Below are 144179 nucleotides of genomic sequence, written 5' to 3'. Positions count from 1 at the left end.
CTCAGAGTTGGAACATGCATTTTGATAAGGTGATCAAAACGTATGGCTTCATTAAGAATGGAGAAGAGCCCTGCATCTATAAATGGATAAATGGTCCAGTTGTGGTATTCCTTGTCTTGTACGTGGATGACATTCTCTTAATCGAGAATGACATCCCCGCACTACAGGGAATAAAAGTTTGGTTGTCATCACAGTTCTCCATGAAGGACTTGGGTGAAGCATCCTACATCCTAGGGATGAAGATCTATAGGGATAGATCTAAAAGGATGCTTGGGTTATCCCAGTCCATGTACATAGATACTGTGCTGAAGAGGTTCAGCATGGAGAATTCCAAGAAGGGCTATCTACCGATAGGCCATGGAATTTCTCTCTCTAAGAAGGATTGTCCGACAACTCCTGAAGAGAGAGAGCGTATGAGTAGAGTCCCATATGCTTCAGCCGTGGGATCTATCATGTACGCCATGACATGTACAAGACCAGATGTGGCATACTCACTAGGAGTAGTGAGTAGATACCAATCTGATCCTGGAGAAAATCATTGGAAAGTGGTTAAAGCCATCCTTAAGTATTTGAGAAATACTAAGGACCAATGGTTGGTTTATGGCGAGTCAGATCTGAAACTTGTGGAGTTATAGACTCCAGCTTCCAATCTGACCAGATGATAGCAGGAGCGTGTCGGTTATATCTTTACTCTGAATGGTGGAGCCATCTGCTAGAAGAGTTCCAAGCAGCATACTGTGGCAGACTCTGTTTGTGAAGCAGAGTACATCGCAGCATCGAATGCCGCGAAGGAAGCTGTGTGGCTAAGAAATTCATCAACGAGCTCGGAGTAGCACCCTCCCTCGATGGTCCAGTCCTGCCTACTGCGACAGCACTGGTATCATAGCTCAGGTGAAGGAACCCAAAGCACATCAGCGGATGAAGACATCTTGCACCGCTTCCACCTGGTCCGAGAGATCGTGGATCGAGGTGACATCGACCTTCAGAAGATCGATGGAAAGGAGAACCTAGCCGACCCCTTCACTAAAGCCCTGACGATAAAGGAGTTCGACAACCACAAGTCGAAGATGGGTATTAGATACTGTGTCGAGTGGCTTTAGGACAAGTGGGAGTTGTTGGGAAATGTGTCCCAAAAAGCCAATCGTCAAGCTGTTGACGGTTGAGCAACCAAGTATTGTAATTGATTTGTTAATAAATAAAATATATTTGACATCTTCATCATAAGCTTTCATCTTCTAATGAACTCCGTTGTTATGATGAAGTCCTTAGGACTATTTAGTTCGATAAAAGAGGATTTATCGATTAGTCCTTAAAACTGTTCACCACCAAATGATAGGCTGTTAATAAGGACACAGCTTCTATCGAGCATAGGTCGCTGTAGGCCATATGGGTTGGTTGTCCTCTTAACCGAAGAGTGTGGAGACACTGGTATGGCATACAGGTGAGATATAAGGGTACATCATCATTGAACGTGACCAACTCCAGAGTATTCTACTGTCGAGAATATCTCTGATGGGATATGGTATAAGTGTCCCTTAGACCTGAGATCGCCTCAGTGACTTGCAAGCAACTCACTGTGCTTTGGTACTGGACTAACTGAATTTCTAATTCAGAGACGGAAGGCTTCTGGGCACAGTCAAGTACTTGCGAAGTCAGAGTGTGATCGAGATGGGATTGACCACTCCAAGAGTTGGAGAAGAATGAGTCGCTGTATTTCAATTTAGCAAAACCTTGGCCAGGGTAATCCATCAGATGGATTTGATATTTTGAAATACAATGTGGACAACCTGATCAGAGTTGACAGTTGAGCTCTGGGGTGTCCTATGATCATTTTGGTCAAGAGGATGAATTATATGAAAACTATATCCGCATGGGTTCTAAGGATGTTGTTCTACACATTCGACCTATCCGATCGTCGGTACCATTGCTAGATGGTCACTTGATTGGTATAAAATTTATTCCTATGCTACCGGCTTAGGTTCGGACCTATGAGGTACACACATTAGAGTTCATGATCCATCAGATGGTTGATCAACGATTAAGAATCGTTTAGGGTTAAATGATCAATACGATTGACATTTAACCCAGTGCAAGTGTTGCAGGAGGAACTATTAGCAATTCGATTGCTGATTGGCTTAATTTGATTAAGTCAATGGGCTGAGATTAAGTCTAATTAAATATGATTTAATTAGATTTGGTTTGGACTTGATTGGATCAAGTCCAATTGGTTTATTGGATAAGCCAAGTGCAAGAAAAAACTAGTCCTAGTTCAACTAGGACTTGGGTCAATCTAATTTCTAATTTGATTAGAAAATTAAATCAGATTTAAATCTAATTTAATATGATTAAATTAGGTTCTTAATTGGGTTAAGACCTATTTTAATTGGGTTGATCTAATTTTGATTTGATTTGGTTTGGGAAACCAAATTAAAACAAGTCATAAGATAGAATCCTAGTAAGACTAGGATTCCACCTTGCGCCACATAAGCCTTCTCCATGCCCTCTCTCTTATTCAACGCCAATCTCTACTTATTTTGTGCAACAAAAGCCTCTCTCAGATCTCTCCCACATTCACAAAAGGTCTCCTCTCTTCTTTCTTACATGGAAGGTGGTTTGGATGAAATCTAAAAGGAATAAGTTTGGATTTCGAATTCTATGAGATAGAGTTTTAGAAATCCAAAACTCTTTCAATTTTGCACCGAATTTATCCAAATTTTTTTTGAAATTTTGTGGATTTTAGGGTATACATTGTGCACCCTTTTCTGGTGATCCATGCATGAAAATATGAAGGAGGTGCTCAAGAGTTGGGCGTCCCTTAACTTGCCATGTTTGGATAAGCCTTGACTAGGTGTTTGACCTAGATAAGGACTCTATCATATCTCTCAATATAAGATGAGTTTCTTTATGAAATTTTAGGAAAAGTTATAGATTTGAGAGACCTTCGTGCCATCCAAAAATAAGAGAGAAATACTTTTGGGTCGTGGAGATATAAAAGATGCAAGTTTGGGTATCTAGAGAGAAAAATGTGAAGAAGAAGAGGGTCTTCTTCTTGGGTTTTTTTTTCATATCTTTCCTCCCTCCATCTTGAGTTTCCTGAGAGTGTCTAAGATTTCAAACTCCTCCTTCTACTTTCCATCTTTGGAAGAGTCCAAATCAAGAAGGAGGCACCTGATCAACCATCAAAGAAGGATCAGCGCAGTACTAGCATACTGTGCTGATTTCCTGAAGCAGGACTTCTGATCGAGATTCGTGGGCTCGTGTGGACGACTCCTAGAGGCCGGACGCGTGTGCGGCTTGCAACATCATCCTCAAGCCCAGATCAACAAGGTTAGAATGTCTAACTTGTAAGGTAATAGATCTGATCTATTGTTTAATACATACATTAGATGTAGTATAGAAACATGTTGATATGATCAACATGTAGTTCATGCTATATTTATATATTTTAATTTTTGATTTAATACTATGTAATAATTATGTAATAGGATCTTAGATCTAGGAATTTTTTGATCTTATAAAATAAATTTTGATTTATTTTAGTCTTCCGCTGTATGATCTTGAAAAAGTTTCAAGATCTAACCCTGAAACCCTAGATCTGGTTCCTATAGTTTATTCTCTCTCTTGAGATAAATCTTTCTGGTTGAGACATATAAATCTCTTCTTCAAGAAAACCATTAAGGAAGGCGGTCTTCATGTCTATTTGCCAAATTTCATAATCATGGTACACTGCTATAGCAAGCATAATTTGTATAGATTTGAGCATGACAACAAGTGAGAATGTTTTATCATAATCAATATCCTATTTTGGCCTGAAGCTTTTGCCCACCAATCTGGCTTTGTAGGTTTCGACTTGGCCATCTATTCCAATCTTTTTTTATAGACCCATTTGCATCCAATAGGGGTCACACCATCTAGTGCATCAACCAAAGTCCATACTTGGTTGGAGTATATTGAGTCTATTTCGAATTTCATAGCCTCTAGCCATTTATCTGAGTCCTTACTCATAACAGCTTCCGCATAGGTTAAAGATTCATCATTCTCAATGATCTGGGCTTTATTATTCTCAATAATGAATCCATAATGTAGTGGTGCATTTTACAATCTATCTAACCTTCGGAGAGGAGGTGTATCTTGTGGTTGTACCTCATCAATAGGTACTTCTGGTTGAGGAATATCTTATGTTTCTATTTGTAGGTCATGAACCTCACCAAGTTCAATTTTTTTTCCACTGCCCCTTTTTAAGATAAATTTTTTTTCCATAAAAGTAGCATACTTATTGATAAAAATTTTTATTCAGTAGGGTGGTAAAAGAGGTATCCCATACTCTTTTTAGGATAACCTACAAATAAGTATTTATCTATCCTAGTACTTAGCTTATATCCAAATTTTTTTTTACATAAGCTGGACAGTCCCAAATCTTAAGATATTTAAGATTAGATTTTTTATCTCTCTATATCTCATATGGAGTGCTTGGCATAGATTTTGAAGGTACTCTATTCAGGATATATACTGCAGTCTCTAGGGTATATCTCTAAAAGAAAATAGGTAAATCTGCAAAGCACATCATGGACCGTACCATATCTAACAAAGTATGATTTTTTCTTTCAGCTATACCATTTAACTGTGGTGTATAAGGAGAGGTCCACTCTAAAAGAATTCTTTTTTTTTAGATGTTCTAGAAATTCACTGGATAAGTATTCTCCTCCTCGAATGGATCAAAAAATTTTAATATTTTTTTAGTTTATTTCTCGACCATACTTTGTTACTCTTTAAATTTATCAAAGGCTTCGGATTTATGTTTCATAAGATACATATATCCAAACTTAGATAGATCATCACTAAATGTAATAAAATAAGAGTATCCTCCTCTAACTTCAGTTATCATAGGACCACATACATAAGTATGTACAAGTCCTAATAACTTATTTATCCTTTTTTCATATCCACTAAATAGAGTTTTTATCATTTTACCTATAAGATAAGATTCACAAGTTTCTAATAATTCATAATCATAAGGATCAAAGAACTCTTCTTTGTATAACTTGTTAATTCTTGTCTTACTTATATAACCAAGTCGACAATGCCAAAGTAAAGTATTATTTATATTTTCTCTCTTTCACTTTTTGCTTTCATCAATATAAAAAATATTATCATTAAGAGATAGAATTAGAAGACCATTATCAAAAATACCATGATAGAGAATTTCATTAAAATAAAAAATTGAGAAACTATTGCCCTTTCTATTTATTTCAAAACCTTATTGCAATAGCAACAATACAGAAATAATATTTCTAATGATCTTAGACATATAATAATAATTTTCTAGCTCTAAGATCTTTTCAAAAGTAACTTTAAGATATATGTATGCATAGCTTTTGTCTGGATAGACTCTTCTCCAGCACCGTAGAGCTCGAAATCATCCTTCTTCAAAACTTTAATATTCTGCAGCCCCTGCAATGACTTGCATATATAAGAACCGCAGGTAGTATCTAATATCCAAGAGTCTGAATTAGAAGAACTTAATAACAAAATTATATGTATCTCATACATACCTTTTGGTGCGTCGCTTGCACCAGCCTTTACAGATGCAAGATAAGACTTGCAATTTCTTTTCCAATGCCCTATCTTGCCGCAGTGAAAGCAGATACCTTGTTCGAAAGCTTTTTTCTCTTTTCTCTTCATCTTGCTATTTTTAGGATTCATCCTTTCTTTGAACCCTTAATGTTTGATTTCTTCTTAGAGGTTTTACCCATAAGAAGAACTGGAGCCTTATCCTTTTTACTGTGGCTCTCAGCTATTTTGAGCATGCTTAACAGCTCAGGCAAAGAGGTATTCAGTTTGTTCATGTGATAATTTACAACAAACTGAGTGAATGATTGAGGAAGAGATTGCAAGATCAAATCCTGATTCAGTTCTCCATCTATCATAAAATCCAATTGTCCCAATCTAGTAAACAAGTCAATGATCTTAAGGACATGGTCTTGTATGGATGACCCTACCATCATTCTTGCATAGAATAACTGCTTAGATATCTCATATCTAGCAGTTCTACTCTATTCTCCATATAATTTCTTTAAGTTGAGGAGTATGAATTGAGTATCCATGATTTTATGCTACCTCTATAATTTATTATTTATAGAGGCCAGTATGATACACTTGATAGTCAAACTATTATTCTTCCCCATCTTGTATGTGGATACCTCTTCCTCCATGGCATCATCCCCAACTTCTTGTAGTTCAGGGATATTAAGAATATAAGAAAGCTTTTTCTGAGTGAGTATAATTTTTAAATTCTTCAATCAATCTACGTAATTGAGATCGATCAACTTGTTGAAATCTAAAATTTTTCACAACGATAATGAAGATGCTATAGTAGAATTTTAATCTACATTAAATAAAGAACAGTACATAAGCAACCAACTCATGATGACACACATAATTAAATAAAGTCTTTTGTTTAATTATGCCTCTCACTATTTTATCAAATATCATAGCCCTCTACTACGATGAATGAGATATATAAAATATATATATCTTAGTGGGGTTAAGATCCTAATTCTTCGTAATGACCTTGTGGTAACACAATGAATCCTTATGAGTTCATAGGTAAGAAACTTTTTCCAATTGCATTTCATCCAACTCTCAACTTTATCTTGACCTCTAAAATATTAATAGCCTTATGGTAACACAACAAGCTATAATATTTTAGTTAAGTAAGATCCTTCATTTCTACAGTCAAATTTGAATATTACTGCTCTTATGGTAATACAACAAAGCAGTATACCCAAAATTACCGTAAGCATCTTCTATGCATTAGGATTATGTTACATCAGCTCTATAGTAAGTCTTGTAGTAACACAACAAACTTGACATAGTTCATGATATAACATTAACCTAGTATGAAGGAAGGCCCCTAGTAGTATTTTCAACATTAAGATTTTTCAATTTCAAGATCGCTTAATCAAATTAGCTAGGTAAGTAAGTGGGGGTCCCCCTGTTGCTTTCCTTAGACACCAATAAATTGGCCAGATCAGTCAATGAAATCAATTAAAGAACCATCTTTAGTACCTTTTTAGACACCAATTGATCAATTGATCAAGAATTAGTTAACCCATAGTTGCTATCACTACTACTTAATATAATTTTATGAGGGCTTCACTTGGTCTCATGCACATTCTAATATCATAATGCTAATGCACACTAATATATATTAGTATTAATTATTTTATATGTGCCAGTGTGATATATAAATATTCATCATTCTAGGACAATCTTATAGCATAATCCTGTTATGCTAGGATAACCTTATAGCAGAATGTTGAAATGGTGGATCAGACATGCATCAATTCATATCATTATATGAAAACATGATTAAAGCATAATTCATAGCATAATTAATTTTAAACTATGAACATCTACATAGCATGAATCATAACATGCATTATATGAACATTATCTACATATGATTGAATCAAACAAGGCCGATTCTGATACCACTATAGAGTTATGATGGTACAATGGAAGCATAGATTTTAAAAATTTAAATTAAAAAATTTTAAATATTAAACACTAAACCAGAACCTCCTTGATGATTAACAAATATATGAAATATTTTTATAACATATTAGAAGGTATAGAAAAATACCTGCAGGGCTATATCTTAATTTTTTAATAGAACTTCCACCAAGCACCCACGTGTTCGCCCTCCAACGGTAATCCACATAGCGCTTTGATCAAGACATCAACTCCTTAATCTGATTCCTCCCTTAAAATTCTTTCTCCAAGAATTTTTCTGGCACTAGAACCCTTGAGCTTCTTTCCTCTCCTCCGAGCCTTCCTATCTCTACCTTTCTTGTCTCCTTGTCTTCCTTATATCTCTTCCTAGGCCCTTATCCTAAAATCAAACTTGTCCTTACTATTTTAGGACTTGTCCTAATAAGGGAAGGAAAAGAATAATTGGATAATAGGGAGAGAGGTGTAAGAAAAAAGAGATAAGAAAAATTTCAAATGACTCAAAATCCCAGCACGTGTCCCCTTTTATATCTAAAGACCAGATGCATTTGGGATTGACTCGCACTCTTCCAAGCCATTTCTCATGCCTAAAAATCACACTGTTCCACTCTTAAAATGTCGGACCAAGCTTGATCAATTATATAAAAGCATCAGAATTAATTCCAATAGTCGCTTCATGCAGAAGGACTCTTCAGAATTAATTCTTTATTGTTTCTTTGAAGAGTCGCACTTCTCATTTGGCGTCTCACATCTTCACCCTTGATCAGTGCACAAAGCCATCCAAGGGTCCACAAGGGAGGCACTAATTTGAGTTGGGCATGTGAAAAAATTTGAAGAAAGAGTTGGCATGAAACATTTTAAGAGACCTTAACCACTTGGACTCTTAGTCCCAGTGGCACCAATCTTGATAAGGGCGACTAGGGTTTGGATAAGATCAAGTCTAACTTGATCAAACCCTATCCATTCAACCATACATCTGAAGCCTAATTAAAATGCCACACCCCATATGATTTTCAGCGTGACCTAGGAGATGGCATCCCATCTCATAGGATGATAATCTGAATTCTGTGCTCACTAACAAACTCTTCCACGTGACAAAAAAAAATATTTTGTGAATGTGGAAGCCTAATTTTATGCACCAATAATTTTGAATCAATCAATTAAGGGTTAACCCAATTTGAAACTAAAATTGATTTGAGTTTAATTAGATTTAATTAGCCCAATTCAGAATCAATTTTGAATCTGATTCAAAACAAAGAGCTAGGGTTCGCAACATGTGCTAGCATGTTTATCTTACAATCATGATCTAATCTAATTAGACCCTTAATCAATTTTCTTTGTGTGTGACCTATTATGTTTCATATCTAGTCAGTAGTGGGTTCGGGTGCAAGTTGACTTGATTTGATTAGAATTCAATCTAACTGATTTAGGTCCAATTGAGCTAACCCGATCTCAACAATTAGAACTCTTTCTAATTAATGATCAAATTAAACTCTTTAATTTGATCAAACCCACAAGATAAAATTGATATCTAGCAATATATCATATCTATTCAGAAGATATAAATTTTTTATAGAAATATAAAAAATATCCTTCAGTGCTAAGTTACTATGCAATTCAATCCTGCGATCATCCTGCATCCCGAATATGACTATGGATGTAGAAACATATCAAATCTAATATCATATTTATATTTCTCTTAATCTTATAATAATGATTTGATTAATAAAATATTAAAAACTCTTTTTAATTTTTATCCTACTTTGATCAAAGACTTCTTGAATTATCAGTCGATTAGAGCAAGTAGGATACGATCTCCTCTTACCAAGAGTGATCAATTTCATATTGACCTACTCATAATTTTTATACACATTCCACCATGTCCAAAATACTTCATATATGACTAAGTCATGAATGAGTATGAACCAAAATATGGATTTATATATACAAGGTGTTATGGTAGTCTCAGATCAAAGAACTACATGCACAACTCCCACTATAAGAAAACATCTTTTCATAGATAAATTGATCCATAAGATATTTCTTAAGATAGATTAATTCAGTGAACTCAATCTTTAATGAGCACCCATATTCTTATATTAGTTTCTCACACAAATGGCTTATGAGATTAGCCACCTTCTCCATTGAGCATACATAGGAAGTGCTAGTCTATCCAAAATATTGATCTCCTACTCAATACTCCTATGACTAGGAATATTCTAAATCAGAATTTTTAGGATTTTAGGTCTCACAGGTATAATCTCATCATAACCCTAAAGCCATTGTCCTGATTTATGAAGTTCATCATAATCATTACAAAAGTAAGATGCAGCACATGATGAAGAAATAAATATCTTTTATTTATAAAGTGTCAATTACATGAGTCTGAAAGATTACAAAGAAAATTCATCAAAATATAAATTTCGATTGGCTTGTAGGACATATTTCTTTCATCACATAGATTGAGTCTATGGCAAGTTAATAGCATATCCCTTCCATCGATCTCACATACCTGGCCAACATGGTGAATTATATTTTGATCAGATCACTTAATGATTAGGGTTGACCCATGCTGGCTAAAAAATTAGTATGACTGATTTTGGTGCCCCTAGTTCAACTTGTCTATAGTTCTCTTCATGACTTGGTAAAGTCAGTGAGAAGATTTATGACTAGTTGGCTGGATCAGCTTATACCTAATCTTCTTTGATCTGACTTGGTGAAGTCAGTAGGAGGATTAAGATTAGCTTGTCAGTCTTTTCTCTTCTTTTATTACATCTAATTAAATTTTCTAAAATTATTAAGTTTTAAAAAATAAAATAGTTATGGTGATAATAAGATCATAGCCTCCCATTAAGTTGGATGATAATGGATCCAATAGTTTAGATGATCATTGGAGGCGCCACACGCCTGATGCTTATTTGGCTATCGAAATTATCATTCATAATATGTTGATTTAGATATCTTTCTAATGATGGTCAGGTTGGTCGAGGCACACTCGAGCCTGATCATTTATTTATTAAATACACTAAATTCTGACATGTTAATGGTTAGACCTAACCAGAACTTTTAGTGGAGGCACCACACACCTGCTGAAGAGGTGCCTAGGGTAAAATTAATTGTTAGAAATTATTTAATAAAATAATTGATGAAGAATCTATCCATGGATGCATGGGGGTTGGCTGAGCCACACTCAGACCCATGTGCAGCCTGTGAGGATTCTGGTACCCACTAAAAAATTAATATAATTTTTCAAATTGGAGGTAGAGGCTATCAATTCGAATAAAATAGTAAAAAAAATTTTAGGCTAAAATCCATATCTTTAGGCTTAATCAATTCATATACTTATTATATTTTTGATTTTTTTTCATAATGATGGCCATCACTTTGTTGCTTTGATCACTATTGGATAGTGATAAATTAATAGGATCCAATTTCAATAGTTGGTATCAAAAACTCAAAATCATCCTGAAGCATGAACGGATCTTGTATGTGCTGACAGATTCGACACCTAAAGAGCCAACTCTGAATGCTTGTAGTACGGTCCAAGATACTTATTAAAAGTGGCTCAATGATTGAATCACGGTGCATTGCATAATGTTGGTGGCTGTGAATGATGAGTTCAACCATAGATTTGAGAATGCTCAACCAAAGGACATGCTGCAAATGTTAAACGAGTCCTTTGGCATGCCTGATGATGTTGAGAGGAAGAAGACAAGTTGTGCCATTTTTAATGCTCGAATGAGGGAAGGAGCATCAGTCACTAATCATGTACTATACATAATCGAGATGATTGAGTGTCTGAGCAAGCTCGACTTTCCTCTGCATGAGTAGTTAGGGAAGGATACAATTTTAAACTGTCTGCCAAAATCCTATCTCCCTTTTCTTACTCATTATAGAATGACAAAGTCTGCAGTTAACTATCACAGTTTGTTGGGGCCACTGTAGAACTTTGAGAAGGATCACCATCTCCATAAGGAGTCGGTGAATATGGTGGCAGGGTCTTCTTCTGGGCATCGATCCTTTAAGAAAGAAAAAGAAATAAGAAGAATAAAAGGAAGGTGTAAAGTGTTAGCGCACCGATGCCTAGTCAGATCAAGAGATCCAAGTCCAATCAGAGTCAGACAGAATGCTTCTACTACAAGAAGTAGGGGCACTGAAAGAGGAACTATCCTCAGTATATTGCCTTTCTGGATCCAAATAGATTGAGAAAGAAGCAAGCTGTTACTGGACAAGATAATTATATGATAACACTTTGTAATTTCTCTATTTATGATTTCACTACTTGGGTATTAGATACCGAAAGTCCTTTTAATATTTACAATTTATTGCAGGGTCTGTAGATCAGTAGGAGATTTGAAGAAGGTAAAAGATCTCTTAATGTTGGAGATGGAAGGCCAGGTTTAGTTCTAGCATTAGGAATTATTAAGCTTGTATTCAAGTCTAATATAATTGTTCTCAATGAATGTCACTTATGTCTTTTATTTTTATTAAATATTATTTCTATAGGCCTTTTGGCCATGAACGGTTATGAGATTTCAATAATTCTTTTTTTAATATCATTGTGAATGGTGTTAATGTGATGAATGCACAACTGAACAATAAAATTTATATATTATCGTAACCTGTTAGTGTAATGTACACGTCCGACAAATACCTTAGAATTGATGATGTCTTCGATATCTACCTATAGCACTATAGGTTAAGTCATGTTAATAAGAACAGAATAAACAGGTTGATTTAAGAGAGAATTTTCAAAGTCAGTGATTATAAATCACTTCGAACCTGTGAGTCCTGTCTTCTTGAGAAAATAACCATGTCACTTTTTACTGAAAAAGGTGAATGAGTCAGTGAAGTTCTAGGTCTAATACATACTGATGTATGTGGACCCATGAACACAAGTATCAGAGATGGATATTATTATTTTATTTATATTTATAGATAATCTATCAAGATATAGGCATGTCTACTTAATGACACATAAGTCTGAATCATTTGAAATGTTTAAATGATTTTATAATAAAGTAGAGAAACAAACTGAAAAGAGTATTAAAACTCTTTGATCCGTTCGAGGAGATGAATATCTCTCCAGTGAGTTTCTGACATACTTAGAAGAGAATGAGATTCTCTCATAGTGGATCCCACCTGGAACACCATAGCATAATCATGTGTCAGAAAAGAGAAATTGAACCATTTTAGATATGGTTCGATCCATGATGGGCTTTGCAAGTCTGTCAATCTCTTTTTAGAGATATGCACTCGAGTTGGCTTGTTATATACTTAATAAAGTTCTGAGTAAATCTATAAGTAAAACACCACATGAGATGTGGACAGGATGTAAGTCAGTACTCTCTCACCTTAGGGTTTGGGGGTGTCTGGCTTATGTCAAATATTTGAATACAGACAAGCTTGAACCTAGGTCTGACAAGTGTCTATTTATAGGGTGTCCAAAATAGACTAAAGGATATTACTTCTACCATACTGATGAACAAAAAATGTTCGTCAGTAATAGGATAATCTTTTTGAAAAAGAAGTTCCTTAGGGAAGAAACTAATGCCTCTATGATTGAACTTGATGAAGTTCGATTGGTAGAAGAATCGACACAATCTAGTAAACTCATAGAATCAGATTTGATTAGATCAAATCCAAAATCTGTTGTAGAGATATCTTTAAAGAGATCTCATAGAATACCACATCAACTGGATAGATACTATAGTTTTCTGGTCCGAGATGGTGATCCTGTTGAACTTGATGAGAATAACGAGGATTTGATCATCTACATGGATGCAATTTAGAGGTCTAATTTTGATAAGTAATTTGAAGTCATGAAATTCAAAATAGAGTCCATGAAGGTCAATGATATATGTGAAGGAGGAAAATTGCTTTTCCTCATAGGATCTTCCAAATTTCATCAAATCTAGGGTGGAATAATTTTTAAAAAAAATTATCCTATATATTTTAGATCTAATTCTCTAGATCTAATTTTATTATTTAATATTTAAAATCTAAAATTAAATCTAAAACTATGATGAAAAAAGAAGTACCTCAATGGTAATCTGATTACCCTGTAGATGATCTCTACACAGTCCGAGGTTCTGATGTAGCCACGCAAGTGCCTGACCTCTACCGGTATCCACTCAAGTAAGATATAGAATATCTTTTCCTCACAAATCTATGCTCTAAAAATTAAATCTTTATCTGATTTGAAAATGCTTCAGAACTCCTTCTGAAGTTGGAGTAGCAGCCTGTCGAAGATGTCCTGTAGCCTTCTGTTTCAGGCATCACCATGCCTTGGATCTTTGCCAGATGAACATCCAACTCTTTGGATGTGAAGAGGGGAGGAAGGAGAGCAGAGAGGATATAGAGAAGAGGGTAGGGGGTGGCAGCTATTGGGTTTTGTGCATAAAACAATTTCATCCCTGAAACCCTAGGCGCAGCAGGATTCATATAGACCCTGTATGCTGCGTAGTGCCACATCATTCAACCAATCAAAAAATTCCAATAAATTTTGGAAAAATTTTGATTGGTGGAGTGATGTCACCTGATCACATCAGATAAGAACCCCACCCTCTCTCCTAAGTTGGCACCAACATTGGATAAGCTCAATCAAGGTGGCGCCAAAGAGTCCATGTTTATCAAGACTCTTTGGTTCTTATCTATTTGGGGCGCCCACTTTAATCCAATTGGGCTCATGCCATAATCTGATTATGGCACCTAATTCAATTGAGTTTTGGCATGTGGACACTCCATAAAAATCCTCCAATGAGCCCTCTTCAGTTTAAGACCCATATGTCAACTTTTGACAGATGTCCTAAAATGAAATTGGCAGGTGCTAGAAATTAGCAGGTGTTATCTTAAATTCATCTCATGAATTAAGACAAGCCTTTTCTGAGTAGGACAAGCTTTATTTGGACTGAGAGAAACCTTTCAAAGATTCTCTGGATGAGTCAAATCATATTTGGCTCAGTAGAGATAGAAAAGATTACACGAGGAAAAAGTTAGGCTCAATCAAGTGCTAGCATGATTTCCTTGAACCTAATTGGATCTAATCCAAATCAATTCAGTTAGCCCAATTGATGACATCCAGACCCTAACCCTTGTTTGTGTGACCCAGTTAGATTCAATTTCATATGGTAATGAGACATGTCATGATCTCATCATCGACATCATTGAAACTCCTTTCGATGGACCAGAACTCTTCTGATTCAGACAATTAGAATGATCGATCATCAATATCATTCTAATTGCTCTCAAAATCCACTAGTGACACCTAGCAGTATGTGGTGGCAACTCATCAGAACTGAAGATGAACTTCTCGGTGTAGTTACCTATGTGATTGAGTTTCTCTATCATGAGTCCCAACTGAATTAGGGTTAAGGTGAACTCGTCAAATCCAACATCAGTCATATGAGTTAATCGATCGATCTGAGTCTGATGTGAAAGCTTAATGGAAAATGCTTTTCCATTATTTCACTCTGCCATGGCCATGGGCTTAAGGATATAATCTTTCAATTATCATAGGACTACTCTTCTCATCTACCGAGATTGATAGATCCTATCTTGGTGCGACCTAGTTCCCACAATGAATATGCCACAGCCAACATACACCTCAGGGTTCCGAATGGCTAGGAGACTGAGTTATGGTGTAGTCAAACTATAACGCACTCAAGGTGAACTGTCGATGCACCTCAGGTCAAAGAACTAGACACACAACTGCAGCATTGAGCTAGTCATTAACGAGAAGGTAGACTTCCTTATGACTGCTCGATATGGTCATGCTCAGTACTCTCATTCTCAATGAATACCTGTACTCTCACTCTGGTGTCTCCACACCATAGACTCAAGACACATCTACCCTAAGGAAGCAATTATGCACCAACCTTCCGGATCGATCACCATCCTCGTGATGATCCTATGGTCAGGAGCTTTTTATGAGTTATGTAAATTCATGCCTTAAATTTTCAACTCTTGAAAAAATAAATTAACATTCCACTAACTCAAAGGATGTATCACAGACACAATGTACACAATGTGATAGAAGAATAATTCTTTTATTTATTTATAGTTAAAATTATAAATTTACCCTTAGATCTGTACAGGAATGTGTCAGCCGATCTGGCATCTAGGGCACACATCTAACAAACTCCCACTTGACCTAATGCCAATTGGCTACATATCTAAGTCCCATCTTCTCAAGGTGGGCATCGATCTTCTGTTGGTCCAATGGCTTAGTCAGCGGGTTTGTCACATTATCTGTGGAGTCGACTCCCTTGACCTCAACATAACCCTTTTTGAGGTAATCACGGATCAGATGGAATCATCGCTCGATGTGCTTGGACTTCTGGTGAGACCTTGGCTCCTTAGCTAGGGCTATGGTACCATTATTGTCACAGTAAAAAGGTATAGCATCCAATGACATCACTCCAAGCTCTGCGGCAAACTTCTTGTACCAGAATGCCTCCTTCGCAGCTTCCGATGCAGCAATATACTCTGCCTCCATGGTGGAATCAGCAATCATTGTCTGTTTGGAACTCTTCCAGCTAACTACACCACCATTGCAAGTGAACAAACTCCCAGATGTCGACTTTCGATCATCTATATCAGACATAAAGTTTGAGTCTTTATATCCCTGAATCTAGAGTTCTTCATTCCCAAAGACTAGAAACATATCCTTAGCCCTTCTCAAGTACTTAAGGATACGTTTCACAGAAGTCCAGTGCTCTTTGCCTAGATTCGACTGATATCTGCTTGTGACACTCACAGCAGCGGCTATATCAGGTCGTGTACATAGCATGGCATACATGAGGCTCCCTATTGCCGAAGCATAAGGGATCTTGCTCATGCGTTCAATCTCCTCAAGTGTGCTAGGGCACATATTCTTGGAGAGATGAATGCCATGCCTAAAAGGTAATAAACCTCTTTTGGAGTTTTTCATGCTAAACCTTTTTAGCACCTCCTCTATGTACATCTTCTGTGAAAGTCCCAGTATCCTATTTGGTCTATCTAGACCTTAATACCCAGTATAAAGGATGCCTCTCCTAGATCTTTCATAGAGAACTCCTTAGACAACCATACTTTGACTGAGGTCAACATGAAAATGTCATTCTCAATTAGGAGGATGTCATCTACGTACAATACGAGGAAGACAACTGCGCTCCCACTGATCTTTTTGAACACACATGGTTCTTCCTCGTTCTTGATGAAACCAAACATTTTGATGACATCATTGAAATGAGTATTCCAACTCTGAGATGCTTGCTTAAGTCTATAAATGGACCTTTGCAGCTTGCAGATCTTGTGATCATCATCACTGGATGCGAAACCAAGCAGCTGTTTCATATAGATATCTTCCTCAAAATATCCATTTAAGAACGTCATTTTCACGTCCATCTGTCATATTTCATAATCGAAATAGGCTGCAATAGCAAGTAATGTATGGATGGATTTTAGAATGGCTACTTATGAAAAAGTATCCTGATAGTCAATGCCTTCACGCTGACTATAACCTTTTGCTACAAACCTAACCTTGAATGTCTCCACATTCCCATCTGTACCTATCTTTTTCTTGAAGATCCATTTACACGCAATAGGTACAATACCTTCAGGTGGATCTACCAAGGTCTAGACTTGGTTTGAGTGCATTGAGTCAATTTCTGATCTCATTGCCTCTAACCATTTCTCAGAGTCGATATCTGATATCGCCTCATCATAGGTCTTGGGATCATCACCATGAGCCCCATTTTTCATGAGGAATATTTTCTCTACTTCCTCTTGTATGGTACCTAAGTACCTTTCAGGAGGACGAAAAACCCTAGTCAATCTACGAGGTGGAAGAGGTTGTGTTGGAACTGGTTCTGATTGATTAGGTTCCTCAGGTTCTTGAGCTCGTTGCTCTTGGGAGACATTCTCCTTGAGCTTAACTATTCTTCTGATGCCACCATCTTGAATAAACTATTTTTCAAGAAAAATAGCATTTCGACTCACAATCACATTGTAGTCTTCTGGAATATAGAAATAATATCCTAATGATTCTTTAGGATATCTTATGAATCGAGCTCTAAAAGACCTGAACTCTAACTTGTCCGCCTGCTGTCTCTTGACATGAGCTGGACAACCCCAAATTCTGAGATGATTCATACTTGACTTCTTACCATGCCGTATCTCATATGGTATGGTAGGAACGGTTTTAGTGAGAACTCTATTCAATACATAAATTGCTGTCATGAGACAATATCCCCAAAGAAACTCAGAGAGGTCTGTGAAACTCATCATGGAACAGACCATATCTAATAGGATCCGATTTCTCCATTCTGAAACTCCATTGAGTTGAGGCATTCCAGGTGGAGTCCATTGAGAGACTATGCCATTGTCCTTAAGATAGTCTAGGAACTCCCGACTAAGGTATTCACCTCCTCGATCTGATCGAAGAACCTTAATGGGCTTTTCTGTTTGTTTTTCTACTTCATGTCTGAATTCTTTGAACCTTTCAAAAGCTTCAGACTTGTGTTTCATTAGAAACACATACCCGTACCTAGACATATCATCGATAAAGGTAATGAAGTAGATGTAGTTGCCTCTAGCCGGCACATCAAATGGACTGCACACATCCATATGTACTAGGGCAAGTAGGTCTGTGGCCCTTTCCCCATGTCCCACAAAAGGAAGCTTGGTCATTTTGCCTTGAAGGCATGATTCACAAACTGGATATGACTCGAAAGTCAATGGACTCAATAGTTCGAATTTCTCTAATTTGTTAATCCTATCTTCCACTACATGACCTAGCCTTAGGTGCCACAGATACTTATCATTTAAACTATCTCTAGGCCTTTTAATTCCTATGGCATTCATATTTTGCTCAATATTAAATATAGATACATCAATATGTAGCTGATAGAGATCGTTAATAAGAAAACTATCTGCAACTTTATTATTTTCATAAAAAATATTACAATGGTCCTTATGAAAGCTAATCACATAGCCTTCTTGTGCTAAACATGAAACATAAATTAAATTCCTGCTTGCTGCAGGCACATAATAATAGTCTCTTAAAACTAAATCTAATCCTAACGGTAATCGCAGAGGGTAGGTTTTCACAGCCACAACAGCAACTCTTGCTCCGTTCCCGATCATCTCTCAATCCCTCAGCCTCCTGCTCTCCTCAAGACCCTGCATAGAAGTTCACAAATAAGCACTAGAACCAAAGTCAAGCACCCAACTGGATGTAGAAGAAATCGTAAGATTAGACTCTAAAATGAGCATACCTCTAGAAGGACCATCCTTCTTGTTCTTCAGGGTGGCCAAGTACTGAGGACAGTTTTGCTTCCAATGGCCGTTTGATTGGCAGTGGAAATATTTTTCCTTATCAGCAGCCTTCTTCTTCGATTCTATCTTCTTCTTCTTGCCATCCACCTTCTGCTTCTTCGCAGACTTCTTTTTCTTTCCAAAAGACTTTCTCTTGGAAGAAGTCTACTCCACAATAAGAATTGAACCTTTTGAACCCTTCATAGAAAGCTCAGCTGTAACCAGCATGTTCATTAACTCGACCAAGGTACACTGCATCTTATGCATATGGAAGTTCATGATGAACTGACCATATGCATCGAACAAGGATTGAAGGATCACATCAATCTGAAAATTCTTGTCTAAGATGATATTGAGCTTCTCAAGCTCCTCAAGATCCTTGATCATTGTCAAACAATGATCTTGGACAGACTGCCCATCACGCATCTTGGCCTTAAAAAGCTTTTGACAGACTTGATACTTGGCCGCACGACTCTGTTCACCAAACAACTCTTGTAGGTGAGCCAACATTTGGCGGGTTGTCAAAATATTCTCATGTTGGTGCTGCAAGTCATCAGACATTGCACCCAACATATAGTACCTTGCTTTGTTATCATCATCCATCTATTTTTCCAGAGACGTTCTCTGTTCAGCAGTCGAATATGTTTGTATGGCAGGTGGGTCCTGGTCCAAGACATGAGTCAATTTTTCAGAACCCTGAATAATTCTATAGTTTTTCAAGCAGTCCTTGAAATTGGATCCAGTCAGTCTATTGGGTGTCTAGAATTTTGGTCAGGGGGTTTGAGGCAGACATGTTTCCTATAGAGAGTCAAAAGTTTCTAGTTAGATTTTGTAATCAGACTCAATCAATTTGTTTAGAATTTTTATTTTTAAACAAATTAGGCTCCCACTATTTTCTCAGATCCCTACACTCCCTTAGTAGAGATGTAAAAATCTCCGTGATCAGTGATTTTTAGTGGGTGGTGCGGTCTCACCGACTGGCTCACCACCTCACCTAATAGTTATTGGTGATGGGTCAACCGATGAGTGGACAACTCTTGTCCAATGATTCTCTAATCATGGTGCACCCTAAACTTGGTCTCTAATTCATGAAGCTCACCGTGTCCGAGATATTGCTCCAATCCTTAGTTAAGTCAAACCTACCATTTGCATGAACTAGATTCCTAACTGGGTTCCTCACCGTATCCGAAATATTGAGCCCAACCCATCCTTTAATCCGTAGCATCCAATGCCTAATGGACATGGTTGCATCTTTCTGGTGCAATTGAGCCACTGTAACCAGCCGAGAACAATCAACCCCAGGAAGGACCCGCACATCCACAATGGTGGAAGACCTAGACTTAATATTTTTTTAAAGAGATTTATTTAGGTCTCATTAAACTTGACTTGACATAGTCATAACAATTATGACTAACCTAGTGGCATGGGTTAGCTCGAATTATTAGCCACCTCTAATCAGAACTGAGTTGACACATATGGCCAGGTAAGTGAGACCGATGGGAGGGATATGCCATTAACTCGATAAGAACATATTCGAGTCGAGTAGCTCCCAATTAAAAATCAGTCGGTCGCATCTGCCCAACTTACCTTAGACACCAAATTATCGAACAAGAACTAATTGGGTTAGCCTACAATCCAGGCTCCAACCACTGAGTCAAATTAGGTCTTAACTTGATCAAGTCACATCTAAATGTGATTCAACCTTGATCCAGACTTAATCCTATTAGGCTGGTCAATTATTAGCTTTCATGATCACACCTAACCAACTCTTGATTCGGTTTGATCAACTGTTAGACCTAATTGAGCTACCCAAGTCTGAACCCAATTTTATGAAAATATCTTAGATCTAAAATTCTCAATTTTAGACCTAACTTAATTTTATAAGATTAATTCATTAATTAAGTTTGGGTTCATAAATAAAATATGTAAAATAAATCCTAGGGTTTCAGGATCTACGATTTTACAGAAAAGTAAGTTTTGATTTCTGATTAAGGATGAACGTGCGGCACCCCTACACGTCATATGAATACCCCATTGAATGGAAAGAGAGGGTCTTAAAGTCCTACTTTGTTCTTATGACCGGACGATCATGAGGAACACCTTAATTAGAAATATAAATTTAACTACAAAACTAGTTAGATCTAAATTAACATATCACATATACAATTTAAGATCTAACTAATACATGCTTTGCATACATCTCATGTATCAAAAATCAATCTAATTAACATGCTTTCAGATCTGATATATTATATGTAATATCTAAAAAATAGAATTTAAATTGAACTATTCAAAATAAAAACTATTCTAGACAAGTTACTAGAACAATTCTACAACTAGTCTAGGCATGCAGCAGATTAATTTTATGAAAAAACTAAAATTTTATTTTTTATTTTTTGATCTAATTATAACACTTATAATATCAAAAAAATAAAAAAATAATTATATTTAATTTATATTTTAATCTCATTAAAATATAAAATTTAAGACCATTCATGGATTCAACTAATCCTAGTCTAGTCATGCATCTTATGCATGTTAGATCTTCTTATATTTAATTTTAAATATTTTAATTTCAGATCCTATCACATCTGATGTGACATCTAAAATCTTTTAATATTAGATAAATTAAAATTAAAATTAGATCTAAAATAAATCTAAAATAGAGCCAACAACCTGGCTCTGATACCATTTGAAGGAGGAGAAACATTTTCTCCGCGTAGGATCTTCCAGATTTCATCAAATCTGGCATAGAATAATTTAAAAAAAAATTATCTTATATATTTTAGATCTAATTCTCTAGATCTAATTTTATTATCTGATATTTAAAATCTAAAATTAAATTTAAAACTATGATGAAAGAAGAAGTACCTCAAGGGTAATCTGATTACCCTGTAGATGATCTCTACACAGCCTGAGGTTCTGATGTAGCCACGCAAGTGCCTGGCTTCTACCAATATCTACTCAAGTAGGATCTAGAAGATATTCTCCTCATGAATCTATGCTCCAAAAATTAGATCTTTATCTAATTTGAAAGTACTTCAGAACTCCTTTTGAAGTTGGAGCAGCAGCCTGTCGAAGATGTCCTGTAGCCTTCTGTTCCAGGCATCACCATGCCTTGGATCTTTGCCAGATGAATGTCCAACTCTTTAGATGTGAAGAGGGGAGGAAGGAGAGTAGGGAGGATATAGAGAAGAGGGTAGGGCATGGCAGTTATTGGGTTTTGTGCATAAAATAATTTCATCCCCGAAACCCTAGGCACAGTAGGGTTTATATAGACCCTGTATGCTGCGCAGTGCCACATCATTCAACCAATCAAAAAATTCCAATAAATTTTGAAATAATTCTGATTGATGGAGTGATGTCATCTGATCATATCAGATAAGAACTCCACCCTCTCTCCTAAGTTGGCACCAACATTGGATAAGCTCAATCAAGGTGGCGCCAAAGAGTCCATGTTTATCAGGACTCTTTGGTTTTTATCTATTTGGGGTGCCCACTTTAATCCAATTGGGCTCATACCATAATCTGATTATGGCATCCAATTTAATTGGGTTTTGGCATGTAGACACTCCACAAAAATCCTCCAATGAGCCCTCTTCAGTTTAAGACCCATATGTCAACTTTTGACAGATGTCCTAAAATGAAATTGGCAGGTGCTAGAAATTAGCAGGTATTGTCTTAAATTCATCTCATAAATTTAGATAAGCCTTTTCTGAGTAGGATAATCTTCATTTAGACTAAGAGAAACCTTCCAAAGATTCTCTGGATGAGTCAAATCATATTTGGCTCAGTAGAGACAGAAAAGATTACACGAGGAGAAAGTTTGGCTCAATCGAGTGCTAGCATGATTTTCTTGAACCTAATTGGATCTAATCCAAATCAATTGAGTTAGCCCAATTGATGATATCCATGCTGGGAAATGTGTCCCAAAAAGCCAATCGTCAAGCTATTGACGGTTGAGCAACCAAGTATTGTAATTGATTTGTTAATAAATAAAATATATTTGGCATCTTCATCATAAGCTTTCATCTTCTAATGAACTCCATTGTTATGATGAAGTCCTTAGGACTATTTAGGTTCGATAAAGAGAGGATTTATCGATTAGTCCTTAAAACTGTTCACGACCAAATGATAGGTTGTTAATAAGGACGACAGCATCTATCGAGCATAGGTCGCTGTAGGCCATATGGGTTGGTTGTCCTCTTAACCAAGGAGTGTGGAGACACTGGTATGGCATACAGGTGAGATGTAAGGATACATCATCATTGAACATGACCAACTCCAGAGTATTCTACTGTCGAGAATATCTCTGATGGGATATAGGTATAAGTGTCCCTTAGACCCGCCTCAGTGACTTGCAAGCAACTCACTGTGCTTTGGTACTGGACTAACTGAATTTCTAATTCAGAGACGGAAGGCTTCTGGGCATAGTCAAGTACTTGCGAAGTCAGAGTCTGATCGAGATAGGATTGACCACTCCAAGAGTTGGAGAAGAATGAGTCACTGTATTTCAATTTAGCAAAATCTTGGCCAGGGTAATCCATCAGATGGATTTGATATTTTGAAATACAATGTGGACAACCTGATCAGAGTTGACAGTTGAGCTCTGGGGTGTCCTATGATCATTTTGGTCAAGGGGATGAATTATATGAAAACTATATCTGCATGGGTTCTAAGGATGTTGTTCTACACATTCGACCTATCCGATCGTCGGGTACCATTGCTAGATGGTCACTTCGATTGGTATAGAAATTTGTTCCTATGCTACCGGCTTAGGTTCGGACCTATGAGGTCACACACATTAGAGTTCATGATCCGATCAGATGGTTGATCAACGATTAAGAATCGTTCTAAGGTTAAATGATCAATACGATTGACATTTAACCCAGTGCAAGTGTTGCAGGAGGATCGATTAGCAATTCGATTGCTAATTGGCTTAATTTGATTAAGCTAATGGGCTGAAATTAAGTCTAATTAAATATGATTTAATTATATTTATTTTGGGCTTGATTGGATCAAGTCTAATTGGTTTATTGGTTAAGCCAAGTGCAAGGAAAAACTAGTCCTAGTTCAACTAGGACTTGGGTCAATCTAATTTCTAATTTGATTAGAAAATTAAATCCGATTTAAATCTAATTTAATCTGATTAAATTTGGTTCTTAATTGGGTTAAGACCTATTTTAATTGGGTTGATCTAATTTTGATTTGATTTGGTTTGGAAAACTAAATTAAAACAAGTCATAAGACAGAATCCTAGTAAGACTAGGATTCCACCTTGCGCCACATAAGCCTTCTCCACGCCCTCTCTCTTATTCAACACAAATCTTCACTTATTTTATGTGACAAAAGCCCTCTCTCAGATCTCTCCCACGTTCACAAAATATCTCCACTCTTCTTTCTTACATGGAAAGTGGTTTGGATCAAATCTAAAAGGAATAAGTTTGGATTTTGAATTCTATGAGATAGAGTTTTAGAAATCCAAAACTCTTTCAATTTTGCACTGAATTTGGATTTTTTTTTGGAATTTTCATGGCTACATTGTGCACCCTTTTCTGTTGATCCATACATGAAAATATGAAGGAGGTGCTCAAGAGTTGGGCGTCCCTTAACTTGCCATGTTTGGATAAGCCTTGACTAGGTGTTTGACCTAGACAAGGACTCTATCATATCTCTCTGTATAAGATGAGTTTCTTTGTGAAATTTTAGGTAAAATTAGATATTTGAGGGTCCTATGTTCCATCCAAAAATCAGAGAGAAATACCTTTGGGTTATAGAGATATAAAAGATGCAAGTTTGGGTGTCTAGAGAGAAAAATGTGAAGAAGAAGAGGGTCTTCTTCTTGGGTTTTTGTTTTCACATCTTTCCTCCCTCCATCTTGAGTTTCCTGAGAGTGTCTCAGATTTGAAACTCCTCCTTCTACTTTCCATCTTTGGAAGAGTCCAAATCAAGAAGAAGAAGGCACCTGATCAACCATCAAAGAAGGATCAGCGCAGTACTAGTATACTGTGCTGATTTCCTGAAGCAGGACTTCTGATCGAGATTTGTGGGCTCGTGTGGACGACTCCTAGAGGCCGGACGCATGTGCAGCTTACAACATCATCCTCAAGCCCAAATCAGCAAGGTTAGAATGTCTAACTTGCAAGGTAATAGATCTGATCTATTGTTTAATACATACATTAGATGTAGTATAGAAACATGTTGATATGATCAACATGTAGTTCATGCTATATTTATATATTTTAATTTTTGATTTAGTACCATGTAATAATCATGTAATAGGATCTTAGATCTAGGGATTTTTTGATCTTAGAAAATAAATTTTGATTTATTTTAGTCTTCTGCTGTATGATCTTGAAAAAGTTTCAAGATCTAACCCTCTTTTTCAAGATCTAACCCTGAAACCCTAGATCTGGTTCCTACAATTGGTATCAGAGCCTAGGTTCTTTATTACATGATTATTTATACATGATTAGATTATTTTTTAGATTAGATCTAATTTATAATCTGATTATTAAATTTGAAATTAAAATTTTAGATCAATCACAAACTGCAAGGTTGTCCTGCTATAAGGTTTACCCCTTACAGTGCAAAGGTTGTCCTAGTTTGTGTAGATCTATCTTTAATCATAAATTTATTAGATATGATCTAGATTAAATTTATGATTTATTAGATTTAAAAGATGTTTAAATTTGAAATAAAATCTCTTTGCTAATAATTTTTGTGCAAAGAAATTGTTTAAAGTTGAAATTGTTTCAATTACATGAACCTCTTTAGATTAGATCTAAAGTAGTTTCATGTTTATTTCACTTGCATCTTGATTATGAATCAAACATGCAATATGGTTGGTAGAATCATATTGTAAAATTATTTTATAAATATAAAAATTATTTTTTGAAAAGCCGAACCCAACCCTCAGCCCAAAACTTAATTAAGAATTAAGAAGTTGTTTGATTAGGTTCTAGGATTGTGAATTGAAGAACCTAAGACACAAATCATAACACATTGGGTTAATGGGTTAGTGGGAATTAGGTCCATTAATTGGGTTAGACCTATGGTTAGATTAAAGATAGACTTAATTAGAGAATTGACTAAATCTAATCAATTGTTATCTTAGATTAGGTCAAGGATTCTCTAGATCAATTACAATAGTTGTAGTTGGTCAAGTCCATGTCTTTAACGAGAACCAAATGGACTTGATTCTTGGCTAAGCGGTCTAGCACGAACTGTTAGGTTGATCTAATCGAAACTAATTAAACCAGTTGGTGTCTAAGGTAAACCAGACCGATGGTTTTTAATTGGGAGCCCGCTTACCTGGCCATTTCTGATGGTGTCTAAGGCAAGCTTAGGCAGACCCTCCCACTGATCGAACTTACCTGGCCTCTTGGTGAAATTATGTTTTGATCGGATCACTTGATTATTCGAGCTGACCCTTGTCAGCTAGGTAAATCAGTGTGACTGATTTAGGTGCTCCTAGACCAGCCCTGGTCTCCCTTAAGCTGACTTGGTGAAGCCAGTGGGAGGATCATGATAAGCTGGTTCATCTGACCTCATCCTCTAAATTATTTAAATCCTCTAAAATTATTAGGTCCTTAAAATGATAAAGTTATGGAGATAACTGAGTCATAGCCTCCCATTAAGGTGTTTGATAATGAGTCCATTAACTCAATAATCATTGCAGACCCAAAGGCCTGGTGCTTGTTGACTAATAGAATTATCACTCATCATATGATGACTTGGAAGTGTCTCTCTAATGGTGGTTAGGTGAGCCAACCAAAGTTGGGCTTAATCATTCGTTGGTTAGATATACCAAGTACAATCATGTTAATGGTTGGACCTAACCGGATCCTTACAGTGGAGGCCAAAGCCTACTGATTAGGTTTCTGGGGCAAAATTAAAATTACTAGAAATTGTTTAGAGAAATAATTGGTTATGAACCTACCCTTAGATGTACATGGGTTGACCAACCAAAGTTGGGCTTGTGTGCAGTTTAAGTGGATTCTAGTACCCGCTAAGGAATTAGGATAATTCCTCGAGTTGGAGGTAGAGGCTACCAATTCGAATAAAATAGTGGGAGAAACCTTTTGATTAAAGTCCAAATCTTTAGGTTTAATGAATCAATTACTAATTAGGTTATGGTTCTCCTTTGTGCAAATATGGCCACTTCCCTATCGCTCCAATCATTGTTGGACAATGATAAGTTGGTGGGATCCAACTTCGGTAGCTGGTACCGAAAGTTGAAGATAGTCCTGGAGCATGAACGGATCCTATATGTGATAATAGATCCTGCACCTGAGGAGCCAGCTGTCAATGCACGTGGAACAATCAGAGACACTTACCAAAAGTGGCTCAGTGATCGGACCATGGTGCGCTGTATCATGCTGGCTATCATGAGCGATGAGTTTAGTCGCAGATTCGAGACGACTCAGCCAAAGGACAAGCTTCAAGTGTTGGAGGATGCCTTTGGCACACCCGATGACGTGGAGAGGCACAAGACTAGTTGTGCCATCTTCAACGCCAAAATGCAGGATGGTGCCTCTGTCACTGATCATGTATTGTACATGATCGAGCTGATGGAATGATTGAGCAAGCTCGACTTTTCTTTGCATGAGCAGCTTGAGAAAGATGCAATACTGAACTCGCTGCCCAAGTCTTATCTCCCATTCCTCACTCATTATAGAATGACAAAGCCTGAAGAGAACTACCACGGGTTACTGGGGTTGCTTCAGAACTTTGAGAAGGATCACCAACTTCACAAGGAGTCGGTGAATTTAGTGGGAGGTTCATCTTCTGGTTCTCGACCTTTTAAGAAAGGGAAGAAGAACAAGAAGAAGAAAGTAAAGAAGGTGTAAGTTCAGGCTAAGACATCAGTGCAGAGCCAGACCAAAAAGGTCAAGCCTGATAAGAGTCTATTCTACTGGCAAGCATCCTAGATTAAATAGTGAGTCAGATATCTACTTATGGCACTGTAGGCTAGGTCATATAAACAAGAACAGAATAAACAGGCTGACTCAAGAGGGAATCCTCGAAGTTAGTGATTGTGAATCACTTCCAACCTGTGAGTCCTGTCTTCTTGGTAAAATGACCAAGTCACCTTTTACTGGAAAAGGTGAGAGAGCTACTGAGCTCTTGAGCCTAGTACATACTGATGTATGTGGGCCCATGAGCACCAGTGCTAGAGGTGGATATTTCTACTTCATAACTTTCACGGATGACCTATCCCGATATGGATATGTCTATCTGATGAAACATAAGTCGGATTCATTTGAAATGTTCAAACGATTCTGAAGTGAAGTAGAAAAATAAACTGGGAAGAGTATTAAAACTCTTTAATCTGATCGAGGAGGAGAATACCTTTCTAGTGAGTTTCTCACATATCTAGGAGAGAATGGGATTCTCTCCCAATGGACTCCTCCAGGAACACCACAGCATAATGGTGTGTTTGAAAGGAGGAATCGGACTTTGTTAGACATGGTCCGATCCATGATGGGTTTTTGCTAGCTTGCTGATATCCTTCTGGGGATATGCACTCGAATCAGCCTGTTATCTGTTAAATAGGGTTTCAAGTAAGTCTGTAATCAAGACTCCATATGAGATATGGACGGGATGTAAGCCAGCACTTTCACACCTTAGGGTCTGGAGGTGCCCGGCCTATGTCAAACGATTAGTCACAGACAAACTTGGACCTAGGTCTGACAAATGCTCATTCATAGGGTACCCCAAAGAGACAAAAGGATATTTTTTCTACCATGCTGATGAACAAAAGGTGTTCGTCAGCCTTAAGGCAATCTTTTTAGAAAAAGAGTTCCTTGGTGAAGGAACCGTTGCCTCTAAGGTTGAACTTGATGAAGTTCAACAAGTAGAAGGACCGACACCAATAGCTGAACCTAAGTCGGATATGATTAGATCAGATCTGGAGCCCAATATACCTGTACCATTAAGGCGATCCGGTAGAGTACCGCGTCAGCCGGACAGATACTATGGTTTCTTGGTCCGGGATGGTGATCCCATCAAACTTGATGAGAATAATGAGGATCCGATCACCTATATGGATGCTATGCAGAGACCTGATTCCGAGAAATGGCTTGAAGCCATGAAATCCGAAATGGAGTCCATGAAGGTCAACGATGTATGGACATTGGTTGACCCACCTGAAGGGGTTAAACCCATTGGGTGTAAATGGGTCTTCAAAAGGAAGAGGGGCGCAGACGGAAAGGTGGAGACCTATAAAGCCCATCTGGTTGCCAAGGGGTATTGTCAACATTATGGTATTGACTATGACGAGATGTTTTTTCCTGTGGCAATGCTCAAATCTATTCGGATAATGCTTGCAATAGCTGCCCATCTGGATTATGAGATTTGGCAGATAGATGTAAAGACAGCTTTCCTGAATGGAGAGCTGACTGAAGAGGTGTATATGATACAACCTGAAAGGTTTACATCCACAGATGAGTCCAAGATGTGCAAGCTTCAGAGATCTATTTATGGACTGAAGCAAGCTTCTCGGAGTTGGAACATGCATTTTGATAAGGTGATCAAAACGTATGGCTTCATTAAGAATGGAGAAGAGCCCTGCATCTATAAATGGGCAAATGGTCCAGTTATGGTATTCCTTGTCTTGTTCGTGGATGACATTCTCTTAATCGAAAATGACATCCCCGCACTACAGGGAATAAAAGTTTGGTTGTCATCACAGTTCTCCATGAAGGACTTGGGTGAAGCATCCTACATCCTAGGGATGAAGATCTATAGGGATAGATCTAAAAGGATGATTGGGTTATCCCAGTCCATGTACATAGACACTGTGCTGAAGAGGTTCAGCATGGAGAATTATGATTAAGGGGAACTCATCAAACCCAACATCAGTCATATGAGTTAATCGATCGATCCGAGTCTGATGTGAAATTTTAATGAAAAACTCTTTTCTATTATTTCACTCTGCCATGGCCATGGGCTTAAGAACTCGATCTTTCAATTATCATAGGACTACTCCTCTTATCTATCGAGGTTGATAGATCCCATCTTGGTGCGACCTAGTTCCTATAATGAATATGCCACAGCCAACATACACCTCAGGGATCCGAATGACTAGGAGACCGAGTTATGGTGTAGTCAAACTATAACACACTCAAGATGAACTGTCGATGTACCTCAGGTCAAAGAACTAGATACACAACTGCAGCATTGAGCTAGTCATTGACGAGAAGGTAGACTTCCTTATGACTGCTCGATATGGTCACGCTCAGTACTCTCATTCTCAACGAATACCTGTACTCTCACTCTGATGTCTCCACACCATAGACTCAAGACACATATACCCTAAGGAAGCGATCGTACACCGACCTTCCGGATCGATCACCATTCTCATGATGATCCTATGGTCAGGAGCTGTTTATGAGTTAGTTATGTAAATTTATGCTTTGAATTTTTAACTCTTGAAAATATGAATTAACATTCTTACTAACTCAAAGGATGTATCACAGACACAATGTACATAATGTGATAGAAGAATAACCCTTTTATTCATTTATAGTCAAAATTATAAATTTGCCCTTAGATCTGTACAGAAATATGTTAGCCAATCTGGCATCTAGGGCACACATCTAACAATATGGATATTAGTTAACCCACCTAAAGGGATAAAATCCATAAGATGTAAGTGGATCTTCAAAAAGAAGAGGGGCACAGACATAAAGGTGGAGACCTATAAAGTGAAGGAAAAATGAGTAGTTCAAAGCATGTATTTTAAAAATTTTACAGTGAAAATAAAAGATTAAATACTTTAATCTTTTAAATATATCTTGAATCAGATCTAGACTACTAATTAAGGATCTATGATATAAAAAATTTACATATAAAATCTGATATAAAATAAAAAACTGCATGGATCACATCGATGCCCTGAATCCGATCTAACTTTTAGATCACATCGATTGAGTACAGAACTCATAACTTTTTCATGGATCGATGATCTCCATTGCTGGTAGGCATGGTATGAAGCTCTCACTAATGTCGAGCAGCTGCATAGATCGTCCGACCTCTACATATCATCCACTTGAAGCCTTGATCGGATCTTCCTTCATAGGAGTGCTAGCTCATGTCGAAGGCTCTAGATGGTTGATCCAAACTCCTTTCTTTAGATCTCCTAGATTTTTTTAGATCAGAAGATGAAGCTTTACAAGGAGGTGGTGGTGTGGGAGATTGAACAAGACTCACTCTTATATTTTTCTTCTCAAAAAATCTAGAGTTGAAACCTTAGACCCTATACCTCATGCTCGATAGGAAGAACACTTCCTTTGTTTCTCACACATGGAAGCCCAACCCACTCTTAACTTTTCACACCTCAACTCTCAATTTTTCTACACCAAAAATTACTTTTAATCTTGCACAAAACTAATCCCTTCTTAAGGGTGACACCCTATGAAAGATAAGGATAAGGAAAAGATAGTTTCGATTCAATTTCAAACGTTGGTTGATCCTTATCACCAATTCAAATCAAATTTGAATTAAATTTTGAATCAAACTTTATCCTCATCTTAGAACTCAGAGAGAGATCGACCAACATTAGATTGGTCTAAAAAATCTCATGCAAAAATACTTTATGCATGGAGAAAGGTAAAGGTGATGGCATGAAGAGAAGAGTCCAACTCAATTTGGACTCAAGATTTTCATTCAAATTCAAATCCATTTGAACTCAAATTTAAACCAATCATTTTTCTATTAAAAAAAAAATTAAATATAGATAAAGAAAAGCTTTTGGGCATAAGAAAAATTTACATAAATTTTTTTTTTCACATGAAGAATAAGAGGACACAGAGAAAGGAGGTGCAAGAGATTTGAATTTGATTTATTTTCTCATTCAATTGGATTTTTAATCCAACCAAATTAGGTTAGACCCAATTACTTAATCTAATTAGGTAGTAAATAGCTTTGATTAAATCTTAATCAAATTAAAATCTTAATCTAATTAGGTAGTAAATAGCTTTGATTAAATCTTAATCAAATTAAAAATTAATCAAGCTCAAGTTCTGATCAAATCAGGAATCGAACATCTTTAGCTGTTAGATCATCTCATAACCTTATCGGGTCAAATCAAATTGAATCTAATTCAATTAGATTTGATCCAAAACTCAATGCTCAATCAAATTAAGCTAATTAGCCATCTAATTATTAATCAATTCTTTTATAATTCACCAATAATTAGTAAATTAATTTATTATAACTTTTGCACAGGGTTAATCATCAATCGAATTGACTGTTTTATCCTAGAATGATTCTTAATCATTGATCAGCCATATGATTAGTCAGAATTTTTTTTTGAGTGTGACCCCATAGGTTCGAACCTAAGCCAGTAGTATAGGAATAATCTTTCTATACTAATCAAAGTGACCATCTAGCAATGATACCCAATATCCGGATAGGTCAAAAGACTGCAAAGCATCATTCAAGAACCTATTGGCATATGGTTACTATATAATTTATTCTTTTGACCCAAATGCTCAAGGTGACCTAAGATTTAACTATCAATCTTGATATAGTCATCCATATTATATTTTAATTTTTTAAATTTATCACATGAATTACCTCGATCGAGGTTTTATTGAATTGAAACACACTGATACATTAACTCCTACTTATTTAGAGGGATCAATTCCATCTTAACTCACACACCAACTTCTCAAGTACTCGACTATGCCCAAAAATCTTTCATCACTGAATTAAAAATTTAGATAGTTTGTCACCAAAGCATAATGAGTTGCTTGTAAGTCACTGTGGTGATCTTAGGTCGGAGGGATACTTGTACTCAAATCCTTCGTGAGCTACTCTTGACAGCAGAGTACTCAGCAGTTGGACACGTTCAGTGAGATGTACTCCTACATCTCACTTGCATGCCATGCCAGTGTCTCCACTCTCTTTGGTTAAGAGAACAACCAATGTATATAGCATACAACGATCTATACTTGATATAGCTATCGTCCTAATAATAGTATATCATTTGATCGTGAACTTAAAGTTTAAGGACTAAACGATATATCCTCCTATATCGAATCAAATGGTCCTAAGAACTTCATCACATAATAAGAGTTCAAAATAAGATATACATAGTGATAAAAAAATTAAATAATATTTATTAATTCAATAATTTATATATAATTACAATAATAAGCTTAACCGTCAACAGATTGACGATTGGCTTTGGGACATAATTTTCAACAACTTTCATTTGGACTAAAGTCAATCGGTACAGTATCGTATACCCATTTCTGATTTATAGTCTTCGAGCTCTTTGACATCGAGGGCTTTAGTAAATGGGTTGGTCAGGTTCTCTTTTGCATTGATCTTATGAAGCTTGATGACATCTCGATCCACGATCTCTCGGACCAAGTGGTAGCGGTGCAGAATGTGCTCGATCCATTGATGTGACTTCAGTTCCTTTGCTTGAGCAATGGTGCCAGTGCTGTCGCAGTACAACAAGATGGGACCATCAAAAGAGGGTGCCACTCTAAGCTCGTTGATGAATTTTCATAACTACATAATTTTCTTCACAGCATCGGATGTCATGATATATTCTACCTCACAAGTAGAGTTGGCCATAGTGTGCTGCTTGAAACTCTTCCAGTAGATTGCTCCACCATTCAGGGTATAAATATATCCCAACATGCTCTTGCTGTCGTCATGATCTGACTGAAAATTGAAGTTTGTAAACCCCACAAATTTTATGTCAGATCTCCATAGATAAGCCACTGATCCTTAATATTTTTTAAATACTTAAGGATGATCTTTATGACCTTCCAGTGGTTCTCACCTAGATCAGACTGGTATCTGCTCACTACCCCTTGTGAGTATGCCACATCTAATCACGTACATATCATAGCATACATAATAGATCTCATTGCTGAAGCATATGGAATTCTACTCATTTGCTTTCTCTCTTGAGGAGTTGTCGGACAATCACTTTTCGAGAGAAAAATTTCTTGACCTATCAGAAGATAGCCTTTCTTGAAATTCTTCATACTGAATCTTTTCAATATAGTATTAATGTACGTCGATTGAAATAATTCAAGCAACCTTTTAGATCTATCTCTATAGCTTCATCGCAAGGATGAAAGATGCTTCTTCCATGTCCTTCATGGAGAACTGTGATGACAACCAAACTTTTATTTCCTGTAATGTAGGGATGTCATTTTTGATTAAGAGAATATCATCCACATATAAAACAAGAAATACCATTATTGAGTTATTAACCTACTTGTATATGCAGGATTCCTCTCCATTTTTAATGAAGCCATACGTTCTGATCACTTTATCAAAATACATGTTCCAACTCAGAGATGCCGGCTTAAGTCCATAAATAGACCTCTGAAGCTTGCACATCTTACACTCATCTGTAGATATGAAACCTTCAGGTTATATCATATACACGTCTTCTTCCAGCTCTCCATTTAGAAAGATTATTTTTACATCTATTTGTCAGATTTCATAGTCTAGATATGCTGCTATCTCAAGCATAATCCGAATGGACTTGAGCATTGTCACAAGAGAAAATATCTCGTCATAGTCAATACCATGATGCTGATGGTAACCCTTGACAATCAGATGGGCTTTATAGATCCTCCCTTTCCTGTCTGCACCCCTCTTCTTTTTGAAGATCCACTTACACCCTATGGGTTTTACCCTTCAAGTGGGTCAACCAATGTCCATACATTGTTGACCTTCATGGACTCCATTTCGAATTTCATGACTTTCAGCCACTTATCAGAGTTAGACCTCTGTATTGCATTCATATAGGTGATCGGATCCTCATTATTCTTATTGAGTTCAACTGGATCACCGTTCTGGATCAAAAAATCGTAGTATCTATCCGATTGATGCGGTACTCTATCGGATCTCTTTAAAGATATTTTTACAATAAGTTTCAGATTTGATCTAATCAAATCCAACTTTATGAGTTTACTAGATTGTGTCAGTTCTTCTACCGATCGAACTTCATCAAGTTTAATCTTTGAGGCATTAGTTCCTTTTCTAAGGAACTCCTTTTCTACAAAGACTACCTTATTGCTGATGAGCACTTTCTGTTCATCAGTAAGGTAGAAGCAATACCCCTTGATCTCTTTTGAATACCCTACAAATAGACACTTGTCAGACCTAGGTCCAAGCTTGTCAGTTTTCAAACATTTGACATAAGCCGGACATCCTCAAACCCTAAGGTGAGAGAGTGCTAGCTTATGCCCTGTCCACATCTGGCTGTTTTACTTACAGACTTACTTGAAACTTTATTTAAAATATAACAAGCTGACTCGAGTGCATATCCCTAAAAGAAGATCGACAGACTTGCAAAATCTATCATGGACCGAACCATGTCTAACAAAGTTTGATTTCTCCTTTTCGATACACCATTATGCTATGGTGTTCCAGAAGAGGTCTGAAAGAAGAGTGCCCTATAAGCCAATCGCAAGTGTGTTGCGATGGAATTTTTTTTTTTATAATTTTTTAACTCATGTAATGATACTTATTATTTGATAATAAAATGAGGTATTGATTCATTATTTTAGCTGCATCTTATTATGATTAAGATAATGATGAACCTCAAAGATTAGGATAATAATTTTAGGAGACATGAATGCATCATACTAGTGAGACCTAAAATTCTAAAATTTTAATCTTAAATATTTCTGATCATAGGAGCATTGAGTCAGAGATCAATATTCTGAATAAACTAGTACATTCTATGTATGCTCGACAGAGAGGGTGGCAGATCTCACTAGCCACTTGTGTATTGGACACTAATACAAGAATGTGGGTGCTCATTTGGAAAATGAGTCTATTGAATTGACTTGATGAAAGAGAATATCTTATGGAAGTCTTACTTGCATGTCAAAGATGGTTCTCTAAGTAGAAGTTGTGCAAGTGATTCTTAGACCTGAGATCACCATGGAATCTTATGCACATGAACTTATATTTTGGTTCATAATCAGGCATGGCATTAAAATATGTACGGGCTGTTCTAGATATGGTGGAGTGTGTATGGAGGTTGTGAATAGGTCAACATGAAATCGATCACTCTTAGTAAGAGGAGATCTCATCCTATATATTCTCAATTCTAGATGACTCGAAAAAAGTCTTTTAGCCAAAAGCAAGAAGGAGATTAGAAAGAGTTTCTAATGCTTCTTCATTAGAGTCACCATTGGTTAATTGAGATCGATATGAATATGTGTTTGAATTTGATATGGTTTCATACTCATGAATATATTCAGGGTGTAGGGATGATCGAAGGATTGAATTGCATAGTAACTTGCCACTGAAGGGTATATTTGATATTTTCATCAAATTGAACATCTTTTGTGAAAAAAAAGTGCCCTATAAGCCAATCACAAGTGTGTTGCAATGAAACTTTCTTTACAATTTTTCAACTCATGAAATGATATTTATTATTATTTAAGGCATTGATTCATCATAATAGCTGTATCTTATTATGTCTAAGATTATGATGAACCCCAAAGATTAGGATAATAATTTTAAGAGACATGAATTGATCATGCTAGTGAGATCTAAAATCTTAAAATTTTAATATTAAATATTTCTGATCGTAGGAGCATTGAGTCAGGGATCATTGTTTCAAATAGACTGGTACATCCTATGTATGCTCAATGAAGAGAGTGGTAGATCTCACTAGCCACTTGTGTGAGATACTAATACTATGATGTAGGTGCTCATTTGAGAAATGAGTCCACTAAATTGACTCAATGAAAGAGAACATCTTATGGAAGCCTTATTTGCATGTCAAAGATGGTTCTCTAAGTGGGAGTTATGCAAGTGATCCTTAGACCTAAGACCACCAAGGAATCTTGTGCACATGAATCCATATTTTTATTCATACCCAAGCATGGAATTAAGATATATACGGAGTATTCTGGATATGATGGAGTGTGTATAGAGGTTGTGAGTAGGTCAACATGGAATCAGTCACTCCTAATAAGAGGAGATCGCATCCTGTGTATTCTCAATCCTAGATGACTCGAGAAAAGTCTTTTGGCCAAAAGCAAGAAGGAGATTAGAAAGAGTTTCTAAGCTTCTTCATTAGAGTCATCATTGGTTAATTAAGAATTAATATGAATATATGTTTGAGTTTGACATGATTCTATGCTCATGAACATATTCAGGGTGCAAGGATGATCGAAGGATTGAATTGCATGATAATTTACCACTAAAGGATAGATTTGATATTTTTATCAAATTTTATATCTTCTGGATAGTTATGATATATTTTTAGATGTCAATCTTGATTTATAAATTTTTAATCGAATTAAAGAGTTTAATTTGATTGCCAATTAGAAAGGATTCTAATTGTTGAACTCAGATTAGCTCGATTAGACCTAAATCGATTAGATTGAAATCTAATCAAATTTAGTCAACTTATACCCGAACCTACTGCCAACTAGATGTGGAACCCAATGGGTCACACACATATAGAAATTAGCCAAGGACCCTTTTGAAAAAGATTGATTAGAATTTTGGATTCAATCAGGATTCCAATAAGCATGCTAGCACGTGTGGAAACCCTTGCTCCTTTGGAGACAAATTTGGTCCCATCCCTTGCAAATTAGCTAGTCCAATTTAGTAGACATTTGGGTCAGGTCATATCACCTAGAAGCAGCCCAAATTAGCATACCACATCCTATGTTAACACCAATTATGAAGAGTCCAAGTTGTGGTGGACTCTTGGTGCAAAATAGGTTCTGCGTACAAGTATTGGTGTGGGTAGAAAAAAAAATATTATTTTTTATGAGATTAAAATATGTGTGATAGCCCATATCACTCTCCATCCTCTGGTACATATCTTAAAGAATGAGATATATTTTTTCAAGAATTTTTGGGGAAGAAAAAAAATTAGAAAAAGAAGGATGTCTCACGTGCGCATAGAAGTATCGCATCTCTCTGTGATTTGGAGAGTCCTTCTCCCTATCAAATACTTTTAGATTAGAACAATTTTTGGTGATAATGTTTTACATTTGATAAGATATTTTTGATAATTTTTTTAAAATTTTTTCAGACTTATGTGGATGCCAAATGGATGCCATAAGTCGATCCTAATGCTTGCACACGTGGTGATCAGCACTCGCATGAAGAGGTGCGAGGATAGCATCCTTCCATGAGAATTTTATCACTATTTTTAATTTTCTAAAATTTAGATTGAATCTCCAATCCATGTGGATTTTTGAGAATTTTTATGGTTTGAGAAGGGATGTGAAAACTTCCCTTCTTTGGTTGGCCGCACGCAGATCAGGGTGCTGATCGACGTATCATGGATAAGAGTCCTTCTACTTGAAGGAACTCTTATCTCTGATAATCAGATCAGATATGCCTTTTAGATAAGGCATGTCCCTCTCTTTTGGCATCCCTCTGGTGGCTATAAATAGGCCAAGGAACTAGGTATCCGATGAATTCAAGAGGGCTTTCCAATTTCTCTCCTGTTGCTCTCTTTTCTTTCTTACAACCTATCTTAGTTTTAGGACAAGGCTTTGGGATTTAAGACAAAGCCTTATCTGATCCTAACAAGGGTTGTAAGGGTCCTAAAGAAGGAGAATTAGAAGTCTAGAGGAGGTTCTAAGAGGGTGAGATCAGGTTCTTGAAGAAACTTGATCTGTACGAGGCTAGTCGAGTTCTAGGGGCTAGAACTCTTGAAGCAAGGTGAAGAAGGAGCACTGTTTTTGGTTCAATTTTCATGTGGATCACTATTGGAGGGCGGATACTTGGACACCTTATGAAAATTGAGATTAGTGCTACAGATATTCTTCTTATCCTAATTTATATTTATTATGCTTTGATTATTATAGTCAAGAGTTTCTGGGCATTAGGGCTTCCGGTGCATTGGGTGTTTTGAATGAAAATTTTAAATACCTAACCCTTCCGTTGTGCCATCGAAACCCAATATTTTGGATAGTCATGATATGTTGCTAGATATCAATCTTGACTTGTAGATTTTTGATCAAATTAAAGAGTTTAATTTGATCGCTAATTAGAAAGGATTCTAATTGTTGAGCTCAGATTAGCTCGATTGGACCTTAATTGATTAGATTGGAATATAATTAAAATAGGTCAACTTGCATCCAGACCTACTACTGGCTAGATGTGGAACCCAATGGGTTATAGACATATAAAAATTAGCTAAGGATCTTTTTGAAAAAGGTTGATTGAAATTTTAGATTCAATCAGGATTTTAATAAGCATGCTAGCACATGTCGAAATCCTAGCTCTTTTGGAGATCAATTTAGTCTCATCCCTCGCTAAATAGCTAGCTTAATTTGGTGGGCATTTGGGTCATATCGTGCCACTAGAAGCAGCTTAAATTAGGGTATCAAATCCCAAATTAACATCATTTATGAATAGTCCAAGTTGTGAAGGACTCTTGGCACAAAAACAGGTTTTGCATGCAAGTGTTGGTGTGGGCAGAAGGAAGAGTCCTTCTGACATGGAATTAAGATGTGTATGGTAGCCTATATCACCATCCATCCTCTGATGCATATCCCAAAGCATGAGATGGATTTTTTTCTAAAATTTTTGTGGAAAAAAATTGGAAACGAGAAGGGTCTCTCACGTGCGCACAAAAATGTTGCATCTCTCCATGGTTTGGAGAGTCTTTCTCCTGATCAAATACTTTCAATTTGAAATAATATTTTTTTCATAATGTTTCATATTTGATAAGATATTTTTGGTGATTTTTTTGGAATTTTTTTAGACCTATCGATGGCCAAACGGATGCTGGAAACTTCCTCACATGTGTGCGCATGCGGTGATCAGCACTCATGTGAAAAGGTGTGAGGATAACTTCTTTTCATTTATTTTTTGTTCTCCTAATCAAGTGATCTGAGATCAAGATTGAATTCTCTATCCACATGAATTTTTATGGATTTTTCTAATTTGAGAAGGGATGTGAAAACATCCCTTCTCTAGTCACATGCGCAGAAAAGGGTGTTGATTGACGTATCATTGATAAGAGTCCTTCTGCTTGAAGGAACTCTTATCTCTGATAATCTGATCAGATAAGCCTCTTTGATGAGGTATGTTCCTTCCTTTTGGTGTCCCTCTTGTGGCTATAAATTGGTTTGTACATTGGGCATCTGAGGCATTCAGATCAAGTTTTCAATTTTGTCTCCGTTGCTCTCCTTTCTTTCTTACAACCTATCTTAGTTTTAAGACAAGGTTTTGGGATTTAAGACAAAATCTTATCTGGTCCAAACAAAGATTGTGAGGGTCTTAAAAAAAAGAAATCAAAAATTTAGAAGAAGGTCTAAGTGGGTCGAGTCAGGTTCTTGGAGAAATCTAATCGGTACAGGGCTAGTCGAGTTCTAGGGACTGAAACTTTTGAAGCAAGGAGAAGGAGAGCTATCTTTGGTTCAATTTTTTTATGGATCATCGTTGAAATGCAAACACTTGGATGCCTTATAAAAATTGGATTAGCACTACAGGTAATCTTTTGATTCAAATTTATATTTATTATACTTTAATTGATATAGTCAAGGATTTTTAGGTATTAGGATTTCTGGTGCATCGGGTGTTTTTTATGAAAATTTTAAATACCTAGTCCTTTTATTGTGCCATCAAAATCCAACAGTGATATTAGTGTTAGAAAATATATCCCAAAAGCCAATCATCAACCTATTGATGGTTGAGCAGCCTTGTATTATAATTAATTTATTAATAAATAAAATATATTTTTGGTATTTTTATCATAAGTTTTCATCTTCTAATGAACTCTATTATTGTGATGAAATCTATAGGACTATTTAGATTCGATAAAGAGAAAATTTATCGATTTATCCTTAAAACTGTTCATGACCAAATGATAGGCTGTTAATAAGGATGACAGCTTCTATCGAGCATAGGTCGCTGTAGGCCATATGGGTTGGTTGTCCTCTTAATCAAGGAGTATGGAGAAACTAGTATGGCATACAGGTGAGATGTAAGGGTACATCATCATTGAATGTGACCAACTCTAGAGTATTTTGCTGTCAAGAATGTCTCTGATGGGATATAGGTATAAGTGTCCCTTAGACCTGAGATCGCCTCAATGACTTGCAAGCAACTCACTGTGCTTTAGTACTGAACTAACTGAATTTTTAATTCAGTGATGGAAGGTTTCTGGGCACAGTCAAGTACTTGCAAAGTCAGAGTATGATCAAGATGGGATTGACCACTCCAAGAGTTAGAGAAGAATGAGTCGCTGTATTTCAATTTAGCAAAATCTTGACCAGGATAATCCATCAGATGGATTTGATATTTTAAAATATAATGTGGATAACTTGATCAGAGTTAACAGTTGAACTTTGAGGTGTTCTATGAGCATTTTGGTCAAGGGGATGAATTATATGGAAACTATATCCGCATGGGTTCTAAGGATGTTGTTCTACACATTCGACCTATCCAACCGTTGGGTACCATTGCTAGATGGTCACTTTGATTGGTACAAAAATTTATTTTTGTACTACTAGTTTAGGTTCAGACCTATGAGGTCACACACATTAGAGTTCATGATTCGATCGGATGGTTGATCAATGATTAAGAATAGTTCTAGGGTTAAATGATCAATATGATTGACATTTAACCTAGTGCAAGTGTTGCAGGAGGATCGATTAGCAATTTGATTGCTAATTGGCTTAATTTGAGTAAGCCAATGAGCTGAGATTAAGTTTAATTGAATATAGTTTAATTAGATTTAGTTTAAGCTTGATTGGATCAAGTCCAATTAGTTTATTGGATAAGCCAAGTGCAAGAAAAAACTAGTCCTAGTTCAATTAGGACTTGGGTCAACCTAATTTCTAATTCGATTAGAAAATTAAATCAGATTTAAGTCTAATTTAATTTAATTAAATTAGATTTTTAATTAGGTTAAGACCTATTTTAGTTAGGTTGATTTGATTTTAGTTTGATTTGGTTTGAAAAAATAAATTTGAATAAGTCATAGATTGAATCCTAGTAAGACTAGGATTCCACCTTGCGCCACCTTAGCCCCCCACACCCACTCTCTCTTATTTTATGTGACAAAATCTTCTTTCCCATGCCTTCACACATGCCCAAAGCTTTCCACTCTTTCTCTCTTACATGGAATGTGGTTGTGGACCAAGTCAAAGTAGGAATTAGTTTGGATTTCAAATTCTATGAGATAGAATTTTAGGAAACCAACACTCTTTCCTTATTGCATTGATTTTACTAAGATTTTTTTTGAGATTTTTGTGGATTTTATGCCACATATTTTGTGACCTTTTTGGGTGGTCCATGGCAGAAAAAGAAGGAGGGGGTGCCCAAGAGTTGGGCACCACTTGTCTTGCCTTGTTTGGATTTTTCTTGACTAGATATTTGACCTAAATAAGGATTCTTCATATCTTATTATTTAAAATAAATTTCTTCTTGAAATTTTCATGGATTATAGATCATTGAGAGACCTTTGGGGTGTATGAAAATTAGAGAGAAAAAGTGTTGGGGTATGGAGATATAATAGACACAAAACTAAGTGTCTGGGTTAGAGCAAAGAGAAGAAGAAGAGGGTCTTCTTCTAGGGTTGCTGAGTTCACCTCTTTTCTTCCTCCATCTATGAGTTTTCTGAGAGTGTCTCATATCTAAAACTCTTTCTCCTACTTCTCATATTTGAAAGAGTCCAAATCAAGAAGAAGGAGGCATCTAATCGACCATCGAAGAAGGATCAGCACAGTACTAGCATACTGTGCTGATTTCCTGGACCAGAACTTCTGATCGTGATTCGTGGGCTCATGTGGAGGACTCTTAGAGGTCGGATGTATGTGCGGCTCATAACATCATCCTCAAGCTCAAATCAGCAAAGTTAGAATGTCAAACTTGCAAGGTAATAGATCTGATCTATTATATTTTACATACATTAGATGTAGTATTGAAACATGTTGATATGATCAACATATAGTTCTTGCTCTTTATATTTTAATTTTTGATTTAATTTTATATAATAATTATGTAATAAGATCTTAGATCTAGAGATTCTTTAGTTTTATAAGATAAATTTTGATTTATTTTAGTCTTCCGCTGTCTGATCTTGAAAAAGTATCAAGATCTAACCTTGAAACCCTAGATCTGGCTCCTTCAATAGGTATCAGAGCCTAGGTTGTTTATTAAATAATTTTTTATACATACTTAGATTATTTTTTAGATTATATCTAATTTATAATCTAATTATTAAATCTAAAATTAAAAGTTTTAGATCAATCCCGAATTGTAGGTTGTCCTGCTGTAAGGTTTACCCCTTACAGTGCAAAGGTTATCCTAGTTCGTGTAGATCTATCTCTAATCATAAATTTGTTAGATGTGATCTAGATTAAAATTATGATTTATTAGATTTAAATGGTGTTTAGATCTAAAATAAAATCTTTTGGTTAATAATTCCCGTGCAAAGAACCATAATATATTTGTCTGGAAAATTTATGCAGTTTAAAGTTGAAATTATTTTAATTACATGAATCTATTTAGATTAGATCTAAAGTAGTTTCATGCTTATTTTACTTGCATTTTGATTATAAATCAAACATGCAACTTGGTTGATAGAACCATATTGTAAAAATATTTTACAAATATGAAAATTATTTTTGAAAAGCTGAACCCCAACCCTCAATCCAAAACTTAATAGAGAATTAAGAAGTTGTTTGATTAGCTTCTAGGATTGTGAATTGAAGAACCTAAGATACAAACCATAACACATTGGGTTAATGGGTTAGTGAGAATTAAGTCTATTAATTGGGTTAGACCTAAGGTTAGATTAAAGATGGACTTAATTAGAGAATTGACTAAATCTAATCAATTTTTGTCTTAGATTAGGTCAAGGATTCTCTAGATCAATTACAATAGTTGTAGTTGGTCAAGTCCATGTCTTTAACGAAAACCAAATGGACTTAATTCTTGGCTAAGCAGTCTAGCACAAACTATTAGGTTGATCTAATCGAAACTAATTAAACTAGTTGGTGTCTAAGGTAAACCAGACCAGTGGTTTTTAATTGGCAACCTACTTACCTGGCCATTTCTGATGGTGTCTAAGGCAAGCTTTGGCAGATCCTTCCACCGATCGAACTTATCTGGCCTCTTGGTGAAATTATATTTTGATTGGATCATTTGACTATTCGAGCTGACCCATGTCAGCTAGATAAATCAGTGTGACTAATTTAGGTACTCCTAGACCAGTCTTTTTAATGGTCTCCCTTAAGCTAACTTGGTGAAGCCAATGGGAGGATCATGATAAGCTGGTTCATTTGACCTCCTCCTCTAAATCAATTAAATCCTCTAAAATTATTAGGTTCTTAAAATAAAATAGTTATGGTGATAACTAGATCATAGCCTCCCATTAAGTGGATGATAATGGGTCCATCAGTTGGATAATCATTGGAGGCTCAATGGCCTGGTGCTTATCGGCTGATGGAATTGTCATTCATAATATGATTTCTTGACTGTATCTTTCTAAATGGTGGTTAGATTAGCCAAATAAAGTTGGATCTAATTATTAATTGGCTAGATGGGCCAAGTATGGTCATGTTAATAGTTGGACCTAACCAGACCTTTTCAGTGGAGGCCAAAACCTACTAATTAGGGATTGGGGCAAAATTAAAATTACTAAAAATTATTTAAAGAAATAATTAGTTATGAACCTACCCTTAGATGTACATGGGTTGGCCAACAAAAGTTGGGCTTGTGTGCAGTCTAAGTGGATTCTAGTATCCACTAAGGAATTAGGGTAATTCCTCGAATTAGAGGTAGAGGCTACCAATTTGAATAAAATAGTGGGAGAAATCTTTTGATTAAAGTCCAAATCTTTAGGCTTAATGAATCAATTACTAATTAGGTTATGATTTTTCTTTGTGCAGATATGGCCACTTTCCTATCGCTCCGATCATTGTTGGATAATAAAATTTTGATGGGACCCAACTTCGATAGCTGGTACCGAAAGTTGAAGATAGTCCTGGAGCATGAACGGATCCTATATGTGATAACGGATCCTGTACTTAAAGAGCCAGCTGCCAATGCATGTGGAATAGTCAGAGACACTTATCAGAAGTGGCTCAGTGACCAGACCACAGTGCGCTGTATTATGCTGGCTACCATGCGCAATGAGTTCAATCGTAGATTTGAGATGGCTCAGCCAAAGGACATGCTTCAAGTGTTGGAGGATGCCTTTGGCACACCCGATAACGTGAAGAGGCACAAGACTAGTTATGCCATCTTCAATGCTAAAATACGGGATGGTGCCTCTGTCACTGATCATGTATTATACATGATCGAGCTAATAGAGCGTTTGAGTAAGCTCGGCTTTCCCTTGCATGAGCAGCTTGGGAAAGATGCAATACTGAACTCACTGCCCAAGTCTTATCTCCCATTCCTTACTTATTATAGAATGACAAAGCCTGAAGTAAACTACCATGGGTTACTGGGGTTGCTTCAGAACTTTGAGAAGGATCCCAACTCCACAAGGAGTTGGTGAACTTAGTGGGAGGTTCATCTTCTGGTTCTCGATCCTTTGAGAAAGAGAAGAAGAATAAGAAGAAGAAAGTGAAGAAGGTGTAAATTCAGGTTGGGTCATCAGTGTAGGGCTAGACCAGAAAGATCAAGCTCGATAAGAGTCAAACTGAATACTTTTTTTGCAAGAAGTGAGGGTACTGAAAGAGAAACTGTCCTCAGTACATTGCCTCTCTGGATCCGAACAGGCAGAGAAAGAAGCAAGCTGTTGCTGGGCAAGGTATTTGTATGATATCTCCTTGTAATTTTTCTATTTGTGATGTAACTGACTAGGTATTGGATACTGGTAGCCCTTACCATATTTATAATTCGTTGCAGGGGTTGCAAGTCAGTAGGAGATTCGAGCAAGATGAGAGGTTTCTGAACGTTGGAGATGGAAGACCAGTTTCAGTTCTAGCATAAAGAATCTTGAAACTTGTATTTAGGTCCCATACCGTTGTTCTTAATGATTATCATTTCTATCTCAGTTTCTTTTTAAATATTATTTCTGTAGGCCTTCTGACCAAAAATGATTATAAAATTTTAATAAAGAAACAAGTTTGTAATATCATTATGAATGGTGTTACTATTTTTTATGGACATTTGAACAATAGTGTGTATATGTTATCACAACCTGTTAACGTAGTCTATTCTACTGACAAGCACCCTAGATTAGATAGTGTATCAGATATCTACTTATGGCATTGTAGGCTAGGTCATATAAACAAGAACAGGATAAACAGGTTGACTCAAGAGAGAATCTTCGAAGTCAGTGATTGTGAATCACTTTCAACCTATGAGTCCTGTCTTCTTGGTAAAATGATCAAGTCACCTTTTACTGGAAAAGGTGAGAGAGCTACTGAGCTCTTGGGCCTAGTACACACTGATGTATGTGGGCCCATGAGTATAAGTGCTAGAGATGGATATTTCTACTTCATCACTTTCACGGATGATCTATCCAGATATGGATATGTCTATCTGATGAAACATAAGTCGGATTCACTTGAAATGTTCAAACGATTTTGAAGTGAAGTAGAAAAACAAACTAGGAAGAGTATTAAAATTCTTCGATCTGATCGAGGAGGAAAATACCTTTTTGGTGAGTTTCTCACATATCTAGGAGAGAATGGGATTCTCTTCCAATGGACTCCTCTAGGAACATCATAGCATAATGGTGTGTCTGAAAGGAGAAATTAGACTCTGTTAGACATGATCCGATCTATGATGGATTTTGCCAACTTGTCGATATCTTTCTAGAGATATGCACTCGAATCGGCCTGTTATCTGTTAAATAGGATTCCAAGTAAGTCTGTAATTAAGACTCCATATGAGATATGGACAGGGCGTAAGCTAGCACTTTCACACCTTAGGGTCTGGGGGTGCCTGGCCTATGTCAAATGGTTAGTTACAGATAAACTTGGACCAAGGTCTGATAAATGCACATTCATAGGGTACCCCAAAGAATCAAAAGATATTTTTTTTTCTACCATGCTGATGAACAAAAGGTGTTCATCAGTCTTAAGACAACTTTTTTAGAAAAGGAGTTCTTTGGTGAAGGAATCGTTGCTTCTAAGGTTGAACTTGATGAAGTTCAACAGGTAGAAGGACCGACACCAATAGCTGAACCTGAGTCGGATTTGATTAGATCATATCTGAAGCCCAATGTACCTGTACCATTAAGGTGATCCGATAGAGTATCGCATCAGCCGAATAGATACTACGATTTCTTGATCCGAGATGATGATTCCATCGAACTCGATGAGAACGATGAAGATTCGATCACCTATATGGATGCAATGTAGAGACCTGATTTCGAGAAATAGCTTGAAGCCATAAAATCCGAAATGGAGTCCATGAAGGTCAACGATGTATGAGATTTGATTGACCCACCTGAAGGGGTTAAACCCATTGGATATAAATGGGTCTTCAAAAGGAAGAGGGGCACAGAGGAAAGGTGGAGACCTATAAAGTCCATCTGGTTGCCAAAGGATATCATCAACATTATGGTATTGACTATAACGAGATGTTTTTTTCTGTGGCAATGATCAAATCCATTTAGATAATGCTTGCAATAGTTGTCCATCTGGATTATAAGATCTGATAGATGGATGTAAAGATAGCTTTCTTGAATGGAGAGCTGACCGAAAATGTGTATATGATACATCCAGAGGGGTTTACATCTACAGATGAGTCCAAGGTGTGCAAGCTTCAGAGATCCATTTATGGATTAAAGCAAGCTTCTCGGAGTTGGAACATGCATTTTGATAAGATGATCGAAACGTATGGCTTTGTTAAGAATGAAGAAGAGCCCTGCATCTATAAATGAGCAAATGGTCCAGTTGTGGTATTCCTTTTCTTGTACATGGATGATATTTTCTTAATTGGGAATGACATCCCCGCACTACAGAGAATAAAAGTTTAGTTGTCATTGCAGTTCTCCATGAAGGACTTGGGTGAAGCATCCTATATCCTAGGGATGAAGATCTATAGGGATAGATCTAAAAGGATGCTTGGGTTATCCCAGTCCACGTATGTAGATACTGTGCTGAAGAGGTTCAGCCTGGAGAATTTCAAGAAGGGCTATCTATCGATAGGCCATGAAATTTCTTTCTCTAAGAAGAGTTGTCCGACAACTCCTGAAGAGAAAGAGCGTATAAGTAGAGTCCCATATGCTTCAATCATGGGATCTATCATGTACGTCATGATATGTACAAGGCCAGATGTGGCATACTCACTAGGAGTAGTGAGTAGATACCAATCTGATCCTAGAGAAAATCACTGAAAAGTGGTTAAAGCCATCCTTAAGTATTTGAGAAATACTAAGGACCAATGGTTGGTTTATGACGAGTCAGATCTGAAACTTGTGGGGTTCACAGACTCCAGCTTTCAATCTGACCATGATGACAGCAGAAGCGTTTCGGGTTATATCTTTACTCTGAATGGTGGAGCCATCTGCTGGAAGAGTTCCAAGTAGTATATTGTAGTAGACTCTGTTTGTGAGGCAGAGTACATCGCAGCATCGGATGTTGTGAAAGAAGCTGTGTGGCTGAGAAAATTCATCACCGAGCTCGGAGTAGCACCTTCCCTTGATGGTCCGGTCCTGCTCTACTGCAACAGCACTGGTACCATTGCTTAGGCAAAAAAATTCAAAGCACACCAGCAGATGAATCACATTTTGCATCGCTTCCACCTGGTCTAAAAGATCATGGATCGAGGTGATGTCGACCTTCAGAAGATCGACGGAAAGGAGAACCTGGCCGATCCCTTCACTAAAGCCCTAACGATAAAGGAGTTTGACAACCACAAGTCGAAGATGGATATTAAATACTGTGCCAAGTGGCTTTAGGACAAGTGAAAGTTATTGAAAAATATGTCCCAAAAGTCAATCGTCAACCTGTTGACGATTGAGCAACCTTGTATTGTAATTGATTTATTAATAAATAAAATATATTTTTGATATTTTCATCTTAAGTTTTCATCTTCTAATGAACTCTGTTGTTGTGATGATATCCTTAGGACTATTTAGGCTTAATAAAGAGAGGATTTATCGATTAGTCCTTAAAACTGTTAACGATCAAATGATAGGCTGTTAATAAGGACGACAGCTCCTATCGAGCATAGGTCGCTGTAGGCCATATGGGTTGGTTGTCCTCTTAACCAAGGAGTATGGAGACACAGGTATGGCATACAGGTGAGATGTAAGGGTACATCATCATTGAATGTGATCAACTCCAGAGCATTCTACTATCAAGAATGTCTCTGATGGGATATAGGTATAAGTATCCCTTAGACCTGAGATCGCCTCAGTGACTTGAAAGCAACTCACTATGCTTTGGTACTAGACTAACTGAATTTCTAATTTAGTGATGAAAAGCTTCTAGGCACAGTCAAGTACTTGCAAAATCAGAGTGTGATCAAGATAGGATTGACCACTCCAAGAGTTGGAGAAGAATGAGTCGTTGTATTTCAATTTAGCAAAACTTTGGCCAGGATAATCCATTTGATGGATTTGATATTTTGAAATACAATGTGGACAACCTGATCAGAGTTGACAATTGAACTCTGAGGTATCCTATGAGCATTTTGGTCAAGGGGATGAATTATATGAAAACTATATGCGCATGGGTTCTAAGGATGTTGTTATACACATTCGACTTATCCAGCCGTCAGGTACCATTGCTAGATGGTCACTTCGATTGGTACAAAAATTTATTTCTATGCTACTGATTTAGGTTTGGACCTATGAGGTCACACACATTAGAATTCATAATCCGATCAGATGGTTGATCAACGATTAAGAATCGTTCAAGGGTTAAACGATCAATATGATTGACATTTAACCTAGTGCAAGTGTTGTAGGAGGATTGATTAGCAATTTGATCGCTAATTGGCTTAATTTGATTAAGCCAATGAGCTGAGTTTAAGTCTAATTAAATATAATTTAATTAAATTTAGTTTGGACTTAATTAGATCCAGTCTAATTACTTTATTGGATAAGCCAAGTGCAAGGAAAAAGTAGTCCTAGTTCAATTAGAACTTGGGTCAACCTAATTTTTAATTCAATTAAAAAATTAAATTAGATTTAAATATAATTTAATTTAATTTAATTAAGTTTTTAATTGGGTTAAGACCTATTTTAATTGGGTTGATTTGATTTTGATTTGATTTGGTTTGAGAAATCAAATTTGAACAAGTCATAGATTGAATCTTAGTAAGACTAGGATTCCACCTTGCGCCACCTTAGCCACCCACGCCCACTCTCTCTTATTTTGTATGATAAAACCTTCTCTCCCAGGCCTTCACACATGCCCAAAGCTTTTCACTCTTTCTCTGTTTCATGGACTGTGGTTGTAGATCAAGTCAAAGTAGGAATTAGTTTGGATTTCAAATTCAATGAGATAGAATTTTAGGAAACCAAAACTCTTTCCTTATGATACTGATTTTATCCAAATTTTTTTTGAGATTTTTGTGACTTTTATGGTACATATTGTGCACTTTTTCCTGATAGTCCATGGTAGAAAAAGAAGGAGGGAGCACCCAAGAATTGGGCACCACTTGCCTTGCCCTGTTTGGATTTTCCTTGACTAGGTATTTGACCTAGACAAGGATTCTTCATATCTCATTATTTAAGATGAATTTCTTTTTAAAATTTTTGTAGATTATAGAGCATTAAAAGACCTTTGGGGAATATGAAAATTAGAGAGAAAAAGTATTGGAGTGTGGAGATATAATAGACACAAAACTTAGTATCTGGGTTAGAGCAAAGAGAAGAAGAAGAGGGTCTTCTTCTAGGGTTGTTGAGTTCACCTCTTCCCTTCCTCTATCTGTGAGTTTTCTAAGAGTGTCTCACATCTAAAACTCCTTCTCCTACTTCTCATCTTTGGAAGAGTCTAAATCAAGAAAAAAGAGGCATCTGATCGACCATCGAAGAAAGATCAGCACAATACTAGCATACTGTGCTGATTTTCTGGACCAAAACTTCTGATCATGATTCGTGGGCTCATGTGGATGACTCCTAGAGACTGGATGTATGTGCAGCTCACAATATCATCCTCAAGTCTAGATCATCAAAGTTAGAACATCTAACTTGCAAGGTAATAGTCTGATCTATTATATTTTACATACATTAGATGTAGTATAGAAACATGTTGATATGATCAACATGTAGTTCTTGCTCTTTATATTTTAATTTTTGATTTAATACCATATAATAATTATGTAATAAGATCTTAGATATAGGGATTCTCTGATTTTATAAGATAAATTTTGATTTATTTTATTCTTCTGTTGTCTGATTTTAAAAAAGTTTCAAGATTTAATCTTGAAATCCTAGATCTGGTTCCTTCAATCAGAGCCTACCTTGATCTAGATAATCAAAGATTAAATTATTATCTTAATTTTGATTAAGAATAGATTTTTGGTTTGGTTCAAGTCAGGTCAAGGGTTGAATTTGATTGAACATCCAAATCCTAGCATGTCTTAGAGATATATTTTATGTTAAATATATGATGGATGTGTAGAATCTTTCTTAATAGCTTAGTACTCTAATTGGGGTTCATCACCAGACTGTCCAATCATAAGAGCAAGTAGGATTTAAAGACCCTCTCTTCCTATTTCATAGGGTACTCTTATATAGGGGTGCCATTGTGATATCCCAAGAAGAAGAACTGTGAAAAGAGTGTTTTGTATTCATGCATGTTATTAAAACTTCATGCATATGTGATATACTTGAGATGCTTAGTTATAATCATGTTGTATGATTATAATTTCATATCTTAGAGATATGAATGGATGTCATGATTAGTTGTTATGATTGTTAAGATTCAACTATAATAGTACATCATTGTGATTGATTGAATTAGGATGTGCTTGAGACCATTAATGTCCTCATAAAAATCATATTAAGTCATAGTATTATGAACCAGTAGCTGACCTATTTCTTGGATCGATTAATCATTTGGTGTCTAAGGAGTGTGTTGGTGCAAAAATCCACTTGCGCCGGAGAAGCTGGAGTCGAGGGAGTTGCGGTCGCCACCGGGACCTGCAAAAGAAGTCTAAACCGGAGGTGGGGTTGCTCCGGCAAGACCCTCCGACGCTCAAGTCAGTTCTCTACCTCAACAAGAATGGAGTGCTCGAATAAAAATTTTAACAGAGTTTTTAGGTAAAAACGAGAGCTTATGGAATAACGTATCTGGGGTTCCCCTTTTATAGGTGGAGGGGGCAACAAACTGATGGTGATGTCTGTAACTGTCTGGTAGTGGGCCGCTCGTGGTCAGAAAAAGTTTATTGCAGCGAGTAGTAGGGTGGACCCGTGGCCATTACCGGGGCGTGCCACATGGAGTCGACCACGAGAAGCAGAGCGGCGTCCGTTGTCGCGACTTGCCAGAGGATAGGAGAATCGCGCGGTATCCGTCACAGAAAGTGGAGCAGGACCGTGGCCATTATTACGGCCTGCCAAAGAGTGATGGAGCCATGTGGAATCCATCGCAGGAGGTGGAGCAGGGTCGTAGAATGCTGGAGCCGCGTGGGATCTGCCGCAGGGAGTGGAGTAGAATCGCGGCTGTTACTGCAGTGCACCAGGGGGCGGAGGTCTGTCGACTGAAGTCGGGCTAGAGTGTCTGGCGAGGAGAGGTAGTTAGCGATCTATCCAAGAGGAGCTTGGAATCCAGCTTTCATAGGGGTTCGGACGGAGTCTTCCTTTAGTCACAGCCGGGGATGGAGCCCGGCTCCCGTAGGAGTCCGAGCAGAATCCTCCTGTAATTAAAGTTAGGTGCGAAGTCCGGCTCCCGTAGGAGTCCGGACAGAGCTTACCGGCAGTTGAAGTTGGCGACGGAGCCCGGCTCCCGTAGGAGTCCGGGCGGAGTCCTCCTTGCGGTTGAAGTCATGGGTGGGGCCCGGCTCCCGTAGGAGTCTGGGCGGAGTCTCCCTTGGAGTCATGGACGGAGTCCGGCTCCCGTAGGAGTCCGGGCGGAGTCTCCCTTGGAGTTGTGGATGGAGCCCGGCTCCCGTAGGAGTCCGGGCGGAGTCTTCCTGCAATTAAAGTTAGGTGCGAAGTCCCGCTCCCGTAGGAGTCCGGACAGAGGTTACTGGCAGTTGAAGTTGGCGACGGAGCCCGGCTCCCGTAGGAGTCCGGGCGGAGTCCTCCTTGCGGTTGAAGTCGTGGGTGGAGCCCGGCTCCCGTAGGAGTCCGGGCAGAGTCTCCCTTGGAGTTGTGGACAGAGCCCGGCTCCCGTAGGAGTCCGGGTGGAGTCTTCATGCAATTAAAGTTAGGTGCGAAGTCTGGCTCTCGTAGGAGTCCGGACAGAGCTTACCGGCAGTTGAAGTTGGCGACGGAGCCCGGCTCCCGTAGGAGTCCGGGCGGAGTCCTCCTTGTGGTTGAAGTCGTGGGTGGAGCCCGGCTCCCATAGGAGTTCGGGTGGAGTCTTCCTGCAATTAAAGTTAGGTGCGAAGTCCGACTCCCGTAGGAGTCCGGACGGAGCTTACCGGTAGTTGAAGTTGGCGACGGAGCCCGGTTCCCGTAGGAGTCCTGGCGGAGTCCTCCTTGCGGTTGAAGTCGTGGGTGGAGCCCGACTCTCGTAGGAGTCCGAGCGGAGTCTCCCTTGGAGTTGTGGATGGAGCCCGGCTCCCGTAGGAGTCCGGGCGGAGTCTTCCTGCAATTAAAGTTAGGTGCGAAGTCCAGCTCCCGTAGGAGTCCGGATGGAGCTTACCAGCAGTTGAAGTTGGCGACGGAGCCCGGCTCCCATAGGAGTCCGGGCGGAGTCCTCCTTGCGGTTGAAGTCGTGGGTAGAGCCCGGCTCCCGTAGGAGTCCGGGCGGAGTCTCCCTTGGAGTTGTGGACGGAGCTCAGCTTCTGTAGGAGTTCGGGTGGAGTCTTCCTGCAATTAAAGTTAGGTGCGAAGTCCGGCTCCCGTAGGAGTCTGGATGGAGCTTACCGGCTGTTGAAGTTGGTGACGGAGCCCGGCTCCCGTAGGAGTCCGGGCGGAGTCCTCCTTGCGGTTGAAGTCGTGGGTGGAGCCCGACTCCTGTAGGAGTCCGGGCAGAGTCCTCCTTGCGGTTGAAGTCGTGGGTGGAGCCCGGCTCCCGTAGGAGTCCGGGCAGAGTCTTCCTACAATTAAAGTTAGGTGCGAAGTCCGGCTCCCGTAGGAGTCCGGACGGAGCTTACCAGCAGTTGAAGTTGGCAACGGAGCCCGGCTCCTGTAGGAGTCCGAGCGGAGTCCTCCTTGTGGTTGAAGTCATGGGTGGAGCCCGGCTACCGTAGGAGTCCGGGCGGAGTCTCCCTTGGAGTTGTGGACGGAGCCCGGCTCCCGTAGGAGTCCGGGCGGAGTCTTCCTGCAATTAAAGTTAGGTGCGAAGTCCGGCTCCCGTAGGAGTCCGGATGGAGCTTACCGGCAGTTGAAGTTGGCGATGGAGCCCGACTCCCGTAGGAGTCCGGGCGGAGTCCTCCTTGCGGTTGAAGTCGTGGGTGGAGCCCGGCTCCCATAGGAGTCCGGGCGGAGTCTCCCTTGGAGTTGTGGACGGAGCCCGGCTCCCGTAGGAGTCCGGGCGGAGTCTTCCTGCAATTAAAGTTAGGTGCGAAGTCTGGCTCCCGTAGGAGTCTGGATGGAGCTTACCGACAGTTGAAGTTGGCGACGGAGCCCGGCTCCTGTAGGAGTCTGGACGGAGTCCTCCTTGCGGTTGAAGTCATGGGTGGAGTCCGGCTCCCGTAGGAGTCCGGGAGGAGTCTCCCTTGGAGTTGTGGATGGAGCCCGGCTCCCGTAGGAGTCCGGGCGGAGTCTTCCTGTAATTAAAGTTAGGTGCAAAGTCCGGCTCCCGTAGGAGTCCGGACGGAGCTTACCAGCAGTTGAAGTTGGCGACGGAGCCCGGCTCCCATAGGAGTCAGTGCGGAGTCCTCCTTGCGATTGAAGTTGTGGGTAGAGCCCGGCTCCCATAAGAGTCCGGGCGGAGTCTCCCTTGGAGTCATGGATGGAGCCCGGTTCCCGTAGGAGTCCGGACGGAGTCTCCCTTGGAGTCGTGGACAGAGTCCGGCTCCTGTAGGAGTCCGGGCGGAGTCTCCCTTGGATTCGTGGACTGAGCCCGCAAGGGTCAATCTCGCTGAGAACTTCGGCTGTGGGTATTTTATACCCAACACCAGTCCCCCTACTTCTGAGTTTGAATTTTGAATGAAGGAAGTATAGAGAGATTGGCATAGCCGAAGTTGTCTCCTCGAATCCTACACACGACCACCCCCAGATATTTTGGCATTAAATGTGCGCGTGCTGGAGTCTTTTCGAATCGGGGCGATACGAAGGGACCCTTCGAAATTTCTGTCGGTACACTGGCCCAGGTACGGTGCCATAATGGCCCTACCAATCCGTCAGCCGCTTTTAGCCGCCTGTCGGGGGGAGTGGGACACGTGTCGGGCGTGGGCTGGCCTGGGGGGATTCGCGATCATTATGGCACGGATTCTAGGGTCTATTTAAACCCATCCTTCCACCTTTAGGGGCCCTATTCTGCTTCAGGTTCTACCAGTATCTGCCCTTCCTTCTAGAGCCCTATTTCTGTTGGCATCTTCTCAGGCCATAGGTGCCCTTCAAGTCATCCCTGTCCTCTCCCCTCTGCATCCCTCAGAGCGATCTAGGTTAGTCCCAGCACCTTCATCTTTCTTCCCGCCACTTAGGGGCCTCTTCTTCGCCATTTTTTTTTTTTTTTGTATTCCTCTGAGTTAGTTTTCTGTGACCTCTCGCCCCTTATCCTATCCATCTTCTTCGGGATCTTTAGAGTCTTCATTCGAAGTTATTAGAAATGTCATCCGACTCTTCCGCTCCCAGCGGTTCCGGGAGTTCTTCCGCCTCAAACCCCCAGGTCCCTCGTTTTGTAGACGAACCCACGTCTGGGGCTGGGCTCCGCCCGATTTTTGCACCGGGCATCATTCCATGTTTCCTGACTCTGGATGAACTCCTTCTAGTAAGGGTTCAGTATGGAGTTCCTCCGGAGTACGACCTGGAGCTGCCTGGCCCCTCTGACCGGGCTAGCACTCCCCCACCCGGTCATTTTTGCCTGTATCAGGAGGCGTTCCGTGCCGGACTCTGGCTTCCGCTTCCATCCTTTGTAGTCACCCTCTTCTACTTCCTAGACATCTCCTTGTCTTTTGTTGCTCCAAATTCTTTTAGGTTTTTGATAGGGTTTCTCTCCCTTTGCCACGTAGTCGAGGTCCAACCGTCTCTCTCCCTGTTTAGGCACTTCTATACCTTCAAGCGTCATCCTTCGGCGAAGGACCGGTGGTACTTCTCCCCTCAGTTCGGCAAGAAGGGGTTGCTGAAAGGTGCCCCTTCTTCAATCCACAATTGGAAGGGGAAATACCTCTTCATCCACTGCCCGATCCTGAGGCTGGGCCTGTCCCTTTGGGGCTCTCTGAGGGATTCTATCCGCCGGGCCCCCAGCTGTTGGGAAATGTGTCCCAAAAAGCCAATCGTCAAGCTGTTGATGGTTGAGAAACCAAGTATTGTAATTGATTTGTTAATAAATAAAATATATTTGGCATCTTCATCATAAGCTTTCATCTTCTAATGAACTCCATTGTTATGATGAAGTCCTGAGGACTATTTAAGTTCGATAAAGAGAAGATTTATCGATTAGTCCTTAAAACTGTTCACGACCAAATGATAAGCTGTTAATAAGGACGACAGCTTCTATCGAGCATAGGTCGCTGTAAGCCATATGGGTTGGTTGTCCTCTTAACCAAGGAGTGTGGAGACACTGATATGGCATACAGGTGAGATGTAAGGGTACATCGTCATTGAACGTGACCAACTCCAGAGTATTCTGCTGTCGAGAATGTCTCTGATGGGATATAGGTATAAGTGTCCCTTAGACCTGAGATCATCTCAGTGACTTGTAAGCAACTCACTGTGCTTTGGTACTGGACTAACTGAATTTCAAATTTAGGGATGGAAGTCTTCTGGGCACAGTCAAGTACTTGCGAAGTCAGAGTGTGATCGAGATGGGATTGATCACTCCAAGAGTTGGAGAAGAATGAGTCGCTGTATTTCAATTTAGCAAAACCTTGGCCAGTGTAATCCATCAGATGGATTTGATATTTTGAAATACAATGTGGATAACCTGATCAGAGTTGACAGTTAAACTCTGGGGTGTCCTATGATCATTTTGGTCAAGGGGATGAATTATATGAAAACTATATCCGCATGGGTTCTAAGGATGTTGTTCTACACATTCGACCTATCCGGTCGTCGGGTACCATTGCTAGATGGTCACTTCGATTGGTATAGGAATTTGTTCCTATGCTACCGACTTAGGTTCGGACCTATGAGGTCACATACATTAGAGTTCATGATCCGATCAGATGGTTGATCAATGATTAAGAATCGTTCTAGGGTTAAATAATCAATACGATTGACATTTAACCCAGTGCAAGTGTTGAAGGAGGATCTATTAGCAATTTGATTGCTGATTGGCTTAATTTGATTACGCCAATGGGCTGAGATTAAGTCTAATTAAATATGATTTAATTAAATTTAGTTTGGGCTTGATTGGATCAAGTCCAATTGGTTTATTGGATAAGCCAAGTGCAAGGAAAAACTAGTCCTAGTTCAACTAGGACTTGGGTCAATCTAATTTCTAATTTGATTAAAAAATTAAATCAGATTTAAATCAAATTTAATCTGATTAAATTAGATTCTTAATTAGGTTAAGACCTATTTTAATTAGGTTGATCTAATTTTGGTTTGATTTGGTTTGAGAAATCAAATTAAAACAAGTCATAAGATAGAATCCTAGTAAGACTAGGATTCCACCTTGCACCACATAAGCCTTCCCCACGCCCTCTCTCTTATTCAACGTCAATCTCCACTTATTTTGTGTGACAAAAGCCCTCTCCCAGGTCTCTCCCACGTTCACAAAAGGTCTCCTCTCTTCTTTCTTACATGGAAGGTGGTTTGGATCAAATCTAAAAGGAATAAGTTTGAATTTCGAATTCTATGAGATAGAGTTTTAGAAATCCAAAACTCTTTCAATTTTGCACCGAATTTATCCAAATTTTTTTTGGAATTTTCATGGATTTTAGGGTATATATTTTCCACCCTTTTTTGGTATCCATGCATGAAAATATGAAGGAGGTGCTCAAGAGTTGGGCATCCCTTAACTTGCCATGTTTGGATAAGCCTTGACTAGGTGTTTGACCTAGACAAGGACTCTATCATATCTCTCTATATAAGATGATTTTCTTTGTGAAAGTTTAGGCAAAGTCAGATATTTGAGATCCCTTTGTGTCATCCAAAAATTAGAGAGAAATACCTTTGGGTCATAGAGATATAAAAGATGCAAGTTTGGGTGTCTAGAGAGAAAAACATGAAGAAGAAGAGGGTCTTCTTCTAGGGTTTTTGTTTTCATATCTTTCCTCCTTCCATCTTGAGTTTTCTGAGAGTGTCTCAGATCTGAAACTCCTCCTTCTACTTTCCATCTTTAGAAGAGTCCAAATCAAGAAGAAGGAGGCACCTGATCAACCATCAAAGAAGGATCAGCGCAGTACTAGCATACTGTGCTGATTTCCTGAAGCAGGACTTCTGATCAAGATTTGTGGGCTCGTGTGGATGACTCCTAGAGGCCGGATGCGTGTGCGGCTTGCAACATCATCCTCAAGCCCAGATCAACAAGGTTAGAACATCTAACTTGCAAGGTAATAGATCTGATCTATTGTTTAATACATACATTAGATGTAGTATAGAAACATGTTGATGTGATCAACATGTAGTTCATGCTATATTTATATATTTTAATTTTTGATTTAATGCTCTGTAATAATCATATAATAGGATCTTAGATCTAGGAATTTTTTAATTTTAGAAAATAAATTTTGATTTATTTTAGTCTTCTGCTGTATGATCTTGAAAAAGTTTTAAGATCTAACCCTGAAACCCTAGATCTGGTTCCTACAATTGGTATCAGAGCCAGGTTCTTTATTACATGATTATTTATACATGCTTAGATTATTTTTTAGATTAGATCTAATTTATAATCTAATTATTAAATCTAAAATTAAAATTTTAGATCAATCACAAACTGCAATATGGTTGGTAGAATCAAATTATAAAATTGTTTTACAAATATGAAAATTATTTTTTGAAAAGCCAAACCCAACCCTCAGCCCAAAACTTAATTAAGAATTAAGAAGTTGTTTGAATAGGTTCTAGGATTGTGAATTGAAGAACCTAAGACACAAACCATAACACATTAGGTTAATGGGTTAGTGAGAATTAGGTCCATTAATTGGGTTAGACCTATGGTTAGATTGAAGATGGACTTAATTAGAGAATTGACTAAATCTAATCAATTGTTGTCTTAGATTAGGTCAAGGATTCTCTAGATCAATTACAATAGTTGTAGTTAGTCAAGTCCATGTCTTTAACGAGAACCAAATGGACTTGATTCTTGGCTAAGCGGTCTAGCATGAACTGTTAGGTTGATCTAATCGAAACTAATTAAACCAGTTGGTGTCTAAGGTAAACCAGACTGGTGGTTTTTAATTGGGAGCCCGCTTACCTGGCCATTTCTGATGGTGTCTAAGGCAAGCTTTGGCAGACCCTCCCACCGATCGAACTTACCTAGCCTCTTGGTGAAATTATGTTTTGATCGGATCACTTGACTATTCGAGCTGACCCATGTCAGCTAGGTAAATCAGTGTGACTGATTTAGGTGCTCCAAGACCAACCCTGGTCTCCCTTAAGCTGACTTGGTGAAGCCAGTGGGAGGATCATGATAAGCTGGTTCATCTGACTTCATCCTCTATATTATTTAAATTCTCTAAAATTATTAGGTCCTTAAAATGATAAAGTTATGGAGATAACTGAATCATAGCCTCCCATTAAGGTGTTTGATAATGAGTCCATTAACTCAATAATCATTGCAGACCCAAAGGCCTGGTGCTTGTTGACTAATAGAATTATCACTCATCATATGACGACTTGAAAGTATCTCTCTAATGGTGGTTAGGTGAGCCAACCAAAGTTGAGCTTAATCATTCGTTGGTTAGATACACCATGTATGATCATGTTAATGGTTGGACCTAACTGGATCCTTACAGTGGAGGCCAAAGCCTACTGATTAGGTTTCTGGGGCAAAATTAAAATTACTAGAAATTATTTAGAGAAACAATTGGTTATGAACCTACCCCTAGATGTATATGGGTTGGCCAACCAAAGTTGGGCTTGTGTGCGGTCTAAGTGGATTCTAGTACCCGCTAAGGAATTAGGGTAATTCTTCGAATTGGAGGTAGAGGCTATCAATTCGAATAAAATAGTGGGAGAAATCTTTTGATTAAAGTCCAAATCTTTAGGTTTAATGAATCAATTACTAATTAGGTTATGGTTCTCCTTTGTGCAAATATGGCCACTTCCCTATCACTCCGATCATTGTTGGACAATGATAAGTTGGTGGGATCCAACTTCGGTAGCTGGTACCGAAAGTTGAAGATAGTCCTGGAGCATGAACGGATCCTATATGTGATAATGGATCCTGCACCTGAGGAGCTAGCTATCAATGCACGTGGAACAGTCAGAGACACTTACTAGAAGTGGCTCAGTGACCGGACCACGGTGCGCTGTATCATGCTGGCTGCTATGAGCGACGAGTTCAGTCGCAGATTCGAGATGGCTCAGCCAAAGGACATGCTTCAAGTGTTGGAGGATTCCTTTGGCACATCCAATGACGTGGAGAGGCACAAGATTAGTTGTGCCATCTTCAACGCCAAAATGCGGGATGGTGCCTCTGTCACTGATCATGTATTGTACATGATCGAGCTGATGGAATGATTGAGCAAGCTCGACTTTTTCTTGCATGAGCAGCTTGGAAAAGATGCAATACTGAACTCGCTGCTCAAGTCTTATCTCCCATTCCTCACTCATTATAGAATGACAAAGTCTGAAGAAAACTACCACGGGTTACTAGGGTTGCTTCAGAACTTTGAGAAGGATCACCAACTTTACAAGGAGTCGGTGAACTTAGTGGAAGGTTCGTCTTCTGGTTCTCAACCTTTTTAAGAAAAGAAAGAAGAATAAGAAGAAGAAAGTGAAGAAGGTGCAAGTTCAGGCTGGGACATCAGTGCAGAGCCAGACCAAAAAGATCAAGCCTGATAAGAGTCTATTCTACTGGCAAGCACCATAGATTAGATAGTATCTACTTATGGCACTGTAGGCTAGGTCGTATAAACAAGAACAGAATAAACAGGTTGACTCAAGAGGGAATCCTCGAAGTCAGTGATTGTGAATCACTTCCAACCTGTAAGTCCTGTCTTCTTGGTAAAATGACCAAGTCACCTTTTACTGGAAAAGGTGAGAGAGCTACTAAGCTCTTGGGCCTAGTACATACTGATGTATGCGGGCCCATGAGCACCAGTGCTAGAGGTGGATATTTTTACTTCATAATTTTTACGGATGACCTATCCCGATATGGATATGTCTATCTGATGAAACATAAGTCGGATTCATTTGAAATGTTCAAACGATTCCGAAGTGAAGTAGAAAAATAAACTGGGAAGAGTATTAAAACTCTTCAATCTGATCGAGGAGGAGAATACCTCTCTAGTGAGTTTCTCACATATCTAAGAGAGAATGGGATTCTCTCCCAATGGACTCCTCCAGGAACACCACAGCATAATGGTGTGTTTGATAGGAGGAATCGGACTCTGTTAGACATGGTCCGATCCATGATGGGTTTTGCTAGCTTGCCGATATCCTTCTGGAGATATGCACTCGAATCGGCCTTTTATCTGTTAAATAGGGTTCTAAGTAAGTCTGTAATTAAGACTCCATATGAGATATGGATAGGGCGTAAGCCAGTACTTTCACACCTTAGGGTCTGGGGTGCCCAACCTATGCAAACGATTAGTCACAGACAAACTTGGACCTAGGTCTGACAAATGCTTATTCATAGGGTACCCCAAAGAGACAAAAGGATATTTTTTCTACCATGCTGATGAACAAAAGGTGTTCGTCAGCCTTAAGGCAATCTTTTTAGAAAAGGAGTTCCTTGGTGAAGGAACCGTTGCCTCTAAGGTTGAACTTGATGAAGTTCAACAGGTAGAAGGACCGACACCAATAGCTGAACCTAAGTCGGATATGATTAGATCAGATCCGGAGCCCAATATACCTGCACCATTAAGGCGATTCGGTAGAGTACCGCGTCAGCCGGACAGATACTACGGTTTCTTGATCCGGGATGGTGATCCCATCGAACTTGATGAGAATAATAAGGATCCGATCACCTATATGGATGCAATGCAGAGATCTAATTTCGAGAAATGGCTTGAAGCCATGAAATCCGAAATGGAGTCCATGAAGGTCAACGATGTATGGACATTGGTTGACCCACCTGAAGGGGTTAAACCCATTGGGTGTAAATGGATCTTCAAAAGGAAGAGGGGCGCAGACGGAAAGGTGGAGACCTATAAAGCCCGTCTGGTCGCCAAGGGGTATCGTCAACGTTATGGTATTGACTATGATGAGATATTTGGCACTGTGGCAATGCTCAAATCCATTCGGATAATACTTGCAATAGCTGCCCATCTGGATTATGAGATCTGGCAGATGGATGTAAAGACAGCTTTCCTGAATGGAGAGCTGACTGAAGAGGTGTATATGATACAACCTGAGGGGTTTACATCCACAGATGAGTCCAAGATGTGCAAGCTTCAGAGATCCATTTATGGACTGAAGCAAGCTTCTCGGAGTTGGAACATGCATTTTGATAAGGTGATCAAAACGTATGGCTTCATTAAGAATGGAGAAGAGCCCTGCATCTATAAATAGGCAAATGGTCCAGTTGTGGTATTCCTTGTCTTGTACGTGGATGATATTTTCTTAATCGAGAATGACATCCCCGCACTACAGGGAATAAAAGTTTGGTTGTCATCACAGTTCTCCATCAAGGACTTGGATGAAGCATCCTACATCCTTGGGATGAAGATCTATAGGGATAGATCTAAAAGGATGCTTGGGTTATCCCAGTCCATGTACATAGACACTGTGCTGAAGAGGTTCAGCATGAAGAATTCCAAGAAGGGCTATCTACCGATAGGCCAAGGAATTTCTCTCTCTAAGAAGGATTGTCCGACAACTCCTGAAGAGAGAGAGCGTATGAGTAGAGTCCCATATGCTTCAGCCGTGGGATCTATCATGTACGTCATGACATGTACAACACCAGATGTGGCATACTCACTAGGAGTAGTGAGTAGATACCAATCTGATCCTGGAGAAAATCACTGGAAAGTGGTTAAAGCCATCCTTAAGTATTTGAGAAATACTAAGGACCTATGGTTGGTTTATGGCTAGTCAGATCTGAAACTTGTGGGGTTCACAGACTCCAGCTTCTAATCTGACCATAATGATAGTAGGAGCGTGTCGGGTTATATCTTTACTCTGAATGGTGGAGCCATCTGCTGGAAGAGTTCCAAGCAACATACTGTGGCAGACTCTGTTTGTGAAGTGGAGTACATCGCAGCATCGGATGCCACGAAGGAAGCTATGTGGCTGAGGAAATCCATCACTGAGCTCGGAGTAGCACCCTCCCTTGATGGTCTGGTCCTGCTCTACTGCAACAGCACTGGTGCCATAGCTCAGGTGAAGGAACCCAAAGCATATCAGTGGACAAAGCACATCTTGCACCGCTTCCACCTGGTCTGAGAGATCGTGGATCGAGGTGACGTCGACCATCAGAAGATCGATGAAAAGGAGAATCTGGCCGACCCCCTAACTAAAGCCCTGGCGATAAAGGAGTTCGACAACCACAAGTCGAAGATGGGTATTAGATACTATGCCGAGTGGCTTTAGGACAAGTGGGAGTTGTTGGGAAATGTGTCCCAAAAAGCCAATCGTCAAGCTGTTGACGGTTGAGCAACCAAGTATTGTAATTGATTTGTTAATAAATAAAATATATTTGGCATCTTCATCATAAGCTTTCATCTTCTAATGAACTCCGTTGTTATGATGAAGTCCTTAGGTCTATTTAAGTTCGATAAAGAGAGGATTTATCAATTAGTCCTTAAAACTGTTCACGACCAAATGATAAGCTGTTAATAAGGACGACAGCTTCTATCGAGCATAGGTCGCTGTAGGCCATATGGGTTGGTTGTCCTCTTAACCAAGGAGTATGGAGACACTGGTATGGCATACAGGTGAGATGTAAGGGTACATCATCATTGAACGTGACCAACTTCAGAGTATTCTGCTGTCGAGAATGTCTCTGATGGGATATAGGTATAAGTGTCCCTTAGACCTGAGATCGCCTCAGTGACTTGCAAGCAACTCACTGTGCTTTGGTACTGGACTAACTGAATTTCTAATTCAGGGATGGAAGGCTTCTGGGCATAGTCAAGTACTTGCGAAGTCAGAGTGTGATCGAGATGGGATTGACCACTCCAAGAGTTGGAGAAGAATGAGTCATTGTATTTCAATTTAGCAAAACCTTGGCCAGGGTAATCCATCAGATGGATTTGATATTTTGAAATACAATGTGGACAACCTGATCAGAGTTAACAGTTAAACTCTGGGATGTCCTATGATTATTTTGGTCAAGGGGATGAATTATATGAAAACTATATCCGCATGGGTTCTAAGGATGTTGTTCTACACATTCGACCTATCCGGTCATCGGGTACCATTGCTAGATGGTCACTTTGATTGGTATAGAAATTTATTCCTAAGCTACTGGCTTAGGTTCGGACCTATGAGGTCACACATATTAGAGTTCATGATCCGATCAGATGGTTGATCAACGATTAAGAATCGTTCTAGGGTTAAATGATCAATACGATTGACATTTAACCCAGTGCAAGTGTTGCAGGAGGATCTATTAGCAATTCGATTGCTGATTGGCTTAATTTGATTAAGCCAATGGGTTGAAATTAAGTCTAATTAAATATGATTTAATTAGATTTGGTTTGGGCTTGATTGGATCAAGTCCAATTGGTTTATTGGATAAGCCAAGTGCAAGGAAAAACTAGTCCTAGTTCAACTAGGACTTGGGTCAATCTAATTTCTAATTTGATTAGAAAATTAAATCAGATTTAAATCAAATTTAATCTGATTCAATTAGGTTTTTAATTAGGTTAAGACCTATTTTAATTAGATTGATCTAATTTTGGTTTGATTTGGTTTGAGAAACCAAGTTAAAATAAGTCATAAGATAGAATCCTAGTAAGACTAGGATTCCACCTTGCGCCACATAAGCCTTCCCCACGCCCTCTCTCTTATTCAACATCAATCTCCACTTATTTTGTGCGACAAAAGCCCTCTCCCAGGTCTCTCCCATGTTTACAAAAGGTCTCCTCTCTTCTTTCTTACATGGAAGGTGGTTTGGATCAAATCTAAAAGGAATAAGTTTGGATTTCGAATTCTATGAGATAGAGTTTTAGAAATCCAAAACTCTTTCAATTTTGCACCGAATTTATCAAATTTTTTTTTGGAATTTTTGTGACTTTTAGGGTATACATTGTATATCCTTTTCTGGTGATCCGTGCATGAAAATATGAAGGAGGTGCTCAAGAGTTGGGCGTCCCTTAACTTGCCATGTTTGGATAAGCCTTGACTAGGTGTTTGACCTAGACAAGGACTCTATCATATCTCTCTATATAAGATGAGTTTCTTCATAAAACTTTAGGAGAAGTCATAGATTTGAGAGACCTTTGTTCCATCCAAAAATTAGAGATAAATACCTTTGGGTAGTGGAGATATAAAAGATGCAAGTTTGGGTGTCTAGAGAGAAAAACGTGAAGAAGAAGAGGGTCTTCTTCTAGGGTTTTTGTTTTCATATCTTTCCTCCCTCCATCTTGAGTTTCCTAAGAGTGTTCAGATTTGAAACTCCTCCTTCTACTTTTCATCTTTAGAAGAGTCTAAATCAAGAAGAAGGAGGCACCTGATCAACCATCAAAGAAGGATCAGCGCAGTACTAGCATACTGTGCTGATTTCCTGAAGCAGGACTTCTGATTGAGATTCGTGGGCTCGTGTGGACGACTCCTAGAGGCCGGATGCATGTGCGGCTTGCAACATCATTCTCAAGCCCAGATCAACAAGGTTAGAATATCTAACTTGCAAGGTAATAGATCTGATCTATTGTTTAATACATACATTAGATGTAGTATAGAAACATGTTGATGTGATCAACATGTAGTTCATGCTATATTTATATATTTTAATTTCTGATTTAATGCTATGTAATAATCATGTAATAGAATCTAAGATCTAGGGATTTTTTAATTTTAAAAAATAAATTTTGATTTATTTTAGTCTTTCGCTATATAATCTTGAAAAAGTTTCAAGATCTAACCTTGAAACCCTAGATCTGGTTCCTACACCAGCCTGGGGGAGGATGACCTTCAGGCTGCCCGAAAGCTTCTCGCCTATTCCACTCCTTCCCTTCCCAACCTTCTGAGGGAGCAATTTCTGTTCAACATTGGCCTGAGCTCCCAGGATCTTGTGAGTACTTCATCTTTTCCTTTCTCTTCTTTTCTTCTGTCCTTCTTCTTTCTTCTCTCTTTTTCTTTTTCTTTTTTTTTTCTTTTTTTTTTTTGATCTCTGATTTCTCTCCTCTTTCTCTTCTTCTCTTTTTTTTTTTTTTTTTGATCTCTGATTTCTCTCCTCTTTCTCTTCTTCTCTTTTTTTTTTTTAAGGGATGGACGCCGAAGCATCACTGATGCTTGCCAGGGGCCTCAAGGCCCACCAAAGAAAGGGTGCTGCGGCCGTCAGATCGACAAAGAGGGTCAGGGCGGAGGAGTCGAGCTTGGCCACGCCCGTCCAGATGGCTCCAGCGATCGACATTCCCTCGGACGCCGAACCTACGGCCCCCCGGGCCTCTTCGAGGAGTCCACCGACTGGGGCTCCCGCTTCGGGGGTCCCCCCATGGAGGCGCCCATAGCCGAGAGGGAGAAGAGAAGAAAGTCGGTGGCCCGCAGGGTGAGTAGCCGTCGAGCCACCACTGACGAGTCCCTCTGTTCCGAGGAGGAACCGGAGAATCCCTTCAATGACAGAGACTTGATCAGGCGGTTAATCGACGGCTGCATCCTGTCGGAGGTCGTCGAGAGGATCGACCGCACCGATCCTGAGCAGCGGGTTTGGAACTCCCTAGGGTCCTTCCTTGAGGTAAACAAATATCCATTTAACTGGCTATTCGACCCCTGTTCTGACCCCTTTGTCGCCCTTGCAGATTGGGCACCAGCTCCTCGCCAATATCGAGGCGACGAACCGGGCGAGGAGGGACGCCGTCCAGGTGGAGGAGCGCTGTCAGGCCGAGGTCGCCCGCCTTAAAGAAAAGGTAGCCGAAGTAGTCGCCCTCCAAGAGGCTCTGGAAAGAGAGAAACAAGCCCGGGAGGAGGAGAAGCAAACCTTGGGGGAGACAGCGAGAAAGACGGAGGTCGAGGTTGCCAACTTGGCTGAGCAGATTCCAGTCCTGGTCTCGGAGGTCAAGGTCCTTACGGTAGAGGAATTCAAGACCTCCACGGAGATGAGGGACCTAAATGTCCAATTCAGCCAGGAGGCGTTCATCAAGGGGTTCGAGCTCTGTCAAGAGAAGGTGGCCAGAAAATTTTCGGAGCTCGACCTCAGCTTCCTAGGTGAGGAGTCCAAAGATGAGGCCGGTCCCTCATCCGCTATCACTGCTATCGCAGCCCCCTTTCAGGTGACGCCGAGTTCTCCAACCCCTGCCCCTGAGGTCTGAGACCTCCAACCTTGTATTTTTATTTCATCGTAATTTTTCTTTTCCTTTTTGTCTTCAAGAATCATCCAATCAATAAAGTTGAATTTTTTGTCGTGGGTGGCTTCTCCCTTTTGCCTTTCTTCTCTCTGCTTTTCCTCCTGCGATGAGTCGTGTTTTGATGCTTTTGCCTTCCAATGGCAGTGTCCTGCAGAAGCACTTCCCCTGCCCCTGGGGATCCCGCTGAAGTCGACGATCCAGCGACTGAAGAAGGAAGTCCTTCACTTGACAAAAAGGTCAAAGAAGATGGAAGGCGAGCTTCGCAGATTGAGAGAAGGTCATTCTGAAGCCACCGCGGAGGCCACCCACTTTCAAAATCTACACGTGAAGGGGATCATGGAGTATAGCCGGAGGAAGGCGGATTTCGCGAAGGAGCTTGAGGTATGCAAGAAGAGTGCCAGCGGCCGAATTTGGGCTCAAGCCGCCAAGATTAGCGCCCTCAAGGTGGAACTGTCGGCTGCGATGGAGAAGATCAGCCAACTGGGAGGAAGTTCGTCCTGGCTCTTGGCTCAGGTCGACGGCAACTGGGAGTGGTCGAAGGTCTCCGACCTTCAGCAGCAGCTTCAGGACGTCGAGGTGAGCTACGACGTGCATCGGGCCAGTTAGCGCAGGCAGGTAGAGGAATATAAAGGGAGACTCAGGGCGGCGACCGACGAAGTCGCCCGTCTTCAGAGGCAGCTGGCTGACAGGGCTCAGCTGACTTCTGCTCGAGATTCCAATGAACTCCAATCCCTGAGAAGAACCGTCGAAGGGCTTTCTGTCACCCTCGGTGAAAGGATGGCTGAGCTGTAGCAATTGAAGATCCAACTGGCATACGAGCAGCAGTCCGTTGCGGATGCGGAGGTGGAATCTGAGGTCCTGAGAAAGAGGCATCGAGAGGCGGAGACCGAGAGCCAGTGACTTCGTCGGGCGCTCCAGGATGCGCTGTAGAGAAAGAGAGAGCTAGAAGAAGAAATTGAGAATCTAAGGCAGTCCTGGATGAGGGGTGGAGCAGATAATTCTAGGTCGAAGGGAGCAAAGCTTCCCTAGGGCTCTTTTCGTCCTTCTATCTTTTCATGTATATATTTTCCCTTTTATTGTTTCGTCCTGCTTTTGTCATTTTGCTTTTCTTTCGTTGGCCTTCCGGGCTTTGTAGTGTGTATTTCGAAAATAGAATGAAAAGGGGATTTTATGTTACCTCGTCCGTGCGTTGTATTTATCATCCGTCGAACTTTTCTTCTCGTTCGACTTGTCTGATGTTGACATCGTTGAGAGGTGCCCAGTCGTCGATACGTTGTCTTGCCTTCCTCGTCGTTCATGGCTGCAAGCTCGAGCTTGGCGGTCCGAACTCCTCAATACTTCGAGGACATCGCTGTCTTCTTGACTTGTGTCGAGAGCCTTCTTAGAGGCCGGGAGTGTTTGGTAGGAACTCCCCGTCTTTGTTGAGACGAGGTTCTTTAGGTCTTTGGTGTGGTTCGTCCTTCATCTGTTTCCGTCGTAGCTCGTCGCTCTTCCTCTTTAATTTTTCTCCTCTTTTCAGAGTGAGGGCCCTCCCCTCGCTTTTTGCGGGGTTGCATAGGAGTGTGGAGGTGCCGCTGAGGGGCCTTTTCCCTTCATCTGATCTTGTCGGACGACCGGGTTTCGTCACCATCAGGATGAGGTTCTCCTTCCGTTCCTGTGGGGGCACGTAAGGGCCATCGCCAGGGTCTCTCCCCCTAATCTAGTCTAAAAGAACCGGACCATCGACTTTGCTCATGTCAGGATGAGGTTCTCCTCCTGTTCCCGACATGGCCGTGGGGGCGCGTTAGGGCATTGTAAGGCCTCTCCCCCCATCCGGTCTAAAAGAACCGGTCCTTCAACTTTGCTCATGTCAGGACGAGGTTCTCCTCCTATTCCTGACATGGCTGTGGGGGCACATTAGGGTGCTGTAAGGCCTCTCCCCCCATCTGGTCTAAAAGAACCGGGCCTTTGACTTTACTCATGTCAGGATGAGGTCCTCCTCCTGTTCCTGATATGGCTGTGGGGGCACATTAGGGCGCTGTAAGGCCTCTCCCCCCATTCGGTCTAAAAGAACCGGGCCTTTGACTTTGCTCATGCCAGGATGAGGTTCTCCTCCTGTTCCTGACATGGCTGTGGGGGCACATTAGGGCACTGTAAGGCCTCTCCCCCCATCTGGTCTAAAAGAATCGGGCCTTTGACTTTGCTTATGTCAGGACGAGGTTCTCCTCCTGTTCCTAACATAACTTTGTTTTAGGCGTTTGAAGTGGTTATACCCAGTTGTGACAAATCCATGCCAAATGGGAAGAGCATGTCAAGTAGAAAGGAATTTGGATTCAAGGCGAAATCGTAAGCGATACATTTACAGGTTTCCCGAGTCCCATGGTTGCGGGAGGTCTGCTCCTCCTTGAGGCCCTCCGACGATGGAGTCGATGGTCCCGATGGGAGGCTGATCTCCGGGCTGCTCCTCCCTTCTTGGCGGTTCAGGTTGCGGTAGGGCCCTTGGTCGATCTCCTCTACCCTCAGGCCGACGTCGGATGAACCTGTCGAGTCGACCTCGCCGGATGAGCTCCTCGATCTTGTCTCGGAGCTATATGCATTCCTCCATGTCGTGGCCGTGGTCGCGGTGGTAGAGATAGAACTTGTTGGGGTTGCACTTTTGGGGTATGTGCGCATCCTCTCCGGCCTAAGGAGCTGCTCCCTGACCTCCATCAGCACCTGGGTCTTCGAGGCATTGAGGGGGGTGTAGTTGTGGAACCTTCCCGGTGGAGAACTCGCCGAACCCCGCGATCCGGACTCCTCTGCCCGTGCACCCGGGGTGGAGTATGGGCATGCTTGTGCCCAGGAGGGGATCGAGAATGCAGCCGGGCTTCTCTCGACCTTTTTTCGATTGTGGGCTTACTCGAGTCTCCCGCCTGCCACTCTCTCACTGTCTCTTCATCCTTCATTTTGAAGGCTTCTTCCGCTCGGGCGTATCCTTCATCCCGAGCCAACAAATCAGCAAAATCCCTGGGATACTTCTTCTCCAGGGAGAACAAAAGGTCATTCTTCTGAAGGCCGCCCTTCAGAGCGGCCATTGCGACTGATTGGTCCAAGTTCCGGACCTCCAACGTCGCGACATTGAAATGGTTGATGTAGGCCCGAATGGACTCCCCTTCCCTCTGCTTGATATTGATGAGGGACTCCGAACCCTTCCGGGGGCGCTGGCTGCTGACAAAATGGGCCACAAATTGGTGGCTCATTTGATCGAAGGAAAAGATGGTACCCAATTTCAGAGTCGAGTACCAGTTTCTCGCCGCTCCCTTCAAGGTGGATGGGAAGGCCCGGTATAGAATGGCGTCAGGAGCGCCGTGAAGCAGCATCATCATCCGGAAGGCTTCCAGATGATCAACCGGGTCCGAAGTCCCGTCGTAGCTTTCGAACTGGGGGAGCTTGAAGTTTGGCGGGATCGGTTCCTGCATGATCATTTGAGAGAAGGGAAGGTCAGTGAAAATATCCTCACCATAAGCCGGGGGAGCATGGCGGAGTTCTTCGATCCATCGGTTCATCTCTTGGAGTCTCCGGTCTAGGAAATCCTCCCGACTTCGAGTCTCGAGGGTCCTCTGGCAGAACGGAGGCAGGGATCTTCCAGGGGTGGAGTCATGGTCCGATTGAGGGCTCTCCACCCTCGGGTTCATTTTACCACGAAGGATGGGGCGGCTGGCCCAAGTGGCCCGCCCCGCCACCAGATTCTGGTGTTCCAGTGACACCCTTTCCCGACGCACTGATGCCTGCGGCTGCTGTGGCTGCATAGCCTGCACAGCTTCTGTGAGGCCTCTGACCTACTGCGCTAGCAGATCAAACTGCTTCGTGTCGACCACCATCGTCGGAGGAGGAGGAGGAGGTTGAGAAACAGGATGGGAGGTCGGAGCTTGAGATCTGGCCGCGGAGGCCGTGGATCGTCGCGTGGATGCCTTGCGGGGAGGCATCGAGCAAGGACCAAGTGGAGAAAGGAGGGGGGAGGGGACGTCGGAAGAGATGCCCGGGGGCAGTCCCATTGAGCGCTCCTTTAAGAACAAGGATACTGCGAAGACACAGGACTCTTCCTCTAGCACCAATCCTGTTGGTGCAAAAATCCGCTTGCGTCGGAGAAGCTGGAGTCGAGGGAGTCACGGTCGCCATCGGGACCTACAAAAGAAGTCTAAACCAGAGGTGGGGTTGCTCCGACAAGACCCTCCGACGCTCAAGTCAGTTCTCTGCCTCAACAAGAATGGAGTGCTCGAACGGAAATTTTAGCAGAGTTTTTAGGTAAAAATGAGAGCTTATGGAATAACGTATCTAGGGTCCCCTTTTACAGGCGGAGGGGGCAACAAACTGATGGTGACGTCTGTAACCATCTGGTAGTGGGCCATCCGTGGTCAGAAAAAATTTGTTGCGGCGAGTAGTGGGGTGGACCCATGGCCATTACCGGGGTGTGCCACATGGAGTCGACCACGACAAGCGGAGTGGCATCCGTTGTCGTGACTTGCCAAAGGATAGGAGAATCGTGCGGTATCCGTCACAGAAAGTGGAGCAGGACCGTGGCCATTATTACGGCCTGCCAAAGAGTGATGGAGCCACGTGGAATCCATCGCAGGAGGTGGAGCAGGGTCGTGGAATGCTGGAGCCGCGTGGGATCTGCCGCAGGGAGTGGAGCAGAATCGTGGCTGTTACTACAGCACGCCAGGGGGTGGAGGTCTGTCGGATGAAGTCCGGCTGGAGTGTCTGGCGAGGAGAGGTAGTTAGCCATCTGTCCAAGAGGAGCTCGGAATCCGACTTTCACAGGGGTTCGGATGGAATCTTCCTTTAGTCACAGCCGGGGATGGAGCCCGACTCCCGTAGGAGTCCGGGCGAAATCCTCCTGTAATTAAAGTTAGGTGCGAAGTCTGGCTCCCGTAGGAGTCCAGACGGAGCTTACCAGCAGTTGAAGTTGGCGACAGAGCCCGGCTATCGTAGGAGTCCGGGCGGAGTCTCCCTTGGAGTCGTGGATGGAGCCCGGCTCCCGTAGGAGTCCGAGCGGAGTCTCCCTTGGAGTCGTGGATGGAGCCTAGCTCCCGTAGGAGTCCGGGCGGAGTCTTCCTGCAATTAAAGTTAGGTGCGAAGTCCGGCTCCCGTAGGAGTCCGGACGGAGCTTACCGGCAGTTGAAATTGGCGACGGAGCCCAGCTCCCGAAGGAGTCCGGGCGGAGTCCTCCTTGCGGTTGAAGTCGTGGGTGGAGCCCAGCTCCCGTAGGAGTCCGGGCGGAGTCTCCCTTGGAGTTGTGGACGGAGCCCGGCTCCCGTAGGAGTCCGGGCGGACTCTTCCTGCAATTAAAGTTAGGTACAAAATCCGGCTCCCGTAGGAGTCCGGACGGAGCTTACCGGCAGTTGAAGTTGGTGACGGAGCCCGGCTTCCGTAAGAGTCTGGGCGGAGTCCTCCTTGCGGTTGAAGTCGTGGGTGGAGCTCGGCTCCCGTAGGAGTCCGGGCGGAGTCTCCCTTGGAGTTGTGGACGGAGCCCGGCTCACGTAGGAGTCCAGGCAGAGTCTTCCTGCAACTAAAGTTAGGTGCGAAGTCCGGCTCCCGTAGGAGTCCGGATGGAGCTTACCGGTAGCTGAAGTTGGCGACAGAGCCCGGCTCCCATAGGAGTCCGGGTGGAGTCCTCCTTGCGGTTGAAGTCGTGGGTGGAGCCCGGCACCCGTAGGAGTTCGGGCGGAGTCTCCCTTGGTGTTGTGGATGGAGCCCGGCTCCCGTAGGAGTCCGGGCGGAGTCTTCCTGCAATTAAAGTTAGGTGCGAAGTCCGGCTCCCGTAGGAGTCCGGACGGAGCTTACCGGCAGTTGAAGTTGGCGACGGAGTCCGACTCCCGTAGGAGTCCGGGCGGAGTCCTCCTTGCGGTTGAAATCGTGGGTGGAGCTCGGCTCCCGTAGGAGTCCGGGCGGAGTCTCCCTTGGAGTTGTGGATGGAGCCCTGCTCCCGTAGGAGTCCGGATGGAGTCTTCCTACAATTAAAGTTAGGTGCGAAGTCTGGCTCTCGTAGGAGTCTGGACGGAGCTTACCAGCAGTTGAAGTTGGTGATGGAGCCTGGCTCCCGTAGGAGTCTGGGCGGAGTCCTCCTTGCGGTTGAAGTCGTGGGTGGAGCCCGGCTCCCGTAGGAGTTCGGACGGAGTCTCCCTTGGAGTTGTGGACGGAGCCCGGCTCCCGTAGGAGTCCGGGTAGAGTCTTCCTGCAATTAAAGTTAGGTGTGAAGTCCGACTCCCGTTGGAGTCCGGATGGAGCTTACTGGCAGTTGAAGTTGGCGACGGAGCCCGGCTCCCGTAGGAGTCCGGGCGGAGTCCTCCTTGCGGTTGAAGTTGTGGGTGGAGCCCGGCTCCCGTAGGAGTCCGAGCGGAGTCTCCCTTGGAGTTGTGGAAGGATTCCGGCTCCCGTAGGAGTCCGGGCAGAGTCTTCCTGCAATTAAAGTTAGGTGCGAAGTCTGGCTCCCGTAGGAGTCCGGACGGAGCTTACCGACAGTTGAAGTTGGCGATGGAGCCCGACTCCCGTAGGAGTCCGGGCGGAGTCCTCCTTGCGGTTGAAGTCGTGGGTGGAGCCCGGCTCCTATAGAAGTCCGGGCGGAGTCTCCCTTGGAGTTGTGGACGGAGCCTGGCTCCCGTAGGAGTCCGGGCGGAGTCTTCCTGCAATTAAAGTTAGGTGCGAATTCTGGCTCCCGTAGGAGTCCGGACAGAGCTTACCGGCAGTTGAAGTTGGCGATGGAGCCCGACTCCCGTAGGAGTCCGGGCGGAGTTCTCCTTGCGGTTGAAGTCATGGATGGAGCCCAGCTCTCGTAGGAGTCTGGGTGGAGTCTCCCTTGGAGTCATGGACGGAGTCCGGCTCCCGTAGGAGTCCGGGCGGAGTCTTCCTGCAATTAAAGTTAGGTGCGAAGTCCGGCTCCCGTAGGAGTTCGGACGGAGCTTACCGGCAGTTGAAGTTGGCGACGGAGCCCGACTCCCGTGGGAGTCCGGGCGGAGTCCTCCTTGCGGTTGAAGTCATGGGTGGAGTCCGGCTCCCGTAGGAGTCCAAACGGAGTCTCCCTTGGAGTTGTGGATGGAGCCCGGCTCCCGTAGGAGTCCGGGCGGAGTCTTCCTGCAATTAAAGTTAGGTGCGAAGTCCAGCTCCCGTAGGAGTCTGGACGGAGCTTACCGGCAATTGAAGTTGGCGACGGAGCCTGGCTCTCGTAGGAGTCCGGGCGGAGTCCTTGCGGTTGAAGTCGTGGGTGGAGCCTGGCTCCCGTAGGAGTCCGGGCGGAGTCTCCCTTGGAGTCGTGGATGGAGCCCGGCTCCCGTAGGAGTCCGGGCAGAGTCTCCCTTGGAGTCGTGGATGGAGCCCGGCTCCCGTAGGAGTCCAGGCGGAGTCTCCCTTGGAGTCGTGGATGGAGCCCGCAAGGGTCAATACTGTTGAGAACTTCGACTGTGGGTATTTTATACCCAACAAAGTGTTTCAAGTGCGGTGGTTATTTAATTGGTTCTGTTGCTGGTCTGGCCAATTTTATTGGTGTCTAAGAAAAGCAACCGGGAGACCCCCACCAATCTTAATACTTTTCTGACCAATTGGATTAGTTCAAATCTTGAATGGAGGTAGCTCAGTGTTTTAAACACTACTAGGGACCTTCCTTCATGCTAGGTTAATGTTACATCATGAACTATGGCTAGCTTATTGTGTTACCACAAGGCTTGTCATAAGGATTGATATAACATAATCCTGAAGCATAAAAGATTTTTACGGTAATTTTAGATGTACTACTTTATTGTGTTACCATAAGGGCAGTTATATTCGATTTTGACTATATCAAAATGAAAGGTCTTACTTAACTAAAATATTATAGCTTGTTATGTTAACACAAGGCTAGTAATGTTTTAGAGGCCAAGATAAAATATTGAGAATTGCATGAGATGTAATTGGAAAGAGTTTCCTACCCATGAACTCATAAGTGTTTGTTGTGTTAACATAAGATCATTATGAGAAATTAGGGTCTCGATCCCACGAAGATAATACAAAATATATCTCATTTACTATAGGAGAGGGCTATGGTATCCGATAAAATAGTAGGAGGTATAACTAGTTTTAAAAAAACTCATCTAGTTATGTATGTCCAACATGAGTGGTCAGCTTATACTATTTATGTAGATTTAAGTCTATATTATGGCTTCTTTATTTTTACTGTATGAAATTATGTTGATCGATCCAAACTATGTAGATTGATTGAGGAACTTGCAAAATAGGATCGTATCGGAGATGAACTCTAATATTTTGGATATTTCTGACCCTAAATTGGTCAGTAATAATAAAAAAGCAAAAGAAGTTTCCATGGATATTATTTGAGGCAAATTTGGACATTGGAAGAATAATTGTAAGGATTATCTTGCAAGTTTGAAGTAGGGTGCAAGTGTAGCTTCATAAGTTGTGTATATGATACAGACCTATTTTTCATTGAGTGGCTCAGACTTAGATATTTGGGTATTAGATACCACCTGTGGATTGCATATTTATAATTCATTACAGCGACTACAGAATATCAAAGGTCTGAAAAGAGATGATCTTGAGCTTTGTGGTGCAAGTGGAGAGTCTATTAGCGTAGAGGCTATGGGAACCTGCATGCTTGATTTATCTGCAGATAAAATTTTAGAATTAAAAGACTATTATTATATATCAAAGATCATTAGAAATATTATTTCTATATCTTTGTTATTAAAATAAGATTATAAAATAAGGCTAATGAAAAATGGATGCTCCATTTTTTTTTCTAATAAATTTTATGACAGTGGTTATATTGATAATAATTTTTTAATTCTTGCACTCAATAAAAATATTTTTTTATATTGAAAGAAATATGAAAAGAAATAGAGAAAATGTGAATATGATATATCTTTGGCATTGCCACCTTGATCATATTAGTGAGTCAAGGATAAACAAGTTATATAAAGAAGAATTCTTTGACTCATATGATTATATACTATTGAAAACTTGTGAATCTTGTCTCATAGGTAAGATGATCAAAACTCTATTTTCTGGATATGGAGAGAGGACATATAAGTTGTTAACCCTAGTACATACAGATGTATGTAAATCGAGGATAACTCAGGCTAGAGGAGGATACTCCTATTTTATCATCTTTATAGATGATTTATCAAGGTTCAGATATGTGTATCTTATGAAAGGTAAATTCGAAGCCTTTGATAAATTCAAGGAGTATCAATGTATGGTCGAGAAACAAACTAAAAAAAGTATCAAGATTCTTCGATCTGATCAAGGAGGAGAATACTTATTCAGTGAATTTCTTGATCATCTTAAAAGTAAAGATATTCTCTCTGAATGGATCCCTCCTTATATACCTCAATTAAATAGTATAGTAGAAAGGAGAAATTGCATTTTGATAGATATGGTGCAGTCCATGATGTGCTTCACTGATCTCTCAATATCTTTCTTGGGATATGCCCTAGAGACTGCCACATATATTTTAAATAGAGTACCTTCAAAGTTTGTTGTAAACACTCCATATGAGATATGGAAGGAAAGGAAGCGTAATCTTAAATATCTTAAGATTTGGAGCTATCCTGCTTATGTCAAAAATATTTTTAGACATAAGCTTAGGGCTAGATCAGATAAATATAGGGTTGTAGGGTATCTTAAGAAAACTAATAGATACTATTTCTACCACCCTACTGAATAAAAGGTATTTGTTAGTAGGCATGTCACTTTATTAAAAAATGAATTCATCCAAGAAGGAGGTAGTGGGAGGAATATTAAACTTATGAAAGTTTAGAATCTACAAACTAATCCAGAAATATATATGGTTGAACCATAAGAAGATCCTCAATCAGAAGTACCCAAGGATGAGGCATATCCATAGCACACACCTCCTCTCTGAAGGTCAGATATAGTGCGTCAAGCTCCTCTGAGATATGATTTTATCATTAAAAATGATAATTCGATCAACATCATTCAAGATAATGATTAACTAACCTATTTGAAAGCTGTCATGAGTAGAGATTCAGACAGATGGCTGGAAGCCATGAAATCTGAGATGGACTCGATGTACACCAACCAAGTGTGAACTTTGGTTGATGCATCTAAGGGTGTGACTCCAATAGAGTGCAAATAGATCTTCAAGAAGAAGATCAGAGCTGATGACCAAGTAAAAATCTACAAAGCTAGGTTGGTGGCGAAGGATTTCAAACAAAAGCAAGGAATTAACTATGACAAAATCTTTTCACCAGTGGCTATACTCCAGTCTATCAGGATTTTGCTTGCTATAGTGGCATACTATGACTATGAGATCTGGCAAATAGATATCAAAATTATTTTTCTCAATGGTAATCTTGAGGAAGAGATCTATATGACTCAATTAGAGGAATTTATCTCAAGTGGGAGGGCAAATCAAATATGCAAGCTAAAAGGATTAAAGCAAGCTTCAAGGAGCTGGAACATCCGATTTGACGTGACAGTCAAAAAGTTTGGCTTTGTCAGAAATAAGGATGAATCGTGTGTGTATAAGAAGACAAGTGAAAGTGCTGTTGTCTTTTTAATTTTGTATGTCGATGACATACTGCTCATTGGAAATGATATCTCAATGGTATAATCGGTCAAGACTTGGCTATCAAATAAATTTTTCATGAAAGACTTGGGTGAAGCATCCTATATACTGGGTATAAAGATCTATAAAGATAGATCTAAAAAGATATTAGGCTTATCCCAGTCACGGTACATAGATCTCATATTAAAGAGATTTAATGTGGAGGCAAGTAAGAGAGGTTACCTGCCTGTAAGTCATGGTATACGTCTCTCTAAGAAAATATGTCCTAAGACACTAGAAGAGAGGAAGAGGATGAATGAAATCCTTTATGCTTCACCAGTGGGATCTATTAAGTATGCCATGCTATGTATCAGGCTTGATATAGCTTATGCTTTGGGCGTAGCTAGCAGATTTCTGGCTGATCCAGGGGAAGATCATTGAAAAGCTGTGAAAAATATTCTGAAGTATCTAAGAAGGACTAAAGATATTTTTCTCATATATGGTGGAGGATCAAAGTTGAAACTAGAAGGATATATAGATTTTAGTTTTCAATCTGATCCAGATGATAGCAAGTCAATATCAGGGTACGTATTTATCCTAAATGATGGGGCAGTGAGTTGAAAGAGTTTCAAGCAGCAGACAGTAGCTGATATTAGATGTATGCCCTAGAAGTCAATATAGCTGACATATTATAATAATTCTAGGATACAATTTTGTACTAAATATATTGATATGATCAATAAAAAGATAATTTCTTTTTCATTCAAGTGTGATGTGTCCTTGAATCATCTATGAAATTAGTTTCGATACATATTCTTAAAGTGATAAAAATTAGAGACATGTATTTAATTCCTAAATACTCCTGATCATAGGATCATCATGAGAACGGTGATAGATCTGGATAGACTGGCACACAAATTACTTCCCTCGAGATAGATGAGTCTTTGGTCTATTATATAGAGATATAGGGCAATCAGTGTAGATAGCAGATAGAGAATAACTAGTACTGAACGTGACCATATGAGAGATCACTTGGATTTCTATTCAATCGTCAGTGATTGTCTCGATGTTGTAGTTATATGACTAGTCTTTTGACTTAAGATGGTACTGCTGCTCATAGTGAGGGTACTGAAGTTTGACTGACACATAAACATGGGTCTCGATGAGTTCTTGTAGTGGATGTTGGTGACAGTGAAGGAAAAATCGTCTTTTTCCTTGTAGGATCTTCCAAATCTAATGAGATCTGGGACAGAATATTTTAAAAAAAATTATCCTATTTTATTTCAGATCTAAGGTCTATTAGATCTGATTCTTATTATCTGATATTTAATCTAAAATTAAATCTAAAACTTGAGGATTAGAGAAATACCTCTAGGGTAACTAGATTACCCTGTAGATGATCGCAGCAATGCCTGAGGTTCAAAAATAGCCATGCAGTTGCCTGACCTCTACCAGTATCCACTTGAGTAAGATCTAGATCATCTTTTTCTTGCAAATCTCTACTCCAAAAATTAGATCTGGATCTGATCTGAAAGATCTTCAAAAGATCTTCCGAAGCTGGAACAACAGCTTCTCGACAAATCCCTGCAGCCTTCTGATCGGGACCACCACGCCTTGAACAAGCACCAGATGGATGCCCAACTTCTTGGACATGAAGAGGGGAGAGAGAAGACCAGAGGGGATGTAAAGAAGTGGAGGGATATTAGGCTTTTGCTAGGGATTGAGTAGATTCTCTAAACCCAAGGCACAGATAGGGTTTAAATAGACCCTGCTACGCCATGCAGTGCCACATCATTCGACCAATCAAAAAATTTTAATTAATTCTGAAAAAATTTTGATTGATGGAGTGATGTCATCTGATCATATCAGATAAGAACCCCACCAAACCCTCCTACTGTTGGTGCCAACACTGGATAAACACAGTGAGATTGGTGCCCAACAGTTTGAGTCGATCAAGGCATAGAGTCCTCATCTCATGGGACTCTATCCTTATCCACTTGGGGCGCACGCCCAATCTGATCTTGGCACCCACTTTGAGGCCTAATTTAGTAGGTGGACACTCCACAAAAACTCTCCAATGATCTTTTGCCAAGTGGCCTTCAGTTTAAGATCCATAAGTCAATGTTTAATGATGTCCTAAAACAGAAATGGCAGGTGACAGAAATTGGCAGGTGTTGTCTTAAATTCATCTTATGAATTAAGACAAGACTTTTTTGAACTGGACTGGCTTCAGTCAGATTGAGAGAAATCTTCTCAAGATTTTCTGGATGAGTCAAATCATATTTGACTCAGTCGAGATGAAAAAGATTGCACGAGGAGAAAGTTAGGCTCAATCGTGTGTTAGCATGATTTCCTTGAACCTAATTGGATCTAATCCAAATCAATCGAACTGGGCTAGCTAAATTGATAACATTCGACCCTAACTCTTGTTTGTGTGACCCAGTTAGATTCATTTTCATATGGTAATGAGACATGTCGTGATCTCATCATCGACATCATTGAAACTCCTTTCAATGGACTAGAACTCTTCTGATTCAGACAATTAGAATGATCGATCATCAAGATCATTCTAATTGCTCCCAAAATCCATCAGTGACACCTAGCAGTATATGGTGGCAACTCATCAGAAATAAAGATGAACCTCTCGGTGCAGCTACTTATGTGATTGAGTTCTACTATCATAAGTTCCGACTGAATTAGGGTTAAGGTGAACTCATCAAACCCAACATCAGTCATATGAATCAATCGATCGATCCGAGTCTGATGTGAAACCCCAATGGAAAATTTTTTTTCAATATTTCACTCTGCTATGGCCATGGGCTTAAGGACTCGATCTTTCGATCATCATAGGACTACTCCTCTCATCTATCGAGATTGATAGATCCCATCTTGGTGCAATCTGGTTCCTACAATGAATATGCTACAGCCAACATACACCTCAAGGTTCTGAATGGCTAGGAGATCGAGTTATGATATAGTCAAACTATAACACACTCAAGATGAACTATCGATGCACCTCAGGTCAAAGAACTAGACACACAGCTACAGCATCGAGCTAGTCATCGACGAGAAGATAGACTTCCTTATGACTGCTCGAGATGGTCACACTCAGTAATTTTATTCTCAACGAATATCTGTACTCTCACTCCGATGTCTTCACACCATAGACTCAAGACACATCTACCCTAAGAAAGTGATCGTACACCAACCTTTCAGATCGATCACCATTCTCATGATGATCCTATGGTCAGGAGCTATTTATGAGTTAGTTATGCAAATTCATGTCTTAAATTTTCAACTCTTGAAAATACGAATTAACATTCCTACTAACTCAAAAAATGTATCAAAGACATAATGTACACAATATGATAGTAGAATAATTCTTTTATTTATTTATAATCAAAATTACAAATTTACCCTTATATTTGTATAGGAATGTGTCAGCCAATCTGGCATCTAGGGCACACATCTAACAAACTTCCACTTGACCTAATGCCAATTGGCTACATATCTAAGTCCCATCTTCTCAAGATGAGCTTCGATCTTCTGCTGGCCTAATGGTTTTGTCAGTGGGTCTGCCACATTGTCTGTGGAGTCGACTCTCTTAATCTCGACATAACCTTTTTCGAGGTAATCATGGATCAGATGGAATCGCCACTCGATATGCTTGGACTTCTGGTGAGACCTTGGCTCCTTAGCTAGGGTTATGGCATCATTATTGTCGCAGTAAAGAGGGATGGCATCCAATGACATCACTCCAAGCTCTGCGATAAATTTCTTGTACCAGAATGCCTCCTTCGCAACTTTCGATGCAGCAACATACTCTGCCTCCATGGTAGAATCAGCAATCACCGTCTGCTTGAAACTCTTCTAGCTAACTGCACCACCAATGCAAATGAACAGACTTTCAGATGTCGACTTTCGATCATCTATATCAGACATAAAGTCTGAGTCTGTAAATTTTTGAACCTGGAGTTCTCCATTCCCAAAGACTAGAAACATATCCTTAGTCCTTCTCAAGTACTTAAGGATACATTTCACAGAAGTTCAGTGCTCTTCGTCTGGATTCGACTGATATCTGCTTGTGACACTCACAGCATGAGCTATATCAGGTCATGTACATAGCATGGCATACATGAGGCTTCCTATTACCGAAGCATAAGGGATCTTGCTCATACGTTCAATCTCCTCAGGTGTGCTAGAGCACATCTTCTTGGAGAGATGAATGTCATATCTAAAAGGTACTAAACCTCTTTTGGAGTTTTTCATGCTAAACCTTTTTAGCACCTCCTCTATGTACATCTTCTGTGAAAGTCCCAGTATCCTATTTGATCTATCTCTATAGACCTTAATACCCAGTATAAAGGATTCCTCTCTTAGATCTTTTATAGAGAACTCCTTAGACAACCATATTTTGACTGAGATCAACATGAAAATATCATTCCCAATTAGGAGGATGTCATCTACGTACAGTACAAAGAAGACAACTACACTCCCACTGACCTTCTTGAACACACATGGTTTCTTTTCGTTCTCAATGAAACCAAATATTTTGATCACATCATTGAAATGAGTATTCCAGCTCCGAGATGCTTGCTTAAGTCCATAAATGGACCTTTGTAGCTTGTAGATCTTGTGATCATCATCACTGAATATGAAACCAAGCGGCTGTTCCATATAGATATCTTCCTCAAGATATCCATTTAAGAATATCGTTTTCACATCCATCTACCATATTTCATAATTGAAATAGGCTGCAACAGCAAGTAATGTGCGGATGGATTTTAGCATGGCTACGGGCAAAAAGGTATCCTGATAGTCAATGCCTTCGCGCTGACTATAACCATTCGCTACGAGCCTAGCCTTGAATGTCTCCATATTTCCATCTGCACCTATCTTTCTCTTGAAGATCCATTTACACCTAATAGGTACAATACCTTCAGGTGGATCTACCAAGGTTCAGACTTGGTTTGAGTGTATCGAGTTAATTTTTGATCTCATTATCTCTAACCATTTCTCAGAGTCGATATCTGATATCGCCTCATCATAGGTCTTGGGGTCATCACCATGAGCCTCATTTTTCGTGAGGAACATTTCCTCTACTTCCTCTTGTATAGTACCTAAGTACCCTTTAGGAGGATGAAAAACCCTAGTTGATCTACGAGGTGGAAGAGGTTGTATTAGGACTGGTTCTAATTGATTTGGTTCCTCAGGTTCCTTAGCTTGTTGCTCTAAGGAGACATTCTCCTTGAGCTTAATTATTCTTCCGATGCCACTATCTTGAATAAACTATTTTTCAAAAAAAATAGCATGTCGATTCACAATCCCATTGTGATCTTTTGGAATATAGAAATAGTATCCTCATGACTCTTTAGGATATCCTATGAATCGAGCTCTAAAAGACCTGAACTCTAACTTATCCGCCTATTGTCTTTTGACATGAGCCGGACAACCCCAAATTCTGAGATGACTTAGACTTGACTTCTTACCATGCCATATCTCATACGGTGTAGTAGGAACAGTTTTAGAGGGAATCCTATTCAATACATATATTGCTATCTTGAGATAATATCCCCAAAGAAACTCAGGGAGGTCCGTGAAGCTCATCATGGAACGGACCATATCTAATAGGGTATGATTCCTTCATTCTGAAATCCCATTGAGTTGTGGCATTTCAGGTAGAGTCCATTGAGAGACTATGCCATTGTCCTTAAGATAGTCTAGGAACTCCCGACTAAGGTATTCACCTCCTCGATCTGATCGAAGAACCTTAATGGGCTTTCCTGTTTGTTTTTCTACCTCATGCCTGAATTCTTTGAACTTTTTAAAGGCTTCAGACTTGTGTTTCAATAGAAATATATATCCGTACCTAGATATATCATCAGTAAAGGTAATGAAGTAGACATAGTTGCCTCTAGTCGGCACATCAAATGGGTCGCACACATCCATATGTACTAGGGCAAGTAGGTCTGTGGCCCTTTTCCTATGTCCCACAAAAAGAAGCTTGGTCATTTTGCCTTGAAGGCATGATTCACAAACTGGATATGACTCAAAAGTTAACGGACTCAATAGTCTAAATTTTTTCAATTTGTTAACCCTGTCTTCTGCTATATGATCTAGCCTTAGGTGCCATAGATATCTATCATTTAGATTATCTCTAGGCCTTTTAATTCCCATGGCATTTACATTTTGCTCGATATGAAATATAGATACATCAATATGTAGCTGATAGAGACCATTAATAAAAAAATCATTTACAACTTTATTATTTTTATAAAATATGTTATAATGGTTCTTATGAAAGCTAATCACATAGCCTTCTTGTGCTAAACATGAAACAGAAATCAAATTCTTGCTTGCTGCAGGCACATAATAACAGTCTCTAAGAACTAAATCTAATCCTAATGGTATCGTAGAGGATAGGTTCCCACAGCCACAACAGCAACTCTTGCTCCGTTTCTAACGCGTAGGATCATATCCCCATCCCTCTGCTTCTTGTTCTCCTCAAGACCAAGCATAGAAGTGCACAAATGAGTACTAGAACTAGAGTCAAGTATCCAACTGGATGCAGAGAAAATCGTAAGATTAGATTCTATAATGAGCATACCTCCAAAAGGACCATCCTTCTTGTTCTTCAGGGTGGCCAGGTACTGAGGACAGTTTCATTTCTAATGGCCGTCTGAATTGTAGTAGAAATATTTTTCCTTTTCAGCAGCCTTCTTCTTCAGTTCCGTCTTCTTCCTTTTTCTATCCACCTTCTGCTCCTTCACAGACTTTTTTTTCTTTCTAAAAGACTTTCTTTTGGAAGAAGTCTGCTCCACAGTAAGGACTGAGCCTTTTGAACTCTTCAAAGAAAGCTCAACCATAACCAATATGTTCATTAACTCAGCCAAGGTACACTGCATCTTATGCATATGGAAGTTCATGATGAATTGACCATATGCATCAGATAAAAACTGAAGGATCACATCAATCTAAAAATTCTTGTCTAAGATGATACCGAGCTTCTCAAGCTCCTCAAGGTCCTTGATCATTGTCAAACAATGATCTTGGACTGACTGCCCATCACTTATTTTAGCCTTAAAAAATCTTTGGCAGACTTGATACTTGGCTGTGCAACTTTGTTCACCAAACAACTCTTGTAGGTGGGCCAATATTTGGCGAGTAGTCATAATATTCTTATGCTGGCACTGCAAGTCATCAGACATTGCACCCAACATGTAGTATCTGGCTTTGTTATCTTCATCTATCCATTTTTCCAGAGATGCTCTCTGTTCAGCAGTCGGACGTGCTGGCATGGCAGGTGGGTCCTAGTCCAAGACATGAGTCAGTTTCTCGAAATCCAAAATAATTCTGAAGTTCCTCAACCGGTCCTTGATATTTGATCCAGTCAATCTGTGGGTGTCTAGTACTTTGGTCAGGGGGTTAGACGCAGACATGTTTCCTATAGAGAATCAAAAGTTTCTAGTTAGATTTTGTAATTAGACTTAACCAATTTGTTTAGGAGTTTCATTTTTAAACAAATTAGGCTCCCACTATTTTCTCAGATCCCTACACTCCCTAGGTAGAGATGTGAAAATCTCCGTGATTAGTGATTTCTAGTGGGTGGTGTGGTATCACCGACTGGCTCATCACCTCACATAACAGTTATTGATGATGGGTCAATCGATGAGTGGACAACTCTTGTCCAATGATTCTCTATTCATGGTGCACCCAAAACTTGGTCTCTAATTCATGAAGCTCACCGTGTCAGGAATATTGCTCCAATCCTTAGTTAAGTCAGACCCACCATTTTCATGAACTAGATTCCTGATTGAGTCCCTCACCGTATTCAAAATATTGAGCACAACCCATCCTCTAATCCATAGCATCCAATGCCTAATGGACATGGTTGCATCTTCTCGGTGCAACTGAACCACTGTAACCAGTCGAGAACAATCAACCTCAGGAAGGGCCCGCACATCCACAATGGTGGAAGATCTTGGACTTAATATTTTCTTAGGGAGATTTGATTTAGGTCTCATTAAACTTGACTTGACATAGTCATAACAATTATGACTAACCTTGTGGCATGGGTTAGCTCAAATTATTAGCCACCTCAAATCAGAACTGGGTCGACACATATGGCCAGGTAAGTGAGATCGATGGAAGGGATATGCCATTAACTCGAAAAGAATGCATTCGAGTTGAGTAGCTCCCAATTAAAAACCATTCGATCGCATCTGCCTAACTTACCTTAGATATCAAATTGTCAAACCATAACCAATTGGGTTAGCCTACAATCCAGGCTCTAACCACTAAGCCAAATTAGGTCTTAACTTGATTGAGTCACATGTGAATGTGATTCGATCTTGACCTAAACTTAATCCTATTAGGCTGGTCAATTATTAGCTTTTATGATCCCACCTAACCAACTTTTGATTCGGTTTGATCAACCGTTAGACCTAATTGAGCTACCCAAGCCCGAACCCAATTTTATGAAAATAACTTAGATCTGAAATTCTCAATTTTAGATCTAATTTAATTTCATAAGCTTAATTCATTAATTAAGTCTTGGGTTTATAAACAAAACATGTAAAATAAATCCTAGGATTTTAGGATCTAGGATTTTGCAGAAAAGTATGTTTGATTTCTGATTAAGGATGAATGTGCAGCACCCCTACATGCCATAAGAATATCCCATTGAATGGGAGGAGAGGGTCTTAAACCCTACTTTGTTCTTATGACCGGACGGCCATGGGGAACACCTTAATCAGAAATATTGATTTAACTACAAAACTAGTTAGATCTAAGTTACATATTACATATATAATTTCAGATCTAACTTATACATGCTTTGCATACATCTCATGTATTAAAATCTGATCTGATACATCACATGTAACATCTAAAAAATAAGATTTAAATTGAACTATTCAATATAAAATTTATTCTAGACAGTTACTAGAATAATTCTACAACTAGTCTAGGCATGCAGCAGATCAATCTTATGAATTAATTAAATTTTATTTTTTATTTTTTGATCTGAATATAATATTTATAATATCAAAAAATTAAAGAATAAATTAGATCTAATTTATATTTTAATCATATTAAAACATAAAATTTCAAGACTATTCATAGTTTAAACTATTCCTAGTCTAGTCATGCATCTCATACATGTTAGATCTACTTAGATTTAATTTTAGATTTTTTAATTTCAGATCTAATCATATCTGATGTGACATCTAAAATTTATTAATATCAGATAAATAAAAATAAAAATCAGATCTAAATTAGATCTGAAATAGAGCCATTAACCTCGCTCTGATACCAGTTGAAGGAAAAACTGCCTTTTTTCTTTTAGGATTTTCTAGATCTAATGAGATCTGGGGTGAAATATTTTTAAAAAAATTTTACTTTATTTAAAATCTAAGATTTATTAGATCTAATTTCTATTATCTAATATTTAATCTAAAATTAAATCTAAAACTTGAGGATTAGAGAAATACCTCTAGGATAACTAGATTACCCTGTAGATGATCGCAGCAATGCTCGAGGTTCAAAAATAGCCATGCAGTCACCTGGCCTCTATCAATATCCACTCAAGTAGGATCTGGATCATCTTCTTCTTGTGAATCTTGATCCAAAAATAAAATCTAGATCTGATCTGAAAGATCTTCAAAAGATCTTCTGAAGCTGGAGTAGTAGCTTCTCGACAAATCCCTACAGTCTTCTGATCAGGGAGCCACCACGCCTTGGACAAGCACCAGATGGATGCCCAACTTCTTGGACATGAAGAGGGGAGAGAGAAGACTAGAGGAGACATGGAGAAATAGAGGGATATCAGGCTTTTCCTAGGGATTGAGCGGATCCTCTAAACCCTAGGCGCAGTCAGGGTTTAAATAGACCCTGCTGTGCCATGCAGTGCCACATCATTCGATCAATCAAAAAATTTCAATTAATTTTGAAAAATTTCTAATTGATGGAGTGATATCATCTAATCATATCAGATAAAAGTTCCACCAAACTCTCCTACTGTTGGTGCCAACACTGGATAAACATAGTGAGATTGGCGCCCAACAGTTTGAGTCGATTAAGGCATAGAGTCTTCATCTCATGGGACTCTATCCTTATCCACTTGGGGTGCATGCCTAATCTGATCTTGGCACCCACTTTGAGGCCTAATTTAGTAGGTGGACACTCCATAAAAACTCTCCAATGACCTCTTGTCAAGTAGCCTTCAGTTTAAGATCCATAAGTCAACGTTTGGCTGATGTCCTAAAACAGAAATGGCAGGTGACAGAAATTGGTAGGTGTTGGCTTAAATTCATCTCATGAATTAAGATAAGATTTTTTTAAGTTGGACTGGCTCCAGTAAAATTGAGAGAAACTTTCTCAAGATTCTCTGGGTAAGTCAAATCACATTTGGCTCAGTTGAGATGAAAAAGATTGCACGAGGAGAAAGTTAGGCTCAATCGTGTGCTAGCACGATTTTCTTGAACCTAATTGGATCTAATCCAAATCAATCGAACTGGGCTAGCTCAATTGCTGACATCCAGACTCTAACTCTTATTTGTGTGACCCAGTTAGGTTTATTTTCGTATGGTAATGAGACATGTCGTGATCTCATCATCGACATCATCGAAACTCCTTTTCATGGACCAAAACTCTTCTGATTCAGACAATTAGAATGATCGATCATCAAGATCATTCTAATTGCTCTCAAAATTCATCAATAACACCTAACAATATATGGTGGTAACCCATCAGAAATAAAGATGAACCTCTCAGTGCAGCTACCTGTGTGATTGAGTTCCTCTATCATGAGTCCCGACTGAATTAGGATTAAGGTAAACTCGTCAAACCCAACATCAGTCATATGAATCAATTGATCGATCCGAGTCCGATGTAAAATTCCAATGGAAAACTCTTTTCCATTATTTCACTCTGCCATGGCCATGGGCTTAAGGACTCAATTTTTTGATCATCATAGGACTACTCCTCTCATCTACCGAGGTTGATAGATCCCATCTTGGTGCAATCTGGTTCCTACAATGAATATGCTACAGCCAACATATTTCTTAGGATTTTGAATGGCTAGAAAACTGAGTTATAGTGTAGTCAAACTATAACACACTCAAGGTGAACTATCGATACACCTCAGGTCAAAAAGATAGACACACAGCTGCAGCATCGAGCTAGTCATCGACGAGAAGGTAGACTTCCTTATGACTGCTTGAGGTGGTCACTCTCAGTACTCTCGTTCTCAACGAATACCTGTACTCTCACTCCAGTGTCTCTACACCGTAGACTCAAGACACATCTATCCTAAGAAAGTGATCGTACACCAACCTTCCGGATTAATCACCATCCTCGTGATGATCCTATGGTTAGGAGCTGTTTATGAGTTAGTTATGTAAATTCATGCCTTAAATTTTTAACTCTTAAAAATATGAATTAACATTCCTACTAACTCAAAGGATGTATCACAGACATAATGTATACAATGTGATAGTAGCATAACTTTTTTATTTATTTATAATCAAAATTATAAATTTATCCTTACATTTGTACAGAAATGTGTCATCCAATCTAGCATCTAGGATACACATCTAACAAACAGTTGGTCCACTGTAGGAGTGGGGTGCGCATTAAGACAGGATCTATCGATCTTGATAGAGAGGAGTGGTCCTATTGGATTTGAATGATTAAGTTCAATAATCTATGGCCATAGTAGTGTGATTGATAGAAAAGAGTTTCTACAGAAGTCACAACTAGACTTGAGCTAATCGAATCTATCATTTAACTGATGTTGAGGTTTGACAATTTATCCATGACCTGCCATCTAGTCAGGACTCACGATAGGACTGAATCATACATTAACTATACTTAGAGGTTTATTTCAGTTCTACTGGGTTGCCATTACATACTGCTAGGTGTCACTGGTAGATTATGAGAGCTCACTAGGATCATTCTGGATCAATAATCCTTGTTGAATTAGAGTGAAATTGTTCTGACCCATTGAAAAGAGTATCAATGATACCATGATAGAGATCATTGTATATGTCACTATCAGATAGAATTGAACCTATGGGGTCACACAACAAAGAGATTAGAATTGAAATAAGTAATTAAGCTTATGAAGTATCAATTAGGTTTAGAGAAATTCATTGGGTTTGTGATAACCTTGCTAGCACATGGTTGGACCCAATTTCTCTTTCCATTAAGACTACTTATTTGATAAGATAATTCTAACTTAATTATCTGCTAATAACTTATATGAATAAGATTTATGAGACTTTAATTGTTGGGTGTCTAAGGTTATGGATCATATTAATTAAGGGTGCAAGTCCCTAATTAATTCTCTTGATAGTTATTTTTGGACGCCACCTTGATTTGATCAAGTTGGGCATGTCCATTGATTAGAGGGCTTTTAGTTGTCTTATGAGGTATCTTTTGGGTATATTTTGGGATATCTAATCATGGGTGCAAGGGCCCCAATTGTTAGTGCCTAAAAGGTCTCCTAAAGTAAGTTGAATAACTTAAGTTAATAGGAAATTCAATGTAAGTAGAACTTATATTATGTGATTGAATAGGATTCAATCCTTGTGCCTATTTAAAGGAACCTCCCCTAAGATCCTTAAAGCATCCAAACCAGCAGCTCCTCATGCCTAAAGGCTCTCCCCATGCCCTCTCTTCCTCTCCCCTTCTCTTCTCTTGGGCGTTCTACACACCCATCCCTTGGGATGTGAGTCCCAAAGAGTTTCACACCCAAGGTGTTGGGCATCCCATAATTTACTATTTACTGTAATTTTGTAGTAACAAAAAGCAAGGAGAAACTCTAAAGAAGAGGAGAAGAAGAAGATCAAAGAGAAAGATCAAGCATTGATCGTGATCCAGGCTTCGTTCAAATTCAGCAGACTAAATTTTGGAGAACCAAAATTTAGATTAAAGAGGGCTGTTCTAGACTGATTCTAAGTGGATACTCATAGAGGTTAAATACTTGAATGGCTAAAAGAGAACCTCTTCTCTTTCAGATCCAGATTCAAAGAAAAGGATTGTGAAACAGGTATGTGATTTGATCATAATCTAAGTTTCAGCATATATAAATTTCAGCATATGAGATAGGTCCATGTGATTTTATATTTTTATTCATACATAATTCTAATTAAAAGTATTTTAATCTTATTCTCCACTGTAGTATTTAGAAAATAAAATTTTTGAAATATATATGCATGCACCAAACTCCAAATTCCAACAGTGGTATCAAAGCTACAGATTTTTATATACTAAATTTTAATATACATATTTTTGAAAAGGTTTCGAAACCAAATTTTTTTTTGATACATGAGATGTATAGGTGGATCTTCTAATCTAAAATTTAATTTTATATTTAATTTTAGAACATATAGTTGATATGTAATTGTACATATAGATCTAAATTTTGATCTCGAAATGGTTCTAGTTCATGTTCATGTGATACAAAAATGCATGCATAAAATCTAAAATTTTTATATCATCTAAATTTTGATTCATATATGTGATATATGATTATATATTTAGATCATAAATTTATTTTTAATCTGATCCATGATTAGTATATGAGATATATGATATCATGCTTAGATCTAAAATTTGATTTAGATCTGATTTTACATGCATATATTGTTAGATGTGTGCCCTAGATACCAGATTGGCTGATACATTCCTGTACAAATCTAAGGACAAATTTATAATTTTGATTATAAATCAATAAATGAATTATTCTTCTATCACATTGTGTACATTGTGTCTGTGATACATCCTTTGAGTTAGTAGGAATGTCAATTCATATTTTCAAGAGTTGAAAATTTAAGACATGAATTTACATAACTAACTCATAAACAGCTCCTGACCATAGGATCATCATGAGGATGGTGATCGATCTGAAAGATTGGTATACGATCACTTTCTTAGGGTAGATGTGTCTTAAGTCTACGGTGTGGAGACACCGAAGTGAGAGTACAGATATTCATTAAGAATGAGAGTCTTAGCGTGACCACCTCGAGCAGTCATAAGGAAGTCTACCTTCTCATCGATGACTAGCTCGATGTTGCAGTTGTGTGTCTAGTTCTTTGATCTGAGGTGCATCAACAGTTCACCTTGAGTGTGTTATAGTTTGACTACACCATAACTCAGTCTCCTAGCCATTCAGAATCCTGAGGTGTATGTTGGCTGTAGCATATTCATTGTAGGAACTAGGTCGCACCAAGATGAGATCTATCAACCTCGGTAGATGAAAGGAGTAGTCCTATGATGATCAAAAAATTGAGTCCTTAAGTCCATGGCCATGGCAGAGTGAAATAATAGAAAAGAAGTTTCCATTGGAGTTTCATATCGAACTCAAATCGATCGATTGATTCATATGACTGATGTTGGATTTGATGAGTTCACCTTAACCCTAATTTAGTCGAAACTCATGATAGAAGAACTCAATCACACAGGTAGCTACATCGAGAGGTTCATCTTTAGTTCTGATGGATTGCCACCATATACTACTAGGTGTCACTGATAAATTTTGGGAGCAATTAGAATGATCTTGATGATCGATCATTCTAATTATCTGAATCAGAAGAGTTCTGATCCATCGAAAGGAGTTTCGATGATGTTGATGATGAGATCACGACATGTCTCATTACCATACAGAATTGAACCTAATTGGGTCATACTAACAAGAGTTAAAATCTGGATGTCATCAATTGGGCTAGCTCAATTGATTTGGATTAGATCCAATTAAGTTCAAGGAAATCATGCTAGCACACGATTGAGCCTAACTTTCTCCTCGTGTAATCTTTTTCATCTCGACTGAGCCAAATGTAATTTGACTCATCTAGAGATTCTTGAGAAAGTTTCTCTCAGTCTAAATGAAGCTTGTCCAACTCAGAAAAAGCTTGTCTTAATTCATGAGATGAATTTAAGACAAGCACCTGCTAATTTTTAGGACATCTGTCAAATGTTGACATATGGGTCTTAAACTGAAGGCCACTTGGCAAGAGCTCATTGGAGGATTTTTATGGAGTGTCTACATGCCAAATCTATATTAAATTAGGTACCATAATCAGATTATAATGTGAGCCCAATTGGATTAAAGTGGGTACCCCAAGTGGATAAGGATGGAGAGTCTTGATCAACATGGACTCTTGGGCACCATCTCCCTTGTGCTTATCCAATGTTGGTGCCAACTCTAGGAGAGGGGGTGGGGTTCTTATCTGATGTGATCAGATGACATCACTCCATCAATTAAAATTTTTTTAGATTAAATAGAATTTTTTGATTGGTCGAATGATGTGGCAATGCGCAGTGCAGCAGGGTCTATATAAACCCTGTCTGTGCCTAGGATTTAGTAATTCTGCTCCCTACCCAGCAAAAGCCAGCCACCCCTCCTCTTCTCCACATCCTCCCTGGTGCTCCCTCTCCCCTCTTCACACCCAAAAGGTTGGGCATCCATCTGGTGAAGGATCAAGGCGTGGTGATGCCTTGAACAAAAAGGCTGTAGGACTTCTTCGACAGGCTGCTGCTCCAACTTCAGGAAGACTTTTGAAGATCTTCCTAATCAGATTTAATTCTATTTTTTGGAGCAAAGATTTGTGAGAAGAAGATGATCTAGATCCTACCTGAGTAGATATTGGTAGAGGCTAGACGATTGTGTGGCTAAATCAGAACCTCAGGCTTGCTGCGATCATCTATAGGGTAATCAGATTACCCTTGAGGTATTTCATGTTTCCTCATATTTTTAGATTTATTTTTGAATTAATATTAGATAATAAAATTAGATCTAGAGATTTAGATCTGAAATAAATATAGGATAAAACTTTTTAAAATTATTTCACCCCAGATTTGATGAAATCTGGAAGATCCTACAAAGAAAAAGGCAGTTTTTCCTTCAACTAGTATCAGAGCCAGGTTCATGACTCAGTTTTAGATCTAATTTAGATCTGATTTTAATTTTAATTTATTTGATATTAAAAGATTTTAAATATCACATCAGATATGATAGTATTTGAAATTAAAATATTTAAAATTAAATATGAGAAGATCTAACATGCATGAGATGCATGACTAGACTAGGTATAGTTTGATCTATGAATAGTCTTCTAAGTTTATGTTTTAATGAGATTAAAATATAATTTAGATCTAATTTATTATTTATTTTTTTGATGATATAAATGTTATATTCAGTTCAAAAATAAAAAATAAAAATTTGGATAATACATAAGATTGATCTATTGCATGCCTAGACTAGTTGTAGAATTGTTCTAGTAACTGTCTAGAATAAATTTTATGTTGAATAGTTAAATTTAAATTTTATTTTTTAGATATTACATGTGATGTATCAAATCTGAAAGTATGTTAATTAGATCAATTTTTGATATATGAGATGTATGCAAAGCATGTAATAGTTAGATCTTAAATTGTATATGTGATATGTAAATTTAGATCTAACTAGTTTTGTAGTTAAATTTATATTTTTGATTAAGGTGTTCCTTATGGCCATCCGATCATAAGAACAAAGTAGGGTTTAAAGGCTCTCTCCTCCTATTCAATGGGCACGTTCATCCTTAATCAAAAATTAAAACTTACTTTTCTGCAAAACCCTAGATCCTGAAACCCTAGGATTTATTTTACATATTTTGTATATGAACCCAAGACTTAATTAATGAATTAAGCTTATGGAATTAAATTAGGTCTAAAATTGAGAATTTCAGATCTAAGTCATTTTCATAAAATTGGATTCGGGCTTGGGTAGCTCAATTAGGTCTAGCGGTTGATCAAACCGAATCAACAGTTGGTTAGGTGGGATCATGAAACCTAATAATTGACCAACCTAATAGGATTAAGTCTGGGTCAAGGTCGAATCATACTTAGATGTGACTCGATCAAGTTAAGACCTAATTTGGCTCAGTGGTTAGAGCCTGAATTGTAGGTTAACCCAATAGTTCTGGTTCGACAATTTGGTATCTAAGGTAAGTTGGGCAGATGCGACCGACTGATTTTTAATTGGGAGCTACTCGACTCGAATGCATTCTTGTTGAGTTAATGGCATATCCCTTCCACCGATCGCACTTACCTGACCATATGTGTCGATCCAGTACTGATTAGAGGTGGCTAGCAATTCGAGCTAATCCATGCCACTAGGTTAGTCATAATTATTATGACCATGTCAAGCCAAGTTTAAAGAGACCTATATCAAATCTTCTTAAGAAAATATTAAGTCTAGCTCTTCCACCATTGTGGATGTGCTGGCCCTTCTCGAGGTTGATTATTCTCGACTGGATACAGTGGCTCAGTTGCACCGAGAAGATGCAACCATGTCCATTAGGCATTGGATGCTATGAATTAGAGGATGCGTTGGGCTCAATATTTCAGATACGGTGAGGGATTCAATCAGGAATCTAGTTTGTGCAAATGGTGGGTTTGACTTAGCTAAGGATTGGAGCAATATTTTGGGCACGGTGAGCTTCATGAATTAGAGACCAAGTTTTAGGTGCACCATGATTAGAGAATCATTAGACAAGAGTTGTCCACTCATCGGTTGATCCATCACCAATAACTGTTAGGTGAGGTGATGAGCTAGTCGGTGAGATCGCACCACCCACTAGAAATCACTGATCGTGAAGATTTTCACATCTCTACCAAGAGAGTATAGGGATCTGAAAAAATAGTGAGAGCCTAATTTATTTAAAAATAAAATTTCTAAACAAATTAGTTAAATCTGATTACAAAATCTAACTAGAAATTTTTGACTCTCTACAGGAAACATGTCTGCGTCCAACCCCCTAACCAAAGTACTAGACACCCACAGATTGACTGGATCCAATTTCAAGGACTGGTTAAGAAACTACAGAATTATTCTGGATTCCAAAAAATTGACCCATGTCTTAGATCAGGATCCACCTGCCATGCCAGCACGTCCGACTACTGAACAGAGAGCGTCTCTGAAAAAGTGGACAGATGATGATAACAAAGTAAGGTACTACATGTTGGGTGCAATGTCTGATGACTTACAGTGCCAACATGAGAATATTTTGACTACCCACCAAATGTTGGCTCACCTACAAGAGTTGTTTGGTGAACAAAGTCGTACAACCAAATATCAAGTCTGCCAAAGACTTTTTAAGGCTAAAATGCGTGATGGGCAGTCAGTCCAAGATCATTGTTTGATAATGATCAAGGATCTTGAGGAGCTTGAGAAGCTCGATATCATCTTAGACAAGAATTTTTAGATTGATGTGATCCTTCAGTCTTTGTCCGATGCATACGATCAATTCATCATGAACTTCCATATGCATAAGATGCAGTGTACCTTGGATGAGTTAATGAACATGCTGGTTATGGCTGAGCTTTCTATGAAGGGTTCAAAAGGCTTAGTTCTTACTGTGGAGTGGATTTCTTCCAAGAGAAAGTCTTTTGGAAAGAAAAAGAAGTCTGTGAAGAAGCAGAAGGTGGATGGGAAGAAGAAGAAGACAGAACCAAAGAAGAAGGCTGCTGAAAAATAAGAAGGATGGTTATACCTGCTTCATTACCTTTATCGATGATCTCTCTAGGTACGGATATATGTATCTCATGAAACATAAGTTTGAGGTCTTTGAAAAGTTCAAGAAATTCAAGCATGAAATAGAAAAGCTGATATGTAAATCTGTTAAGCTTTTTTGATCTAATCAAGGAGGTGAATATCTTAGTCGAAATTTTTGAGATATCTTAAGGACAATGGCATAGTCTCTTAGTGGACCCCTTTTGGAATACCTCAGCTCAACGGAGTATCTGAAAGGAGGAATAAGATCCTATTAGATATGGTTCAATCCATGATGAGCTTCACTAATCTACCCTTATTTCTTTAGGGACATGCCTTGTTAACTGCCATTCACTTGTTGAATAGGGTTCCATCAAAGTCCATTCCTACCACACCATATGAGATATGGTTCGGTAAGATGTTGAGTCTGGGTTATCTCAAGACTTGAGGATGTCTGGCCTATGTCAAGAGATAGATGGCGGATAAGTTGGAAGATAGATCTATTGTAGCTCACTTCATAAGGTATCCAAAAGAATCCATGAGATACTACTTCTACTTTTCATAAAACCACAATGTGATTGTGAGTCAAAATACCGTATTTCTAAAAAAATATTTTATCTAGGATGGTGATAGTGGGAGGCTAGTGGAGCTCGAAGAGAAAGTCTCTGAAGAGCCCAGAGCTATAGATCCTCAGAAACTCATAGTCCATGAGCTAGTAGTTGATGTTCTTCTACCACCATGTAGATCTAGTAGGATCTCTCGACCTCCAAAAAGGTACATAGGTATGCTTATGGAAGAAGTAAAGAAAATATTCTTTATGGGAGATAGGGGTCATAGTAATGACCATAATACCTTTGACGAGGTGATGTTTGACATCGATTCTGAGAAATGGTTAGATGCTATGAAGTCAGAAATTGACTCAATGCACTCGAACCAAGTCTGGACTTTAGTGGATCCACCTGAGGGTATCATACCCATTGGGTGTAAATGGATCTACAAAATGAAGATAGGTGCCGATGGTAAGGTAGAGATCTATAAAGCTAGGCTTGTGGCTAAAGATTATAGTCAGTGTGAGGGCATTGACTATCAGAAAACCATCCCATCCATAGCCATACTGAAATCCATCCATACTTTGCTTACTGTTGTGGCTTACTATGATTATGAAATCTAGCAAATGGATATGAAAACTGCTTTCCTGCATGGATATCTTGAGGAAGATATCTATATGGAGCAGCCTATAAGTTTCACGTCTGGTGATGGTGATCACAAAGTCTGCAAGCTGCAAAGGTCCATACATGGATTAAAGCAAGCTTCTCGGAGTTGGAACCATCATTTTGATGAGACAATCAAATCATTTGATTTCATCAAAAATGAAGAGGAATCTTGTGTACACAAGTGGGTCAGTGGGAGCACGATCACCTTCTTCGTATTGTATGTGGATGATATTCTCCTTATTGGGAATGACATTTTCATGCTAACCATGATCAAAAGATAGTTGTCCAAAGAATTCTCCATGAAAGATCTAGGAGAAGCATCCTATATTCTCGAAATAGAGGTCTATAGGAATAGATCTAAATGGATGCTTGACCTGTCACAAAAACTATATATAGAGAAGGTGCTGAAGAGGTCCAGCATGAAAAACTCCAAAAGAGGTCTCTTATCTCTTAGGCATGGTATTAGTCTCTCCATGATGATGTGTCCGACCATATCTGAGGAGATACAGTGCATAAGTAGGATTCTTTATACCTCGACCATAAGGAGCCTCATGTATGCCATGCTATGTACTTGACCTGATATTGTCCTTGTTGTGAGTATTACGAGCAGATATCAGTCGAATCCAGGTGAGTAGCACTGGATAGCTGTGAAGAACATCCTTAAGTACTTAAGAAGCACTAAAGATTTATTCTCGGTCTTTGAAGAAAAGCTAAGAGTGGGTGGATACATTGATGCTAGAATATCTACATCAGGATGTATTTTCGTTCGATATATCGGAATGGTTCTGAGTAATCGAACAATGGAGGCTGAGCATGTTGTAGATGTATAGGATAAATTTTGTCTCTAATGTTAGTTGTAGAACTGGATGTCATACCCTGACACAGTATTGCAAAGATAATGGCACCATAGTCCTTACTAAGGAGCACAAGGTCTCACCAAAAGTCCAAATACATGGAGCAACAGTGTACGCAACTACTTTATGTCGAGGTACGAAATGTAGACTCCGCGGACAACGTGGCTGACCCACTGACTAAGCAGTTGAGCCAACCAAAAATAAAAATCCACCTTAAGAAGATGGGACTTAGATTTATGGCCAGTTGACTTTAGTCCAAGTGGGAGATTGTTAGATGTATGTCCTAGAAGTTGATATGACTGACACATTGTAATAATTCTAGGACATAATTTTATACTTAATATATTGATATGATCAATAAAAAGATAATTTTTTTCTCATTCAAGTGTGATGTGTCATTGAATCATCCATGGAACTAGTTTTGATACATATTCTCAAAGTATTGAGAATTAGAGATATGTATTTAATTCCTAAATGCTCTCGATCATAGGATCATTATGAGGATGATGATAGATCCAGATAGACTGGCATACAAATTACTTTCCTCTGGATAGATGAGTATTTGGTCTACTGTATAGAGACACGGGGCGACGAGTGCTGGTGGTTGTTAGAACAACTAGTACTGAGCGTGACCATACGAGAGATCACTTGGATTTCAATTTAATCGTCAGTGATTATCTTGATGCTGTAGTTGTATGACTAGTCTTTTAATTTGAGATGGTACTGCTACTCGCAGTGAGACTGCTGATGTTTCAATGATATAATGAAAGAGATCATTGTATATCTCACTATCAGATAAAATTAAATCTATGGGGTCACACAACAAAAAGATTAGGTCAGAAATAAGTAATTAAGCTTATGAAGTGTCAATTGAATTTAGAGAAACCCATTGGATTCATGATAACCTTGCTAGCACATGATTGGATCCAATTCTTCTTTCTATTGGGATTACTTATTTGATAAGATAATTCTAACTTAATTATCTACTAGTAACCTATATGAATAAGATTTATGAGACTCCAATTGTTGAGTGTCTAAGATTATGGATCATATTAATTAAGGGTGCAAGTCCTTAGTTAATTTTCTTGATAGTTATTTTTGGGTGCCACCTTGATTTGATCAAGTTGAGAGTGTCCATTGATTAAAGAGATTTTAATTCTCTTATGGGGCATCTCTTGGGTTTATTTTGGAGTATCTAATTATAGGTGTAAGGGCCCCAATTATTGACGCCTAAAGGGTCTCCTATAGTAAGTTGGATAACTTAAGTTAATAGGAAATCCAATGCAAGTAGGACTTATATTATGTGATTGAATAGGATTCAATCCTTGTGCCTATTTAAAGAGACCTCTCTTAAGATCCCTAGAGCATCCAAACTAGCAACCCCTCACACCCAAAGGCTCTCCCCATGCCCTCTCTTCCTCTCCCTTTCTCTTCTCTTGGGCATTCTACATGCCCATCCCTTAGGACGTGAGTCCCAAGGAGTTCCACGGCCAAGATGTTGGGCATCCCATAATTTATTGGCTACTGGTATTTTATAGTAGCACAAAGTAAGGAGAAACTCTAGAGAAGAGGAGAAGAAGAAGATCAAAGAGAAAGATTAAGCGTTGATCGCGATCCAGTCTTCGTTCAGATTCAGTAGGCTAAATTTTAAATAATCAAAATTCAGATTAAAGATGGCTGTTCTAGACTGATCTTGAGTGGATACTCATAAAGGCCAGATAGTTGTGCGACTAAGAGAACCTTTTCTCTTTCAGATCTAGATTCAAAGAAAAGGATTGCGAAACAGGTATGTGATTTGATCATAATCTGAATTTCAGCATATATCAATTTCAGCATATGAGATAGATCTATGTGGTTTTATATTTTCATGTATGTATAATTCAAATTAAAAATATTTTAATCTTATTTTCTGTTGTGGTATTTAGAAAATAAAATTTTTGAAACACATGCATGCGCCAAATCCCGAATTCCTACAGCTGACTCAATTACTGAGATAGAGTATATTGCTGCTAGTGAAGCCATTAAGGAAGCTGTCTGGATGAAAAAATTTATCATAATTAGGGGTCATTCCTGAGATTGAAGGAATGATATCACTCTATTGTGATATCACTAGGGCCATTATTCAATCTAAGATACCTAGGTCTCATCATAGATCCAAGCACATCTTCAGACGCTTTCATCTCGTTCGAAAAAGAGTGACAAGATATTGTCCTTTAACGAGTAGATACAAAAAATAATATAGCAGACTCATTCACTAAGGCCATACCACAGCAGCTATTTGATCGTCATCTTGATTGTATAAGATACAAAGGTGATTGGCTTTAGTGCAAGAGGGAGATTTAAAGAAGAGTGCCCTATAAGCCAATCGCAAGTGTGTTGCGATGAATTTTTTTTATAATTTTTCAACTCATGTAATGATATTTATTATTTGATGATAAAATAAGGTATTGATTCATCATTTTAGCTGCATCTTATTATCATTAAGATAATGATGAACCTCAAAGATTTGGATAATGATTTTAGGAGACATGAATGGTTCATGCTAGTGAGATCTAAAACCTTAAAATTCCAATCTTAAATATTTCTAGTCGTAAGAGTATTGAGTCAGAGATCAATGTTCCGAATAGACTGGCACATCCTATGTATGCTCGATGGAGAGGGTGGTAGATCTCACTAGCCACTGGTGTATTGGACACTAATACAAGGATGTGGGTGCTCATTTAAAAAATGAGTCCACTGAATTGACTCGATGAAAGAGAATATCTTATGAAAGCCTTACTTGTATGTCAAAGATGGTTCTCTAAGTGAAAGTTGTACAAGTGATCCTTAGACCTGAGATCACCATGGAATCTTATGCACATGAACCTATATTTTGATTCATACTCAGACATGGCATTAAGATATATACGGGATATTCTGGATATGGTGGAGTGTGAATAGAGATTGTGAGTAGGTCAACATGGAATCGATCACACTTAGTAAGAGGAGATCGCATCCTATGTATTCTCAATTCTAGATAACTCGAAAAAAGTCTTTTGGCCAAAATCAAAAAGAAAATTAGAAAGAGTTTCTAATGCTTCTTCATTAGAGTCATCATTGGTTAATTGAGAATCGATATGAATATATGTTTAAGTTTGATATGGTACCATTCTCATGAACATATTCAAGGTGCAGGGATGATTGAAGGATTGAATTACACGGTAACTTGCACTGAAGGGTATATTTAGTATTTTCATCAAATTTTATATCTTCTGAATAGTCATAATATATTGAAAGATGTGAATCTTGATTTTTAGATTTTTGATCAAATTAAAGAGTTTAATTCAATCACCAATTAGAAAGGATTCTAATTGTTGAGCTCTGGTTAGCTCGATTAGAAATTAATCGATTAGATTAGAATCTAATCAAATTAGATCAACTTAATCTCAGACCTACTATTGACTAGATGTGGAACCCAATGGGTCACACACATATAAAAATTAATCAAGGACCCTTTTGAAAAAAGTTGATTGGAATTTTGGAATCAATCAGGATTTCAATAAGCTTGCTAGCACGTGTGGAAACCCAAGCTCCTTTAGAGATCAATTTAGTCCATCCCTTGCTAATTAGGTAGCCCAATTTGTAGGGCATTTGGATCAGGTTGTGCCACCTCGAAGCAGCCCAAATTGGGACATCAAATCTCAAATTAACACCATTTATGAAGAGTCCAAGTTATGAAGGACTCTTTGTGTAAAAATTGGTTTTGCATGCAAGTATTGACGTGGGTAGAAGGAAGAGTCTTTCTAGGCATGGAATTAAGATGTGTCTGGTAACTCATATCACCGTCTATCCTTTGTGCACATCTTATAGTATGATATGGATTTTTTCTAAAATTTTTGGGATGGAAAAAATTGGAAACGAGAAGGGTTCCTCGCATGTGCATGCAGAACCATCGCATCTCTCCACGGTTTGGAGAGTCCTTCTCCTAATCAAATGCTTTTAAATTAGAATATTTTTTTAATAATATTTAAAATTTTATAATCTATTTTTGATGATTTTTTTAGAATTTTTTCAGACATATCAGATGGCCAAACAGACACTGGAAACTTCTTCACATGTGCATGCATGCGGTGATCAGCACTCGCATGAAGAGGTGCGAGGATCACTTCTTTTCATTGATTTTTTGATCTTGTTTTTAGTGATCTGAGATTAGGATTGAATTCCCTATCCACATAGATTTTTATGGATTTTTTTGATTTGAGAAGGGATGCGAAAACATCCCTTCTCTGGTCGTGCGTGCAGAAGAGGGTGTTGATTGATATATCATTGATAAGAGTTCTTTTGTTTGAAGGAACTCTTATCTCTGATAATCTGATCAGATAAGCCTCTTGGATAAAGCGTATCCCTCTCTTTTGGCATCCCTCTGGTGGCTATAAATTGGCCTAGGTGCTGGATGTCCGAGGCATTTAGATTGAGTTTTCAATTTTGTCTCTATTGCTCTCCTTTATTTTTTACAACCTATGTTTGTTTTAGGACAAGGCTTTGGGATTTAAGACAAAGTCTTATCTGGTCCAAACAAGGGTTGTGAGGGTCCTAAAGAAGGAGAATCAAAAGTCTAGAGGAAGGTTTAAGAGGGTCGAGTCAGGTTCTTAGAGAAACCGGACTGGTACAGGGCTAGTCGAGTTTGAGGGGTGGGAACTTTTGAAGCAAGAAGAAGGAGTGCTGTCTCTGGTTCAATTTTCATGTAGATCATCGTTGAAGGATGGACACTTAGATGCCTCATGAAAATTGAATTAGCACTATAGGTATTCTTCTGATCCAAATTTATATTATTATAATTTGATTGATATAGTCAAGGGTTTCTAGGCATTAGGGTTTTCAATGCATCGGGTGTTTTAAATGAAAATTTTAAATATTTAGTCCTTCCACTGTACCATCGAAATCCAACAGGATCTATTGCGAGAGAATTTCATTCTCTTCTAAGTATGTCAGAAACTCACTAGAGAGGTATTCTCCTCTTCGATCGAATCGAAGAGTTTTAATACTCTTCACAGTTTATTTTTCTACTTCATTACGGAATCATTTGAATATTTCAAATAATTCTGACTTATGTGTCATTAAGTAGATGTGCCCATATCTTGATAGGTCATCTATAAACATAATGAAATAATAATATCCATCTCTGACATTGGTGTTCATCGATCTGCATACATCAGTATGTATCAGATCTAGAACTTCACTGGCTCGCTCACTTTTTTCAGTAAAAGATGACTTCATTATTTTTTCAAAAAGACAGGACTCACAGGTTAGAAGTGATTCACAATCACTGACTTCAAAAATTATCTCTTATATCAACCTATTTATTCTGTTCTTATTAGCATGACCTAACCTACAGTGCCAAAAGTACATATCAAAGACATCACTAATTCTAGGGTATTTGTTGGATGTGTATGTTATACTAACAGGTTGCGATAATATGTAAATACCATTGTTCAACTATCTATTCATCACTCTAACATCATTCATAATGATATTAAAATTATTTTCTTTTATTGAAATTTTATGATCGTATATGGCCAAGAGGCCTACAGAAATAATGTTCAATAACAAGAAAGGACAAAAGTGACATTCACTAAGAACAATTATATTCGACTTGAATACAAGCTTAATAATTCCTAACGCTTGAACTGAAACTGATCTTTCATCTCCAACATTGAAAAATCTTTCGCCTTCTTCAAATCTCCTACTAACCTGCAGACCTAGCAACGAATTGTAAATATTAAAAGGACTTCCAGTATCTGATACCCAAGTAGTAGAAATTGAGAAATTACAAGGTGTTATCATATAATTACCTTATCCAGCAATAACTTGCTTCTATTGTCAGCCTATTCGGATCTAAAGAGGCAATGTATGGAGGATAATTCCTCTTTCAGTGCTCCTGCTTCTTGCAGTAGAAGCATTCTGCCTGACTCTGATTAGACTTGGATTTCTTTATCTCACTGGGCTTGGGTGCCCCAACACTTTGCAACTTTTTCTTGTTCTTCTTATTCTTCTTCTTTTTCTTAAAGGATTGATATCCAGAAGAAGATCCTCTCACAATATTCACTGACTCCTTGTGGAGCTGGTGATCCTTCTCAAAGTTCTGTAGCAACTCCTGCAAACTGTGGTAGTTGACCGCAGGCTTTGTCATTCAAAAATGAGTAAGGAAAGGGAGATAGGACTTGGACAAAGAGTTTAGAATGGTATCTTTCCCTAACTGCTCATACAGGAGAAAGCCGAGCTTGCTTAGGTACTTAATCATCTCGATCATATACAGTACATGATCAGTAACTGACACTTCTTCCCTCATTCGAGCATTGAAGATGGCACTAGTCTTGTGCCTCTCAATGTTATCAGGTGTGTCAAAAGACTCGTTCAACATTTACAACATGTCCTGTGGCTGAGCATTCTCGAAATGATGACTAAACTCATCATTCTTTGCCGCTAGCATAATACAACGAACTGTAGTTCGATCGTTGAGCCACTTCTGATAGGTGTCTCTGACCATGCTGCGCACGTTCAGAGCTGGCTCCTCGGGTGCCGGATCTATCAACACATACAAGATCCGTTTATGCTCTTGGATTATTTTGTGCTTTCGATACCAACTATCAAAATTTGATCCCATCAATTTATCACTATCTAATAGTGATCGGAGCGATAAGGTGGTGGCCATAACTGTAAAAAAAAATTAAAACCTAATTAGTATATGAATTGATTAAGCCTAAAGATATGAATTTTAGTCTAAAAATTTTTCCACTATTATTCGAATTGATAGCCTCTATCTTCAATTTGAAGAATTATACTAATTTTTTAGTAGGTACTAGAATCCACATGGACTGCACATGGGCCCGAGTATGGCTCGGCCAACCCCTATGCACCCATGTGTAGGTTCTTAACCAATTATTTTACCAAATAATTTTTAGCATTCAATTTTATCTCAGACACCTCTTCAGCAGGCGTGTAGTGCCTCCACTGAAAGTTCTGGTTATGTCCAACTATTAACATGCCAGAATTTAGTACAATTGATAAATGAGTGACCAGATCCAAGTGTGGCTCGACCAACCTGACCATCATCAGAAAGACACAATTAAATCAACATATTATGAATGATAATTTTGATAGCCAGATGAGTACCAGGTGTGTGGCACCTCCAATGATCATCTAAATTGTTGGACTCATTATCATCCAACTTATTGGGAGGCTATAATCTAGTTATCACCATAACTATTTTATTTTAGGGATCTAACAATTTTAGAAGATTTAATTAGTTGAATTGAGAGATGAGAAAAGACTTGATCAGTTAATCTTAATCCTCCCACTGACTTTACTAAGTCAGATTAAAGAAGATCAGACATAAATTGGTCCAGCCAACCAGTCATGAATCCTACCACTGACTTTACCAAGTCATAAAAAGGACTTAAGATAAGTTGAACTAGAGACACCTAAATCAGTCATGCTGATTTCCTAGTTAGCATGGGTCAAGCTCAATCATTAAGTGATCTAATCTAAACATGATTCACCATGTTGGCCAGATAAGTGAGATTGGTGGGAGGGATATACTATTAACTTGACATAGATTCAATCTATGCAAATAGCTCTCAACTAATGACCACTGATCAAAGCTACCATACTTATCTTAGACACCAATTGGTTAGTCATTTTCAATTTGATCAACTTATAGACTTGGGTTTGACCATGGATCTACGATCAAAGTCCATATTGGCCTAATCAAAGATATAGACTTGACCAACTACAACTATTGAATTGATCAAGAGAAGAAATTGACCCAATCAGAATTAACTTTTAATTAGATTTGATCAATTACTAACATGATTCATTATTAATGATTTCTAACCCTAGATCTAATCTAGTTAAATGGATTTGACTCGAGCTAACTCATTAGCCCATGAATTATGAAATTAATATCTTAGATCTTTGATTCTCAAATCTAGATCGCTTAATTCTTAATTAAGTTTTGGGCTGATATGGGTTTGAATTTGATATTTGAAAATAGTTTTTAATTTTGTAAAATATTTTTACAATCAATCATCTAATGATCAAAATACTAATTTAGATCTAATATATATTATTTTAGATCTAAAATAAAGTTTTAAAATTTTATTTTATTATTCATCATCATGAAAAAGACTGTGCAACACCCCTATATGCCATAGGAGATCCTATCGAATGGATAAATAGAGTTGCAAAACTCTGATTTCTTCTATGATCGGATGACTATGAAAATCTATCCAATCAGATTACTATACTACTCATATATTAAATTAATTATTTAAATTTAATCAAAATAATTAAAATTAAATTTTATAAAGATCAGTACAAACTAGGACAACCTTTGTGCTGTAAGGGGTAAACCTTACAGTAGGACAATCTTATATCAGTTTATGCGATCAGATCTATAATTAATTTTACATCTAGATATCATATATCAGACCTAACCTAGATTAAGTTATAGATCTAAATACACATAATATCAGGTTATATGCAAAAAAATTCATGTCATAATAAACCGCACTCTGATACCAATTGAAGAGAAAATAGGTAGTTCAAAATATGTATTTTTAAAATTTTATAGTAAAAAATAAAAGATTAAATATTTTAATCTTTTAAATATATTTTAAATTAGATCTAAACTATCAATTAATAATTTATGATATAAAAAATTTATATATAAAATTTGATATGAAACAAAAAACTACATGGATCACATCGATGCCCTAAATCTGATCTAACCTTTAGATCACATCGGTTGAGTGTAGAACTCATCACCTTTTCATGGATCGATGATCTTCACTACTGGTAGGTATGGTATGAAGCTCGCATTGATGCCAAGCAGCTGTATAGGTTGTCTGACCTCTATATATCATCCACTCGAAGCTCTGATCGGATCTTCCTTCGTAGGAGTGCTAGCTCGCGTCAAAGGCTCTAGATGGCTGATCCAAGCTCCTTTGTTCGGATCTCCTAGACTCCTCCAGTTCAGAAGATGAAGCTTTACGAGGAGGTAGTAGTGTGAGAGATTGAACAAGACTCACTCTTATATTTTTATTCTCACAAAATATGGAGTTGAAACCCTAAACCCTACACCTCACGTCCGAGAGGAAGAACACTTCCTCGATTTCTCACGCATGGAAGCCCAACCCACTCTCAACTTTTCACACCCTAACTTTTATATTTCTCAAACCAAAAATTAGTTTTAATTTTGTGCAAAATTGATCCCTTCTTAAGGGTGATGTCCCATGGAAGATAAGGATAAGAAAAAGATAGTTTCGGTTTAATTTCAAATGTTGGTTAATCCTTATCATCAATTCAAATCAAATTTGAATTAAATTTTGAACTAAAATTTATTTTTATTTTATAAACTTTGAGAGGGATTGACCAACATCAGATTGATGCAAAAAATCTCACATAAAAATACTTTATGAATGGAGAAAGGTGATGGCATGAAGAGAAAAGTCCAACTCAATTTGGACTCTAAGTTTCCATTCAAATTCAAACCCATTTGAACCTAAATTTAAACTAACCAATTTCTAATTAAAAAAATCAGATGTAGATGTGAAAAAGCTTTTGGATATGAAAAAATTCATGTAAAAAATTTTTCTCGCATGAAGAATAAGAGGGCGTAGAGAAAGGAGGCGCAAGAGATTTGAATTCGAATTGTTTTCTCATCCAATTGGATTCTTAACCCAACCAAATTAGGTTAGATCTAATTAAATTATCAAACTTAATTTAATTAGATAATAAATAACTTTAATTAAATTTTAATCAAATCAAAAATTAATCAAGCTCAAGTTTTGATCAAATCAAGAATCGAACATCTTTAGTGATTAGATCATCTCATAACCTAATCGGGTCAAACTAAATTGAATTCAATTCGATTAGATTTGATCCAAACTCAATACTCAATTAAATTAAGCTAATTAATAATTTAATTACTAATCAATCCTCCTATAACTTATCAACAGTTAGCAAATCAATTTATTGCAACTTTTGTACAGGGTTAATCATCAATCGAATTGACTGTTTTACCCTAGAATAATTTTTAATCATTGATCAGCCATATGATTAGTCAAAAACTTCTTTTGAGTATAATTCTATAGGTTTAAACCTAAATTGATAGTATAAAAATAATTTTTTTATACCAATCAAAGTGACCATCTAGCAATGATATCCGATGTCGGATAGGTTGAAAGATTGCGAAGCATCATTCAAGAACCTATTGACATATGATTACTGTATAATTTATTTTTTTGACCCAAATGCTCAAGATGACTTAGAGTTTAACTGTCAATCCTGATATGCTCATTCCCATTGTATTTCAATTTTTAAAATTCATCACATGGATTACTCTAGTTGAGGTTTCACTGAATTGAAACATACTGATATATTAACTCCTACTTATTTGAAGGGATCAATTCCATCTTGACTCACACACTGACTTCTCAAGTACTTGACTGTATCCAAAAATTTTTTTATCACTAAATTAAAAATTCAGGTAGTCCAATACCAAAGCACAGTGAGATGCTTGTAAGTCACTATGGTGATCTTAGGTTGGAGAGACACCTATATCCATAACATTTGTGAGCTACTCTTAATAGTAGAGTGCTCAGTAGTTGGTCACGTTCAGTAAGATGTACTCCTATATCTCACTTGCATGCCATGTCAGTGTCTCTACACTCCTTGATTAAGAGGACAACCAACGTACATGGCATACAACGACCTATACTTGATATAGCTATCGTCCTAATAATACTATATCATTTGATCGTGAACTTAAGATTTAAGAACTAAATGATATATCCTCCTATATCGAATCAAATAGTCTTAAAGATTTTATCACATAATAGGAGTTCAAAATAAGATGTACATAGTGATGAGAAAATCAAATAATATTTATTAATTCAATAATTCATATACAATTATACTAATAAGTTCAACCATCAACAGACTGACGATTGGTTTTGGGACATAATTTTCAATATAAAGCTTGTCTGATTACGAAGGATTACCATCAGCATTATGGTATTGACTATGATGAGATGTTTTCTCTAATGGTAATATTCAAGTCCATTCGGATCATGCTTGCAATAGCAGCACACCTAGATTATAAAATCTGTAAATGGATATGAAAATAGCCTTCTTAAATGGAGAGTTGGAAGAAGAGGTGTATATGATACAATCTGAAAGTTTTATATCCACAGATAAGTCTAAGGTGTGTAAGTTTCAAAGGTCCATTTATAGACTTAAGCAAATATCTCAGAGTTGGAACATGTATTTTGATAAAGTGATCAGAACATATAGCTTCATTAAGAATGGAGAAAAATCCTGCATATATAAATAGATTAATAATTCTATGGTAGTATTTTTTATTTTATATGTGGAAGATATTCTCTTAATTAGAAATAATATCCTTGCATTATGGAGAATAAAGATTTGGCTATCGTCATAGTTCTCCATGAAGGACTTGGGAGAAGCATCTTACATCTTTAGAATGAAGATCTATAGAGATAAATCTAAGAGGTTGCTTGAATTATTCTAGTCTACGTATATTGATACTGTGCTAAAATGATTCAGCAATAGAATTCTAGAAAGACCATCTTTTGATAGGCCATGAAATTTTTCTCTCGAAAAGAGATTGTCCGACAACTCTTCAGGAGAGAGAGCATATGAGTAGAATTTTATATGCTTCGATAGTGGGATCTATTATGTACATCATGACATATACAAGATCGGATGTGGCATCTCACTAGGGGTAGTGAGTAGATACCAATCCGATCCAGCTGAGAACCACTGAAAAGTCATAAAGATCATTCTTAAGTATTTGAGAAATACTATGAACCAGTGGCTTATCTATAGAGAATCTAACTTAAAACTTGTGAGATTTATAGACTCTAATTTTCAATCAGATTATGATGACAGTAAGGGCATGTGGGGATATATTTATACCCTAAACAGTGGAGTAGTCTATTGAAAATTTTTAAGCAGCACACTGTGGTCGACTTTACTTATAAGGCAGAATATATCATGGTATCCAATGCTGTGAAAGAAACTATGTGATTGCAGAAGTTCATGGGTGAGCTCGGAGTGGCACCCTCCGTCGATGGCCCTATCTTGCTGTATTGTGATAGCACTGGTGCCATTGCTCAAGCGAAGGAACCGAAGTGACATCAGCGCACCAAGCACATTTTGCGTTGCTATCACCTAGCTTGAGAGATTATGGATTGAGGTGACGTAGAGCTTCAAAAGATCGATGGAAAGGAGAACATGACCGACCCATTTACTAAAGCCCTTGGTGTCAAGGAGAGTGAAGATTATAAATCAAAGATGGATATACAATACTGTACCGTTGGCTTTAGTCCAAGTAGGAGTTGTTGAAAATTATATCTCAAAGTCAATCATCAGTCTGTTGATGGTTGAGCTCATTGTTGTAATTATATATAAATTATAAAAATAGTAAATATTATTTAATTTTTTTATTACTTTGTATACATCTTCTTTGAACTCCTGTCTTGTGATAAAATTGATGTGTCTTAAATTTATCTTAAGCACACAGTGTACAATGTAGCACATCCGACGAGTATGGATCAATCCCACAGAAAATTAGATTTTTAAGGTGTATTCAAATATTTGCTAAGACGAGCTTTAAAGAAAAAGAGGAGAGATTATTGGTTGGATTACTAACTATCAAAGTAGTAAATTAATTAATTATAAAGATAAATGATCTAAAAGATCTAGAACTTTTGAATCCACTAGACCCATGAATTAGAGAGCCTTCCTATGGTTTTTCTTATAATGTCCTTTGATTAAGGTGTAAAACATGAACAAGCTTGGATCATGAAGAGATTTAACTTAACTATGATCCATCAAGTATTTTGCTTTTATCCTAATTAAGAGATTTTTTGTGTCAACCACTTCTCTTAGGTTACCCAAGTATGGGCTATGAAGGGACTCAAACCTAACTGTTGGTGCAAAAATCCGCCTGCACCGGAGAAGCTGGAGTCGTGAGAGTCGCGGTCACCGTCGGGACCTGCAAAAGAAGTCTAGACCGGAGGTGGGGTTGCTTCGGTAAGACCCTTCGACGCTCAAGTCAGTTCTCTGTCTCAACAAGAATGGAGTGCTTGAACGAAAATTTTAGCAGAGTTTTGGGATAGAAAATAGAGCTTAGAAAATAACGTATCTGGGGTCCCCTTTTATAGACGGGGGGAGCAGCGGGTTGATAGCGACTGTTTATGATCACCTCATCGTGGGCCGTACGGGGCCAGGAGGAATTTATCATAAAGAGTAATAGGGTGGAGTCGTGGCTGTCACCATGGCTCCCCATGTGGAATCAGTTGCGGGGAGTGGAGCGGCGTCCGTTGTCGTGACTCGTCAGGGAGCGATGGAACCGCATAGGATCCATCGCAGGGAGTGGAGCAGAATCGTGGCCGTTACTGCGACCTGCCAGGGAGTAATGGAGCCACGTAGGATCCACCGCAGGGAGTGGAGCAGAGTCGTGGCCATTACTACGGCCTGCCAGGGGGTCCAGACTTGTCGGCTGAAGTTCGGTTGGAGTCTGTAGGTGGAGTCGGAGGCGAAGTTCGGCTCCCGTAGGAGCTCAGATGAGGTCTTCCTACAGTCGAAGTTGGGGACGAAGTCCGGCTCCCGTAGGAGTCTGGACAAAGTTTGTCTGCAGTCGAGGTTGGAGACGGAGTCCGGCTCTTGTAGGAGTCCGGACGGAGCTTACCAACGTTCGAAGTCGAGGATGAAGTCCGGCTCCCATAGGAGTCCAGACGGAGTCTTCTTTCGATCAAAGTCAAGGGTGAAGTCTGGCTCCCGTAGGAGTCCGGACGAAGTTTGCCTGCATCCGAAGTTGGAGACGGAGTCTGGCTCCCATAGGAGTCTAGACGAAGCTTTCCTGTAGTATCCCCGAGGGGTCACTCTGGATACGAACTTCAGCTGGGGGAGGTTTTACACCCAACACCAGTCCCCCTACTTTCGAGTTCGAGTTTCGATCGGAGGAAGTACAGAAAATTTTTACAGCCAAAGTCGTTTCCTTGAATTCTGCACACGACCGCCCTCAAAAATCTTGGCATTTAATGCGTGCATGCTGGAGCCTTTTTCCTATTAGGCCGACCCGAAAAGTCTTTTCGGAACTCCCACCAGGACGTGATCCTAAGCGTCACGCCATAAGAGTCTGCGAATGATCAACCCTATGCCACGGTGAGTGGGACACGTGGTGGGTACTGGTTGGCCTAGGGGCATCTGCCACTATAACTGCGCCAGGCTCTGTTGCCTATTTAAGCCCCCGCCTTTCCTCCAGGGGCTTCACTTCGCCTGAGGGTCGACGCCTTTCTTCTGCCTGAGAGCCTAGCCACTCAGCCACTCCATCGGTGCCCTTTCCAACTTCGAGCATCCTTTGCACCGATCTTTGCCATCTCTGCTGGCTCTCCGCCTTCTTCGGTCCCTCGAGTCTCTCCGCGGGGTTCTCCCGCCGGGGCCTCTACCCCAGAGGCCAACCTCAAGAGGATGCCACAGACTAGGAAGAGTGCGAGGAGGAGAACAGCGGTCTGCGAGTTCTCAGATTGTCAAACTATCGCTGAGGGTTTCCGTCGCCTTAAAGGGGGCTCGAGGGAGTATTCCTTCAACAACAGGGGTTTAATAACAGGGACAACTGGTGAAGGCGTTCCTCCTGAGAACTTTAGAGTAGCTGAACGGGGCGACACCGGTCAAGGGGGCAGAGCTGTCATCACAAGCCGTGGCAGGATCCTTGATGTCATCGGGGTCGAGGGACCAGAAGCGGTCGGCACCGACGGTGGGGCAGTAGAACTTGTTGCGGGGACGGTGGAAGTAGCGCACGCCGACCTTGCCAGAACACCTAGGATGGTGGTTGTCGCGGAGCACACGGTGGTGGCGCATATCTCCGGCACCATCACTGCCTCCGGGGTAACCTCGGTTCTTCTTGAATTCTATCCCATCCTTTTCCCCTAGGGTTGGGATTTCGGAGATGGAGCGAAATGAGGTGGGGGGCGAGAGCCGAGAGGCTTATCACACATACTGAAAAATGCTACTGGAAGGACAGAATCGAGAAGAGAAGTCTACAGCTTGAAGTGGCCTCCGATATATCCCTTTCGAGTTTTGTAACGTATATCTTGTTAATTAAAAAATGAGAAGAAGATTTTGTTACTTCGTCCGCACTTTGCGTCGAATTGTTGTCTGCCGAACTTCTTTCCTTTACCATTGTTATTGTTGTATTTCCTTCTCTCTATTTCTCTTCTTTTCTTCTTTTTCTCCTTTTTTTTTTTGATGTCGTTCGTAGGTTATCGGTAGTTGTCATGTCAGCTCGCCTTTCAGTTATCCTTCTCCCTCAACCTTAATGGCTCTATAATGTATATTGGATGAATAATATGAGAAGGGAATTTTCTGCTACCTCTTATACTCACGTGTTGAATTATCGCTTGCCGAGCTTCTTTTCGGCCTTCGCATCGTTCGGAGGTACCCGATTGCCATCGTATCAATCCGCCCTTTTCGTTCGTGGCCACAGATTTGTCTGGGGCCGCTCGGGTTTGGTGCCCCCCACCAGGGCTCGGGCTCGGGTTCTCTACATCTTTGACGCTGTTTGTTTTCCATTCGTCACTGACGTAGTCCATCGCTTTCCTTTTTAACCCCTCCTCCCTTTTTCTTTTTCGAGTGGAATTTTTCTTCCGCTCTTGGTGGGGCTATGGGAGTCCGGCTCCCGTAGGTGAAGTCAGGGTGATGTCCAGCTCCCGTGGGAGTCCGGACGGAGTCTGCCTGCAATTGAAGTCAGAGGCAAAATCTGGCTCCTGTAGGAGTCCGGACAGAGCTTACCAGCGATTGAAGTTGGGGACGAGGTTTCGGCTCCCGTAGGAGTCCGGATGGAGTCTTCTTTCGATCAAAGTCGAGGGCGAAGTCTGGCTCCCGTAGGAGTCCGGATAGAGTTTGCCTGCAACCGAAGTTGGAGACGGAGTCCGGCTCCCATAGGAGTCTGGACGAAGCTTGTCTGCAGTTGAAGTTGGAGATGGAGTCCGGCTCCCGTAGGAGTCTGGACGAAGCTTTTCTGCAGTTGAAGTTGGAGATGGAGTCCGGCTCCCGTAGGAGTCCGGACGAAGCTTGTTTGCAGTTGAAGTCAGAGGCGAAATCCGGCTCTCGTAGGAGTCTGGACAGAGCTTACCAGCATTCGAAGTCGAGGATGAAGTCCGGCTTTCGTAGGAGTCCGGATGGAGTCTTATTGCGAAGGGACTGCTGGGGAAGGTCCCCCTTTTTCTCATCTGGTCTTGAATGACCAGACTTTAATTGATGTCGGGGCGAGATTCCTTCCCTATTTCTGTCGTAATAGGTTTCAGCTCTGGTTAGGATGAGGTTCTCCTCTTGTCTCTAACACGGCTGTAGGGGCACATATGGGCATTGCTGGGCCCTTCCCCCCATCTGGTCTAAAGAGAACCGGACCTTCGACTTTGCTCGAGTTAGGGTGAGGTTCTCCTCCTATCCCTAACAGGGCTGTGGGGGCGCATATGGGCGTTGCAGGACCTCTCCCCCCATCTGGTCTAAAGAGAACTGGGCCTTCGACTTTGCTCAAGTTAGGGTGAGATTCTCCTCCTGTCCCTAACAGGGCTGTGGGGCGCACATGGGTGTTGCGGGGCCTCTCCCCCATCCAGTCTAAAGAGAACCGGACCTTCGACTTTGCTCAAGTTAGGGCGAGGTTCTCCTCCTGTCCCTAACAGGGCTGTGGGGGCGCATATGGGCGTTGCAGGGCCTCTCCCCCCATCCGGTCTAAAGAGAACCTAGCCTTCGACTTTGCTCAAGTTAGGGCGAGGTTCTCCTCCTGTCCCTAACAGGGCTGTGGGGGCGCATATGGGCGTTGCAGGGCCTCTCCCCCCATCCGGTCTAAAGAGAATCGGGCCTTCAACTTTGTCGAGATGAAGTTCCCCTCCTGCTTCTGATACAGTTTGTTTTGACTGCCCTATCGATATAAGATAGTGCCAAGAGGGGAGACATATAGATATGCAACTTTTATTTAAAATAAAGTTATCGGTAATACATTCGTAAGTTTTTCGAGCTCCATGGTCGTGGGAGGTCTGCTCCTCCGAGCTCCTTGAGGTAATAAGTTCTGGGTCGGACTACTTCTTTGACCTCATACGGACCTTCCCAGTTTGGGGTGAGCTTCCCTCGATCCTGAGGTTGCGAGACAGTGGCTCGTTGAAGCACTAGATCTCCTGCTCTAAAGGCTTTATTCTTGACCCGGGAGTTGTAATAGCAGGCGACTTTCTGTCTGTAGGCTGCCATTCGAACTTGAGCTACCTCCCACCTTTCTTCCAGCAAGTCGAGGTTGGCTTTAAGACCTTGCGAATTTTGATGTTCGTCGAATACTACGACTCATGCCGACGGGAGTTTAAGCTCAATTGGGATGACGGCCTCTGTTCCGAAGGCTAAAGTAAAGGGGGTCTCCCCCGTGGGCAGTCTTTGAGTAGTTCGATACGCCCACAGCACATGATAAAGTTCGTCTGCCCAAGTTTCCTTCGCCTTTTCAAGCCTTGTCTTGATCCCCTGCAGTAGGGTTCTGTTGGTCACTTCAGCTTCACCGTTTGCTTGAGGATGGGCTACTGATGTGAAGTTGTGGGAGATGTTTGGATCTTCACAGAATTCGACGAATCTTGCTCCCACGAATTGCCGTCCATTATCAGTGATTAGGGTCCTTGGCAGACCGAACCTGCATACGATTGACTTTCAGATGAAATCTTGCACTTTTGCTTCTGTGATTTTTTCCAATGGTTCAGCTTCAACCCACTTGGTGAAGTAGTCAATCGCTACCAGGAGAAACTTTCTCTACCCCGACGCCACGAAAAAGGGTCCAAGGATGTCCATCCCCCATTGCGCAAAAGGCCATGGGGCACTCAAGGGTGTAAGCTCGGTGGCGGGTTGTCTCTGGATGTTGGCATATCTCTGGCATCGATCACACTTTCTGACGTATTCAATCGAATCATGATGCATCGTCGGCCAGTAATATCCTTGGCGGAGCAACTTGTGGGATAAAGATCTAGCCCCCAGATGGCTTCCGTAGATTCCTTCATGCACTTCCCACAAGGCGTAGTCAGCTTCCGAAGGCTGGAGACATTTCAAAAGGGGCAAAGAGTATAATCTCTTGTACAACTTGCCCTCATAAAGGATGTATCTGGAGGCTTGATTTCGAAGCTTTCGAGCTTCTTTCGCATCCTGGGGGAGAACCCCGTCTCTGAGATATGTTATCAGTGGGTCGATCCAGCTGGGCTCGTGGTCAATTTCCAACACGGGCCGCAATTCTTTCGTACTCGGGCACTTGAGTACTTCAAAAAGAACACCCTTAGGTAATTCGGCCGGAGCCAGCATTGTCAGCTTGGAGAGAAGGCCGGCCCTGGCATTTTCCAACCTCGAAATCTGCCTGATGTTGAAGCTGCTGAAGGTGGGGACGAGCTCCTTTACCTTTTCAAGATATTTAGCCATACTGTCCTCCTGCGCTTCGTAGTTTCCATTGACTTATCCCACTACTAGTTGAGAGTCGCTGTGGACCTGGAGCCGATCTATTCCTAGCTCTTTGGCAATTCTCAATCCTGTGATCAGAGCTTCATATTCTGCTCTGTTGTTTGTTGCGGAAAACTCGAAGTGCAGAGCGTACTCCATGATGATTCCCTCTGGACTGATCAAGATCAGGCCCGCACCTATGCCTGACGTGTTGGAAGACCCGTCCACGTAGAGGACCCAAAAGCAATCAGAGGGATCTGCTTCTTCTTTGGAGAAGTTCGGTCGGGACTCCAGGCCGTCAATTTCGCCTTGCTCAGGTTTGGCCTCCTCTGGGATAGTACACTCCACTATGAAATCTGCCAATATCTGGGCCTTCACTGCTGGCCTGGGTCGATAGTTGATGTCGAATTCTGTGAGCTCGATCGTCCATTTTGCCATCCTCCCGGAGGCATCCGTCCGGTGCAGAATCGCCTTGATCGATTGGTCGGTGAGCAGCGTTACGGTGTGCCCTTGAAAGTAGGATCGGAGTCTCCGAGCTGCAATCAACAGGGTATAAGTCAGTTTTTCTAATTTGGTATACCTGGTCTCGGCGTCTCTCAACGCGCGACTGACGTAGTAGATCGGCCGTTGGACTTTTACTTCTTCTTTGACAAGGACTGCCGCAAGGGCCATGGGAGAGACCGCCAGGTATAAAAACAGTTCCTCTCCAGACTCTGGCTTTGCTAACAGCGGAGGTGAGCCGAGGTAGCTCCTTAGTTCTTCGAACGCCTGTTGGCACTCAGGGGTCCAACAAAAGTTCTTCGGCTGCTTGAGGGTTTGGAAAAAGGATAAGCACCGTTTGGCTGACCTCACGACAAAGCGATTCAGGGCTGCCACCCTCCCTGTAAGGTGCTGAACCTCTTTTATCAACTTTGGGACGGCCATCTCCTGGATGGCACAAATTTTCTCCGGATTGACCTCAATTCCACACCCCGATACCATGAAACCCAGAAACTTCCCTGAGGTCACTCCGAAAGCACATTTAGTCAGGTTCAGCTTCATTTTATATTTTCGGAGGGCGTCGAAGGTCTCTTCGAGGTCGGCGACATGGTTCATGGAAGATTTGCTTTTTACGAGCATGTCATCCACGTAGACCTCCATGTTGCGGCCGATCTGCTCCTTGAAGATTTTGTTCACCAACCGCTGGTAGGTTGTGCCTGTATTTTTGAGGTCGAAAGGCATGACCCTATAACAGTAGAGGCCATGGTTAGTAATGAAAGCAGTCTTTTCTTCATCTTCCGGTGCCATCCTGATTTGATTATGGTCGGAGAATGCATCCATGAAGGTGAGGAGCTCATGTCCCGAGGTCGCATCCACTAGTTGATCAATTCTGGACAGGGGGTAGCTGTCCTTTGGGCAGGCTTGATTCAGCTTTTTGAAGTCTATGCACATCCTCCACTTGCCGTTTGCCTTTTTGACTAGGACAACATTGAAAATCCAATCAGGATAATTGACTTCCCTAATGAATCTGGCCTTAAGGAGTTTGTCCACTTCCTCGGCTATCACCTTCTGCCTCTCTGGTGCATGACCTCGGATTTTTTCTTTCATCGATCGATGCTTGGGATCAACGGCCAGGTGGTGCTCCATGACTTCCATGTCGATCCCCGACATGTCCGTCGGAACCCAAGCGAAGACATCCGCATTCTTTCGTAGAAAATTGATGAGACGCATCCGCACCTCTTTCCTCAGGTTGGAGCCGATCATCGCCACATGCTCCGCATTCCAGTCGTTCAAAGGGATCGGTACCAGATCTTCAACTGGACCGCCCCTCTCTTCAGTGAGGTCATCGCGAGCATCCAGCCCATCAACTGGACAGGGGTCGGATTGGTCACTTCTTTGCAAGGCTATGTTGTAGCAGTGTCTGGCCAGGGCTTGGTCTTCTCGGACCTCTCCGATCCCCTGGTTGGTAGGGAATTTCAACTTCAAATGGTAGGTTGACACGATGGCTCAAAGAGCATTGAGGCCAGGTTGGCCGAGGATTGCGTTGTAGGCTGACGGCGCCTTCACCATCAGAAAATTCACCAGAGCCCTGGATTGTCTTGGATATCGACCTGCAACTACAGTCAAAGTCACCATTCCCTCCATCGGGACAGCGTCGTCGGTAAATCCTACTAGAGGGGAGGTAATCGGCCTCAAATGGCCGTCAAGGATGGACATTCTTGAAAAGGCATCGTAGAACAAAACGTCGGCCGAACTTTCATTATCGACAAGAATGCGGCGGACATCATAATTTGTTATATTCAAAGAAACTATAACCGCGTCGTTATGAGGGAATTGGACTCCCTGAGCATCTTCTTCGGTAAAGGTTATGGGCTCCTCAATTTTTTGCCGCTTGGGGGGTACGGCCAGTACGTTGGTTGCTTCCTGCCGGGATCCTCCTGAGATGGTGTTAGCAAAATCCGTCGGAGGTCGATTGTCTGACCGCTCCCTACTGGCCACCGTTGCCGGAGGATGCAGGGCCTGGAAAACTGGAGGGGAGGCCGGAGCCTGAGATCTGGCCGTGGAGGCCGTGGGTCACCGTGTGGATGCTTCGTGAGAAGGCATCGGACAAGGATCTAGTGGGGGGAAGGAGGAGTAGATGTCGGAGAAGATGACTAGAGGCGGTCCCGTTGAGTGCTCCTTTAAGAACAAGGGTACCACGAAGGTTCGACCCCTTCCTCTAGCGCCAATCCTGTTGGTGCAAAAATCCGCCTGCACCGGAGAAGCTGGAGTCGTGGGAGTTGCGGTCGCCGTCGGGACCTGCAAAAGAAGTCTAGACCGGAGGTGGGGTTGCTCCAGCAAGACCCTCCGACGCTCAAGTCAGTTCTCTGCCTCAACAAGAATGGAGTGCTCGAATGAAAATTTTAGCAGAGTTTTGGGATAGAAAATAGAGCTTAGAAAATAACGTATCTGGGGTCCCCTTTTATAGACGGGGGGTGCAGCGGGTTGATAGCGACTGTTTATGATCGCCTCGTCGTGGGCCGTACGGGGCTAGGAGAAATTTATCATGAAGAGTAATGGGGTGGAGTCGTGGCTATCACCATGGCTCGCCATGTGGAATCAGTTGCGGGGAGTGGAGCGGCATCCGTTGTCATGACTCGTCAGGGAGTGGTGGAACCGCATAGGATCCGCCGCAGGGAGTGGAGCAGAATCGTGGCCGTTACTGCGACCTGCCAGGGAGTAATGGAGCCGCGTAGGATCCACCGCAGGGAGTGGAGCAGAGTCGTGGCCGTTACTACGGCCTGCCAGGGGGTCCAGACTTGTCGGCTGAAGTTCGGTTGGAGTCTGTAGCTGGAGTCGGAGGCGAAGTCCGGCTCCCGTAGGAGCTCGGACGAGGTCTTCTTGCAGTCGAAGTTGGGGATGAAGTCCGGCTCCCGTAGGAGTCCGGATGAAGTTTGTCTGCAGTCGGGGTTGGAGACGGAGTCCGGCTCTTGTAGGAGTCCGGACGGAGCTTACCAGCATTCGAAGTCGAGGATGAAGTCCGATTCCCATAGGAGTCCGGACGGAGTCTTCTTTCGATCAAAGTTGAAGGCGAAGTCCAGCTCCCGTAGGAGTCCGGACGAAGTTTGCCTGCAGCCGAAGTTAGAGACGGAGTCCGGCTCCCATAGGAGTCCGGACGAAGCTTTCCTGTAGTATCCCCGAGGGGTCACTCCGGACACGAACTTCGGCTGGGGGAGGTTTTACACCCAACACTAACTATAACCCATTAAAGTTTTCATAAGGAAGGAGAAGAAAGGATTTAGAGATTTGTAAGCTTTTCACTAATCATCCCCTCTTACACTGAATCAAGCATGGGCTATGAAGGGATTCTAACTCAATGATGGCCCATCAAATCTCTTGACAAGAGAGATGAAGGGAGAAGAATTCTAAAAATTAAAAGCTCAAAAAAAAATTCAAAGAAGAAGGCTTCTATTCATGGTCTAGCTTCATCGCAAACCCCAGAGGGATTGCTTAGCCAGACATAGTTTAATTTAAAGTTCAAAAAAAAAATAAAATCTTATGCTACTTGCTGGAATTTAATTTATAAAAATTAAAAATTAAAGAATTAAAAGATGTAGAAATTTAAACTACTCTATTGTAGAAATTAAAATTATAAAAATTAAATAAAAATAACTAATTTATTACTAAGTAAAAATTCTAATACAAAAAATTTTAAACTCCTAAGCCATTAACGAGGCTTGAAGTTGGAATAGAAAATAAAATAAAATAACCTCTTTGACAGAACCTGACCTCCCTCTGATTGACTCTCCTTCTCATGTGTTGGAAGAGTGGAAGAAAATGAGAATAAGGTGGTTAAAAAAATTTAAAAGGTGGGTATGCCTGTCTGTCATACGGGCCTCCTACAAGAATTATGATGGGCAGAAAGAGATGTTTCAATAAGGAGGTGTGGAGGACTTTTTATAGATATTAGGGGGAGAAGATTTTTATAATTTCTCGATGTAGGACTAAAGAAAAGAGTAAGAATTAGGAGATGAATGAATGAGATTTGAGGGGTAAGGGAGGATAAGGCAAGTCGTTCAATTTTAATTTTTTTTTTTAAATTTTCAAAAAATATATTTTTTTTTCTTTAAATCTCGACTACAACATCTCATATTTTATTTCTGCATGAAGGAGCACATGAAGCCGTGCATCTATTCTCTAGCTCGATGCCGGCTAGCATGAAGCCCATGGTCCCACATGACCACGTCAAGCCGTTCGTACCGCTACTGCTTCCCGCATGCTTCAACACATGCACCATGCCTCCTGCACTAAGCCACTTCCTCTTGAATTCAAATCGCATCCAGCTGCTTCCATTTAATTCATGCAGTGCCAAGCCCAGCATCTTCTTTTTAAATCCCAATAGGCCTCATTCCATGTTGCCCTCATTTAAATCCTTGCAGGCCCTAATAACTTTCAATGCTCTTCCAACAAAAACTACGTCACAGCAACTTCTCTCTCTTAAGAACCATGAGTCCCATTATTTAATTCTTGGTTTCCACTCACTAAAGCCTTCTTTAAGCCAACGCCTCATGTTAAGAAGCCTCCACGTTGCACATTCATGCAAACACACAGCCAGCCAACTCTTCTCACCCATTAAAAGCCATATGGGCCTTTAAAAGTTTTGGGCTTTTAGACTTAGTGATCATAAAAATACAGATGTTAGGCCATTATTTCCTTGAGAATTGCTGATTGATTTATAAATAATTTTTTGTGATTAATAATTCATAGATTGATGTCTCCCTAAAAATTCCACTTGATTTTGACATTTGAGTCCATGTCAATTTTCACTTCAAACAGCATACTGCTGCCTGATACCACGTGAATGTAGGAACCAGATCTAGGGTTTCAGGATTAGATCTTGAAAAAGAGGGTTAGATCTTGAAACTTTTTCAAGATCATACAGCGGAAGACTAAAATAAATCAAAATTTATTTTCTAAGATCAGAAAATCCCTAGATCTAAGATCCTATTACATGATTATTACATGGCATTAAATTAGAAATTAAAATATATAAATATAGCATGAACTACATGTTGATCATATCAACATGTTTCTATACTACATCTAATGTATGTATTAAACAATAGATCAGATCTATTACCTTGCAAGTTAGACATTCTAACCTTGCTGATCTGGGCTTGAGGATGATGTTGCAAGCCGCACACGCATCCGACCTCTAGGAGTCATCCACACGAGCCCACGAATCTCGATCAGAAGTCCTGCTTCAGGAAATCAGCACAGTATGCTAGTACTGTGCTGATCCTTCTTTGATGGTTGATCAGGTGCCTCCTTCTTCTTGATTTGGACTCTTCCAAAGATGGAAACTAGAAGGGGGAGTTTCAGATCTGAGACACTCTCAGGAAACTCAAGATGGAGGGAGGAAAGATGTGAAAACAAAAACCCAAGAAGAAGACCCTCTTCTTCTTCACATTTTTTTTCTCTAGACACCCAAACTTGCATCTTTTATATCTCCATGACCCAAAGGTATTTCTCTATAATTTTTGGATGGTACAAAGGTCTCTCAAATCTCTGACTTCTCCTAAAATTTTATGAAGAAACTCGATTTATATAGAGAGATATGATAGAGTCCTTGTCTAGGTCAAACACCTAGTCAAGGCTTATCCAAACATGGCAAGTTAAGGGACGCCCAACTCTTGAGCATCTCCTTCATATTTTCATATATGGATCAACAGAAAAGGGTGCACAATGTATACCCTAAAAGCCACGAAAATTTTAAAAAAAATTTGGATAAATTCGGTGCAAAATTGAAAGAGTTTTGGATTTCTAAAACTCTATCTCATAGAATTCGAAATCCAAACTTATTCCTTTTAGATTTGATCCAAACCACCTTCCATGTAAGAAAGAAGAGAGGAGACCTTTTGTGAACGTGGGAGAGATCTGAGAGAGGGCTTTTGTCGCACAAAATAAGTGGAGATTGGCGTTGAATAAGAGAGAGGGCGTGGAGAAGGCTTATGTGACGCAAGGTGGAATCCTAGTCTTACTAGGATTCTGTCTTATGACTTGTTTTAATTTGGTTTCCCAAACCAAATCAAATAAAAATTAGATCAACCCAATTAAAATAGGTCTTAACCCAATTAAAAACCTAATTTAATCAGATTAAATTAGATTTAAATCTGATTTAATTTTTTAATCAAATTAGATATTAGATTGACCCAAGTCCTAGTTGAACTAGGACTAGTTTTTCCTTGCACTTGGCTTATCCAATAAACCAATTGGACTTGATCCAATCAAGTCCAAAATAAATCTAATTAAATCATATTTAATTAGACTTAATCTCAGCCCATTGGCTTAATCAAATTAAGCCAATTAGCAATCAAATTGCTAATCGATCCTCCTGCAACACTTGCATTGGGTTAAATGTCAATCGTATTGATCATTTAACCCTAGAACGATTCTTAATCGTTGATCAACCATCTGATCGGATCATGAACTCTAATGTGTGTGACCTCATAGGTCCGAACGTAAATCGATAGCATAGGAACAAATTCCTATACCAATCGAAGTGACCATCTAGCAATGGTACCCGACGACCGGATAGGTCGAATGTGTAGAACAACATCCTTAGAACCCATGCGGATATAGTTTTCATATAATTCATCCTCTTGACTAAAATGATCATAGGACACTCCAGAGTTTAACTGTCAACTCTGATCAGGTTGTCCACATTGTATTTCAAAATATCAAATCCATCTGATGGATTACCCTGGCCAAGGTTTTGCTAAATTGAAATACAGCGACTCATTCTTCTCCAACTCTTGGAGTGGTCAATCCCATCTCATCACACTCTGACTTCGCAAGTACTTGACTGTGCCCAGAAGCCTTCCGTCCCTGAATTAAAAATTCAGTTAGTCCAGTACCAAAGCACAGTGAGTTGCTTGCAAGTCACTGAGGCGATCTCAGATCTAAGGGACACTTATACCTATATCCCATCAGAGATATTCTCGACAGTAGAATACTCTGGAGTTGGTCACGTTCAATGATAATGTACCCTTACATCTCACCTGTATGCCATACCAGTGTCTCCACACTCCTTGGTTAAGAGGACAACCAACCCATATGGCCTACAGTGACCTATGCTCGATAGAAGCTGTCGTCCTTATTAACAGCCTATCATTTGGTCGTGAACAGTTTTAAGGACTAATCGATAAATCCTCTCTTTATCGAACTTAAATAGTCCTAAGAACTTCATCATAACAACGGAGTTCATTAGAGGATGAAAGCTTATGATGAAAATGCCAAATATATTTTATTTATTAACAAATCAATTACAATACGTGGTTGCTCAACCGTCAACAGCTTGACGATTGGCTTTTTGGGATACATTTTCCAACAACTCCCACTTGTCCTAAAGCCACTCAGCACAATATCTAATACCCATCTTCGACTTGTGGTTGTCGAACTCCTTTATTGCCAGGGCTTTAGTGAAGGGGTCGGCTAGGTTCTCCTTTCCGTCGATCTTCTGAAGGTCGACGTCACCTCGATCCACGATCTCTCGGATCAGGTGGAAGCGGCGCAAGATGTGCTTCGTCTGCTAATGTGCTTTGGGTTCCTTCACCTGAGCTATGGCACCAGTGCTGTCGCAGTAGAGCAGGACTGGACCATCGAGGGAGGGTGCTACTCCGAGCTCGTTGATGAATTTCCTCAGCCATACAGCTTCCTTCGCGGCATCTGATGCTGCGATATACTCCGCTTCACAAACAGAGTCTGCCACAGTATGCTGCTTGAAACTCTTCCAACAGATGGCTCCACCATTCAGAGTAAAGATATAACCTGACACGCTCCTGCTGTCATCATGGTCAGATTGGAAGCTGGAGTCTGTGAACCCCACAAGTTTCAGATCTGACTCGCCATAAACCAACCATTGGTCCTTAGTATTTCTCAAATACTTAAGGATGGCTTTAACCACTTTCCAGTGATTTTCTCCAGGATCAGATTGGTATCTACTCACTACTCCTAGTGAGTATGCCACATCTGGTCTTGTACATGTTATGGCGTACATGATAGATCCCACGGCTGAAGCATATGGGACTCTACTCATACGCTCTCTCTCTTCAGGAGTTGTCGGACAATCCTTCTTAGAGAGAGAAATTCCATGGCCTATCGGTAGATAGCCCTTCTTGGAATTCTCCATGCTGAACCTCTTCAGCACAGTATCTATGTACATGGACTGGGATAACCCAAGCATCCTTTTAGATCTATCCCTATAGATCTTCATCCCTAGGATGTAGGATGCTTCACCCAAGTCCTTTATGGATAACTGTGATGACAACCAAACTTTTATTCCCTGTAGTGCGGGGATGTCATTCCTGATTAAGAGAATGTCATCCACGTATAAAACAAGGAATACCACAACTAGACCATTTGCCCATTTATAGATGCAGGGCTCTTCTCCATTCTTAATGAAGCCATACATTTTGATCACCTTATCAAAACACATGTTTCAACTCCGAGAAGCTTGCTTCAGTCCATAAATGGATCTCTGAAGCTTGCACACCTTGGACTCATCTGTGGATGTAAACCCTTCAGGTTGTATCATATACACCTCTTCAGTCAGCTCTCCATTCAAGAAAGCTGTCTTTACATCCATCTGTCAGATCTCATAATCCAGATGGGCAGCTATTGCAAGCATTATCCGAATAGATTTGAGCATTGCCACAGGGAAAAATATCTCGTCATAGTCAATACCATAACGTTGACGATACCCCTTGGCAACCAGACGGGCTTTATAGGTCTCCACCTTTTCGTCTGCACCCCTCTTCCTTTTGAAGACCCATTTACACCCAATGGGTTTAACCCCTTCAGGTGGGTCAACCAATGTCCATACATCGTTGACCTTCATGGACTCCATTTCAGATTTTATGGCTTCAAGCCATTTCTCGGAATCAGGTCTCTGCATAGCATCCATATAGGTGATCGGATCCTCATTATTCTCATCAAGTTTGATGGGATCACCGTTCCGGACCAAGAAACCATAGTATCTGTCCGGCTGATGTGGTACTCTACCGGATCGCCTTAATGGTGCAGGTATATTGGGCTCCGGATGTGATCTAATCATATCCGACTCAGGTTCAGCTATTGGTGTCGGTCCTTCTACCTGTTGAACTTCATCAAGTTCAACCTTAGAGGCAACGGTTCCTTCACCAAGGAACTCCTTTTCTAAAAAGATTGCCTTAAGGCTGACGAACACCTTTTGTTCATCAGCATGGTAGAAAAAATATCCTTTTGTCTCTTTGGGGTACCCTATGAATGAGCATTTGTCAGACCTAGGTCCAAGTTTGTCTGTGACTAATCGTTTGACATAGGTCGGGCACCCCCAGACCCTTAGGTGTGAAAGTACTGGCTTACGTCCTGTCCATATCTTATATGGAGTCTTAATTACAGACTTACTTGAAATCCTATTTAACAGATAACAGGTCGATTCGAGTGCATATCCCCAGAAGGATATCAGCAAGCTAGCAAAAACCCATCATGGATCGGACCATGTCTAACAAAGTCCGATTCCTCCTTTCAAACACACCATTATGCTGTGGTGTTCCTGGAGGAGTCCATTAGGAGAGAATCCCATTCTCTCCTAGATATGTGAGAAACTCACTAGAAAGGTATTCTCCTCCTCGATCAGATCGAAGAGTTTTAATACTCTTCTCAGTTTATTTTTCTACTTCACTTCAGAATCGTTTGAACATTTCAAATGAATCCGACTTATGTTTCATCAGATAGACATATCCATATCGGGATAGGTCATCCGTAAAAGTTATGAAGTAGAAATATCCATCTCTAGCACTGGTGCTCATGGGCCCACATACATCAGTATGTACTAGGCTCAAGAGCTCAGTAGCTCTCTCACCTTTTTCAGTAAAAGGTGACTTGGTCATTTTACCAAGAAGACGGGACTCACAGGTTGGAAGTGATTCACAATCACTAACTTCGAAGATTCTCTCTTGAGTCAACATGTTTATTCTGTTCTTGTTTATATGACCTAGCCTATAGTGCCATAAGTAGATATCTGACACACTATCTAATCTAGGGTGCTTGCCAGTAGAATAGACTCTTATCAGGCTTGATCTTTTTGGTCTGGCTCTGCACTGATGTCCTAGCCTGAACTTGCACCTTCCTTACTTTCTTCTTATTATTCTTCTTTCCTTTCTTAAAAGGTCGAGAACCAGAAGACGAACCTCCTACTAAATTCACCGACTCCTTGTGAAGTTGGTGATCCTTCTCAAAGTTCTGAAGCAACCCCAGTAACCCATGGTAGTTCTCTTCAGGCTTTGTCATTCTATAATGAGTGAGGAATGGGAGATAAGACTTGGGCAGCGAGTTCAGTATTGCATCTTTCTCAAGCTGCTCCTGCAAGGAAAAGTCGAGCTTGCTCAATCATTCCATCAGCTCGATCATGTACAATACATGATCAGTGACAGAGGCACCATCCTGCATTTTGGCGTTGAAGATGGCACAACTAGTCTTGTGCCTCTCCACGTCATCGGGTGTGCCAAAGGCATCCTCCAACATTTGAAGCTTGTCCTTTGGCTGAGCCGTCTCGAATCTGCGACTGAACTCGTTGCTCATGATAGCCAGCATGATACAGCACACCGTGGTCCGATCATTGAGCCACTTCTGGTAAGTGTCTCTGATTGTTCCACGTGCATTGACAGCTGGCTCCTCAGGTGCAGAATCTATTATCACATATAGGATCCGTTCATGCTCCAGGACTATCTTCAACTTTCGATACCAGCTACCAAAGTTGGGTCCCACCAACTTATCATTGTCCAACAATGATCGGAGCGATAGGGAAGTGGCCATATTTGCACAAAGGAGAACCATAACCTAATTAGTAATTGATTCATTAAACCTAAAGATTTGGACTTTAATCAAAAGGTTTCTCCCACTATTTTATTCGAATTGGTAGCCTCTACCTCCAATTCGAGGAATTACCCTAATTCCTTAGTGGGTACTAGAATCCACTTAGACTGCACACAAGCCCAACTTTGGTTGGCCAACCCATGTACATCTAAGGGTAGGTTCATAACCAATTATTTCTCTAAACAATTTCTAGTAATTTTAATTTTGCCCCAGAAATCTAATCAGTAGGCTTTGGCCTCCACTGTAAGGATCCAGTTAGGTCCAACCATTAACATGATCATACTTGATGTATCTAACCAACGAATGATTAAGCCCAACTTTGGTTGGCTCACCTAACCACCATTAGAGAGACACTTCCAAGTCATCATATGATGAGTGATAATTCCATTAGTCAACAAGCACCAGGCCTTTGGGTCTGCAATGATTATTGAGTTAATGGACTCATTATCAAACACCTTAATGGGAGGCTATGACTCAGTTATCTCCATAACTGTTGGTGCAAAAATCTACTTGCGCCGGAGAAGCTGGAGTCAGGGAAGCCGCGGTCGCCGCCGGGACCTGCAAGGGAAGTCTAAACCGGAGGTGGGGTTGCTCCGGCAAGACCCTCCGACGCTCAAGTCAGTTTTCTGCCTCAACAAGAATGGAGTGCTCGAACGGAGAATTTAGCAGAGTTTTTAGATAAGAAAGAATGAGCTTAAAGAATAACGTATCTGAATCCCCTTTTTATAGGCGGAGGAGGCAACAGATTGATGGCGACGTTCGTAACCGCCTGGTAGTGGGCCGCCCATGGTCAGGGAAATTGATTGCGGAAGATAGTGGAGCGGACACGTGGCCATTACCTCGGCCCGCCACGTGGAATCTGTTATGAGGGGTGGAGCAGCGTCCGTTGTCAGCGGATAGGAGAATCGCATGGTATCCGTCGCAGGAGGTGGAGCAGGTTCGTGGCCGTCACTGTGGCCTGCCAGGGGATAGTGGAGCTGTGCGGAGTCCGCCACAGGAAGTGGAGCAGGGCGGCTATGGTTACTGCGGCCTGTCAGGGAATGATGGTACTGCGCGGAGTCTGCCACAGGAAGTGGGGCAGGGTCGTTGCCGTTTTGAGGGCCTGTCAGGGGGCGTGGATCTGTCGATTGAAGCTCTGCAACGGTCGGAGCCCGGTTTCTGTTGGGGTCCGGGTAAGGTCCTCCTGGCGGTAGGGGTCGTGGGCGGAGCCCGACTCCCGGGGGAGTCCGGGCGGAACTGTTCTGACGTTGGCGGTGGAGCCCGGCTCCCGTAGGAGTCCGGGCGGAGCTGCACTTGCTGTCGACGGTGGAGTCCGGCTCCCGTAGGAGTCCGGGCGGAGCTGTACTTGCTGTCGGCGGTGGAGCCCGGCTCCCGTAGGAGTCCGGGCGGAGCTACACTGCAATCAAAGTTAAGGGTGAAGTCCGGCTCTGGTAGGAGTCCGGATGGAGCTTACCATCGGTTGATACTGAGAGCGGAGCCCGGCTCCCGTAGGAGTCCGGGCGGAGCTGTTCTGATGTTGGCGGCGGAGTCCGGCTCCCGTAGGAGTCCGGGCGGAGCTGCACTGATGACGTCGGTGGAGCCCGGCTCCCGTAGGAGTCCGGGCGGAGCTGCACTGCAATCAAAGTTAAGGGTGAAGTCCGGCTCTGGTAGGAGTCCGGATGGAGCTTACCATCGGTTGATACTGAGAGCGGAGCCCGGCTCCCGTAGGAGTCCGGGCGGAGCTGTTCTGATGTTGGCGGCGGAGTCCGGCTCCCGTAGGAGTCCGGGCGGAGCTGCGCTGATGACGTCGGTGGAGCCCGACTCCCGTAGGAGTCCGGGCGGAGCTGCACTTGCTGTCGGCGGTGGAGCCCGGCTCCCGTAGGAGTCCGAGCGGAGCTGCACTTGCTGTCGACGGTGGAGCCCGGCTCCCGTAGGAGTCCGGGCGGAGCTGCACTTGCTGTCGGCAGTGGAGCCCGGCTCCCGTAGGAGTCCGGGCGGAGCTGCACTTGCTGTCCCGTAGGAGTCCGGGCGGAGCTGCACTTGCTGTCGGTGGTGGAGCCCGGCTCCCGTAGGAGTCCGGGCGGAGCTGCACTTGCTGTCGGTGGTGGAGCCCGGCTCCCGTAGGAGTCCGGGCGGAGCTGCGCAGATGTCGATTCCGTTGAGGGTTTCGGTTGTGGGTATTTTATACCCAACACCAGTCTCCCTACATCCGAGTTTTGAATTTCAAATGAAGGAAGTACACAGAGGTACAGCCGAAACCGTCCCTTCGAATCCCGCGCCCTGCTGCTCCCAGATATATTGGCATTAAATGAGCGCATGCCGGAGTCTTTTCGAATTGGGGCGGTACGAGGGGATGCTTCGAAGACCCCGTAGGTACGCTGGCCTAGGTACGGTGCAATTATGACCCTGCCAACCGCCAGCCGCCTTTAGCCGTCTGCCATGGGGAGTGGGACACGCATCGACGCAGACTGGCCTGGGGAGATTTGAGATCATTATGGCGTCGGATCCCAGGGTCTATTTAAACCCGTCCTCCCCTCTTCAGGCGTCCCACTCTGTTTCTGATTTCTTGCTGGCGCCTGTCATCTCCCCGAGGGTCTGCTCTAGCGAACGCCCTCTCGAGCCGTAGGCGCCTTTCGTTTCTCGCTCCCCAGGCCCCCAGAGCAAGATAGGTTAGTGCCAACCTTCTTCTTCTTACCGCCTAGGGGCTTCTCCTCTTTTCATTTCTTTTGTGTCTTCTTCTGAGTTGACCTTCGGCATCTCATTCCCTTCTCGGTCTGCCTTTCTAGGGCCCTTTAGGTTCTCCCCCCAAAAAAAATATCTTCCGACTCTTCTGCCCCCGTAAGCTCTAGGAGTTCTTCTGCTTCGAACCCCCAGGCCCCCGTTTCTGCGGACGAACCCGCGTTCGGGGCAGGGCCTTGCCCGATTTTCGCACCGGGTGCCATTCCATGTTCGTCGACTCCGGACGAACTCCGCCTGATAAGGGCTCGGTACGGGGTTCCTTCGGAGTACGACCTGGAGCTTCCTGGCCCCTCTGACCGGGCCAGCGCTCCCCCTCCTGGTCGCTTTTGTTTGTACCAGGAGGCATTCCGTGCCGGACTCCGACTTCCGCTTCCTGTCTTTGTTGCCGCCTTCTTTCATTTCTTAGACATTTCTCTCACCTCTGTCGCTCCGAATTCCTTTAGGTTTTTGATAGGGTTTCTCTCTCTCTGCCATATAGCCGAGGTCCAGCCATCCCTCTCCCTGTTCAGACATTTCTACACCTTCAAACGCCATCCTTCAGCGAAGGACTGGTGGTACTTCTCCCGCCAGTTCGGTAAGAAGGGGTTGCTGAAGGACGTCCCTTCTTCGATTCACAACTGGAAGGGGAAATTTCTCTTTGTCTACTGCCCGACCCTGGAACTAGGTCTGCCCCCTTGGGGGTCTCTGAGGGATTCCGTCCGCCGGGCTCCCAGCCTAGGAGAGGACGACCTCCAGGCTGCCCAGAAGCTTCTGAGTTATCCCGCTCCTTCCCTTCCTAACCTTCTGAGGGAGCAGCTTCTTTTCAACATCGGCCTGAGCCCTCAGGATCCAGCAAGTATTTATCTTTCCTTTTCTTGCCTTCTTCTTCTCTCTCTTTCTCTTCTCTTTTTTTTTTTTTGACTCTGGACTGATCGGTGTTGCTTCTTCTTTCTTCTTTTCTTCTCCTATTTTGTGTTTTTTTTTTTTTTTTTTTTTTTTTTTTTTAGCAATGGATGCTGAGGCCACGCGGATGCTCGCCAAGGCTATGAGAGCCCAGAAGAGGAAGGGCGCGACGACCTCTGGTTCGGCGAAGAGGGCCAGGGTGGAGGAGACGAGCCTGGCCGCGCCCGTCCAGGCGACCCCGACCATCGACATTCCTTCGGATGCTGAGCCAGTGGCCCCCCGGGCTTCCCCAAGGAGCCCGCCGACTGGGGTCCCTGTTTCGGAGGTTCGCCCCACGGAGGCGCCCGCCACGGGGAGGAGGAGGAAATCGGTGGCCCGCAGGGTGAGCAGCCACCGAGCCGCTGTAGACGAGTCCGTCTGCTCTGAGGGGAGATCGGAGAACCCCTTCAACGACAAGGCTCTGATCTGGTGGCTGCTCGATGGTTGCATTCTGTCCGACGTCGTGGAGAGGATCGACCGCGCCGATCCCGAGCAGCGGGCCTGGGACACTTTGGGGTCCTTTCTTGAGGTAAGTGGATTTTTATTTGCACAGTTGCTCGATCTTTGTTGTAATTCTCTATCTGTCCTTGCAAATCGGGCACCAGCTCTTCGCCTATGTCGAGGCGTCGGGACGCATGAGAAGGGACCTTCTTCGGGTGGAGGAGCGCTGCCAAGATGAGGTTGCTCGTCTTCAAGCGAAGACGGCCGAGGTGGCCGCCCTCCGGGAGGCCCTGGAGAGAGAGAGACAAGACCGGGAAGAGGAAAGACGAGCCCGGGAGGAGGAGAGACGAAGCTTGGAGGAGTCGGCGAGGAAGGCGGAGGCTGAGGTCGCCCATCTGGCCGAGCAAACTCCAGTTCTGGTCTCGGAGGCCAGGGCCCTTGCGGTGGAGGAGTTCAAGGCCTCCGCGGAGATGAGGGAGCTGAACGTCCAGTTCGGCCTGGAGGCGTTCACCAAGGGGTTCGAGCTCTGCCGGGAGAGGGTGGCCAGTAGATACCCCGACCTTGATCTCGGCTTTTTGGAGGAGTCTGACGACGAGGCTGCCCCTTCGTCCGCCGCTACCGCAGTCGCACCCCCCGTGCCGAGCTCTCCACCCCCTGCCCCCGAGGTCTGAGACCTCCGATCTTGTATCTTTCTTTTGTCACCATATTTCCTTTCCGCTTGTCTTCAAAATTAATCAATAAAGTCGAACTTCTTATTGTGGATGGCCTTTCCTTCCCCCTGCTCCTTCTTTTCTGCCTTTCTTCTCGTAATGAGTTGGTCTTTGACGTTTGCTTCTTCCGATGGCAGTGTCCTGCCGAAGCACTCCCCTTGCCCCTGGGGGTCCCGCTGAAGTCAACTATCCAACGGCTAAAAAAGGAGGTCCTCCACCTGACGAAGAAGTTGAAAAAGTCGGAGGACGAGCTCCGCAAGTCGAAAAAATGCTATTCCGAGGCCGCCGCTAAGGCCGCCCACTTCAGGAGTCTCCAAGTGAAGGCAATTATGGACTACAGCCGGAGGAAGGCGAACTTCACAAAGGAGCTCGAGGAATGCACGAAGAGCGCCAGCGATCGAACTTGGGCTCAAGAAGCTAGGATCAGCACCCTTAAGGTGGAGCTGTCAGCTGCGAAGAGGAGGATCGGCCAGCTGGAAGGGAACTCATCCCGGCTCACGGTGCGGGATGAGCAGATATGGTCACAAAAGGTCTCCGACCTCCAGAAGCAGCTTCAAGATGCTGAGATGAGCCACGATGTACAGCGGGCCAGCTGGCGCCGGCAGGTACAAGAGTACAAAGGGAGATTCCGTCAAGCGGCGGACGAGGTCGTTCGTCTCCAGAGGCAGTTGGTTACTAGGGTGCAGCTTGCCAACACCCAAGATGCCGAAGAGCTCCTAGCCTTGAGGGGCACTGTCGAGGGGATTTCTGTCTCCCTTGGGGAGAAGACAGCCGAGCTTCAGCAAGTGAGCATCCAACTGGCGCTTGAGCGGAGGGCCGTCGCGGACGCAGAGGCAGAGTCCGAAGTTCTGCGGAAGCAGCGTCGAGAAGCGGAGGCTGAAAGTCGGCGACTTCGTCAGGCGCTCCAGGATACGCTGCGGAAGAAGGAAGAACTAGAAGAAGCAGTGGAGAGCCTGAGGCAGTCCTGGTCGAGGGATGGAAGTGATAACCCTAGGTCGGAGGGAGCAGGGCCTCCTTAGAGTTCTTTTGTCTTCATGTAATCACCCCCTTGTTTTTTGTCGTTTTGCTCTTCTTTCCCTGGCCGTCCTGGCCCTGTAGTATGCATATGGGAAATGGAAAAAAGTGCTTTGCGTTACTTCGTCCACGCATAACATGATGTTGTCGTCTGTTGACCTTCTCCTGTCGTTCGACTTGTCGTCGCAGGGGGGGGTTCTTCCCTTCCATCCATCCTTGTCGTGTGGCCGGGTCTCGCCGCCATTATTAGCCCCTGCTGCAGGAGTGGCTGACGGAGCCCGGCTTCCGTGGGAGTCCGGGCGAAGTCTTCATTGTCGTAGGAACCCGGCTCCCGTAGGAGTCCGGGTGAAGCCTTCTTTGCAGCGGGACCCGACTCCCGTAGGAGTCCGGGTGAAGTCTTCCTCGTCGCAGGAACCCGGCTCCCATAGGAGTTCGGGTGAAGCCTCCTTTGGCGTAGAAACCCGGCTCTCATAGGAGTCCGGGCGAAGCCTTCTTTGCGGCGGGACCCGGCTCCCGTAGGAGTCCGGGTGGAGTCTTCCTTGTCGTAGGAACCCGGCTCCCGTAGGAGTCCGGGTGAAGCCTTCTTTGGCGTAGAAACCCGGCTCCCGTAGGAGTCTGGGTGAAATCCTTTTGGCGGCGGAGCCCGGCTCCCGTAGGGGTCCGGGTGAAGTCTTCTTTGGCGTAGGGACCCGGCTCCCGTAGGAGTCCGGGTGAAGTCTCCTTGGCGGCGGAACCCGACTCCCGTAGGAGTCCGGGTGAAGTCTTCTTGGCGGCGAAACCCGGCTCCCGTAGGAGTCCGGGTGAAGTCTTCTTAGGCGTAGGGACCCGGCTCCCGTAGGAGTCCGGGCTTTCCATTTTGCTCATGTCAGGATGAGGTTCTCCTCCTGTTCCTGACAGGGCTGTGGGGGCACATTAGGGCGTTGCAAGGCCTCTCCCCACATCCGGTCTAAAAGAACCGGGCCTTTGACTTTGCTAAAGTTAGGGCGAGGTTCTCCTCCTGTCCCTAACAGGGCTGTGGGGGCACATTAGGGCGTTGTAAGGCCTCTCCCCCCGTCCGGTCTAAAAGAACCGGGCCTTCGACTTTGCTCAAGTTAGGGCGAGGTTCTCCTCCTGTCCCTAACAGGGCTGTGGGGGCACATTAGGGTGTTGCAAGGCCTCTCCCCCCATCCAGTCTAAAAGAACCGAGCCTTTGATTTTGCTCATGTCAGGACGAGGTCCTCCTCCTGTTCCCGACATGGCCGTTGTTTTTGGAGGGGTCATATTCAGTCATAATACATCCATGTTAAGTAGGAGGGGCATGTTAGCTAGAAAGAAGAGTAGATTCAGAACGAAATAGTAAGTGATACATTTACAGTTCTCCCGCTCCTCCTTGAGGCCCTCCGACGATGGAGTCGATGGTCCCGATAGGAGGCCGGTCCCCGGGCTGCTCCTCCCTTTTCTACAGTTCGGGCGGTGGGAGGGCTCTTGGCCGGTCTCCCCTACCCTCAGGCCTGCGGTAGATGAACCTGTCGAGTCGACCTCGCCGGATGAGCTCCTCGATCTCGTCCTGGAGCTGGATGCATTCTTCGGTGTCGTGGCCGTGGTCGCGGTGGTAGAGGCAGAACTTGTTGGGGTTGCGCTTCCCGGGGTGCGTGCGCATCCTCTCTGGCCTAGGGAGCTGCTCCCTGACCTCCATCAGCACTTGGGCCCTCGAGGCGTTGAGGGGGGCGTAGTTGCGGAATTTCCCTGGCGGAGAATCCCGTCGAAACCTGTTGTCCGGGCTTCTCTGCCTGCGCGCCCTGGGGGGAGTATGGGCGCGCTTATATCCAAGAGGGGATCGGGAGTGAGGCTGGGCTTCCTTTGGCCTCTTCTCGACTGCGGGCTTACCAGAATCTCCCGCCTGACGCTCCCTCGCAGTCTCTTCGTCCTTCATTTTGAAGGCCTCTTCCGCTCGGGCGTATCCTTCAGCCCGAGCCAGTAGATCAGCAAAATCCCTGGGGTACTTCTTCTCCAGGGAGTACAAGAGGTCATTCTTCTGAAGGCCACCCTTCAGGGCGGCCATGGCAACTGACTGGTCCAAGTTCCGGACCTCCAACGCCGCGATGTTGAAGCGGTTGACGTAGGCCCGGATGGACTCCCCTTCCCTCTGCTTGATGTTGATGAGGGACTCCGAACCTTTCCGGGGACGCCGGCTGCTGACAAAATGGGCCACGAATTGGTGGCTCATTTGATCGAAGGAGAATATGGTACCCGACTTCAGAGCCGAGTACCAGTTCCTTGCTGCTCCCTTCAAAGTAGACGGGAAAGCCCGGCACAAGATGGCGTCGGGAGCACCATGAAGCAGCATCATCGTTCGGAAGGCCTCCAGATGGTCCACCGGGTCCGACGTCCCGTCGTAGCTTTCAAACTGGGGGAGCTTGAAATTCGACGGGATCGGTTCCTGCATAATCATTTGGGAGAAGGGAGGGTCAGTGCAGATATCCTCACCATAAATGGGAGGTGCATGGCGGAGTTCTTCGATCCACCGGTTCATCTCCTAGAGCCTCCGATCCAGGAAGTCCTCTCGACTCCGAGTCTTGAGGGTCCTTTGGCAGAACGGGGGCAGGGATCTCCCAGGGGTGGAGTCGTGGTTCGATTGAGGGCTCTCTACCCTCGGATTCGCCTTCCCAAGAAGGATGGGGGGGCTGGCCCAGGTGGCTCGCCCCACCGCCGGGTTCTGGCATTCTGGAGATGCCCCCTCCGGATGCGCCGACGCCTGCGGCTGCTGCTGCTGTATTGCTTGTACGGCCTCGACGAGGCCTTTGACCTGCTGCGCCAGCAAGTCAAACTGCTCCGCGCCGACCACCGCCGCTGGAGGGGGAGGAGGAGGAGGCTAAGAAACGGGAGGGGAGGCCGGAGCCTGAGATCTGGCCGCGGAGGCCGTGGACCGCCGGGTGGATGCCTTGCGCGGAGGCATCGAGTGTCGATCTCGTGGGGGAGGATTAGGAGTGGATGACGGAGAGATGGCCGGAAGCGGGTCCGTTGAGTGCTCCTTCAAGAACAAGGGTGCTGCGAAGACACGCGCCCTTCCTCTAGCGCCAATCCTGTTGGTGCAAAAATCCGCTTGCGCCGGAGAAGCTGGAGTCGGGGAAGCCGCGGTCGCCGTCGGGACCTGCAAGGGAAGTCTAAACCGGAGGTGGGGTTGCTCCGGCAAGACCCTCCGACGCTCAAGTCAGTTTTCTGCCTCAACAAGAATGGAGTGCTCGAATGGAGAATTTAGCAGAGTTTTGAGATAAGGAAGAATGAGCTTAAAGAATAACGTATCTGAATCCCCTTTTTATAGGCAGAGGAGGCAACAGATTGATGGCGACGTTCGTAACCGCCTGGTAGTAGGCCGCCCATGGTCAGGGGAATTGATTGCGGAAGATAGTGGAGCGGACACGTGGCCATTACCTCGGCCCGCCACGTGGAATCTGTTATGAGGGGTGGAGCAGCGTCCGTTGTCAGCGGATAGGAGAATCGCATGGTATCCGTCGCAGGAGGTGGAGCAGGTTCGTGGCCATCACTGTGGCCTGCCAGGGGATAGTGGAGCTGTGCGGAGTCCGCCACAGGAAGTGGAGCAGGGCGGCTATGGTTACTGCGGCCTGTCAGGGAATGATGGTACTGCGCGGAGTCTGCCACAAGAAGTGGGGCAGGGTCGTTGCCATTTTGAGGGCCTGTCAGGGGGCGCGGATCTGTCGATTGAAGCTTGGCAACGGCCGGAGCCTAGTTTCTGTTGGGGTCTGGGTAAGGTCCTCCTGGCGGTAGGGGTCGTGGGCGGAGCCCGACTCCCGGGGGAGTCCGGGCGGAACTGTTCTGACGTTGGCGGTGGAGCCCGGCTCCCGTAGGAGTCCGGGTGGAGCTGCACTTGCTGTCGGCGGTGGAGCCCGGCTCCCGTAGGAGTCCGGGCGGAGCTGCACTTGCTATCGGCGGTGGAGCCCGGCTCCCGTAGGAGTCCGGGCGGAGCTGCACTGCAATCAAAGTTAAGGGTGAAGTCCGGCTCTGGTAGGAGTCCGGATGGAGCTTACCATCGGTTGATACTGAGAGCGGAGCCCGGCTCCCGTAGGAGTCCGGGCGGAGCTGTTCTGATGTTGGCGGCGGAGTCCGGCTCCCGTAGGAGTCCGGGCGGAGCTGCGCTGATGACGTCGGTGGAGCCCGGCTCCCGTAGGAGTCTGGAAGGAGCTGCACTGCAATCAAAGTTAAGGGTGAAGTCCGGCTCTGGTAGGAGTCCGGATGGAGCTTACCATCGGTTGATACTGAGAGCGGAGCCCGGCTCCCGTAGGAGTCCGGGCGGAGCTGTTCTGATGTTGGCGGTGGAGTCCGGCTCCCGTAGGAGTCCGGGCGGAGCTGCGCTGATGACGTCGGTGGAGCCCGGCTCCCGTAGGAGTCTGGGCAGAGCTGCACTTGCTGTCGGCGGTGGAGCCCGACTCCCGTAGGAGTCCGGGCGGAGCTGCACTTGCTGTAGGTGGTGGAGCCCGGCTCCCGTAGGAGTCCGGGCGGAGCTGCACTTGCTGTCGGCGGTGGAGCCCGGCTCCCGTAGGAGTCCGGGCGGAGCTGCACTTGCTGTCGGCGGTGGAGCCCGGCTCCCGTAGGAGTCCGGGAGGAGCTGCACTTGCTGTCGGCGGTGGAGCCCGGCTCCCGTAGGAGTCCGGGCGGAGCTGCACTTGCTGTCGGCGGTGGAGCCCGGCTCCCGTAGGAGTCCGGGAGGAGCTGCACTTGCTGTCGGCGGTGGAGCCCGGCTCCCGTAGGAGTCCGGGCGGAGCTGCGTAGATGTCGATTCCGTTGAGGGTTCCGGCTGTGGATATTTTATACCCAACAATAACTTTATCATTTTAAGGACCTAATAATTTTAGAGGATTTAAATAATATAGAGGATGAAGTCAGATGAACCAGCTTATCATGATCCTCCCACTGGCTTCACCAAGTCAGCTTAAGGGAGACCAGGGCTGGTCTAGGAGCACCTAAATCAGTCACATTGATTTACCTAGCTGACATGGGTCAGCTCGAATAGTCAAGTGATCCGATCAAAACATAATTTCACCAAGAGGCCAGGTAAGTTCGATCAGTGGGAGGGTCTGCCAAAGCTTGCCTTAGACACCATCAGAAATGGTCAGGTAAGCGGGCTCCCAATTAAAAACCACCGGTCTGGTTTACCTTAGACACCAACTGATTTAATTAGTTTCGATTAGATCAACCTAACAGTTCGTGCTAGACCGCTTAGCTAAGAATCAAGTCCATTTGGTTCTCGTTAAAGACATGGACTTGACCAACTACAACTATTGTAATTGATCTAGAGAATCCTTGACCTAATCTAAGACAACAATTGATTAGATTTAGTCAATTCTCTAATTAAGTCCATCTTTAATCTAAACATAGGTCTAACCCAATTAATGGACCTAATTTTCACTAACCCATTAACCCAATGTGTTATGATTTGTGTCTTAGGTTTTTCAATTCATAATCCTAGAACCTAATCAAACAACTTCTTAATTCTTAATTAAGTTTTGGGCTGAGGGTTGGGTTCAGCTTTTCAAAAAATAATTTTCATATTTGTAAAATAATTTTACAATATGATTCTACCAACCATATTGCATGTTTGATTCATAATCAAGATGCAAGTGAAATAAACATGAAACTACTTTAGATCTAATCTAAACAGGTTCATGTAATTGAAACAATTTCAACTTTAAACAATTTCTTTGCACAAAAATTATTAACAAAGAGATTTTATTTCAGATTTAAATATCTTTTAAATCTAATAAATCATAAATTTAATCTAGATCATATCTAATAAATTTATGATTAAAGATAGATCTACACAAACTAGGACAACCTTTGCACTGTAAGGGGTAAACCTTACAGCAAGACAACCTTGCAGTTTGTGATTGATCTAAAATTTTAGTTTCAGATTTAATAATCAGATTATAAATTAGATCTAATCTAAAAATAATCTAAGCATGTATAAACAATCATGTAATAAAGAACCTTGCTCTGATACCAATTGTAGGAACCAGATCTAGGGTTTCAGGGTTAGATCTTGAAAAAGAGGGTTAGATCTTGAAACTTTTTCAAGATCATACAACGGAAGACTAAAATAAATCAAAATTTATTTTCTAAGATCAGAAAATCTCTAGATCTAAAATCCTATTATATGATTATTACATGATATTAAATCAGAAATTAAAATATATAAATATAGAATGAACTACATGTTGATCATATCAACATGTTTCTATAATACATCTAATGTATGTATTAAACAATAGATCAGATCTATTACCTTGCAAGTTAGACGTTCTAATCTTGCTGATCTGGGCTTGAGGATGATGTTGCAAGCCACACACATATCCGGCCTCTAGGAGTCGTCCACACGAGCCCACGAATCTCGATCAGAAGTCCTGCTTCAGGAAATCAGCACAGTATGCTAGTACTGCGCTGATCCTTCTTTGATGGTTGATCAGGTGCCTCCTTCTTCTTGATTTGGACTCTTCCAAAGATGGAAAGTAGAAGGAGGAGTTTCAGATCTGAGACACTCTCAGGAAACTCAAGATGGAGGGAGGAAAGATGTGAAAACAAAAACCCAAGAAGAAGACCCTCTTCTTCTTCACATTTTTTTTCTCTAGACACCCAAACTTGCATCTTTTATATCTCCACGACCCAAAGGTATTTCTCTCTGATTTTTGGATATCACAAACGTCTCTCAAATCTCTAACTTCTTCTAAAATTTTGTGAAGAAACTCATTTTATATAGAGAGATATGATAGAGTCCTTGTCTAGGTCAAACACCTAGTCAAGGCTTATCCAAACATGGCAAGTTAAGGGACGCCCAACTCTTGAGCACCTCCTTAATATTTTCATGTATGGATCAAAAAAAAAGGGTGCACAATGTATACCCTAAAAGTCATGAAAATTCTAAAAAAAATTTAGATAAATTCGGTGCAAAATTGAAAGAGTTTTGGATTTCTAAAACTCTATCTCATAGAATTCGAAATCCAAACTTATTCCTTTTAGATTTGATCCAAACCACCTTCCATGTAAGAAAGAAGAGAGGAGACCTTTTGTGAATGTGGGAGAGATCTGAGAGAGGGCTTTTGTCGCACAAAATAAGTGGAGATTGACGTTGAATAAGAGAGAGGGCGTGGAGAAGGCTTATGTGGCGCAAGGTGGAATCCTAGTCTTACTAGGATTCTGTCTTATGACTTGTTTTAATTTGGTTTCCCAAACTAAATCAAATCAAAATTAGATCAACCCAATTAAAATAGGTCTTAATCAAATTAAGAACCTAATTTAATCAGATTAAATTAGATTTAAATCTGATTTAATTTTCTAATTAAATTAGAAATTAGATTGACCCAAGTCCTAGTTGAACTAGGACTAATTTTTTCTTGCACTTGGCTTATCCAATAAACCAATTGAACTTGATCCAATCAAGCCCAAAATAAATATAATTAAATCATATTTAATTAGACTTAATCTCAGCCCATTGGCTTAATCAAATGAAACTAATTAGCAATCGAATTGCTAATCGATCCTCCTGCAACACTTGCACTGGGTTAAATGTCAATCGTATTGATCATTTAACCCTAGAATGATTCTTAATCGTTGATCAACCATCTGATTGGATCATGAACTCTAATGTGTGTGATCTCATAGGTTCGAACCTAAGCCGGTAGCATAGGAATAAATTCCTATACCAATCGAAGTGACCATCTAGCAATGGTACCCGATGATCGGATAGGTCGAATGTGTAGAACAACATCCTTAGAACCCATGCGGATATAGTTTTCATATAATTCATCCCCTTGACCAAAATGATCATAGGATACCCCAGAGTTTAACTGTCAACTCTGATCAGGTTGTCCACATTGTATTTCAAAATATCAAATCCATCTGATGGATTACCCTGGCCAAGGTTTTGCTAAATTAAAATACAGCGACTCATTCTTCTCCAACTCTTGGAGTGGTCAATCCCATCTCGATCACACTCTGACTTCGCAAGTACTTGACTGTGCCTAGAAGCCTTCAGTCCCTGAATTAGAAATTCAGTTAGTCCAGTACCAAAGCACAGTGAGTTGCTTGCAAGTCACTGAGGCGATCTCAGGTCTAAGGGACACTTATACCTATATCCCATCAGAGATATTCTCGACAGTAGAATACTCTAGAGTTGGTCACGTTCAATGATGATGTACCCTTACATCTCACCTGTATGCCATACCAGTGTCTCCACACTCCTTGGTTAAGAGGACAACCAACCCATATGGCCTACAGCGACCTATGCTCGATAGAAGCTGTCGTCCTTATTAACAGCCTATCATTTGGTCGTGAACAGTTTTAAGGACTAATCGATAAATCCTCTCTTTATCGAACTTAAATAGTTCTAAGGACTTCATCATAACAACGGAGTTCATTAGAAGATGAAAGCTTATGATGAAAATGTCAAATATATTTTATTTATTAACAAATCAATTACAATACGTGGTTGCTCAACCGTCAACAGCTTAACGATTGGCTTTTTGGGATACATTTCCCAACAGTGAAGGTTCTAACTAAGAGCTTCCTCCCCTTTTACTCCACACAACACCTCTTTTTTGTAAAATATATGAAGAAGCATCAATTTTAAAAGAATAAAGATAATTTGATCATAAATTAATATTTCTATGGATAAATTTGCACACTTATCACACCTCCCAACTTATTTATTGCTAGTCCCTTTGCAATGTAATATATATATATATATTTATTTATAATTTTTTTTTGATAATATTTTATTAAAATCATCCTTTACAAAAGTAGACCTAGGATTGAAAGTCAAAGAGTTTAGTAAGTATCACTAACTAAATATTAAGTTTTAAAAGTAAATTTTATAGTTATTACAAGTTGGAATTTCAATGTAGGGGCATACATGTATGTTTTAAATTTTTTTTTTAAACATCACAGTAGAATAAAAAATTAAAATATCTTTTAATTTACATCATGCATGCATAAAATATAAAGCACTAGGATCTACTTCATATGCTGAAATTGAACATATACTGAAATTTAATATATAATCGAATCACATACCTGTTTCGCAAATTCTTTCTTCAAATTTGGATCTAGAAGAGAATAGGCTCTCTTTTAGCCACGCAAGTGCTCGACCTCTATGGGTATCTACTTAGGATTAGTCTGGAATAGTCCTCTTTGATATTGATTTTTCTTCTCTAAGAAAAATCAGCATGCGAATCTAAACGATGTCTGGATCGTAATCAACTCTTTAATCCTTTCCTTGATATTCTTTTTCTCTTCTTCTCTCACTTTTCTTTCCTATATTATGAAGCAACTAAGGAGCAGAAACTAGCAAACAAGAGGAATGCCCAAACCCCTTTGGGCATGAAGGATGAAGGACATCCAATATGGTGGACGTTGGAACTCCAAGGGAGAAGAGAGGGACAAGAGAAAAGGATGTTGGAGTTTCTATGTCGGAGAATGCATGTATATTTCAAAAAATTTTTTTCTAAACATCATCGTATATAGAAGATTAAAATATTTTTTAATATACATCATGCATGTATAAAATATAAACTACAAGGATCTACTTCATTTGCTGAAATTGAATATATGTTGAAATTGAATATGTGATCGAATCACATATTTGTTTTGCAATTTTTTTCTTCAAATCTGAATCTGAAAAAGAAGAGGCTCTCTCTTAGCTACACAAGCATCCGACCTCTATGGGTATCTACTCAGGATTAGCCTGGAGCAGTCCTCTTATAATTAATTTATTTTCTCTAAAAAAAATTAACCTGCGAATCTGAACGAAGTCTGGATCACGATCAA

This window comes from Elaeis guineensis, chromosome 2 (assembly GCF_000442705.2).
Source record: "Elaeis guineensis isolate ETL-2024a chromosome 2, EG11, whole genome shotgun sequence".
Taxonomy (NCBI): Eukaryota; Viridiplantae; Streptophyta; class Magnoliopsida; order Arecales; family Arecaceae; genus Elaeis; species Elaeis guineensis.
Note: the sequence above shows the minus strand (reverse complement) of the source record.